The sequence below is a fragment of the Apodemus sylvaticus genome, chromosome 3 (genome assembly GCF_947179515.1).
Source record: "Apodemus sylvaticus chromosome 3, mApoSyl1.1, whole genome shotgun sequence".
Classification (NCBI taxonomy): Eukaryota; Metazoa; Chordata; class Mammalia; order Rodentia; family Muridae; genus Apodemus; species Apodemus sylvaticus.
In genome coordinates this window covers 20,410,110-20,554,288 of record NC_067474.1, presented here as the reverse complement: position 1 = coordinate 20,554,288, position 144,179 = coordinate 20,410,110, and the positions used below count along the sequence as shown (strand labels likewise).

The 144,179-nt window shown below is 41.8% G+C and overlaps 2 protein-coding genes across 3 annotated transcripts; one reads left to right on the top strand and one right to left on the bottom strand.

Moving 5' to 3' along the window:
• The first annotated feature begins 42,677 nt into the window (after nt 1-42,677).
• Nsmaf (neutral sphingomyelinase activation associated factor) lies at nt 42,678-98,777 on the top strand. Its single transcript, XM_052176036.1, has 31 exons — nt 42,678-43,169; nt 55,041-55,130; nt 58,919-58,997; nt 59,098-59,165; nt 59,250-59,286; nt 62,338-62,388; nt 64,078-64,149; nt 64,541-64,588; nt 64,682-64,734; nt 68,005-68,134; nt 70,018-70,089; nt 71,528-71,636; nt 73,307-73,483; nt 75,630-75,709; nt 76,645-76,735; nt 76,855-76,918; nt 77,946-77,997; nt 78,087-78,207; nt 78,593-78,724; nt 79,293-79,335; nt 79,820-79,983; nt 81,387-81,495; nt 82,758-82,816; nt 85,908-85,975; nt 86,675-86,742; nt 87,147-87,270; nt 88,936-89,019; nt 96,318-96,468; nt 96,811-96,913; nt 97,054-97,163; nt 98,131-98,777. The coding sequence occupies exons 1-31, from the start codon at nt 43,111-43,113 to the stop codon at nt 98,223-98,225; spliced, it is 2,763 nt and encodes a 920-aa protein (XP_052031996.1). The 5' UTR covers nt 42,678-43,110; the 3' UTR covers nt 98,226-98,777.
• A 559-nt stretch (nt 98,778-99,336) lies between these two features.
• Sdcbp (syndecan binding protein) lies at nt 99,337-126,621 on the bottom strand. 2 transcript variants are annotated; one of them, XM_052176038.1, is made up of 9 exons: nt 126,528-126,621; nt 115,005-115,070; nt 113,881-113,962; nt 112,099-112,208; nt 108,300-108,461; nt 107,329-107,504; nt 101,839-102,010; nt 101,249-101,340; nt 99,337-100,499 (listed from the first exon to the last, which is right to left on the bottom strand). In XM_052176038.1, the coding sequence occupies exons 2-9, from the start codon at nt 115,053-115,055 to the stop codon at nt 100,445-100,447; spliced, it is 900 nt and encodes a 299-aa protein (XP_052031998.1). In that variant the 5' UTR covers nt 115,056-115,070; nt 126,528-126,621; the 3' UTR covers nt 99,337-100,444. The 2 variants fall into 2 exon arrangements, with proteins under 2 accessions (XP_052031998.1, XP_052031999.1); XM_052176039.1 differs by having other exon boundaries at nt 108,300-108,458.
• Between the last annotated feature and the right edge of the window lie 17,558 nt (nt 126,622-144,179).

Here is a 144,179-nt window from a genome sequence, read left to right as displayed (position 1 = left end):
AATACAAGGAGGGAAACTCCACCCTGAAAAAAGCAAGATAGTAACCTTTCATCAAACCCAAATAAGTTAAGCAATCAAATTTAAAAAATAACGTCAAAAATGATAGGAAGTAACAATCACTATTCCTTAATATCTCTTAACATCAATGGACTCAATGCCCCAATAAAAAGACACAGACTAACTGACTGGATACGTAAACAGGACCCTACATTTTGCTGCTTACAGGAAACACACCTCAGGGGCAAAGACAAACACTACCTTAGAGTAAAAGGCTGGAAGACAATTTTACAAGCAAATGGTCTCAGGAAACAAGCTGGAGTAGCCATTTTAATATCAGATAAAATTGACTTTCAACCCAAAGTCATCAAAAGAGACTCTGAGGGACACTTCTTGCTGGTCAAAGGAAAAATACAACAAGAAGAACTCTCAATCCTGAACATCTATGCTCCAAATGCAAGGGCACCCTCTTTCATAAAAGAAACTTTATTAAAACTCAAAGCACACATTGCACCTAACACAATAATTGTGGGTGACTTCAACACTGCACTTTCCTCAATGGACCGATCAGGAAAACAGAAACTAAACAAGGACACAATGAAACTAATTGAAGCTTTGGACCAATTAGATTTAACTGATATATATAGAACATTCTATCCTAAAACAAAAGAATATACCTTTTTTTCAGCACCTCATGGTACCTTCTCCAAAATCGACCATATAATTGGTCACAAGACAGACCTCAACAAATATAAAAAGATAGAACTAATCCCATGCCTCCTATCTGATCACTATGGAATAAAAGTGGTCTTCAATAGCAACAGAAACAACAGAAAACCCACAAACACGTGGAGATTGAACAATACTCTACTCAATGACACCTTGGTCAAGGAAGAAATAAAGAAAGAAATTAAAGACTTTTTAGAACACAATGAAAATGAAAACACAACATACCCAAATCTATGGGACACAATGAAAGCAGTGCTAAGAGGAAAACTCATAGCCCTGAGTGCCTCCAAAAAGAAAATGGAGAGAGCATACATTACCAACTTAATGACACACCTGAAAGCCCTAGAACAAAAAGAAGCTATTTCACCCAGGAGGAGTAGAAGGCAGGAAATCATCAAACTCAGGGCCGAAATCAATCAAGTAGAAACAAAGAGAACCATACAAAAAATCAACAAAACTAGGAGCTGGTTCTTTGAGAAAATCAACAAGATAGATAAACCCTTAGCCAGACTGACCAAAGGGCACAGAGAAAGTATCCAAATTAACAAACTTAGAAATGAAAAGGGAGACATAACAACGGAAACTGAGGAAATCCAAAAAATCATCAGATCCTACTACAAGAGCCTGTACTCAACACAACTGGAGAATCTGGAGGAAATGGACAATTTCCTTGACAGATACCAAATACCAAAATTAAATCAGGACCAACTAGACCATCTAAACAGTCCCATAAAGCCTAAAGAAATAGAAGGAGTCATAGAAAGTCTTCCAACCAAAAAAAGCACAGGACCAGATGGTTTCAGTGCAGAATTCTACCAGACCTTCAAAGAAGAGTTAACACCAATACTCTTCAAACTATTCCACAAAATAGAAACAGAAGGAACACTACCCAATTCCTTCTACGAAGCCACAATTACGCTGATACCAAAGCCACACAAAGATCCAACAAAGAAAGAGAACTTCAGACCAATTTCCCTTATGAACATCGATGCAAAAATACTCAACAAAATTCTTGCCAACCGAATCCAAGAACACATCAAAACGATCATCCACCATGATCAAGTAGGCTTTATCCCGGGAATGCAGGGTTGGTTCAATATACGGAAATCCATCAATACAATCCACTACATAAACAAACTCAAAGAACAAAACCACATGGTCATTTCATTGGATGCTGAAAAAGCATTTGACAAAATTCAGCATCCTTTCATGCTTAAAGTCTTGGAGAGAACAGGAATTCAAGGCCCATACCTAAACATAGTAAAAGCAATATACAGCAAACCGGTAGCCAGCATCAAACTAAACGGAGAGAAACTTGAAGCAATCCCACTGAAATCAGGGACCAGACAAGGCTGCCCCCTTTCTCCTTATCTTTTCAATATTGTACTTGAGGTACTAGCTCGGGCAATTCGACAACATAAGGAGGTCAAAGGGATACAAATTGGAAAGGAGGAAGTCAAACTATCATTATTTGCAGACGACATGATCGTCTACCTAAGTGACCCAAAGAACTCCACTAGAGAGCTCCTACAGCTGATAAACAACTTCAGCAAAGTGGCTGGTTACAAAATCAACTCAAGCAAATCAGTGGCCTTCCTATACTCAAAGGATAAGCAGGCTGAGAAAGAAATTAGGGAAATGACCCCCTTCACAATAGCCACAAACAGTATAAAGTATCTTGGGGTGACTCTTACCAAACATGCGAAAGATCTGTATGGCAAGAACTTCAAGACTCTGAAGAAGGAAATGGAAGAAGACCTCAAAAAATGGGAAAACCTCCCATGCTCATGGATCGGTAGAATCAATATAGTTAAAATGGCCATTTTGCCTAAAGCACTATACAGATTCAATGCAATACCCATCAAAATCCCAACTCAATTCTTCACAGAGTTAGAAAGAGCAATTATCAAATTCATCTGGAACAACAAAAAACCCAGGATAGCTAAAACTATTCTCAGCAACAAAAGAAAATCTGGGGGAATCAGTATCCCTGACCTCAAGCAATACTACAGAGCAATAGTGTTAAAAACTGCATGGTATTGGTACAGTGACAGGCAGGAGGATCAATGGAACAGGATTGAAGATCCAGAAATGAACCCACACACCTATGGCCACTTGATCCTCGACAAAGAGGCTGAAAACATCCAATGGAAAAAAGATAGCCTTTTCAACAAATGGTGCTGGTTCAACTGGAGGTCAGCATGCAGAAGAATGCGAATTGATCCATCCTTGTCTCCTTGTACTAAGCTCAAATCCAAATGGATCAAGGACCTCCACATAAAGCCAGACACTCTGAAGCTAATAGAAAAGAAACTGGGAAGACCCTTGAGGACATCGGTACAGGGAGAAAGTTTCTGAACAGAACACCAATAGCGTATGCTCTAAGAGCAAGAATTGACAAATGGGACCTCATAAGGTTACAGAGTTTCTGTAAGGCAAAGGACACCATCAAGAGGACAGATCGGCAACCAACAAATTGGGAAAAGATCTTCACCAATCCTACATCAGATAGAGGGCTAATATCCAATATATATAAAGAACTCAAGAAGTTAGACTCCAGAAAACCGAACAACCCTATTAAAAAATGGGGTACAGAGTTAAACAAAGAATTCTCACCTGAAGAACTTCGGATGGCGGAGAAGCATCTTAAAAAATGCTCCACTTCATTAGTCATTAGGGAAATGCAAATCAAAACAACCCTAAGATTTCATCTTACACCAGTCAGAATGGCTAAGATTAAAAATTCAGGAGACAGCAGGTGTTGGAGAGGGTGCGGAGAAAGAGGAACACTCCTCCACTGCTGGTGGGGTTGCAAATTGGTACAACCACTCTGGAAAGCAGTCTGGCGGTTCCTCCGAAAACTGGGCACCTCACTTCCAGAAGATCCTGCTATACCACTCCTGGGCATATACCCAGAGGATTCCCCACCATGTAATAAGGATACATGCTCTACTATGTTCATAGCAGTCCTATTTATAATTGCCAGATGCTGGAAAGAACCCAGGTATCCCTCAACAGAAGAGTGGATACAAAAAATGTGGTATATCTACACAATGGAGTACTATTCAGCCATTAGAAACAATGAATTCATGAAATTCTTAGGCAAATGGATGGAGCTAGAGAACATCATACTAAGTGAGGTAACCCAGACTCAAAAGGTGAATCATGGTATGCACTCACTAATAAGTGGTTATTAACCTAGAAAACTGGAATACCCAAAACATAATCCACACATCAAATGAGATACAAGAAGAAAGCAGGAGTGGTCCCTGGTTCTGGAAAGACTCAGTGAAACAGTATTTGGCAAAACCAGAACGGGGAACTGGGAAGGGGTGGGAGGGAGGACAGGGGAAGAGAAGGGGGCTTACGGGACTTTCGGGGAGTGGGGGGGGGGCTAGAAAAGGGGAAATCATTTGAAATGTAAATAAATTATATCAAAGAAAAAAAAAAAAAAAGAATATTCAGCCTTATAAATAAAATTCAATTTGAAGTGAAAAAAAAAAAATGGGAAAACCTCCCATGCTCATGGATCGGTAGAATCAATATAGTTAAAATGGCCATTTTGCCTAAAGCACTATACAGATTCAATGCAATACCCATCAAAATCCCAACTCAATTCTTCACAGAGTTAGAAAGAGCAATTATCAAATTCATCTGGAACAACAAAAAACCCAGGATAGCTAAAACTATTCTCAGCAACAAAAGAAAATCTGGGGGAATCAGTATCCCTGACCTCAAGCAATACTACAGAGCAATAGTGTTAAAAACTGCATGGTATTGGTACAGTGACAGGCAGGAGGATCAATGGAACAGGATTGAAGATCCAGAAATGAACCCACACACCTATGGCCACTTGATCCTCGACAAAGAGGCTGAAAACATCCAATGGAAAAAAGATAGCCTTTTCAACAAATGGTGCTGGTTCAACTGGAGGTCAGCATGCAGAAGAATGCGAATTGATCCATCCTTGTCTCCTTGTACTAAGCTCAAATCCAAATGGATCAAGGACCTCCACATAAAGCCAGACACTCTGAAGCTAATAGAAAAGAAACTGGGAAGACCCTTGAGGACATCGGTACAGGGAGAAAGTTTCTGAACAGAACACCAATAGCGTATGCTCTAAGAGCAAGAATTGACAAATGGGACCTCATAAGGTTACAGAGTTTCTGTAAGGCAAAGGACACCATCAAGAGGACAGATCGGCAACCAACAAATTGGGAAAAGATCTTCACCAATCCTACATCAGATAGAGGGCTAATATCCAATATATATAAAGAACTCAAGAAGTTAGACTCCAGAAAACCGAACAACCCTATTAAAAAATGGGGTACAGAGTTAAACAAAGAATTCTCACCTGAAGAACTTTGGATGGCGGAGAAGCATCTTAAAAAATGCTCCACTTCATTAGTCATTAGGGAAATGCAAATCAAAACAACCCTAAGATTTCATCTTACACCAGTCAGAATGGCTAAGATTAAAAATTCAGGAGACAGCAGGTGTTGGAGAGGGTGCGGAGAAAGAGGAACACTCCTCCACTGCTGGTGGGGTTGCAAATTGGTACAACCACTCTGGAAAGCAGTCTGGCGGTTCCCCCGAAAACTGGGCACCTCACTTCCAGAAGATCCTGCTATACCACTCCTGGGCATATACCCAGAGGATTCCCCACCATGTAATAAGGATACATGCTCTACTATGTTCATAGCAGCCCTATTTATAATTGCCAGATGCTGGAAAGAACCCAGGTATCCCTCAACAGAAGAGTGGATACAAAAAATGTGGTATATCTACACAATGGAGTACTATTCAGCCATTAGAAACAATGAATTCATGAAATTCTTAGGCAAATGGATGGAGCTAGAGAACATCATACTAAGTGAGGTAACCCAGACTCAAAAGGTGAATCATGGTATGCACTCACTAATAAGTGGTTATTAACCTAGAAAACTGGAATACCCAAAACATAATCCACACATCAAATGAGATACAAGAAGAAAGCAGGAGTGGTCCCTGGTTCTGGAAAGACTCAGTGAAACAGTATTTGGCAAAACCAGAACGGGGAACTGGGAAGGGGTGGGAGGGAGGACAGGGGAAGAGAAGGGGGCTTACGGGACTTTCGGGGAGTGGGGGGGGGGCTAGAAAAGGGGAAATCATTTGAAATGTAAATAAATTATATCAAATAAAAAAAAATAACTAAGAAAAAAAAATAATGGTGCAGCATTTTCCCTCTTTTATTTAGATGTGATCCAATGCATAATAAACCTATAATTTAATAATTTCAAGTATACAGTTCATCAACTTAAATGCATCCCATAACAAAACAGTCACTGCCATCATTCACCACTAGACATCCATTTGTGCCCACTAAGCAATTACTTCCCAATGCTCCTTCCTCTGGTCTTTGTAGCTTCCAGTCCAACTTCTTTTGTTTTTGTTTTGTTTTGTTTTTCTTTTTTTAGATATTTTCTTTATTTACATTTCAAATGTTAGCCCCTTTCCAGGTCTCCCCTCCAGAAACCCCCTATCCCATCCCCCCTTCCCCTGCCTCTATGAGGCTATTCCCCTACCTACCCACACACACCCACCTTCCTGCACTGGCATTCCCCTACACTGGGACATTGAACCCCCACCGAACCAAGGCAAGCACTTCCCGGCATCCACAATAGCATCCACGTTTGGCAACTGTATATGGGACGGATTCCCAGGTAGGGAAGTCTCTGGGTGGCCTTTCATACATTCCAGGAAATATTTTAAAAGAATGACAAGTTCTCAAGCTACAACCAGCTACTCTCTGCCCCTGCAGGCTGTCTGTCAGCCATGCACCGGTGGGCAATGGCCGACCTGTTCTTACCTCATCAAGACTCTCTGACTCAGAGCTCCAAAATCTCTCCACCCTGCTTTCTAAGCTCCCACTGGAGGGTTGCTACCATGCCAGTCCCATGCTTCAAAACTCTCACAGCCTTTTGTGGTGCACATCAGGCAACCCTGCACTTTGCCTCCATATCTTTGTCTCTGGAACCCAGTTGAACTGCCACATGAAGGAAAACACCACACAAACTTAGTTCAGAAACAATGGTAACTCAATCACTGTGCACATCAACTAGAATCCTGGGTATTTTGCTCCCTCGGCTAAGAAGCACTGAAGCATCTACTACTTGGTCTTCCTTCTTCTTGAGCTTCATATGGTCTATGAATGTTATCTTGGGTATTATGAATTTTGGGGCTAATATCCACTTATCAGTGAGTGCATACCATGGGTATTCTTTTGTGATTGGGTTACCTCACTCAAGATGACATTTTCTTTCTTTCTTTCTTTCTTTCTTTCTTTCTTTCTTTCTTTCTTTCTTTCTTTCTTTCTTTCTTTCTTTCTTTCTTCCTTTCTTTCTTTCTTTGTTTCTTTCTTTCTTTCTTTCTTCCTTTCTTTCTTTCTTTCTTTCTTTCTTATTTTTAATTAGATATTTTCTTTATTTACATTTCTTTTTTGTTAGATATTTGCTTTGTTTACATATCAAATGGTATCCCTATCCCCTTTCCCTGTTACCCCTCCTAAAACCCCCTATTCCATCCTCATCCCCCCTCATCACCACTACCCCCCTGGCTTGCATTCCCCTATTCTGAGGAATCAAGCTTTCACAGGACCAATGGCCTCTCTTCTCATTGATGTCTGAAATGGTCATCTTCTGCTACATAATGTAGCTGGAGCCATGGGTCCCTCCATGTGTACTCTTTGGTTGGTGGTTTAGTCCTTGGGAGCTCTGGGGATACTGGTTGATATGTATTATTGTTCCTCCTGCAGGGCTACAAACCTCTTCAGCTTCTTGGGTCCTTTCTCTAGCTGCTCCATTGGGGACCCTATGCTCAGTCTATTGATTGGCTACGAGCCATAGGTATTTTGATCCACTTTCCAATAAGGATCAAAGTATCCATATTTGAGCTTCATGTGGTCTGTGAGTTGTATCTTGGGTATTCCGAGCTTTGGGGCTAATATCTACTTACCAGCAAGTGTGTACCATGTGTGTTCTTTTTTGATTGGGTTACTTTAGTCAGGATGATATCTAGCTCCATCCATTTGCCTAAGAATTTCATGAATTCATTGTTTTTAATAGCTGAGTAGTAATACTCTACTGTGTAAATGTACCACATTTTCTGTATCCATTCCTCTGTTGAAGAATATCTGGGTTGTTTCCAACTTTTGGCTATTATAAATATAGCTGTGATGAACATAGTGGAGCATGTGTCCTTATTAGATGTTGAAGCATCTTCTAGGTATATGCCCAAGAGTAGTATAGATGGGTCTTCAGGTCAAATTTTCTGTGGAACCGCCATACTGATTTCCAGAGTGGTTGTACCAGCTTGCAGTCCCAACAACAATGGAGGAGTGTTCCTCTTTCTCCACATCCTCACCAGCAACTGCTGTCACCTGAGGTTTTGTGTTAACTGTTCTGACTGGTGTGAGGTGAAATTTTAGGGTTGTTTTGATTTGAGTTTCCCTAATGATTAAGGATATTGTACATTTCTTTAGGTGTTTCACAGCCATTTGAGTTTCCTCTTTGTTTAGCTCTATACCCCATTTTTAATTGGGTTATTTGATTCTCTGGAGTCTAACTTCTTTGTATACATTATATGTTAACCTTCTATCAGATGTAGGATTAGTAATGATCTTTTTCCAATCTATTGGTTGCTGTTTTGTCCTATTGACAGTATCCTTTGTCTTACAGAAGATTTGCAGTTTATGAGGTCACATTTGTTAATTCTTGATCTTAGAGCATAAGTTGTTGGTGTTCTATTCAGGAGCTTTCCCCCTGTGCCCATGTGTTCAATACTTTTCCCTACTTTCTCTTCTATTAGATTCAGTGTATCTGGTTTTATGTGGTGGTCCTTGATCTACTTAGACTTGAGCTTTGTACTGGGGGATAAGAATGGATGAATTTACATTCTTCTACATGTTGACTACCAGTTGAACCAGTACCTTTTGTGGAAAATGCTGACTTTTTTCCACTGCATGCAATGCTGACTTTTTTAGCTCCTTTGTCAAAGATGACTAAAGTGACCATAGGTGTGTGGGTTCATTTCTGGGCCTTCAGGTCTAATCCATTGAACTACTTGCCTGTCACTGTACCATACCATGCAGTTTTTATCACTGTTGCTTTGTAGTACAGCTTGAGGTCAGGGATGGTTATTCCCCCAAGAAATTCTTTTAATATTGAGAATAGTTTTTGCTATCCTGGGTTTTTTTGTTATTCCAAATGAATTTGAGAATTCCTCTTTCTAACTCTGTGAAGAATTGATTTGGAATTTTGATGGGGATTGCTTTGAATTTATAGATTGTTTTGGCAAGATGGTCATTTTTACTATATTAATCCTGCCAATATATGAGCATGGGAGATTTTTCCATATTCTGAGATCTTCTTTGATTTCTTTCTTCAGGGACTTGAAGTTCTTGTCATAACTTGCTTAGTTAGAGTTACAGCAAGGTACTTTATATTATTTGTGACTATTGTGAAGGGTGCCATTTCCCTGATTTCTTTCTCAGCGAATTTATCCTTTGAGTAGAGGAAGGCTACTGACTTGTTTGAGTAAATTTTATATCCAATCACTTTGCTGAAATTGTTTATCAGGTTTAGGAGTTCTCTGGTGGATTTTTTTGGGTTACTTAAGTATATTATCATATCATCTGCAAATAGTGATATTTTGACTTCTTCCTTTCCAATTTGTATCTCTTTCACCTTCTTTTGTTGCCTAATTGCTCTATATAGAACTTCAAGTACTATATTGAATAGAGAGAGAGTGTGTATGGGCAGCCTAGTCTAGTACCTGATTTTAATGGGATTGACTTAAGTTTCTCTGCATTTAATTTGATCTTGGCTATGGGTTGGCTGTGTATTGCCTTTACTATGTATGTTTAGGTATGGGTCTTGGATTTCTGATCTTTCAGAAATGAAGGGATGTTGAATTTTGTCAAATGGTTTCTCAGCATCTAATTAAATGGTCATGTGGAGTTTTTTATTTGAGTTTGTTTATGTAGTGTATTACATTGATGGATTTCTGTATATTGAACCATCCATGTATCCCTGGGATGAAGCCTTCTTGATTGTGGTGAATGATCATTTTGATATGTTCTTGGATTCAGTCTGCAAGAATGTTATTATTTTTGCAATGATATACAGAAGGAAATTTGGTCTGAAATTCTCTTTCATTGTCGAGTCTCTGTTGATTTTGATATCAGTGTAACTGGGGCTTCATGGAAGGACTTGGGTAGTGTTCCTTCTGTTTCTATTTTGTGAAATAGTTTGAAGAATATGAGTAATAGGTCTTCTTTGAAGGTCTGATAGAATTCTGCACTACATCATGGTCCTGGGCTTTTTTTGTTTGGGATATTTTTAATGACTGCTGCTATTTATCTAGGGGTTATGGGTTAGATGGTTTATCTGATCCTGATTTAACTTTGGTATTTGGCATCTGTCTAGAAAAGTCTCCATTTCATCCAGACTTTCCAGTTTTGTTGAATATAGACTTTTGTAGTAGAATCTTGTTGTTTTTTTTTTAATTATTTCAGTTTCTGTTGTTATGTATTCATCCCTTTTCATTTCTGATTTTGTTGATTTGTATACTATCTCTGTGCCCTCTGGTTAGTTTGGTTAAGGGTTTAGCTATCTTGATGATTTTCTCAAAGAACTAGCTCCTGGTTTGGTTGATTCTTTATATAGTTCACCTTGTCTCTACTTGGTTGATTTCAGCCATGAGTTTGATGATTTCCGGCCTTCTACTCCTCTTGGGTTTATTTGCTTGTTTTTCTTCTAGAGCTTTGAGGTATGCTATAAAGCTGTTAGTGTATGTTCGCTCCAATTTCTTTTTGCAGGCACTCAGAGCTTTGAGTTTTCCTCTTAGCCCTACTTTCATTGGGTCCCATAAGTTTGGGTATGTTGTGCCCTCATTTTCATTAAATTCTAAAAAAATATTTCTTATTTATTCCTTGATCAAGTTATCATTGAGTAGGCTGTTGTTCAGCTTCCATGTGTATGTGGGTTTTCTGTTGTTTTTGTTATTATTGAAGACCAGCCTTAGACCATGGTGATCTGATAGGATGCAGGGGATAATTTCAGTCTTCTTGCATCTGTTGATACATGTTTGTAATTGAATATATGGTCAATGTTGGGAGAGTACCGTGAGGTGCTGAGAAGAAGGTATATACTTTTGTTTTAGCATGAAACGTTCTATAGATATCTGTTAAATCCATTTGGTCCATACCTTCTATAAGTTTCACTGTTTCTATTTAGTTTCTGTTTCCATGATCTGTCCATTGATGAAAGTGGAGTGTTGAAATCTTCCACTATTATTGTGTGAGGTACAGTATGTACTTTGAGCTTAATAAAGTTTCTTTTATGAATGTGGGTGCCCTTGCATTTGGAGTATAGATGTTCATAATTGAGAGTTTTTCTTGGCAGATTTTTCCTTTGATGAGTAAAGTATCCTTTCTTATCTTTTTTGAAAACTTTTGGTTAAAAAAATGATTTTATTTGATATTATAATGGCTACTCCAGCTTGTTTCTTTGGACCATTTGCTTGGAAAATTGTTTTCCAGTCCTTTACTCTGAGGTAGTGTCTGTCTTTGACACTGAGATGTGTTTCTTGTATGCAGCAAAATGCTGGGCCCTGTGTATGTATCCAGTCTGTTAGTCTATGTATTTTTCTTGGGTAATTGAGCTCATTGATATAAAGAGATATTAAAGATTAGTGATTGTTGCTTCTTGCTATTTTTTGTTGATAGAGGTGGAATTATGATTGTGTGACTATCTTCTTTTGGGTCCATTGAAAGAAGATTGCTTTTTCTAGAGTGTAGTTTCCCTTCCCCCTCCCCCCTTTGGTGTTTTCCATCTATTATCCTTTGAAAGGCCGGATTTGTGGAAAGATATTGTGTAAATTTTGTTTGGTCATGGACTATCTTGGTTTCTCCATCTATAGTGATTGAGAGTTTTGTAGGGTATAGTACCCTGGACTGGCACTTGTGTTCCCTTAGGATCTGTATGACATCTATCCAGGATCTTCTAGCTTTCATAGTTTGTGGTGAGAAGTCTGGTGAAATTCTGATAAGTCCGCATTTATATGCTACTTGTCCTCTAACCCTTAATGATTTTTAATATTCTTTCTTTGTTTTGTGCACTTGGTGTTTTGATTATCATGTGATGTGAGGAATTTCTGTTCTGGTTCAGTCTAGTTGGAATGCTGTAGACTTCTTGTGTGTTTATGGACATCTCTTTCTTTAGGTTAGAGAAGTTTTCTTCCATAATTTTGTTGAAGATATTTACTGGCCCTTTAAATTGGAAATCTCTCTCTTCTATACCTATTATCCTTAGGTTTGGTTTTCTCATTGTGTCCTGGATTTCCTGGATGTTTTGGGTTAGGAGCTTTTTGCTTTTTACATCTTCCTTGACTGTTGAGTCATTGTTTTCTATGGTATCTTCTGCACCTGAGATTCTCTCTTCTATCTTTTGTATTCTGTGGTGATACTTGCATCTATGACTCCTGGTCTCTTTTCTAGGTTTTCTATCTCCAGAGTTGTCTCCCTTTGTGATTTCTTTTCTTTTTTCTTTTCTTTCTTTCTTTTTCTTTCTTTCTTTCTTTTTTTCTTCCTTCTTTCCTTCCTTCCTTCCTTTCTTTCTTTCTTTTTTTTGTTTTTTTTGGATTTGGTTTTTTTGAGACAGGGTTTCTCTGTATAGCCCTGGCTGTCCTGGAACTCACTCTGTAGACCAGGCTGGCCTTGAACTCAGAAATCTGCCTGCCTCTGCCTCCCAGAGTGCTGGAATTACAGGTGTGCGCCACCACCGCCTGACTTGTGATTTCTTTATTGTTTCTGTTTCTATTTTTAGATCCTGGATGGTTATATTCAATTCTTTTACCTGTTTGGTTGTATTTTCCTGTCATTCTTTAATGTATTTTTGTGTTTCCTCTTTAAGGGTTTCTACCTGTTTACATGTGTTCCCCTGTATTTCTTTAAGGGAGTTATTTATGTCCTTCTGAATGTCTTCTATCATCATCATGAAATGTGATTTTTAAATAAGAGTCTTGCTTTTCTTGTGTGTTGGTGTATTCAGGGCTTTTTTTTTTTTTTTTTTTGGTGGGAGAACTGAGTTCTGAAGATGCCAAGAAACCTTAATTTCTGTTGCTTATGTTTTTGCCCTTGCCTCTCTCCATCTGGCTATCTCTGGTATTAGCTGGTTTTGCTGTCTCTGGCTGTGGCTTGTCCCTCCTGTAAGCCTGTGTGTCAGCACTCCTGGGAGACCAGTTCTCTCCAGGAGGAATTTGGGTCTGAAGAGCTGTGCCACAGGGTCAGCTCTGGGGTGTAGATGAAAGCCAGAAGGATCCTGTCCCAGGCTGCTCCTCAGTTCCTGTGTCCTGAGAGCTCTGGGCTCTCACTTGGAGCAGAAGTGGTGGTCTTACCTGTGCTTACAGGTGTGTCAGCACTCCTGTGAGACCACCCCTCTCCCAGTGGTATTTGGGTATGGAGAGCTGTGGCACAGGGTTAGCTCCAGGCACAGACCCCCAGTCCAAATTCTGACCCTAATCTTTTGATTGTTTTCCAAAGTGTAAGTAGAACCATAGGCTGTATTTTTGTGTTGGGCTTCTCTAATTTTGTATAATGCTCATCACACTTCAAAACCTGATAGAAGTCCATGTAATTGTACTACAATGCATGAATTATAATCACATAATTACACGGTTGTTACCATATAGCTCTAGTATAATTAATAGTATACAAGAAATCAATAATCTCCTGGAGGTAACATGAAAGGAAAGACAACAAAAGGCACATACATTGGACTTTGTGGAAATTAAAAATCTTTTGCATCAAAAAAACAATAGAATGAAAAGGGATCCCACAAACTGAAGAGCATACCCTATAAGAAAAAACGGTAACAAGAATGACTGGACAGAGGGATAGAGAGACAGCACTGATGAATCAAAGCACAAAATGTGAAGAAGTCAATGAGTCAGGTTACATACAGACTGGAAAGTCATACTACATGCAGTATGTGTGCTGAGAGCCAGCTATAGTCCTGTGTTCTCCATTTTCTCTTTCAGGGTTTCCAGGTTCTGCTGCACACTAGCCTAGAAGGATGAAGTCTGGGACAGGTTGGGTATGCAGGACTCAATCCAGCAGGGAGTGAGTACTGGGGACTCAGATGATCTTCAGTGAAACAGCTCTCTCAAAGGATCTTAAGTACATGTCTTTATTCAGGATGGCCTTACACGCATAAACTTTATTCCAGGTGAACAAGAGCTATATATGGACCTCGGACAGTAGGAAGGAGTTTTCAGGGTAACCAGAAATAATGGCTGGAGTTTAAAGTACTGTGAATGCTTTGTTTGTATGGAGAGGCATCCCAGGTCCTTGCTGGGCTGGTTCTTTTCAGGAAAGAGGAAGCTGAACTTGTAGATCTGCCAAGGACTACTCCACCTTCCCCAGTTTGAAGGTGTGGTGTATTGGGCTCTCCAAACAAGGTCAGAGAAAGGGAAGCTTTCTGGTGAAAGGAGTCGTCCATTTTGCACTGAGGTCAGAGGAGCCATCCAGTCCTGGTAGACTGCAACATTAATTAGTAAGGTTTCCCCATAACTACACACACACATACACACACACACACACACACACACACACATATATATATATTTATACAGGACAGCTTCCACACCACAAGGTAAACTGAGAAGGGCCAAGTGTGGAGCTGGTGATTGATCACTCAACAGACTTTTTTCTGAAGGAATAAAGCTTGATTCACTAGGGCTGGCAGTCCCTGTGACCAGTGAGAAACTCTCTGAACTCTTTAAACTCTTTGTGGGCTAGGTAAGAAGGAAAAGATGAAAGGGAAAATCATACAGACACACACACACACAGAGAGAGAGAGAGAGAGAGAGAGAGAGACAGAGAGAGAGAGAGAGAGAGAGAGTAGATAAAGCAAAGCAAGCTCCAACAACTTCACACATGCACATATATATAAACTTATGTACATGCAGGCAGACAGGCTGCCATATGCCCAATATGCCATATTGAGTAGTTAGAATAAAACTCTAACAATTTTATGTTTTCCCTTAGCCCATTTATACCACCTAAAACAAAGGTTTCTGAGTAGAAAAAAGATTACTTCATAGCCATAAGTTATATATTCTCTAATGACAATCACCACAAAAACATATTCTTCAAAATAAGATTGAAATAATTATATGAAGGGAAATTACAACAGGATTATTGATAATCTATTCTTCTTTTGAAACTCATACATAACTAAACATTGCCCACCTATTTTTCTTTCCATAAATTCAATGTAACCCCAAAGCAATAATTCTTTTGTCATCGACTAATAAAGTTTAAGCAAGCCAAGTCTACAGCAGCAAGATATTTTCTATGCTTAGCTGATGACAATTTGTATTTACAAAGAAACATGTAGGTATTAATTTTGATGTCTTGTTCAGCTAAACTGACTAATCATCTATTCTCTATTCTTATATTCACAATAGAATTATTTATCCTTTATTCATAACCCTGTCTTTTCATGTTACACACCAAAACCTATGATCACATCCCTAGATCACAAGATCTCAAAACTCAGACTCAACCAGAATGAATATTTTTGGTCATTAACTTGTTCCAAGCTTATTTTTCTCTTCAAAGTGCAGTTATGTGCTTATAATGCATAAACACTTACTGTACTCCCTTTTTAACCTATGTAGTGTCCATTAATCTACAAGGGAGGAGGAACATTCTCCTATACTCTAACTTTATTATTATCTTTCTGGTAAAACAACTTAAACCATTCCCCTAAGTTATCAACTTCCTAAACTATTTCCTAAGTTTCTAAAACTAATTTGATTTAAGTCACATCAGGAATTCTGTGAAGTCATTAGTTCATTTAAACAATATTATTTTATGAAAGTTCATCTTCACATTAGTTACAGGAAAATTGCCCAATAGAGTGGGCTGTCACCCAGGAAGTAATCACACAAGGCTATAGGCAGTGAGGATCTCCCCATGCCCAACCATTCTAGATGTATGTGAAATATAGTAATGACAAACATGAGAAGGCACAGGAAAAGCAATAAGCAATCCTAGGATGAAGCCTATCCATGGTACACCATTGTAGATGTGCAAAATGGTGGCCCGTTTCCAGGAATCTCACTTGCCCACTGCAGCTTCTCCTGCATGGCATCTGCCATGGTCCTTCCTAGAGACTGGTTGAAAATTAATGTCTGCTGGTCAGAACATACATTTACCCTTTCAGAATGGATACTGCTGTGGTTTGAATATGCTTGGCCCATAGGGATTGGTACTGTTAGGAGGTGTGGCCTTGTTGGAGGAAGGGAGTCACTGTGGGGGTGAGCTTTGAAGATCTATCCAGTTCAGAACAGTTTTCTCCTGGCTACGATAAGATCAAGATGCAGAACTCTCAGCTCTTCTTGCCTGTTTGGAAGCTGCCATGTTCCCACCTTGATGATAATGGACTGAACCTCTGAAACTGTAAGCCAGCCCCAATTAGTCCTCTCTTAGAGTTGCCTGGGTCATGGGGCCTCTACACAGCAATGGAAACCCCAACTAAGACAACTGGTGTTTGTTGTTGCTGTAAGCTTGAAATCAGGTATTTACAATACAGGCGATTAAACAAGGAATCAGTTAAACAGGGATCGCTGACTCCGGTCCATTCTTGTGAAGAGGGAATGCAATTGAGAGTAGGGTACCACACCTGAATCACACAGTGGAGAGGGGGCTTAGCAGTAACACATGAAGATGAACTGTGCTAAAAACAACAACAATAACAACAAAACAAAAACTAGGGGATGTGTCTGATTATTCTTTATAAGAACATTTTGGAAATTAAAGTTCCTGGATTCAAATGTTTTTTCAGGGTTTAAAAGGATCACAGACGCAGTTGGCTTGAAGCATCTGACCTGTGAGCCCACAATCAGATTTTAAATTATACTTTGTGATGAAATTAATAGACAATTCAGTGAATACTTAGATTTGACACAAAACTAGAAATTGAATTGTAGGATCTAACCATTGTGTGTATAAGGTGATATTTTAGACCAAACAGCTTTGGGAGTAGTGACCTTGTAAAATCACGTATCTGTCATGGTGGGAACTGACAGCACCCTTAGCTTCAGCTGAGTTATACATTGCTTTAAATATGTCTTATTTCAGCTTCTAAGACAGAAATCCTAAAGAAATCATTTTGTAAGTACAGTGGTTTTGAGTTGCATCAGAAAGCACTGCTGCAGAGATCTGAAGCATGGAAGAAAGCTCAAAGAACCTCTGAAGAAACAAAGAAAATCTGAAGCTGATGTCATGTCCTTAGTGAAAACGGACCCCCAGAAAAGAGCTAGCAGTAGTCACAGTGCATACGAAGCCAAGGAAACCCCACCTTGCTGGCCACAGCTAGAATTCTCCAAATCTCTTTGGAGAATTGGCCCTGCATGCACCTGGACTGCAACACTCAGGAGAGTGAGCCTGTGCCACCCCCTTGGCAGCACAGTAGAGCTGGCTGGCCCTGGTGGTGTGGGCAAAGGAGAGCTAACAGGCTGGTCAACACAGCCTCCACCTTGGCCCATATCTAGGACTCTTGCTGGGGACAGCATACCATGTCATAGATGGCATCTGGGACCCTGAGAAACAGGAGACACATACCTCCAGGAAACCTGACATCAGAAATAAGGAACTTCCCACAGCAGGCCTAGATGGAGACATCTCAGAAGCATGTGGCAGCTCATTTGTAAAAATAAATAAATAAATAAATAAATAAATAAATAAATAAATAAATAAATAAATAAAATAATAAAAGTCATTTTTCCAATTTCTCCTAACCTTAGCCCTGGACAATGGCTGTATAGATTTCATTTGTATGTGACTGTTTTAGTTGGCCTTGGTGTGCATAATTACTCTATTATGTCTGACTTACCTATTTCCTTCTCCTTTTGCTCTGCTGAATTCTATGAAACTAAATGTTCCCTGATGGAATAATTCTTAAATAATCAAAATTTCAGGCATGGGGCACATCACAATTCAGCCCTAATGGCTCAGGTGCATGCTGTGTGTTCTCATCTTGGAAACAATGTTATAACTACACAAAGTAGTTGCAGATTAATGCTTGACTTACAAAGAAAGTTTGAAGAAATTGGGTTAAGAAAATGAAACAGAGCAACTATTGGGACCCTGAGATGGGTAAAAGCTATTGAAGTTATGAAATGAGTTTTACACAACATTTCAGAGTCGTTCCTGGATGCCTTTGGAAATGTATGGATAAGAAAATATAAAAAGCATAAAATTATATACTAGTAAACCTAAGTCAAAACACTGGGACTCTTAGAAGAGTCATTGTATGCAATGTGCAGAAGCAGAAGCTAGCAGAACTACTGAGTGAAGGCTTAACTTGACTCTTTTTGGCCAGTGCCTGACAGCTTTGCCCATGTCATCTATCATTAGAGCGTCACAGAAAAAAATGCATGTAGTTTGTCTTGGAGCTCTGAGCTGTGAAGTATAACAAGTCAAAAGTTAAAGTTTAAATAATGATAAGTTTACAATTATTATTTTGGTCACAGGCCTGGGAATAGGGAAAGCTTGAAACTTTGGGAACAGTTGTAATTCTTAATTCTTGGTGGCATGTAGTCTTTCTTTTGAATTTGATCTGGCAATGATTATACAATGTCTTTTTTCCTACCTATTTTTGGAGTAACAATAAAAGACTGGAGCAAGTTAAAGACAAGGAAAGAGTATAAGGAGAGAGGTGTAGAGTGTGTGTGAGGGAAAGAGTGCATGAAGGTGTGCGTGTGGTGTGTGTGTGTGTGTGTGTGTGTGTGTGTGTGTGTTATGCACCTTTCCAGAGATCCCTGCTTCCAATTGAGAATCCAGATTCTGTGTTGAGACTAGACCCCAAGAGGCTCTGAGTTGACTGACTCCAGCATCTACCCATCCATGAGGAATTGCTATTGTTCAAAGATTAGCTAAATTCCTGTGGGGTTCTGCATTCTGGAGAAAGTATGCATTTCACGGTTGCCACAATTTATTTTGTATAAAAGCTTAATGTGTGGATATCCTATTCCTTATAAAGTTAAGACTCTGTTAACCAAAAAAGTTTAAATACTTACTGATATGTGTGGTAATTTAAAATTTTGTACACTATGCATTTAGTACAAAAAAATCTATGTGTTGTTCATTTAGTGTTTACATAATCCTGCACTATAAAGTGATTTACTTAACACATCTGTTCTTTAATTTGGATATATGTAGTTTTTAAAATCCTTTACCAAACAACTAAATACTATCAAATAAATGTGATCTGTAAACTCTTTGTGCATAAAGTTTTAATTATTGTGCTTGATTTACATGCTAGTAATTAATACCTTAGGATCATACATTTGTTATACTGAAAACTATGTCTACCTCTAGTTCACTCTCAGATATATTAACTAGCATACCTGTTGAGTCATTTCATTAAAAATATTATTTTTTAAAGAAGGCAAAGATGATACAAAGTTGTAAGTCATGAAAAATAAAAGTATACTTCCAAATGCCAGCCATTTATAAAGAAGAAAAGGCTTTTAAGAAGGTTTCAGACCATAGGAGTAACCAAGGGGAATGAGTACATTAAAACATAGATTCCTGGAAAGTGTCTTTTGGGTTCTTGCTCAATGAGTTTTGAGTTTGAAGGCAGAGTCTCTGTAGGCAGTTTCAGTGGCTTCCAAGTGGGCTTCTTGAGGGTTGGACCAGGTCAGCCTTTCCATAAGAACAGAAGAAGCACAAAGGTCAAGGTGCACAGAACATTCTCTGGAATCTTGAACGGACACTGCTTGATTCTGGGAGAGCCTGACACAGTACGGAAATGAAAACAATCCTTGGGACTAGAAAGCCATCTTTTTATTTCACATCAATAGCTATACAGTATTTCTTGGGTTTCCTCATTATTTGAAGAAGTCACTTGAAGAGAAACTCCCAAGCCCAGCTCCAGTTGGGATGGCTCAGCAGCTAAAGGTCCTTGCTTACAAGCCTGACACCCGTCCTTGGAACCCACAGGGTAGAAGGAGAGAAATGACCATACTCAATCTGTGGCATAAAAATAAATCAAGAAAATAATATTTCAAAATTTGTTAGCTTACTGTGAGGGCCAAGAATAGCTTAATTGATAACTTAAACACTAATTTTTTATTCAATATATTCTTTATTTACATTTCAAATGATATCCCCTTTCCTTGATCCCCCCTCCCCGCAAGTCTCATAAGCCCTCTTCCCTCCCCCTAGTCCCCCATCCACCCCTTCCCGCTTCCCTGTTCTTGTATTCCCCGACACTGCTGCACTGAGCTTTTCCAGGACCGGGGGCCATTCCTTCCTTCTTCTTGGACATCATTTGATATGTGGATTGTGTCTTCAGTATTCCAAGCTTCTAGGCTAATATCTGCTTATCAGTGAGTGCATACTATGAGTATTCTTTTGAGACTGGGTTACCTCACTTAGGATGATGTTCTCAAGCTCCATCCATTTGTCTAAGAATTTCATTAATTCATTTCATTCTAATGGCTGAATAGTACTCCATTGTGTATATATACCACATTTTTTTTTTGTATCCATTCCTCCATTGAGGGACATCTGGGTTCTTTCCAGCTTTTGGCTATTATAAATAGGGCTGCTATGAACATAGTGGAGCATGTATCCTTATTACATGCTGGGGAATTCTCTGGGTATATGCCCAGGGCTGGTATAGCAGGGTCCTCTGGAAGTGTCCTGCCCAGTTTTCTGAGGAACCACCAGACTGATTTCCAGAGTGGTTGTACCATCTTACAATCCCATCAGCAGTGGAGGAGTGTTCCACTTTCTCTGCATCCTCACCAAAACCTGCTGTCTCCTGAGTTTTTAACCTTAGCCATTCTGACTTGTGTGAGGTGAAATCTCAGGGTTGTTTTGATTTGCATTTCCCTAATGACTAATGATGTTGAACATTTCTCAAGGTGCTTCTCAGCCATTTGAAGTTCTTCAGGTGAAAATTCTTAATTAGCTCTGTACCCCATTTTTAATAGGGTTATTTGGTTTTCTGGGGTATAACTTCTTGAGTTCTTTGTATATATTGGATATTAGCCCTCTGTTGGATCTAGGGTTGGTGAAGATCTTTTCCCAATTTGTTAGTTACCAATTTGTCCTTTTGACGTGTCCTTGGCCTTACAGAAACTTTGTAATTTTATGAGGTCCCATTTGTCAATTCTTGACCTTAGAGCATAAGCTATTGCTGTTCTGTTCAAGAACCTTCCCCCTGTGCCCATGTCCTCAAGAGTCTTCCCAGTTTCTTTTCTATTAGTTTCAGTGTGTCTGGCTTTCTGTGGAGGCCCTTGATCCACTGGAGTTGAGCTTAGTACAAGGAAATAAGAATGGATCAATTCACATTCTTCTGCATGCTGACCTCCAATTGAACCAACACCACTATCTTTTTCCCACTGGGTGTTTTCAGTTCTTTTACCGAAAATCAAGTGACCATAGGTGTGTAGGTTCATTTCTGGATCTTCAATCCTATTCCATTGATCTACCTGCCTGTTACTGTACTAATACCATGCAGTTTTTAACACTATTGCTCTGTAGTACTGATTGAGGTCTGGGATACTGATTCCCCCAGAAGTTTTTTTACTGTTGAGAATAGTTTTAGCTATCCTGGGTTTTTTGTTATTCCAGATGAATTTGAGAATTGCTCTTACTAATTTTATGAAGAATTAAGTTGGGATTTTTATGGGTATTGTATTGAATCTGTATATTGCTTTTGGCAAGATGGCCATTTTAACTATATTAATCCTGCCAATCCATGAGCATGGAAAAATTTTCCATTTTCTGAGGTCTTCTTCAATTTCCTTCTTCAGAGACCTGAAATTCTTGTCATACAGATCTTTTACTTGTTTGGTTAGAGTCACCCCAAGATACTTTATATTGTTTGTGGCTATTGTGAAGGGTGTCATTTCCCTAATTTCTTTCTCAGTCTGCTTATCCTTGTAGTATAGGAAGGCTACTAATTTGCTTGAGTTGATTTTATAACCAGCCACTTTGCTGAAGTTGTTTATCAGCTATAGGAGTTCTCTGGTGGCGTTTTTTTGGTCACTTAAGTATACTATCATATCATCTGTCCATAGTGATAGTTTGACTTCTTCCTTTCCAATTTGTATCCCTTTGACCTCTTTATGTTGTCTAATTGCTGTAGCTAGTACCTCAAGTACTAAATTGAAAAGATATGAAAACACAGGGCAGGCTTGTCTAGTCTCTAATTTTAGTGGGATTGCTTCAAGTTTCTCTCCATTTAGTTAGATGTTGGCTACTGGATTGCTGTATATTGCTTTTACTATGTTTAGGTATGGGCCTTGAATTCCTGTTCTTTCCAAGACTTTTAGCATGAAAGGATGCTGAATTTTGTGAAATACTTTTTCAGCATCTAATGAAATGACCATGTTGGTTTTTTTCCTTGAGTTTGTTTATGTAGTGGATTGTGTTGATGGATTTCCTTATATTGAACCATCCCTGCATCCCTGGGATGAAGCCTACTTGATCATGGTGAATGATCATTTGATGTGTTCTTGGATTTGGTTGGCAAGAATTTTATTGAGTATTGTTGCATCAATGTTCATAAGGGAAATTGGTCTGAAGTTCTCTTTGTTGGATCTTTGTGTGGTTTTGTTATCAGTGTAATTGTGGCTTCATAGAACGAGTTGGGTAGTGTTCCTTCTGTTTCTATTTTGTGGAATAGTTTGAAGAGTATTGGTGTTAGGTCTTCTTTGAAGGTCTTACAGAATTCTGCACTAAAAACATCTGGTCCTGTGCTTTTTTTGGTTAGAAGATTTTCTATGACCCCTTCTATTTCTTTGGGCATTATGGGATTGTTTACATGATCTATTTGATCCTGTTTAATTTTGGTATTTGGTATCTGTCTAGAAAATTGTCTATTTCCTCCAGATTCTCCAGTTGTGTTGAGTATAGGCTTTTGTAGTAGGATCTGATGTTTTTTTGAATTTCCTCAATTTCTGCTGTTAAATCTCCCTTTTCATTTCTAATTTTGTTAATTTGGATACTGTCTCTGTAACCTTTGGTTAGTCTGGCTAAGGGTTTATCTATCTTGTTGATTTTCTCAAAGAACCAGCTCCTGGTTTTGTTAATTCTTTGTATGGTTCTCTTTGTTTTCACTTGATTGATTTCAGCCTTGAGTTTGATGATTTCCTGTCTTCTACTCCTCCTGGGTGAATTAGCTTCTTTTTCTTCCAGAGCTTTCAGGTGTTCCATGAAGCTGCTAGTGTATGCTCTCTCCAGTTTCTTTTTGGAGGTATTCAGGGCTATGAGTTTTCCTATTAGCACTGCTTTCATTGTGTCCCATAGATTTGGGTATTGTAGTGGCTATTCCTGGTTGTCAACTTGACTATATCTGGAATGAATTACAATCTAGAATTGAAAGGCTCACCTATGATTCTAATCTGGAGGCTCAGAGATATAAGTTTCTGACCTGGATCTTGGTATGGAAACCTTGAAGCATAGTGGCTATGAATTCCAGAAGATTAAGACAAGGATATCTCCAAGTTCAAGATCATTCTGGGATTAAAGGCATGGAGGCACATGCCTTTAATCTGGGCTACACCCTCTGCTGGAGATTTATATAAGGACATTGGAAGAAGGAAGATTTACTTACTCTTCTTTGCCTGCTTGCCTCATGGGAATGAGAAACTGCTAGATCCTTGGACTTCCACCCACAGTTGCTGCTGACCATTGTTGGAGAGTTAGACTATAGACTATAAGTCATTGACAAATTCCCTAACTATATAGAGACTGCCCATATGTTCTGTGACTCTAGAGAACCTAAACTAATACAGAAGTTGGTACCAGGAGTGGTTCTAGAGGAGCAGAAGTATAAGAATGAATGTTTCAAAATGTTGGAGTTGGTTGGTTGATCCACCAGCGCCTTCAACTACTGAAACATCTGCAGTTTCTCTCCCCCCTGGGAGCTTGGAGAATATTGAAGACCTGTGGATGAAACTACATCTGAAACTTAAAGAAGCTAATGCCTTTGATTATCTTGATGACTTAGGTGATTCAATGGTATACAATACTTTCCCCAAGTTGGGGTAAAAAATCAGAAAATGATTTTGCTGGCTGGTTGCTCTTAGCATCTGGGGGGGGGGGGTTGGGGGGAACAGTGAAGGAAAGGAAGGAGTTGTGTGATAAAATTAAACAGCTCCAGATTCAAGTAAACAATCTAAAGGTTGTTAAGTGTGCCCTTGAAGACAATCTACTCTCTAGCAGCCATAGAGCTCAAGTAGCAGAAAATCAAACTGAAGCCCTCATTATAATGTTGGCTGAATTACAGCGAAAATTTAAGTCTCAACATCAGAGGGTGTCAGTAGTTAAAGTAAGGACATTAATTGGCAAAGAATGGAATCCTATAATTTGGGATGGGGATGTGTGTGAAGACCCCGTTGAAATTGAGAATTTTGAATCTTCCGATTTTTAAGGATTTGTTCCACCAAGAAGTAGTACCATCAGCCCCAGCCCTTGAAATAATGTCTTCTCCACTTGAGGAAATTAATCCCTCAGATCCTGATAAACCAGCCGCAACCTGGTGGCAGGTTGACTATATTGGACCACTTCACCCATGGAAAGGACAACGTTTTGTTCTTACTGGTGTAGATACTTATTCTGGTTATAGATTTGCCTTTCCTGCATATAATGCTTCTGCCAAAACCACCATCCCTGGACTCACAGAATGCCTTATCTATTGTCATGGTATTCCACACAGTATTGCTTCTGACCAAGGAACTCATTTCACAGCCAGAGAAGTGTGGCAGTGAGCCCACAATTATGGAATTCACTGGTCTTACCATGTTCCCCATCATCCTGAAGCAGCTGGTCTGATAGAAAGATGGAATGGTCTTTTGAAGACACAGTTAGAGTGCCAATTAGGTGGCAACAGCATGGAGGGCCGGGGCAGAGTTCTTCAGAAGGCAGTATATGCTTTGAATCAGCATTCACTAGATGGTACAGTTTCTCCCATAGCCAAGATCCATGGGTCCAGGTATCAAGGGGTGGAAAAGGGAATAGTTCTACTCACTATCACTCCTAGTGACCCTCTAGGGAAAGTTTTGCTTCCTGTCCCCACAACTTTAGGTTCTGCTGGCCTAGAAGTTTTGGTTGGGGGGGTGGGGAGTGCTCCTACCAGGAGCCACAACAAACATTCCATTGAACTGGAAGCTCAGATTTCCCCCTGGCCATTTTGGGCTTCTAATGCCCTTAAACCAACAGGCTAAGAAAGGAATAAGTGTTAGGAGGGGTGATAGATCCAGATTACCATGGGGTAATTAGATTGCCTCTCCACAATGGAGGTGAGCAGGATTATGTCTAGAGTGCAGGAGATCCCCTAAGGGCATGTCTTAGTACTACCATGTCCTGTGATTAAAGTCAATGGGAAACTACAACAGCCTAATCCAATCAGGATGACAAAGGATGACCCATCAGGAATGAAGGTATGGGTCAATCCTCCAGGAAAAGAACCAAGACCTGCTAAGGTGCTTGCTGAAGATGAAGGAAATACAGAATGGGTAGCAGAGGAAGGTAGTTATAAATACCAGTTGAGGCCACATAACAGTTGCAGAAATGAGGATTATAAGTAATATGAATGCTTCTATCTTATTTTGTTAAGGATACATTTGTCTTTCTTCCAATTCCTTTAGCATCTTTTGGTATTGAGACACTAAAGGAATGTTCCCAAGGGACATTGCCCTATTGTAAATTTACAAATGGCATTTGTGATTGTATGAGGAATAGTTATATCATGTTAGGCATATTCATGACCTTGTTATTGTTTCATGTGGATGTGAGATATTATTTGTGTCAGGTTGACAAGGGGTGGATTGTAGTGGCTATTCCTGGTTGTCAACTTGACTATATCTGGAATGAGCCTTCTAGAATTGGAAGGCTCACCTATGATCCTAATCTGGAGGCTCTGAGATATAAGTTTCTGACCTGGATCTTGATATGGAAATCTTGAAGCATAGTGGCTATGAATTCCAGAAGATTAAGACAAGGAGATCTCCAAGTTCAAGATCATTCTGGGATTAAAGGCATGGAGGCACATGCCTTTAATCTGGGCCATACCCTCTGCTAGAGACTCACACACCTTTAATCTGGGCTATACCCTCTGCTGGAGACCTACAGCCTTTAATCTGGGCTCCATCCTCTGCTGGAGATCTATATAAGGACATTGGAAGAAGGAAGATTTACTCACTCTTCTTTGCCTGCTTGCCTCGTGGGACTGAGCAACTGCTAGATCCTTGTACTTCCATCCACATCTGCTACTGACCATTGTTGGAGAGTTGGACTATAGACCGTAAGTCATCGACAAATTCCTTAACTATATAGAGACTGCCCATACGTTCTGTGACTCTAGAGAACCTAAACTAATACAGGTATGTTGTGCCTTCATTTTCATTAAATTCTAAAAAGTCTTTGATTTCTTTATTTCTTCTTTGTCCAAGGTATCATTGAGTAGAGTATTGTTCAGCCTCCATGTGTACACGGGCTTTCTGTTGTTTTTGTTGCTATTGACGACCACTCTTACTCCATAGTGATCTGATAGGAGGCATGAGGTTCGTTCAATCTTCTTATATTTGTTAAGGTCTGTCTTGTTACCAATTATATGGTTGATTTTGGAGAAGGAACCATGAGATGCTGAGAAAAAGGTAAATTCTTTTGTTTTAGGATGAAATGTTCTATATATATATATTTGTTAAATCCAATTGGTCCAAAGCATCAATTAGTTTCACTGTGTCCCTGATTAGTTTCTGTTTTCCTGATCGGTCCACTGAGGAGAGTAGAGTGGTGAAGTCTCCCACAATTATTGTGTTAGGTGCAATGTGTGCTTTGAGCTTTAGTAAAGTTTCTTTTACAAATGAGGGTGCCCTTGCATTTCTAGCATAGATGTTCAGAATTGAGAGTTCTTCTTGTTAGATTTTTCCTTTGACCAGCAAGAAGTGTCTTCTGTGTCTTTTTTGATGACTTTGGTTTGAAAGTAAATTGTTTCTGATATTAGAATGGCTACTCTGGCTTGTTTCCTGAGACTATTCGCTTGTAAAATTGTCTTCCAGCCTTTTACTCTAAGGTAGTGTTTGTCTTTGACACTGAGGTGTGTTTCCTGTATGCAGCAAAATGTAGGGTCCTGTTTATGTATTTAGTCTGTTGGCCTATGTCGTTTTATTGGGGAATTGAGTCCATTGATGTTACGAGATAATAAGAAATAGTGGTTATTACTTCCTGTCATTTTTGATGTTATTAACTTCAACACTAATGCTAAATGATTTCAATTTAGGAGAAGAGGAGGAGCTTAATAAGGCGGGACATCTCATTTGCATCAGGGAGCCAGGAGACTCCACAGCCTTCTGTGCACAGCCTGCCAGGATAGAGTGATCTCCTAGCAGCACTTTCACTTCTGAGCACAGAGGTGAGATCTCCACCTTCTCTCTGGAGGGGAACAACTAGGAACACACAGGGGTTACGATCAGTGGAGTAGCTGGGACAGGAGTCTTCAGGCTGCCATTTGCACCAGGGGGACATGCAGCTGAACAGCCTTCTGTGCACAGATCCTGCTAGAAGAGAGTTGGTCTCCCAGGAGTAGGGTCACAGGGTTACAGGCCCACAGGAGGGACAAGCTCCAGCCAGAGACAGCAAGACCGACTAACACCAGAGATAACCAGATGGTGAAAGGCAAGTGCAAGGACCCTACCAACAGAAACCAAGGCTAATTGACAACATCAGAATCCAGTTCTCCCACCACAGCAAGTCCTGGATACCCCAACACACTGGAAAATCAAGAGTTGGATTTAAAATTGTATCTCATGATGCTGATAAAGGATTTCAAGAAGGACATAAATAACTCCCTTAAAGAAATACAGGAGAACATGGGTCAACAGGTAGAAGCTCTTAAAGAGGAAACTCAAAATAAATAAATTAAAGAATTAAAGGAAAACACACACACACACACACACACAAGTGAAGTATCTGAACAAAACCATTCAGGATCTAAAAATGGAAGTAGGAACAATGAAGAAATCACAAAGGGAGACATCTCTGGAGATAGAAAATCTTGGAAAGAAATCAGGAGTCGTAGATGCAAGCATCAGCAACAGAATACAAAAGACAGAAGAAAGAATCGCAGGTGCTGAAGATACTATAGAAAACATTGACTCAACAGTCAAAGAAAATGCAAAATGCAAAATGCAAAAAGCTCCTAACCCAAAATATCCAGGAAATCCAAGACACAATGAGAAGACCAAACCTAAGGGATTAGAGGTATAGAGGAAAGTGAAGATTTCCAACTTAAAGGGCCAGTAAATATCCTCATCAAAATTATAGAAGAAAACTTCACTAACCTAAAGAAAGAGATGCCCATGAACATACAAGAAGCCTACAGAACTCCAAACAGACTGCACCAGAACAGAAAGTCCTCCAAGAACATAATAATCAAAACACTAAATGCACAAAACAAAGAAAGAATATTAAAAGCAGTAAGGGAAAAAGGTCAAGTAACTTATAAAGGCAGACCTATAAGAATTACACCAGACTTCTCACCTGGTGATGATGAAAGTTAGAAGATTCTGGGCAGATGTCATACAGAACCTAAGAGAACACAAATGCCAGCCCAGACTACTATACCCAACAAAACTCTCAATCACCATAGATGGAGAAACCAAGAAATTCCATGATAAAACCAAATTTATACAATATCTTTCCACAAATCTAGCACTACAAAGGATAACAGATAGAAAATACCAACACAAGAAGGGAAACTATACCCTAGAAAAAGCAAGTAAGTAATCTTATTCCAACAACCCACCAAAAAAGTAACCACACAAACATAAAAATAACATCAAAAGCTGGGCATGGTGGCACACACCTGTAATCCCAGTACTTGGGAGGCAGAGGCAGGCAGATTTCTGAGTTTGAGTCCATCCTGGTCTAGAGAGTGAGTTCCAGGACAGCCAGGGCTACACAGAAAAACCCTGACTCAAAAAACAAACAAACAAAAAACAAACAAACAAAAAACAAAACAAAACAAAAAAACCAACATCAAAAATAAGAGGAAGCAACAATCACTATCCCATAGTATCTCTTAACATCAGTCAATGATGGACTCAATTCCCCAATAAAAAGACATAGACTAACAGAAATATTTTTCATGTAAATCATCAGTTTTATCAGAAAATGTTTATAATTCCGTTTTCAATTAATTTAGTAATGTTTTTTGTGTCTACCATTTTATCTGTATTTATCATGATAATCTTCAATTTTAACATGTTTTTCTATATATTTCTTCAATTTTGTCAAAATATTTTCCATTTAATCTTCATTTTTATCATAAAATGTTTTTACTTCCTTTTTCAAGAAAAAAAAAAAAGACTGGACATTAGATCCAGGTTTTGCCATTGAGAGTCCTTATCATTCTGGATAATTACATTTTTATCCATTTTCTGCAAAATAATTTTTAATTAAATTCTTTTCATTTAATTTTTATTTTAAATATTTAAAAATATTTTGATCATATTTTGCCCTCAGCTTTTCTACCCAGCTTTATGCTCTCTCTCTCTCTCTCTCTCTCTCTCTCTCTCTCTCTCTCTCTCTGTGTGTGTGTGTGTGTCTCTCTGTCTCTCTCTCTCTCTGTCTCTCTGTCCCTCCCCACCCCTAAAAAAAATAAAACCAGGAAAAACATTAAAAGAAACAAAATCATTAACAGGCACACACGCAGAGAGAGAGAGAGAGAGAGAGAGAGAGAGAGAGAGAGAGAGAGAGAGAGAGAGAGAGTAAACAAATGAAACAAAACCCACCAATCAAGCATAACAAAACCCAGTAAGAGGTACACAAGGAAAGCCCAGGGTTTGTTTTATGAGGGCCACTACTCCTGGGCATGGGGCCTGTCCTGGAGTGTGGTTGATGTAACCAGTGACACTCCACTGAAGAAAATGATTTTCCCTTCCCCAGAGGGCATTGTTTGCAAATAGCTTCTTGGTTAGTCGTGGGTCTTAGTGCCTTTTCAGTGCTGGGGTTTTGTCTGGCTTGCACCTGTGCAGGTCTTGTGTGTGCTGTCACCATCTTTGTGAGCTCACATGTCTGCCAGTCCTGTGGTGTCTAGTTAACACTGACTCCTTGGGCAGAAATGGAGGAGCCACAAGAACAGGAGTCAAGGAGGAACAGTAGCAACAGCAGAGGAGAGGCAATGATGGCAGCAGAGATAATGACAACAGAAAATGTGGTAATGGCTGTCTTTAACGCCAAGGGTCCTAAGGACCTAAACCGAGAAGGTAAGAACAAAACAAAAACTTATGTCAAGAGCTATGGACTCTGCGCCCTAGGCCTGGAAGCCCCACCAAGCAATATCAATTTCTTGAGTCTGCACAAAGAGCCTTAACCCTTGCATGGTATGGGAGTTGAGAGTTCTACATCTTCATCTGAAGGCTGCTAGCAGAATATCCCCAGGCATCTAGGATGAGGGCCTTAAACCCACACCCAGAGCTAAAGGTCCTAGACCTGAGGATTATATAAGAGCTAAGACACATTGCGGGGATAAGGGTCCTCCCACCTGGGGCCTCCTGCCTAAGAGCCAGGACTGGGCACCGGCTGCTGTTGACCCTGCCTGTCTGCTGCTGCTTCTTGTTACGAAAGATCAATGCTGGATGCATTTCCCCCAATGACATCCCACCCTCTCCTTTCCCCCTCAGAGTAGCCACCCAGGTGGAGCAGCAGGATCCCAGAAAGCTGATTGGTTACATTCTCACCTCCAACCATGACTCTCACTCACCTTGGGCTGCCATGATCAAATACTATAGACTTGGTAGCTTTACACTATTTTCTTACAGTTATAGGGATGAGAAAGCCAGGGGGGAGAAAGAGAGAACATAAGTTAGGGGGCCAGATGGTGTATTGTCTGGTAAAGAATCTTGTTTTTTGTTTTGCTGGTGACCATTCTATCTTCACAAGGTGAGAGAAAGGAAGTTATTCTTTTTCTCTTCTATAAGGGCACAGTTCTATCAGATTAGTGTTTCCTCTTATGACCATGTTTAGCTATGATAATGTCCTAAAGATCACATCTCTGGATATAGCCACCCTGAGGGTTGGGGCATCAAGGTACCAACCTAGGTGTGGGGAATACAAGCCAGCCTCAGGCAGAATGTTTCTCCCAGGCCATCTTAACCCTTAGTCTTTGGAGCTCTTGTCATGGAATACAGCCATTTTACATGTAAGGACTAAGACTCCATGAGTCCTGTTCACATCTCTCTCTAGTCCTTACCATCATAGAATGACTAGTGAGTCTTGGGCTGCAGTTCAAACTGGCTTTGAATTCACGGTTGTAGCCTCAGGTAGCTCCAAAATAAGAATAATCCTTCCAACACTGCCTCTCAAGATCTGGAATTGTAGATCATGGTAAATCCTTATATCATTTGCCATACTACACAGTTGGAATGTTTTCTGTAAACATAGAATATCCTTCAAGCAATGATTCCTAATAGGTGGAGAAACATACATCCTGACTGAGTGTCGTAGTTAGGGTTTTACTGCTGTGAACAGACACCATGACCAAAGCAACTCTTATAAAAACAATATTTAATTGATTCTGGCTTACAGGTTCAGAGGTTCAGGCCATTATCATCAAGGCAGGAGCATGGCATCTTCCAGGCAGGCACAGTACAGGAGGAGATGAGAGTTCTACATCTTCATCTGAAGGCTGCTAGCAGAATACTCCCAGACAGCTATAACGATGACCTTAAACCCACACCCACAGTGACACACCTACTCCAACAGGGCCACACCTCCTAATAGTGCCACTCCCTGGGCCAAGTATATATAAATCATCACACTGAGATTTACATCAATGTCAGAAGCAGCTTTATTCATAATTCTTAAAGAACAATAGACTTAGCCTAAAACCATTGACTATTGAAGAGAGAAACTTGGTTTAGCTGCTCTTGTGATGGCTAAGGAAACTCCATTTTGTACCAGGTACTTTTTTACTAGATGTTGGCCTCTGAACTAAATTCCTAAACGATGAGCACCTGGCAACCTGTCTCCTCTCCAAAATAGTGTCACTGTTGTCAAGTGACTAACTAAGCAAACTCCCTTATCACTTCTGACTTCTGTAAACTCGCTTATCACAGTGTACAGGGGGAGTGGGGCAGTTCGTTATGTGGCTGCAAATTCTGAAAAACTGAAGTAACTGTTGTCTTCACCTTGAAAAGCTCTACCCTCACCTACTTCTGCATAGTATGTCTGACTTGGCTTAGAGATTGCAGCCCTGCTTGCAGTTTTAATAAGTTTGTTTAATTACAATCTGTACTGAGTCTAGTGGTCTTTTCCTGGTAGTCTCAAACTGCATCACACTCTGGGTGTCATTTCCGGCAATAAAAATGAACACATTGGTGAATACATTCCAATTGTGTGTGAAAATCTGAAAAAAAAAAAAAAAAAAAAAACCACAACCTTTAGTGACTGAGAGCAGATGGGGATGGTTTCTGAAGAAAAGGGATGATGAGGATTTCTTGTTGTAGGGCACAAGGAAACATGTTTTGTATCACAATTGTGGTAGTTGTACTACCCACATCCATCAAAACCCTTCCAGTTCTCTTGGAAGAGAACCAGAGTCCATTTCCCAGCACGATCCAACACCTTCTTCTGGTACTGTGGGTACCAGACACACACAGGATGCACAGACATACATGCAGATAAAGCCCCCAAGCACAAATAAAATTTTAAAAATGGATTTGCAAATGCAAAATTATTCTAAATGGCTACTATGAGAAGCTCAAGAAAAGGAAATGTTAATATTGATATCAGAAACTAGCACCTGTGTTGTGCCTTCAACCTTTCTTTGGGACCCACTGTTTCCAAGAAGATATTTGAGATAGCTGAGAAGGGTTAGACTTTTATCCCTTATCTACAGGTTATTGAGACCTCCCTCAAATGCAGACAAAGGTAGAACATGACCCCAGAACCCTGCATCCCACACATGCTCAAAGTTAGAACAGTGCCCCCAGGAGGCACTGGAGTAATTTACTCCAAGAAATATATTCGGATTATCAGCACGTTCTTTTTAACCTCAAAACTGCTGCTGTAAACAGTAGGAAAATAGACCCTGGGTCAGACAGTCACAGATCAAATAACATCACTGCCACTTAGTGATTCAAACTCTGCCTGTTAGTAAATATACAAAGCCCAAGTGGGTATCTTCTGATGACTAGAAATAACAGAATGATCTCACAAAGTGACCTGAAGGATTGCCAATAAGCCAAGCCATTGCTAAAGAGCAGCAGGTGACAGATGTTTGCCTGGTTGGTGAGATCATGGGCTTAAATGGATTTAGACAGTATAAGGCTTCTGGCCACCAGGCAACCAGAAGAACCTTCCCATGAAGTCAGTTTCCTTGACCCCTCATTGTATTAGTTTCCTATGACAAAATGCCTGAGAAAAGCAAGTTACAGAAGTGGGGGATTTATTTTGTAGCATGGTCATCACGCCCAGAAAGGCATTGCTGCAGGAGCAGGAAGCAGCTGGACTTCTTGTTTCCTCAATGGGAAGCAAAGAGAAGACTCCTGGTGCTTACCTTACTCTCTTAACCCTATTCAGTTCAGGCCCCCAGCCCACGGATGGTGCTGTCCACATTTAGAGTAGGGTCTACTTACATCAGTCACCCCAATCTAGAAAACTTCTTGTAGACATTCTCAGAGTTGTTTCCAGGGTGGTTCTAAATGCTATCAACTTGACAATCAAGGTTAACCAGACACTCAGGTTTATCATAGGGTAAAACACAACCCACGTGCATCCTATACACCTGATCTTGTCATGCCTGAGAAATGCCAAAGTTAAGAAGGCCTGACCTACAGAGAGGCTGCTGCCAAATTGCCTCTGTAACCTTAGGGAAGATGTGTTGGGTGTGTCCCTTGGGATGCTAGCCAATGTTCCCTGGTAGGTGAAATTTCCATCTTCACTACCCTAAAACACAAGGAGGGAGAGAAAGAATGGGAGAGAGGGAGGGAGGGAAGGAAGGAGAGAGGATGTCAGACATTAGGGATAGGGATGGGACCAGGGAAAGAGTGAGTGGGGGGCATCAGGAGTGGGAGAAGGCAGAGACTCACCTGGAATATTAATTACTCTGAACAAACTGTTTATGTTTAGTTATGTAGAATATTTAGTCATGGAGAATCAGAGAATATTCTCCCACCAGGATAAAAGAAGGATAAAATGAATGCAAACAAATGTGATCAATGTTTGCCAAAAAGTAATTCCAGAGTACATTCTGGAAGCGCTGACGTTGGTAATTATGAAGCAGCTGTGAAGAGAAGCATAGAATTTTTTAAACCTTGGAACAACAACCCTTTAAAGAGGGTCTTCTGATGATGTTGCTTTAGCAGAATGTCACTGACTAGATAAATAACAGCAGCCTCTGGGGCTCCAAGCATGGTGTACAGTCAGGTCTGCTAATGACTGTTGGCATCACTAGCAGCATGGGCTAGCATCTACGAAGGGCTACTTCAGGTGATTTGCAGAATTTAACTCATTTCCAGTTATAACCATTCTGTGACAGGGTTACTGTTATCTCCATCTTGTAATTTTTTTTAAAAAAGTGTCATATGTCTAATGAGGGAAGTGTTACAACTGGAACCGGTTGGATCCAGAACCCAACCACTTGCAGACTGTATTATGACCCTCCTGAAAACAGCACAGAGATGAATTGAATGGGCATGCCCTCTCTCCTTCAGTCTCTCAGAGTAAGAGTTACAACATCCTTTTTCACTGTACCTTTGACCCCATCAGTGCACCCAGGTGAACATTTTCATTCTTTATAACCCTTGTTTTCCACACAGAGATACCAACAAATGGAGTAAACTAGAATAGCTAGTTCTGGGAACTCAGAGGAAAAATTTTTGTCCTCTCTTGTGGTCTTGAGATAGGGTCGCATATAGCCCAGGCTGGTCTCAAACTTACTGTATAGCAAAGGCTGACCTTGAACTCTGAGTTCATCTTCCTTCTGCTCCAAACAATAGGATGATAGATGCACAGATGCACACTGTCCTGCCCAGCTAGGAGCTGCAGTCCTAGAAAGTGCCCAGGCCACTCTAATGCAAATCTTAAGACCACATTTTAAAGAATACTGCCTTGGACCTAGGACTAAAACTTTGTGGGCCAGTGTTTGCCACGAGGCCCTGGATTTAAACTCTGGCCCTGCACATAAAAATAAGATTCTCCTGCTGGGTCCCTGCTGCTTGCTGTTGAAATGGGCAAATTCATGAAACCTGGGTAAGTGATGCTGGTCTGGGCTAAACACTACTCAGGACACAAAGCTGTTATCATGAAGAACACAGATGATGATGCCTCATACTAAACGTATACCAGATGCTGGAAATGACCACTTCCCACCATGGGCAGGAAGAAAATGGCGAAGAGATCAAAGATTGCTGAGGACCAACCTCAGCACAGACAGGGGTTCTGAGAGAAGGAATGTCTGGGGGCTAAAATAAGAACAACTCAAAGTCATTTCCTGGGTCCAAGTTGAGGTGACTCTCCAGACTCTACTCTGTCTGTCTCTGTCTCTGCCTTTGTCTCTCTGTCTCTCTGAGTGTATGTGTGTGTGTTCTGCTCTGCTCTAGACAGCTTTTTCTTGCAACTCTAAAAATTCTCTAATTGAGACAACTCTCTCTGCTAGTAAAAATCCTAAAAGCTATCTGGATAACTCATGACTTCTCTGACCAAAGTCAGGAAAGCTGCTATTAAAAAAAAAAAAAAAAAAAAAAAAAAAAACTGCTGGATCTTCTGACCAAGTCAGAAATATTGCTAGAAAAACATTACCAGGGAGGCCATTCCTCAGAAGGAATGTGAAATATGTACATTAATACACAAACAAGCCTTACATCCACAGCAGCCGGCTCACACCCTGTGCCTTGTCCCAGGAGCAGGAAAACTGTCACTCTGGCCCCACCAAGGCCACATTGGGCTTGGCAACTCCTGGAGGCTCACACCGAGACTCTGTCTCTGGGTCAGGAACCATGTCACTCTGTCCCCACCAGGGCCATGCCGGGCTCAGCAAAAGATCAAGTGGTGAAAGTGTATGACTGAGTAACCCCATGCATACAGGTACTCTGGAAATATACCCTTGGACAAACTGTTGTCAACAAGGATGTCTTCAGAGACCAACTTCTAAGACAAGAGGCTGGGGTCAAGCTGAGGAGCTGTGCAGGGCAGGGAAGAACAAGTGTTTTCTCCAAAAGCTTTGGTTGTATGTGTATTTTTGTTTTTTGATAATAATAATAATACACACACACAAGAATGAACAGTAACAATAAAGCAAATCCCACACAGTTTAAAACAACAACATCTTTTCAAGCCTTGAAGAGAACAGCTCCTCTGCTCTTTAGTCTTGGCATCAACTCAAGAGAGCTCACATTATATCGCAAGTACAAGTGTACTCACAATATACTGCAAACGACACTTTCAGTTTGCCTCCTACTGTGATATTAGTGATCCCACCAAACCTTCGGCTGGAATCTCAGCTTCCATTGCAGCCACATTAAGAGTAATAGTCTGTTAGCATGAATGGATTATACAGGGGTGGATCAGTTTTGTGCCGGTTGGTAGCTGATAAAAAAAAGAACAGGTTTGTTTCACTTCCCATTATATTGCCAGATGCTGGTGCTGTGTTCTTGAACATCTCAAGTCCCAGCCCTTGAAAGAAAAAGACATAATGCACCAATGCATTTGGGGAATATATGTAAAGAGAAGAACATGGCCAAGCCTGAAGAAACAAACTGTAAGGGATATGAGGTGCTGCAAGTCACAGGACTACACAAGCCAAGTTGAACACTCAAGACCATAGAGGGAGAAGCAGACACAAGCAGCCTGAGAAATGGTCCTGAGGCAACAGTAACTCGTGTGAGGAATCATCTGGAGTCATATTCAATGTCTTGTAATTAACTAGAGAGAAATAGGGAAAGCACATTGGATATAACTGCATTACTGTTTTTTCTGAATAACAGAATGAGTGGTAAATGCCCAATTCAGAAAAATATACTGGCCTTTGAAACTATGTAGAAATATAATGAAGATAACACAAAATCCTAATCTTCCCATTCAGAGATAAGTATTACAAACATTTGCTATATTTTTCTTCTATTTTTAAAATTGATTGGTAGTATTATATAAAATAAGTGCTTTCGTGATTTTTTTTCATAAAAGATTGCAGGCATTTGGTTAGGTAATTAAATCTTCATTAGAAAGAGACTTTTAAGTGGACTTATAACAAATATCCTACTGAATAGATTATCAATAATTTACCTAATCATTGGTCTTTTGTTAATACTAGATCACTGTTAATTTTTCACACACTAAAAATAAAATGCTAATGAATTCTTTTAGTTCATAAATCTTGATGATAAATACATATTTTAAAGAATATATTTCTAGATATTATTTTGGTGGGCATAATACTTTACATTGATGATCACCTTGACAGGCTCTGGCATCATCTAAGAGATAAATCTATGCGCATGTCTGGGAGGTGGATTCTAGACTGTATTCATTTAAGGTGGGAGGTTCACAACTTCCACAGTAGAGGCCGAGAATCTAAGTTGGGTCTTCAGGTCAACAAAGCAAGGGTTGAGCCATAACTGGTGCTAAATGTCTGTATTCAGAAAGAATACCAGATACCTTTAAAACAACATACATTTATTTAAATGTTATTTTATGGATCTTTTTCCTGCACATACATCTGTGCACCAGGTGCATGCCTGGTACCCATGGAGGCCAGAAGACAGTATTAGATCCCTGGAACTGGAGTTACAAATCGTTGTAAGATGCCACCTGGGTGCTGGGAATCAAAGCCAGGTCTTCTACAAGAGCAGTAACTGTTCTTAACCACTGCATCATCTTTCTAGCCCCACAGTTTTGTTTATAGTTTTCTTCTTGTGCTATTTTTTGATGAGCAATACGCTGTTTAAAAATAGCCTGGACTTAAAAAGTACAAGGGTGAAGATCAGAAATGAAGTACGCATCTAGAAAATGCGCTGATGTTTATTCCTGTGAGGAAGATGAGCTGTCCAGATGACCAATAAAAGGCACTTCTGACAACCACGAGGAACTAAAGGTGTGAGAGAGGTGTGTGAGATGGGTTTAGAGCAGTGGCTCTCAATCTAATGCCGTGACCTTTTAACATAGTTCTTCATGCTGTGGTGACCCCCAACCAGAAAACAATTTTCATTTCCACTTCACAACTGTAATTTCGCTACGTTGTGAATCATAAATATCTGTGTTTTCCAAAGGTTTTAGGGGACCCCTGTAAAGGGGTTGAGACACACAGGTTGAAAACTACTGGTTTATAGAGTACCTACTTTTATTTCTAGCAGTTGCACATTAAAAAATCAGGAATGGATGTTGGTAGTTGACAGGCTGTAGGGATCACTTAAGCTCATGAGTTCGAGGTTATCCTGGACAGTGTAGCAGAACATCTGCACTCTATCTCAAGGGAGAGACTGAGGAAAGGGGAGATGGTATGGCAATGAGAATTTCAGAACTAATATTAGCTGCAAGTGCAAGTTTGTAAACATATAAAAAACTTTGAAAATTAAAATTTAAAATTGCATACTGAAGTTAACCAAACTATACATCTCAATGAATTTCTACAGTTAGAAGAGCTATTCTAAAACTGAAAATTCAGATTTGATACTTTCACTATTAAATATATCTTATATACTTACCCATCAACAAAAATGAAAATCCATGTGGTCGTTTGAATAGGTTTGTCCCTCCCCATGGACTCATTTGTTTGAATACTTGGCCCATAGGGAATGGCACTATTAGGAGGTGTGGTCTTTAACGTTAGAGTAGATGTAGCCTTGGAAGAAAATATTTAATTTCTCAAACAACATACGTGCACAAATGTACATGCGCGTGCACACACACACCCTAACTCTTATATAGACTTACCCAAGTCTTTGAGATGCTTACCCTAAGACAGAACAAACAGCTTGAGACTAGCAGAAATTTCTGTCTTCAACACCCCTTCTCTCCTCCCTTACAGAACTGGTTAAGTTACTAGAAGATCAACATTATGAAATTCAGTGCGAGCATGGAGGCAGGCACAGGGACCCAGGAGCAGGGGGTAAGGTAGGAGAGAGGCAAGGGAACCGTGGGAGCGTGGAAGCGATGGGGTGAAATACTCCAGACAGAAGCAATGCTGGGTGCTGCTTTAGTGTGCTGAAAGTAAGCGGTGACTGTGGAGATTTGACAGGAAGGCATTGTAGAGGAGGCGTGGTAATGAAGTCCAATCAAAACGGACTGAACAGATTGCAAAAAGAGGAAAAGGGAGACAGCATGTGTGGATAAATAGGTCAAGGAGTCCTGTCAGGCGTGAGATGCCGGAAGCAAGTACCAGATAAGGGAAAGCTTATTTCAATCTTAAAAATATGTCACTCTCCCCCTCGGACCTCAGGGAACCCCTCTGAAGCGGGTGCAAGAAGAATTCAAGAACCAGAGGGGTTGGAGGAGACCAGGAAAACAATAAAAAATAAAATAAATGAATGAATACAAATTAATCTGTTTTTCCTCTCCACCCCTGCTTCAGGAATGACGAGTCTAAGTATTAAATGCCTAGGCCATAAGCTTTGGCTCATTCCCTGACTAGCTCGTAACTTATTTAACCCATTCAAACTATTCCATGTCTTCCACATGGTTATTTACCATTTCTTCAGTCCCAGCTTGCTTCTTCCTTCAAGTCTCCTGAGCACCCCCCCCCCTCAGTGTCTGCCTTGAATCTCTCCCTGCATCACCTTTGAGTCTCTTATTATTTCCCAGAATCCTCTCTTTCTGCCAGTGTCCCGCCTCCTTCTTCCTGCCTCAGCTCATTGGCCATCAGCTTTCTTACCGACAGGTGTTACCTATAAGAGATTCTCTATTCACCCTGTGAATCAACTAAGCAAGGCCCATATTAGCTCCCAGAGACTGAAGTTCCGAGCACCACGCCTACCTGGGCCTGCAGTCAGGACCTCTGTGTATACATTGTAGTGATTAGCTTGGTATTTTTGCAGGTCTCTTGACCAGGAGAACAAGTGTGTCTCTGACTCTTGTGCCTGCTCTTGGGAATCGTTGGGTGGTTTTGTCCAACTTTGATATGATAATTTTTGCTTCATGTTATTGTATTTTATTTTGTCCTGTCTGGTTGTTATCTTTTAGCAGTTTGTTCTTTTCTAGTGAGAGTCAGAAAGGGAGCAGATTGGGAGGAAATGGGGAGCTGGAGAGGAACCTGGAGGAGGGAGGGAAAACTTTAATCAGAATACATTGTATGAAAAAATAATGTATTTTCAGTAGAATGGGAAAAAATTACTATTCAGATGGGGAAAATCCAGTACTGAAAGAAAATAGATCGACTACAAGAATGACAAAAGAAAGCATAATTTCAGACTCTTGGTTGCTGGGAAGAAACTTTGATAGAAACAAGAATACCTTCTTTATACACATATATGCACATATATGTATGTATACACACACACACACACATATATATCTAAACAAAGACAGAACACAAGAGAAGAGAAGCCAGTGAGGTGAAGATTCAGTGTGTCAGTTTTCGGTTCTCTTAAATTCTTATCCCTAACAAACTATTAAAGCAGAAATATCTCTCTTCTGGGATAATGTTGAAGAAAAACCTTTTGAAAAATATTTCTCCCTTCTTTTTGTCCAAGAAACGCCTAACGTGGGAAAGCCCACTTATAATCAGAGGTGTTACACTAGGTGTGGGTGCAGAACTGAGCTTTGATTTGTGGAAAAGTGAGTAAATACTCTGAAGGGACAATGTCGGACTCAGGAAGGGCTCAGCGGCTCAGGAGAGTTGGGAAAATGGAAAAGCTACAAAAGGCTAGTCAGGTAGCTGTGTGTGCTAGAGGCAATTATAAAAGTTAGGATTCTGTCTTCCCACACCCATTTCAAAAGAATGGCTCTCAGGGCCTTGAAAGAGACACTTCTGAGTTGCTGGAGATACATCAGCATCCCGACAGAGCAAAGGGATGATTAACAACTGTGAGCAGTTATTTGTTGGTATGTGTGTGGTATAGGTATGGAAGTGTATTCATGGATGTGTACTCCTGGGCAGGGTGCACTTGGAAGACCAGAGGTCAATGTCAGGGGTCTCCTCTATTATGATTACATTTTTATTTTTATTTTCTTGGGACAGGGTTTCTTACTGAACCCAGCACTCACTACACATGCTAGCCAGTTAGTTACTTCCTCAGCCTCCCCAGTACGCTAGGGTTACAGGCTGGATCTGCCCCGGTTGATTTTTATTTTTATTTTTATCTCACATGGATGCCTGATGCATACTCAGAGCTTCACCCATAGGTAGCAGATACTTTGCTGTCAGCTGTCTCCCAGCCCCACCCGGGTTCCAGCCTATGTAGATAGTGAACTAAGACAACAATAAGCTCTCAGCAGCTTTGAACAGGTACTAAAAGGGGTTTATGGCCATCTGAAGGAACCATTAGAAATGATGCCAGAGCTTTATGACTCTTAATATGGAAGGGGTATGAGATGGCTCTTAATATGGAGAGGGTATGAGATGGCAGTCCACGGTTTTTGTAAGCTAAGATCAAGGCCTACTTAAGAGGACGCAGGAGAACATGGATAGAATTTGGCTAAGGAAAGACTCTGCCACTCTCAACCTACCAGAACCACATCTTTTCTCAATGTTTAATGGAAAGAAAAGTTATATTCTGGTCTATTTTGTCTTTACTTTGTTCTAGCCAAATTACTTTCTCTCTACTGACTTCATAGCATCTACTATACTATTTGTCATACAGAAAATTTTCAGATGGTACCTTATCCATTTGCATAATCTTATTTCATTGTGCACATATGCGCACACTTTCCCAAGGACCATTATGCCAGTTACAGCATCTGTGCAGTACTTGTATATAAGGAAGAGATTCACTGACACAGGGTACTCAGGTCTCTTCAGTTATGACCGCCTGTCTTCCCCCTACTTTCTGCCATTGATAAAAGACAGCTAAGAAGCACTGATATTTCCACCGCCATTGTTTTGTTTTTTCAACCCTGCAGAACCTGATTTTTAAGCCAACGCCAGCAGTGTTTCAACACACACACATTTTTCAGGCTTGTTATCTGAGAGTCTCTTAAAGGTAAGCAATATCCATCTTATTCTTAGGGTATTGAGAAATTAAACCCCTATGAAATAGGAGTCACAGTTGGTAAGAACAGTCTTGATTTTTGGATTTGTTTTTTTCTGAGACAGGGTTTCTCTGTATGGAAGAACAGTCTTAATACAAAAGATAATAAGCATTATTGAAGGTCAGAACCTTTTTTTACTGCTAGTGGGAATGGTGAGGATACTTTGAAAGCAGTGTGGCAGACTTTCAGAGTTCACAGATGGAGTTATTAAGACGGTCTAGCAACTCCACTCTTTGATTTCAACTTCACCCAACAGAAATGAAAGCATTTGCACACAAAAACGGGTACATGAACGCTTACAGCTGCATTATTCTTAACAGCCAAGAGGTGGAAACCTGGACAAGCCTGGCAACTGTTGAATATATTCATGGAAATGCAGTGTGTAATACAATGGGATACACTTCAGTGACAAAAAGGAATAGAATGTTGACTTGTGCTATACCTCAGATGAACCCTGGAAGCATTGTACTAAACGAAAGAAATCAGACACAAAGACCACATATTGTATGGATGTTTTTATTCTAGATGTCCAGGCTAGGCAAATTCACAGAGACAGAAAGTTAAACAGTGTTTTCTAGGGCAAACATTTGTGGAGATGCAGCTAGGAGTAGTGATTACAAAAACGTAAAGGTTTCTTTTTGAGATAGTAAAAACTATCCCAACACCGGTAATAGTTGCAACCTAACTGTGACTATTACTAAGAAACATTGACTGCTGGTCCATACGTGGGTGAAAAAAATAATCCCATCGATTATTCATTTCCAAGACCGAAATGTGGGACTAAACATCCTTGTTATTTCAAATCCCCCGCCGCCGCCGCCGAACTGGGGGGCTCCCCGGCAGGTCTCACGTGTGAGGTATGCTCGCCGCAGCAGCACTGCAGAGGTTAGTCCGGGCGGCGTAGGACGCGGCTCCCGCGGCCTCAGGTCACTGCGCGCCCCTCCTCCGGGCCTGAGTCACGGCGTCGCCTGAGTCCCCACGCGAGGATGCTGCGGTGAGCGCGGTCCGGACGCCGCGGGCCCTGGGGCGCAGCGTGGGGCTCTCGGCCGCCCGCCCGCCCGCCCGGCGCCGCCGCCGCCGCCGCCGCTCGGGACTGCTCGGGACAGTCGGCGGCCTGCGCGCCCTGGGCCTCCATGGCGTTCACCCGGAAGAGGCAGCGCGAGCAGCAGCTGCAGCTCTACTCTAAGGAGAGGTGCGCGGGGCGGGAGGCGGGAGGCGGGAGGCCGGGCCGGGCCGGGCGGCAGCCGGGGCTCTCCTTTAGGCCACGGCCGGCCGCAGAGCCGCGGGTGGGCCTGGCTGGCGGGGGCACCTCGGGACGCGAAGGCAGGGCCGCCCCCGCGCCCGCCGTCCCCAGCCGGCGTCTCCCCTCCGACCCTCGCGGCTGCGCAGCCGGCCTTCGTGGGAGGCTGTTGGAGAAGCGCGTGCGGCGGGGCGGCCGCGGTCAGCCGCGGCCCAGGGAGGACGTGGGTAGAGAGCTCCGGCCTCCCTCTGATCCGGTCCCCTCCGGGAACGCGCACTTCCGCCCCGTGTGTCCTTCCCGGGGCGTTTTTTTGTGACCCACGCGCCTGCCGGTGGTCCAGCTGTGGTTCCAACGGGAATGCGGGCTCAATGGGGTTTTTTTGGGAGATCCGGGGTTTGTTTGTGGGAGCTGGGATCGGACGGTCACGTCGTCGCCCAGGGGATCCAGTAAAGCAGGCTATGCCAGGAAATGCAGGTGCAGCTTTTATTCTGGGTGGCTTGGCGGAGTCTTCACCTGTAGCTGTTTCTCATCCCGCCCTCTCCCCCCATCCGTGCATCTCTCTTTAAGCTGTAGAGGTCTGGCAAGGTGGTCCGTTCTGAAATGACCATTTCCCTCCCGAATTTAAAAGGAATTTCTTTGTCTGGCGCGGGCGACTTGTTGGTGCTCTGGGTTACACCAGTGAGCATTCATATTAACATTTCAAATGCTTTAAACGTTGTAGGACTTAGTGGTCTTTTGTAATAATCCTGTGACTTCAGTGATAAACAGCGAAATCGGAAAGGGTGTGTTTTGTCTTAGATTCTGACTTATTTTAATCGTCTTACACTGTACGGTAATGTTAGGGGAACTCGCTGCTTTTGCTATTTCCAGCAAACGCTGTTTACATATTAGGCTCACAGTACTCCAAGGTAAGAGTTCTTCCAGCCCAAGCGTTTATCAGATGCCAGCATCAACTGTTCCCTGCACTCAGCGCCAGCAGCTGAATTCTACTTCCGGATCACCCCCAAAATTTTATTTTTCTGCTTAATAGCTTTGCAAGCAAGCGTACATACGTTTGCATTAGAGGAGCGTTTCTGACTATGAGATTTGAACGTAAACCAAGCAGGTTCTCTATAAATCATAGAATTCATTTTTAAAAAGAGGAACTTTTAAAAGTTAGCTTTAGAAAACCAACCTTCCTGAGACCCAAATTTACCATTTCTGCCCACGTGTTTCTTGGCTTTATCTGTCATTTGGCAACACTGTGCACAAATGGGCAAGATGATAAAGGTGAGTGGTTTCAGCTATCTCAGAGAACTGTTCTTTCCTGGGGCTTCAGAGATAACCAGAGGCCTCTGCTCAGTGTACTCACCGGCTCTTCTCTTACTGAGTTAGGGATCTTAGATTTCTACAGCGACCAATCAGGAACCCCAGAGAAAGAGAAACTGAGGTTAGCTTGTGTTTCTCTGGTTGCTGATTCAGCTGCAGTTAGAATAAGTTACATTTTCCACAGAAATAGAAGCAGCTCCTGGCTGGGAGATTCTGCCACAGTGATGACAGAAGAAAGACTGGAGGAAAGTCGGTATATTCTAGATGTTTAGTGAGATGGAGTTGAACAGCGCTGGTATATGAGGTATATGAGGGCTGGGGAAAGAAACCCGGCTGGGATTGTTAGGTACACTGTGAGACTCTCAGTTAAATATTAATTTCAGATAATGTTTTAGCATGTAGATTTGGAAACATATTTACACTAAAACCACAGTACAGACTAAATATATTGTTTATCTAAAATTCAGCTTCCATCTGGACATCCTACACTGTTATTTGCCAAACCACACAGCCTTGCACTCAGACTTAGGCTTCAGAGAATCACACACTGGTACTGTTTGCTGAAGTTGATGGGGAAAAGCTTCAGTAATTTTTAGGACTAGAAAGCAAATAGATAGTTCAATTAAATACTCTTTTATCAGTACAATTATGTCAGGAGCCATATTAACTCTACTGGTTATTTCAAAAGGCCACCATTAGATGCCAATGAAGTCAAATGAAAAAAGGTCAGGAGACAGTTCCAGTTTATTGTCTGAAATAGTTGGGCATGGTGGATATGCTCCATGGGCAAGCAAAGGAGGGTGTTCTACAAACTGCCACTCGAGATATTTTCATTTATGAATATTTCTGTTTACGTTTTGTCGTCCCAACTCTTTTCATCTTAGATGATATAGATATTTAGAAGGTTGAGACACCATGAGCCTTCAGAGAAAGACAGAGAGAGAGAGAGAGAGAGAGAGAGAGAGAGCTGTATTCTGTTCCAATAATGTCAATAGATTAAACAGCTTTGTGGTTTGAAAGCTGTCATGTCAGGCTCAAGCATTACTGATTGTTAAGTTTCTGTGGTATAGCCACATGTCACAGGCATTCCAGAGACTTCCACTTTGTTCTAAATAGTCCATGGATGTGCAGTTCCTTGGTTGTGCTGATATTAAATTTCTTTTACTCAGCATATTTGCTTATCAATTGACTTTGCATTTATATACAGTACTTTTTTTTAGAATACTAAGTGATTTGTTATTCTCCTGTGTAACCTTCCATTTCTAATGGGGAGAGTTCCGGGTTTTCATTCTCCTTTGTAGGTTATGCTAGCTATTAGAAATGGAGATAATTACAGAATCAGCGCTCAGTCAATTAGGAATGCTTGTGCATCACAAATACGGTGCCTTTAAAGAAACTGGTTCATTTTTTTTTTCACATATAAATATCATCGAGTGAGAAAAATAAGTGCCGCAAATATTTGGTTAACTTAGAATTTACATTGGCTCAATCAAAAATGCTTAGCAGCCTGTCTCCTTATCCCATTATTATCTCAAATTAACTTATTCCAAAACAAGAATCTACCCATACATAGAATTTGAGGCTCTTTTGCTGTATAATTTGCATCACCTATGTCTTTTAAGTGTGATATAAGTAGCAATAGACATTGAGAATTCAGTACTTAATTGTAGTTTCTTTCCCTCCATGCCTTCTCCCTCCCATTCTTCCTTTCTTTCGTTTATGAGCTAGGGCCCCATGCCAGACTTGAGTTATTGACATCCTGCCCTACTTCCCCAGAGCTAGGATTGCAAACATGCATCATACCCAAGACTGTATTAACCAGGGTGTAATATTGTCCTTTTCTGCTGCTATTGATACACTGAAGATCGAACTTAGGGCCTCAGGCATGGTAGATAAACATTTCACCTCTGAGTTATATCTTTAGCCAGGTTTCTTCTAAATATCACTATGGTCTCAATTTTTATTACCAGATTTTTAGAAATTGTCCTAACATTTAAACTCATAAGATTTTGAAAATTGCTTTTTGTTTCTTTTTGTTGTTGTTGTTGTTGTTGTTCCAATTTATCTTTGTCAGGGCTTCTATTCCTTCACAAACATCATGACCAAGAAACGAGTTTAGGAGGAAAGGTTTATTCAGCTTACACTTCCAAATTGCTGTGCATCACCAAAGCAGGTCAGAACTGGAACTCAAGCAGGTCAGGAAGCAGGCAGGAGCTGATGCAGCTCCTAAGCTCCTGCACAGCATCCCAAGGAGCTCTTAACACTGAATGCGTCTTCTAGCCCAAAGTTCCAGAGTCCTTCCACAGTCCTCTCCAAATCATGGTCAGGTTGTCACAGGAATAACCCACTATGCTGGTACCCATTTGCTGGGGATTGACCACAGTGACTTTCAGATAACAGGCAAATATTCTAGTCAGCCCTGTTACTTACTATTAGTTTATATTTTATGAGGAACTTTGAATTATTATCTTTTTCTTAAGTGACTCTCTTAGGAACATACAATAGCCTCACTGTTCCTAGTAATATTTTTGGTCTGATATTAATATAGCTATCCTGGGGGTTTTAGGTGATTTTCATTACACAAAATTTTCCACTCATTTAATTATTTCTGTAACCTTGTTATTTCTGTAACCTATGTTTCTTGTGAATAATGTATAATCTAACTTTTAATCTTAAAGCCATTACATTTTGTTCATTCATTTCTTGCATCTGTGTATGTGTGCATGTGTGTATATGTATGTGTGTGTGCACATGTTAGTGGAGGTCAGTTGCAGGAGTCAGGTTTCTGCTTCTACCATGTGGACCCACGAGATCGAACAGGGTGCCAGGCAGGGCAGCAAATACTGAGCTGTTTGCCAGGCCCTTGTTGTTGGCCTTGTTAGCAGTTCGTTTTGAGTCTTTGTCTTAGGCAGAGTTCATTTATCTTTATGACAGATTTATTTTTTATATATTCTTTGACTATATCCCCTCCCCCAGCCCCTTTTCCTTTGGATGAAGTGAAGTCCCTACGTGTTCTTTCTATTTTCCTGCAGAGTATGGGGTTCTGTATTCTAATTTTATCTTCACTTTGGTGCCTATGCTTGACATTTTAGTATGTAATTTTATATCTGAAGCTAATCGTTCTCCCTACCTTCCTCTCAATCAATGCACAGGCCCTGGGATAATTACTCCTGTTGCCCAATACTAAATTATAGTCCACTGTTGTTCAGTTAAATTTACACATTAGGATTGCCTGATTGATAATTGCATAGCTTTATGCACATACTTGCTACAGCCTTTGATGAGTTTTCCTTCTTGCATGTCATGTCTTCCTTATGGAAATTTCATATGTTAGTAATGTCCTGTAAACTCCTCTGAGCAGGGTTTGATGATAGGAAGCGGCCATAGCTTCTGCCTAAACACGTCCTTGTCTTGCCCTTGCTTTGACAACAGTCTTGCTGGCTTGTATCATTTCTTTAACATTTCTAAACAAAGGCAGATGGCCAAGGACTTGCTGGAGAAGCAGTATATAGGTCACGATACCACAAGCAGGGAACCAGTCGGTCACTGGAGAGAGGTGCCCTGCTCTCCTCTCAACAGCACTGAACTACTCAACTTTGCCACTTAAGATAGGGAGAAGCGTGAGCCCTGCAGAGTGACCAGGACGCTTTCCTTGTCCTTATCTCACTGGCCTGATGGGGGACTGGCTATATCTGTCAGATCTGGCAGCATTTGAGGTATCCCTATCTATAGTTCCGGAAGCACGAGCACATTCCCTGACATCTTTGGGGGGCTAGTATGGTCCAAGCCTGTGGACAACCAGCACTGATGGTCTTAAACACACAGACACAGCTGGATTCTGGGCAGCTTCACAGGACACCACATTTTCATGTGTAACAGACCAGTACGGCTGCTGTTGAACTGTTTATAAGAAGACTGTCTTCTCTGGAGGCTTCAGAGCCTCCTCTCTGTGGTGTTTGCTGCCCTTTATCCAGCCTTGCTGAGTTCCTTAGACTCAGGTTTATTTGGTCTGTTTTCTAAGTAAGCTCACCTATTAGGTATCTCCGCTGCATTTCTGAGTTGAAGTTAAGTACTTGAGTAAATGTTTGACAAGGTCACATAGCTTAGCCGACAGCAGATGGTTGGTTGTGTTGCCTGGATTGCCATGGAAGCACCTGTGCCCACACCTCTAAGTGTTTCTGAGGACAGTTCCTGAGGTCAGTGGAGAACAAGACACACCCAGAATGTGAATGTCCATTATGGGTTGAAAGAGGAAGGAAGGAAATGTGCTGGGACGTTGATGTTAACTGCAGCCGACGCCTCCCTCCAGGACAGACTAAAGCCTATGAAACACTGAGCTACAAAGACGAAACTAACCCACAGTGACTGAGCACATGCTGCCAAAGCACTGAGGTCTTGGGCCCAAGTTCAGCCTTTGTCCCACTGTGACTTACTGATTCTGTTTTAAACACAAGGCATGAGAACTGCTGGACAGTACTTACTGTTAGGGTTCCTGAAGTTTGAAGTGAGTCTGGAGTGATGGAAGCCTCGTTTATATGGTATTGGAGTCTCCCTGCATCCCACAGGTAGCCGAGTGAGCATGCGTGGAGCTTGCAAGCCGGGTCCACATCAGACCCAGCTTTGCCTGACTCCTAGATGACTGTGAGCCCGTGGGAGTGGGAGAAGCTCATGGTAAGTCAGTCAGGCATCCATCAGTCAGGCATCCAGGCTTTTGTTTGCTTGTTCTTTCCAACCACTTCTTCACATCATCAGGTCCCTGAGGCTGGGGGCTGTGGCTTTGTGTGTGTGAACTGCAGATTATTGCCCAGGGCCCGGAAGGTACTGGGTAAGCACTCCCCGCACAGCTTTATCAACAGCACACTGGGCTGTGAGCCTGGATGAGTGAGGAAGCTGAAGGATTTCTAAGAGCACTGGCTGTGTTTCTACCTTTATCCTCATAGGGTGTGGAGACTTGAAATTAGACGCACCGGGCTTTATGGGTAGTGTTAGTGGAAAGGGTTTTGTTAGCTGAGCTGGGTGAGGATGTAATGTCTCACCCTTTGAGAAGAGAGTGTAATTTCTTAGAATCAGCCTAAGTAATGGAGCAGTGGACTTGCTGCTGAGGGGAAGGACTACAAGTCAGCAGAAATAGTGAAATTGGTTTTGCTAGGGACCCACAGCTTCTGCAGGGGAAGAGGAACTAGTAATTTTTAAGAGCCAAGGAGTACCAGAACTGGAAACACTCTTTAATCATTCAGACATTTCTATGCAAATTTGTAGCTTAAGGATAACTTGACACTAATTAGGGGGTGGGGTAGGGACTGGGGAGCCTCAGTTGAAGAACTACCTCCTTCACATTGGCCTGTGAGCTGTCTGGGGGGCATTTTCTTGATTGCTAATTGATGGCAGAGTGCCTGGCCCACTGTGGACAATGGGACCCTAAACTGGTGGTTCTGAGCTGTTCAAGAAAGGTGGTTTTATGTGAACCTGGACAGAAGCTAGGAAGCCATGTTCCTCTGGGAGCTATCTGAGTTCCTGCCTTCAGGGTTCTCTAGTTCAGTAGTTCTCAACCCTCCTAATGCTATTACCCTTGAATACAGCTCCTCATGTTGTGGTGACACCCAACTGTAAACTTATTTTTGTTATTGCTTTATATCTGTAGTTTTGCCACTCTTATGAATCATAATGTAAATGTCTGTTTTCTGATGGTCTTAGGTGACCTTTTTGAAAAGGTCATTTGTGACCCACAGGTTGAGAACCACTTCTCTAAATGAGATCTGTAACCTGTCAGTGTAAATAAAGTCTTTTCTCCCTAAGTTGTTTGTGGTCATTGTGTTTATCACATCAACAGAAAGCCAATCGTAGCAAGAAGCTGTAGGAGATGGGAGGTGGGATTAAAATCCAGCTGGAAAGCTGCAACTTGTGTAAAAGCATCAACCTGCTGGGCAAGGTGGGTTGGGGGGGGGAATGAGTTCTTAACCCTGAGAAGATACAACATTCCTGAGTCTGGAATTCAGGACCAGAGTGGTCGGGGCCCCACAGCGAGGAGCTTTTGGAAAGAGAAACTGAGATAACATACTTGTATTCATTCATTGCAGGCCTTGTCAGTGGACTGGAAAAGTGACAGCTGTGTACCTGGGGTAGACCAGAACACAGAAGTGGCAATAGTGACAGGTGCCTTAGAGCTTAGTGGAGCTAAAGACAGCTCCTCACTTCCCTTCTGACACTTTACCTCTCTTAAAGCAGAGAACTTGGGAAGTTCACTGAATTCTGGACATTAAAGAGAAAACTAGCGAAGCAAAGAGCAGGGAAAACCTTCAGAAAAGGCAGTGATCCGAGGTAACCCATTTGAGTGAAGGGATCGAGGCTGCAGCCTTACTGGAAACCTAAATTTGTAAGAAAGCAGAACTGAAAGTATCAAGTAAAAAAAAAAGAAAGAAAAAGAAAATCCTCCCAAAAAACTATCATATATACATACATACATACATACATACATGCACACACACACACACACACACACTATTACTGGAAAGTTCTAGAAAACCTTTTCACTCAAGAACTATGTACATTATCAAAAATATAATTCAGAATTTCTAGTCCACGTTCCCTTTCCTGAAGAGTTGCAGAAAGGAAGGCAAACACAGTGGCTGTATAATAGTGTCCCTCCAAGCTGTTTTCCAGATCTGACTCCGGAAGTTGTAACTGGCTTCAAGAAAGTTGGAGCCTCCCCTGAATGGAGGCTTTGAAAAAGGATGTAGGTTAAAAAAAAAAAAAAAAAAAAGACCAAAAGTTTTTGAAGTTGTGTTTGAAATGAGGATGTAGCTACTCGTGGACTTAGGACCACGTGAACTTAGGTCAAAGAAAAGGACAAAGAAAATGACTCTTGCGCTGTATTCTCATGGCAATGGCTATCCTCTTAAAGAGAATTTCATTTTGTAAGATTCAGAGGATGCAGGTGTCTGTTGACATAAAATTTCAGGGAGCTTTCAGGTAGAGTTGCAGTTGTCTAGTGATGCAGGAACTTTGCGAGTCACTGCAAGAGCATGCTCGCACCAGCTGCTGGCAGGTCTAGATAGACAGATAGTTCACAGAGCATGGAAGAGGAAGGAGGAAGTTGTCACCATTTGCTACCATGAATTTCCAGTGAAGTCTGTCCCTGCTGCGTTAATCTCTGTTGGTAGAGTTCTGATTGGTAGGTAAAAATGAAGTACATGTCAGTCATCTTCACTTGGGCAGAGGATAAAGATGGGGAGACTGATGTTTATGTAGTTAGACGGAACCTAAGCGGCTGTTGAGAGTCTGAGAGGAATGCTGCTGTGTGCTCTTAGCATGCTGAGTCCTTTGAAGTAAAGAGCTGAGAAGGCTTCGGAAAGTCTGGCCTCCGCCTCTAGGCCCTTCTAAAGTGAGTCATGAATCCAGAACTTGACTTCCGCATACTGTGTCATAGAGCTTAAAGCCCTTCTCCGTTAACCAACCACAGAAACTAGAAAGGTCAATTTCTGTTCCTCTCTTGAAGACCTTCACCGTGAGGGGTCCTGAGCACACTCCGGAGGTCTGAGCAGGATTGTGGTTGGGTTCCCTCCCCACGTAGCACCCCTCTGTGCTTCATGTTTCTGCACAGCTGTCTGCTTTGTTTGTGTCTCTGGGATGTAAGCCGAAAGGAAAGAGTTTCCCCTGGGTCTTTGCAAGGCTCTCCTGACATGAAAACATTGATTAAATAATTTGTTGAGCTTTCCCCTTGTGTGCCTGCCTTTGTGACAGGAGAGTTGAGAGGGACTTATGGAGAGGTGAGGTTTTGCTTTTTCGGCTTCTAGTCCTCGCTCCAGGCTCTTGCTGTTTGGGGGTGGGCAGTGGTGTTTCCAGCATGGTCACCAACTGGAATCTCGCTTTGTGTGTCTACCTGTTTTCTTAATCTCTTCCTTATTTCTGGATCCAAGAAGAGTTTTCCATTTTTTTTTTTAATTTTAAACAGCTAGTTTGTTTAACGGACTCTCTAGTAGGAGCACAACAGCCTGGCTTAATCTGAGGGTAAGTTTGTGTATTCAGGGTATGTATAGGTAACAAACCCTGTGTGTAGCTTTCCTGTATCCTGTGCAGTGCCACCCAGGTGTCAAAGCACTTTTCCCATTGAGGTTGTGCTAGATTTACACATATATCCTAGGCACAGGCCTGGCTAGTAAACACTGTAGACCTACTATGATCGTGATTGGGAATAACTGAGTCTTTGAGCATGTAGGGTTATCCTTCTAGCTGTCCCCAGTGGAGCAATTGATCAGGCATATCAGTATGCTATAAGTTTCACGTGACGTGAAGGTAGAACAAAGATGTTTAATATAATGACTTGCCAAATGAGAAGATGTTCTATGAAGGTGGACTACACAAGTCTTCTAAAGAAGAAATTCATAGTTTGCTGTAACACTAGTGCAAGAGAGCACAAAATTAAAAAACTGTACAACAGTGACTTTAAGATTTTTCAAGCATTATATTTTTTTTACTCCATAGAGTATTATATGGAAATTATTGTTGAAAGTTAATTGAAATTTTTTTTTACATAGAAAATATTTAAAGCAGATACCAGTAAACACTAAAGTAGAATCAAACTAAACAGCTTCTTAAATGATTAATGTTACACATTAAGATTTGGTTCGAGCCCTTCTCTATAGGTTTGCATTTCTTGTCATACTTAGGTTTTGATAAACGAAAGAAACTACTATTAATTTATGACAGATTTGGTGCTACAAAGTAGATATACATATATCTTAATTACTGTGTAGAAGGTGCTCTGTGTTTCCTAGTCATATGATCACGCATGTGCCTTGTTGAAGGACACTTTGTTTGGTTTCCCCTTTCTGTGGAAGCTGTGGGCGGCTGCAGGGGGCAGGGGAAGGCGTGCATAGCAGCCCATTGGATACAGTCGGAATTAGGAGGGGGCGGTCAGCAGTGAGTAAGTTCCTGCCGCAGCCTTCCTGCACATTACCTGACACATCAAAGGAGTGCCCCCACACTCCTGAATCTGCTGACTGCTGAATTCAGATGGACTGAGGCACATCTCAGGCCAGGCTCTGTCAAGTTTAGCTTATGACTAATTTTTTAAAAAAAATAAATAAACTGGAGACTAAATCGAATTTATGACTAACTCTTGCTCAGAAATTTTAAACTGGAGAACAGATCAATGAAATTGGATGATAAAACTGGTTCCTGTACCTCATTAATTTTAATCTTGAGAGTCAGTCCTTTGGGTCGGGTTGGTTTTTGAGTGAACAATCTCTCCTGTCACCCAGGACATCATTAGATGTTAGGGCCGTTCTGCTCGTTTGGCTGTCACTGTGTTGCTTTTGTCTATGAAGGATATTAATTAGTCTTTGACCTTTCCTTCTGACCCTGCACGGTCTCTGGTCCTTCAGTTTCTAAGCTCGTGCTTCTTTGAGTCTTGTGCCTTCACATTGGAAGCTGCCTATCCGCACAGTGACACCCGCAGCTTCCGGATCTGGGGACGTCCTACTCTTCCGTTGGTTTTCCATCTCTGGAAACATCGGCAATGATTTCCTGTGTTCTGCTCTTTGTCCCATCTGCTTTCTGCATCCTGCAGATTGGCTCGCATCTCTTCTTGGCTTTGATCTCTCTCTCTCTCTCTCTCTCTCTCTCTCTCTCTCTCTCTCTCTCTAGTTTGCTGTCCTCTTTGGGTTTTGTCATTTTAAAATATTTTATTCACACCTTAGTATTGTTCCAGGAGGAAGCACAATAAACAATATTCTGAGTAGTTCACATTTATTCTGGCTACCTCCCTCCAGGACGGCAGAGCGTCTAGGTGCATCTGAAGTCTGACCCTGCCTGGAAGCTTTCTCAGGGACGCCAGATGCCATCAGTGATCCCTGCCCATATCCGCAGCCAGCGACAGGCTTCTTTTCATTTGTTGGCCTCATGCTTATTTCTGTGGCAGTTCAACTAAATTATTACTTTATTCTTAGTTGTGTGTGCATGTGCACGCTGTAGTGCAAGTGTGGAGGTCACTGGGCAGGTCATCAGGCTGGAGCAGGAATTACCTCTCCACTTGACATTTCTGTCCTGTCTTCCTTGTATATAGTTCAGAGCACTTAAAACTCAAGGAACTCTTCACCTCAGTCCATTAGTTTTGCTTATTAAACACGTGTGGTGTCTAAAGCATTGGGTTGGTTATAACCATCTCCACACCTGTCTTCTAGAGCTCCTGGGTTCATGGGAGTCACAAGACCTGAAGTCAGTGAGGGACACGGTGCCGGGGTGTGGCAGGGAAGCTAGGTTGTGGCGTCAGGGCACACCGACATGGACATTTCATGGGAGTGGGAAGAGAGCCTGGACTTCACAATTTCACACAGCTGGGGACTTGTGTAAGGAGCGTGCAATGTCCTTGAGAAGGACTTTCTCTGGGGCATGGGAGAGAGGAGTGGGCTTCACAGAGTGCTGACTGGATATCTGGGAGGGGCGTTTTATGTGTAAAGCCTTCAACACTGTATAGACCTGATGCAGCACAAAGCTGTCTTCCTCTCCCGTGCACAGGTTCTCCTTACTGCTGCTCAACTTGGAGGAATACTACTTTGAGCAGCACACGGCTTTCCACGTCCAGCACCAGGGCAGCCCCGAGGAGAGGTGAGTGAGCTCAGAGAGCTCTGGGCACTCGCAGGCTCTGAGGCCTGACTTCTTTACGCTAGACACCGGGCTGGCTGCATCGGGGCCGCTCTTCTCTCCTTCCAGCTAGGCAACGAGATGGGGGCACAACTTACAGTGGTTCTGGCTCCCAGGAAGCTGCCGAGCAGGCCTGCGGTCCAGCACATCACCCTGCTCCTGTGTCACCCTTGTCTCATGGTGCACCCTGCTCCCAGTCACGAGGTTGCAGTCAAGTAATGCCCATAAACCATGGAGCAGTGAGAAATGTCACCCTGTTCAAAATGAAGTAATAAATAATACAGTGTGAACTGGGGGAAAATCTGCTTTCTCCATAATTGCAATTTCTAATTGCTCCTGTAAAAACAGATCCAGTTGCTTTGTTTGAGTTTTTGAAAGCTGTGAACCAAAGCCTGTTTTTGTCTTTGAATTTTGTTTTCCTTCTACAAATTGTACTTCAGTGTCACTAAATTGCTAATTAAAATGAATTTACTCTTAGCTGGAAAATTCTAGCTAGTGAATATAATGGAGTGATAGCATTTAACCCCCGATGGAGCAATGGATCCACATGCGGGGCCAGACCGCATGGAGCCTGTGGACCCAATGTGAGTGGTCATCCGCTTTTACTGGCTGCTTGGGAGCACTCACTGCCATTTGCTTCCGTGTGGCCCATGTTTGATCACCCCGTGACTGTATGATCTATAAAGATACCTCTGTCTGGCTCTTCATAGAGACCATACCATAATTATGGTGTATCATAATCTTCAAGGGCTGCTAAGACCATAGGGGAGAGGTAACTGAGTTTTGTAATGGACACATCAAGATTAGTCTCGCCTGAGTCCCGTGTGTCTGCTGTAGACACTGTGCGTCCTCGCCTGAGGTATTGTCAGGTTAGGGAACATATCCTGATCTATCTCACAGAGAATGTAAAGAAGGACCTGGCAGAGGAATATCACACAGAGGTAGCAAGCAACACCTGTGGGGCTGGGGACTGAGCTGCTGCTGCAGAGAAGGGCCCTTCTCTAGAAGTTTCCAGGCAATATGGGTTCTGTCCTGGTACTGCAAAGGGGACAACAAAAGTCATGACACAGGGAAATTATTTTAAATTAACAAATGTGAAGAGTAAACTAGGAGTGGTGGTGCCCACCTTTAATCAGATCTCTGTGAGCGCAAGGCCAGCCTGGTCTACAGAGTTAGTTCCAGAACAGCCAGGGTTGTTACGCAGAGAAACCCTGACTCAAAAAACCAAAAACCAAAAACCAAAAACCAAAAAAAACCTCAAAACAACAACAACAACAACAACAAACCAAGTAGCAGCCCAGACAGAAAGCCATTAAGAACTAAAGAGTAGTCTTAAAATTGTGATGAGGGTGCTGAGGTGTGGCTCTCCCAGTTGATGGCTTTCGACAGTGCATCTGGCGGAGAAGGGCTTAGTTTTCTCTAAGGGTCTGGCCACCCGAGTCTGACCATGCTCCGGTGAGTTTATAGGCAACAGAAATTGGACGTGTTTGGTTTTTTTTTTTTTTTCCTCCTTCTTTTTTTGAGGAGAGGAGATCATTGTGTAGTGGTGGTGGGCAGACCGGAGGATTGGGAAATGAGGGTGCTTGGGGTTCGTGGTGTGGAATTCCTAAAAAATCAATAAAAATATTATCTTAAAAAAAAAACAAAGAAAAGGAAGGAAGGAGTGAAGGAAGGAGTGAAGGAAGGAGTGAAGGAAGGAGTGAAGGAGTGCTTCTTCAAACACTTACATGGAAGGGTGTCCTGTAACAGGTCTGTGTGTAGACCAGCAGGGCTAAGGAGGGCTTCATACAAGAAGCAAAAATAACCACATGTTGACAAATACTAAAATTACGTGAATAGTCTTTGAGCATTTTCTATTCTATTTGCATATACTTAGAAATTTTATACTATTAAAAAGTTTTACTCTTGGGTACATGTGCATATTAAAAGTAAATGGATGTAACAACATGAAAAATGTCAAGTTTCAAAGCTCTTTGAGGAAGCAGAGTTGTAAGCTGAACCGTGGCCTTCTGTCCGCTGGCCCAGTTCATCCATTCATCCATTCAGTGGTCTGTCGGGTAGTGACGCATCCTTCCACACAAGAGGAGAGGGTGTGGTTCTGGAAGTTGGGAGAACGTCCTCAGACTAAACAACCTAGTGTGTGTTTGTTTTGTTTTGTTTTGTTGTTGACACTTTAGATTTCTAAGTTATATACAGATACACAGATTTTTCTCCTTAGATTCTCACAAATACACAAGACCTTGAATGCTCAGGCCCCTTATATAAAGTGCTATAGTTTTTGCATGCAACTTTCAAGCATCTTCCTGTTAACACATCTGTGATTATGTAGTCACTGAACATGATGCCTACACAGCCTTTCATCTCCGTCTACTCAGCACCGTGCTTCGTACACAGCAAGTCCTAGCTTTGTGCTTTCTGAAAAAAATCTGATTTGGGTGAAGTTATAGAGCTAGAACCTTGGGTATACAGGGGCATCTGCAGTTAGCATAGGGTGACCCAAGAGCCCTGGATGGACAAAGTGAAGTTTTGGGCTAGAGAAGTTTTCATCTGGCACTGAAGTGATTATAAAGGAAGCAAGGGCTGGGAAGATGGCTCAGTGGTTAAAGCACTCTTCGTGCACTCTCGAGGACCGAGTTCGGACCCTCAGAACTATGTAACTTACTGGGTGGGAATGACTGCTGCCTGCAACTACAGCCTCAGAAGACAGCGGAGAGGGCCTCCCCGGAGCACGCTGGCAGTGAGGCAAGCTGTCCAGTGGGACCAGCCATGGCTGTGAGCTCTGGGTGCTGTTGGGAAGGTGCAGGAGCGATGGGGGACAACTCCAACCTCACCCAAGGCCCTCCGCATGCATGTGCACATGTGTATGTGGACATTCCCCATACATTTGCACACATGCAAGTATGAGCACACACATGCACATACATGTGAAAAAACATCTAAACATTGCACTTGCACATAAATGCACTTTTGGAAATGATCTTCAGATAATTTTTTTATAGCTACATTCAATATTCCCTCACCTGTGTCTGACTTCATGGTAAGCTATGGTCTTGGTTTAATCATTGATAAGAATCAATTGATAAAAGGTAGTAAAGGTAATGTGTATTGGCCCAAATTAAGAACAGCCTCTAAGACACTTGTATATTTTTTTTCCCTTAAAGTATAGTAAAGCCATATGAATGTCCTGGGAAACTAAGGAAGTGCTCAACCCCGCCCATGACTGTACGATAGCACATCCACAGTCTTTAAAATTGCTTATTGCCACGAAGTAGAGTTTCCTGAACACATTGTTTATGCTATCTTGTATATAAAATTCAAACAATTTTTCTGTGACAAAAATGCTTTTAGTCAATCAATTGTGCTGATTGTTCAGTGTTGTCTTCTGGGTAGTTCTTCCAGGTGCAGAGAATGACGTCATCACAGACTTAGCGTGGGTCACTGCCTCTGAGCCTTCGTTTCTGTGAGAGCAGTTGTGAAGATTCAAAATAGCAGTAATGATAATGTTAATAATTGATAACAATTAGTGGGGCTGCACTTAACAAGCGAAGCCATAACTTCAGCCTGTGTGTACCTCTCCAGCCTCCTGAGAGCGGAGGTAAAGGGACATGGTGGCTTGTCACCACCCTGCCACACCCTTTCTCCTTGCCAAGCTTTCATTAGCTGATAGCAATCGATGTTCTAGTTAAAATAAATAACTTTTGAGGTTGTCCTAGAGTTCATCAGATAATCTGTCTCTTCTCCTCTGGCTCCAGGAAAATCAGAGGCTCCTTAAAGATATGTTCAAAATCAGTAATTTTTGAACCAGATGCAATATCTCAGCCCATTCTTAAGGTAACGGCGTTTTAAATGTGAACAGAAACATTCCTAATTGTGTGTGTGTGTACTTTCATTTTTACTTATTTCTATAATAATCTCTCTCAATTTTATCCAGATTCCTTTGAGAGACTGTTTAAAAATAGGAAAACACGGAGAAAATGGAGCCAATAAACACTTTGCTAAGTAGGTCATTTTTCACGTTTACTTTTATTTCAACAACAAAAAAAAATGCTACATGTCTGATTTTTTTTTTAATCTTTATTTCAGGGCAAAACCATCAGGTATTTCACTCATTTTCAGTCAGGTAAGAAGCACTTAGTAAAAATACTTACTAAAATGTTAGTATGTATTTTTCCAATCTTGTGTGAGGATTTTTGTGTATGAATGTGTATAATACTTTTGATGAAATTATTCTCTTACATAAGTCTCAACTGAAAACACTTGCAATAGATGTTAAATGCTTTGAGAATTTAATCATTGAGAATAGACTTTTTAAAAAATGAGATTTTCCCACAGGGTCCTCTGTATTTACTAAGTATAAGAACTGCAGTGTTTCCTCAGGAGCTTGTCATAGGAGGGTTGGAATGAAAGTGTAGCAGTTCCTTCTGTGGCCTCCCAGCGTAAAGGTGGAGGCCAGGGCCAGGCCACCTGAGTGACCTCAGGCTTGTGCGTGACCGCCCAGCATGCCTCAGGAAAGGGAGTCTCTCCCCTCAGGAATGACCAGAGTATCGTAGTTTGTTCATTGCAGATACATGCTGTATTCACTTATGCATCCACGGTCGTACTCAAATCAGTATTGGCATCACATGACAAATTAAAATGTAGTTTTCTATTGGCATAACATTAATTAGTTTGTAGACTGAAAAAAACTAAGTAAGGAAAGGCAGAGGTCTTTCTTTGTCCCCTTGACTTGCAACTTCATATACATTGTCCAAGGATGTGTTTTGTGGGCTGCCTTCTGTGCCCTTCTGAAGCGCCCAGAGCAACCTCATTCTGTGGTCAAATGAGCGCAGGAGCTCTGTGGGGAACACGACTGCACTTGAGCACCAGGTCCAGAGATTCGCATAGGACAGTGCCTAGAGCATCTTGGGAGTAGAGTGGCAGGTAGCAAGAGCAACCCCAGCTGTCTGACTCACTGAACCCCCGGTTCCTACAACACTGTTAAACATGTGTTGACATTTATCTTATGAAATCTGCTAGATTTTGGTTTAAGTAACTTTCTGTTAGTACCTTCTGGAATTCCAATTTTAAAATAAGAAAAGATTCATGAGCTATCTTCAACCTCTTATTTAATGCCCAGGTGCCAACAGCTCCAGTCATCTGGCGCTTTGTGGAGGGGGCGCTGTTCTCAGCCCTAGCAAGTGTGCACAGTTCATATTTCTTACATCTTGAGCTTGTTGGGGGTCTTCCATATCTTGGAAGGAAAAGGTACTTTTTCTAGTTAAAAATAACCTTTCCTGAAGAAAACTACCCATCGTAATAAAGTTATAATAATTTGGTTTTAGAAATAAAGCTCAAAATCCTTCTTCTTTTAATAGTTTTGGGAAGAAATTTCCGATCACACCAATTCAAAATCAGGGGTACCTAGATGCAAACTACTCCTTCAAGGATCATTTAAAGTTTCATATGCCAAGACTTTTACCAAGAAATAGGTTTTGGTATAGAGTTTCGCTTTCAGGGTTTTTGTTGTAGTTGATGATGGAATAACATGTTTGTGTGTGTATTATGTGTGTTTGCATAAATATTAGTTTTAAACCATATATTCACTAGGGGAGATAGATGGTAAGAAAAGAAATCTCTCCTCCAGTGTTAGTGGTGTATGTTATGAAGGAGATGGGAGCAGATAGAAGGGGGGGTGCAGATTCGGGAAGACTGCTGTGCTACTTTAGATGAGTGGCTAGGAAAGGGTCACTGGGAAAGAGCCACTTGACCGGTGCCAGCAGGTGAGGCAGCAGTAGTCACGAGACATAGGAGTTGGTCAACATCAGAAGATTGAGAGCCGAGCACATACTACAGGAAGGAATAGGAGCAGGAACACTGTTGTGATGACCTCTGAACCATTGGAAGGCTTTAGAGTCAGAGCAAATAAGAAAACCATTGGGAGGTCGAAGAAAGACTCCGACCTGATTTGTATGTATTCACAGTCTTTCTGGTGAGGGTCTAGAGAGGAGCCAGGAGATCCTGGGGACATTCAGTGGTGCTTTGTGTGTGTCGGGATGGTGAGAGCTAGTCTGTCTGTCTGTCTGCAGAAAAGCCTGGCAGTGTGCTGATGACATAGTTACAGTACATAAAAGAGGACACCCAGAAAGACTTCCAACCAGCGGGATCCGGCTACCCTTTACTGAAATAAAAGGCCAGGGTCAGGGGCAGATAGGGAGGAATAGCTCGTTGGGGATTTGAGGAATGGGCTGCCTATAGACCTCCCAGAGACTTGGAGCAGACGCCAGGGTATTCTTGTCTAGGTTTCATGAAGCTAAAGCTAGAAAGATAAATGGAGAGTTGGAGTTTCTAATGATTTTTAAGCCCTAGGGCAGCTTGAGAATTGACCATGAGGTTTGGTGACCTGAAGGTCTCAGAGGAGTGTCTTCAGTAGTTTAGTGGGACAAAAGGCGGTTAAGAGCCCAAAGAAGTCACAAATAGCTCTGGCAAAGAGTCCTGATACACAGAGGTGAGACAAGTGGCCAGAGGATGTGTGACACCAACAGTGCGGCCACCTGTGGCTTGTGTGAAATGGAAGAGGGTGCCACGGAAAGTTCTCCTCAGAGCAGTTAGTGGACACTCACGGGAATGGAGCAGTGTCTGCATTCTGAACCCTGCTAGAACAACTGCCCTTGAAATGCCGGGGCAGCAGAGAGGGGAGGTGCTGTATTGTGGGGGACAGCAGGAAATAACTGTCCAGGCAGTTGACACACTCAGGAGATGGTGGTGTGGCTTCTGTACTGCTGTAGATGCAGGTGGAGTGGTAGCCTCGTGCAAACACCGCAAGCCAGCTCTCTTGAGGGGACACATCTCTCGATGTCTTTGAATGTGTCATACCTCCGTGCCTTGGCTTTTCACATTTGTTAGGAAGCTCTCTCCTGAACTGACAACTTCCTAGCCTTATGTGATCAGCTATTTTATACAAATAATAACATTTACAAAACATCTTATATCCACTTATTGATGATTCACCTTTTAATATAACATTTGCGATTTCAAAGTCAGTACTTTAAAACCATACTAATATAAATATGGGTATCTTTGCAAATAGAGATTGTGTAACAACAATTTAAACATCAAATTCATAGTATCTTTATAGGAATTCTTTAAGTGAAAACATTTGATTATTATTTCAATGTTGACTTGTCTTTTTCAGATATATTTTATTAAAGAGCACAATATCGTGGCACCATATAAGATAGAACGGGTAAGTAAAGTTTCTCATGTATTATTGAAACTTATGTAGTGATTTTGATCCACAAGATTTTTATGATTCTGTTAACATCTCTAACAAAATATAATACCAAGTACTTCAAAGTTTATTAACAGTTATTGCAAAAGTACCCCTGCAATTCACAGGCTTTAGTCCTAATAGCAAAAGCTTAGAGATATTAGAAGTGGAAGAAATGGAGAGAAGGCTCAGGGGTTAAGCACTGGCTGCTCTTCCAGAGGACCAGGGTTTGTTACCTTCCTGGCCGCTAAAAACCATTTGTAAGTCCAGTTCCTGTGGCTCTTGTGTCCTCTTCTGGCCTCTTAAGGCACTGCACACACATGATGCATAGACATGTATGCAGCCCAAGTATCCATATGCACACCATAAAAATAAACACATCTTTTTAAAAAAGAAACTGAAGCTTCAATGTATAAGTTTGTAAGCATATTTATTATATATTGCTGAAATTTTTTGCCTAACATTACTGAAAGTTTATTTTTAATAGTATTCAAGAAATATTTGTGGTTTACAGTGTACCCTGTATTTGACTACTCAGTCTTTTATTTGTGAGTCTTAACTTTGTAGACAATATAAGGATTTATCAAGGAAGCCTAGGCCTTTCTGACCTCTCCTGTTTTTATCCTTTGCACTGCAGCAGACTGTGATAATATTAGTCCTACAAAAGGAGACTTTACAACATTGAGGGGCATATGTAGCTAGCTCCTTATAATGACAGACACTTCTGTGAGTTAGAAAAGGCACCTTCTCTCTGCAAACCAGGCTCACAATGCTGAGTCTGCTCCAGTTGCAGGCCAGCCTGCGGTATCTTATCCCATAGCGTGTGAAACACAAACTGCTTATGCAGTTTAATAGACAAGAGAGCATGGATATACACTTCACATCCACTATGTGCGACTGTCCTTTCCTACCTGTGAAGTGTGTCTCACCTTGTGACTGTTCTCTTGTTGTGATACTGCTTCTACACCTTGACAAAAAAAAACCCCTATGGCCAATAGACTACCCTCCTTTCAAGTTGAAAGCATTCCTGGGCAAGTCTTCCACTGAGACCATCTGAAGTACAGAGTTGTATTTCAACTGCCAGCCACATAGCTATTAGTTCATGGGAGGGTTCTCTGAGAACACAGATTATCAGGATATTCCATTTATGTATGAGTGTGTGTGTGTGTGTGTGTGTGTGTACACGAGTGTATGTTTGTGCAAATGTGTGCTCGTACATGTCTGATGTCTGTGTACACGAAGGCATGAGGGAAATTGAGACAGAGAGTGATATATCGAATTTATTACAAAGAATTAACACATGAGATGAGGTAGACATCCAGGCTCTGGAGAGCCGACAGTGTAAGATCAGTGTGTCTGAAGGGAAGGGAACCGGTGTCCCACCATGGAGACTCACAAAGGGGGAGAATTTGGTTTTTTGTTCTTCTTGGACCTTGACACAAAAGACTTACATGGTCAATCTGTTTGGCTCAGTCTAGTGATTCGGGTGTGAATTCCACTCAGATACTCCTTCACAGACAAACACAAATGCTATACGTTAACATTTTTGTGACTGACTTTGTGATGTCAACATGATTGGGCCACAAGAAATGCAGAGATTGACAGTTGCTATGCAGACGCTCTTAAAGCCCCAGGCTGACATACTGCTGCTTCCATCCTCCTCAGGGAAAAATGGAGTACATCTTCGAACTGGAAGTCCCTGGGAAGGTGGAAGATGTTGTGGAGACGTTGTTACAGGTAAGCCAGCCTTTCACACTGGCACCCACAGAACGCAGAGCAGACCGAGCCAGGACCCCTGAGTTTACTCTTCAGTTATGGTTTCTGAGGCAGGAGAACTCATGTGACTGACTCTGGCCTCCCTCCTGCCTCTCTCTCCCTTGTACTGGGATTAAAGGCACGCTCAAGAAACCTCTTATTTCATATCACACAAGTAATTGTTACTTTTCTACACATGCTGCAGCTTTTACTTCAATTTGTTGAGTTTGAAAATTTAAGTAGGAAAAGCTAGACATATCAGAGTCTTCACTGTTACTAAGTGACCACGTAATGGATAGTTCCCATTGCTTCTAAACAAAGACTTGCAATTATCCTCAATGAAAACTAATGGCGTGTGTTTGTAACATCATAGCTGCACAGAGCATCCTGCCTGGATAAACTTGGTGACCAAATGGCCATGGTGAGTGTCCTGAGCAATCACTGTATTGATTAGGAGTTAACTTCCCTGTATCTCGCTTAGACTCATCCATATTTTTAAATGGCTTTCTTGTAGATAACAGCTATCTTGCAGTCACGCCTGGCTAGGACATCATTTGACAAAAACAGGTAAGGTTTCGAGGCCTTGTTTTCTGACTAGAATGCAGGGCTGTGAGAGAGCACTTGCCTGAAACGAGTGAGGCCTTGGGTGTGGTCCTAGCGACAGACAGAGCTGCTGCCCCTGCCCGCCATCATCTTACTCGGAGCCTGCTCCTCTTAGGGCATGGTCCAGCCTACGGAAGAGACATCCCAGAGCTTCCTCTACCCTCCTCCTTCCTGACCACTGTGCCATCTCTCTAGCCTTCTCCACTGTGAGGGGCCCAGTGCACCATAGCGATCCTCAGTCCATCCTCTCAGGGCTTGGCTTCCTCCTCATTCCTCGTCACCCCTGAGCCCAGTGACATACCACATGTTGTCCCGTGTAAAGAACACATTGCTCACCTGACTGTTGGAACTGATAATGTACCCGATGACAGGCTGGCATGGTCTCCGCCTCGTCCATGGTGGCGCTTGCTCAATGCCCATACTTCCACATGGATGTTTGCTCTCGTGAGTTCCAGGCTTTGGCTGCTTGCAACCGAGCAGATCGTGCTGGTCACACACTTCGTGTTCCCCCATTCTCTCCCGTTCTTTCTCATTCCCTCTCGTTCCCTCACTTCCCTCACGTTCCTCCATGTTCCCTCACGTTCCCTCACGTTCCTCCATGTTCCCTCATGTTCCCTCACTTCCCTCACATTCCCTCATGTTCCCTCATGTTCCCTCACGGCCTCTGTCCTCTGCTCCTTCACCTCAGCCCCTTGTCTCTCACGCATAGGGCCTGTTCCTGCCCCTTGCTCCTGGCTAACGGGGATTTCTGATTTTAGCTTAGCTGTCAGTTCTTCGGGAGAGGCTTCTTTGGCCCTTCAAATTGCACCAAGTACTTTCCTATCATTCCCCACAGGACCAAGAAAGTACACTTATTCTTCTAATGGTTTCCCATTGATTTTATTGGCTTTATTAAGCATGCAATACATTTTCTGAAAATTATGGTGCTTTTTTATTATCCTGGTCTCTTGTTTATTTCTTGCCTTTTATTAGATGTGGGCTACTTGCCTATATTTTTATGTCATGTTCTTCTGCAGTATTTGATCTTTACAATAACTACTGATACCTGGTGGTATAAACTGTCAGTAACTCCACATCTGTGGGATCTGACCTCCTAGGGTATCAGGTACACATGTGGTACACAGATACACATGTGGGCAAGACTCATGAACACAACATGGAATACATAAATCTTAAGAAAATTAAAAAGTAGTTCACTTGAACATTTTAATTTACTTGTCCAGAATCCAGAATATTATACTGAGGGATCTAGAGGGGGAATCTTTGCAGTATAATATAAAATATTTTTGTTAGGTTCATAATTTCTAAAAAAAAAAAGGGGGGGGGGATAGTAAACTTGCACACATAAGCTTTCATCATAATTTTGAAGAGATGCCTCTTATTGAGAAAACAGGACTATATTTTCCCTACTTTTTATGTTGAAAAGGTTCAAATTGTGACAACCTTAGAGGCTAATCTACTGACCACAGATATCCTGTGACTCCTGGGTGTGTGTTAATGTATTTCCAGTTTCCTGTGGATCTTGCCGTGCTCACTGGCATCTTCATGTCACTGCCCTGCTGTGTGTGAACATTGTGTTGAAGCAATTTTCTGGTCGTTATCCCCTTGGAAGTGCAACAAGGCAGCTCCTCTGTGGCATGCGGAAGCCATTAGCTATTCTCAATCTTCCAGTTTGCTAGTTCAGTGTGCAAACTCGGTGGCTATATGTCATGCAAATTCTGTGTCCTTGCAGATAAGGAGCTTAGGCACCACAGGAGTGTGTGTGTGTGTCTGTGTGTGTGTGTGTATCTGTATCTGTGTGATTTGTGTGTCTGTGTGTGTGTCTGTGTGTGTCTTTGTGTGTGTGTCTGTGTGTCTTTGTGTGTGTGTCTGTGTGTATATGTGTGTGTATCTGTATCTGTGTGATATGTGTGTCTGTGTGTATGTCTGTGTGTGTGTGTGTGTGTGTGTATCCCCATATATTCCTATGTATTTGCTTGATTCCATTTCTCTTCCACAGTTACTGGCATAGAAATGTAATATATTCTTTTTTTATATTGGCCTTATATTTTTAGAGATCATTTCTTTTTATTTCTTCTGTTAGTATTATAAATTATATTGATTGTTTTAATATTAAATGAACTATGTAAAAATATTATTTAAGATCGTGGTGTGTGTCCCTCTCTGTAGCTTTGCTGGCATGTAGTCTGATGTGTTTGCATGAATCTACTGGGAACATTGCTCTGTCATTCTTCAATATTATTTGTTTTGGTACAAAGTTCTCTTGACCTCACAGAATGAATTCACATGTTTGCTGTGATCCTGTGTTTATAAGAAGATACTTTTTCTTACAGAATTTTTATAATTTGTAGATAAAACTATGTAATTATACTCTATTCTTCGAAATTGTACTTAATGTAGTTCATCTGTTTGTTTGTTTTTACTGTTATTTTGAGAGGGGGTCTTGCTATGTGGCTCAAACTGGCCTGATTGGTTCTAAGGACTGACAAGGACTTCACGTTTTCAGTTAGAGGAGAGTTTGTGCCAGTGTCCTGTCCTGGAAACGAGATCTCTTTCTTTCCTTCTCTCGGGGCAGGACTGGCCCAGGGCTCCTGCACGGTGAGGACACCGCCGGCCCGAGCTGCCCTTCTAGGCCCCTGAGAGTCACTGTTGATCCCGTTACTTCACTAAGTAATCACACTGAAACAGCGATAATTTATTTGTTTCCACACTACTTTTTAATTCATGTAGCAGAAATGGGCTGTTTTCTAGTTAAGCATTTTAGGAGTAGAAAAGGCATCTTTGAGTGGTTTTATATGGAGAAATGAAACTGACATAAAAGCGATTGTAATTACGCCTTCTGACCCTGACAAAGTAAGTGTGCTAAGGATAGGCTGGGGCCTTCTCTGCAGCCCAGGCTCCTGCCCCAGCCTCCTCCCTGGTGCTGGCATAGAGGGGCACACACCACTCTCAGCTCTAAAAGTCGGTCTCCATGGTAGAAAGCAGGAAGTCACCATGTAGGACGAGCTTCGGGACTGGTCATTTGGGAGATGTTGTTTCTGTGACATGTAAGCTCTTCAGTGAATAAGAACCGGGCCTGCATTATGCCATTTGGAAGCATGTTAACTTTGTTTAAGCAGCCGCCTCATGATTGTAGTGTTGAGACAAATGAGCAGGCACGTTCAGGTTGTGGTTAAGCCTGGGAGGTGGATCAGTTCCTAGCTCTTCTTACTTTTGCTGGAAACCTCTTTGCAGGTTCCAAAGCGTTTCTGAAAAGCTGCACATGGAGTGCAAGGCAGAGATGGTAACGCCTCTGGTGACGAACCCTGGGCACGTGTGCATCACGGACACCACCCTGTATTTCCAGCCTCTCAATGGGTACCCGGTAGGTAGAGCACGGGGCCATGTACTCTGCTTGCTTCTGCCTTTCAGTTAAATTTTCCAGGAACCTGACATAATTGCTGTGCCCTCACATCTTAGGGAAGGCCAAAGTCATCTGGAAACCCCATGTAGCACTGTGACTTCCTAGTGCCCTGTGCAGTTGGAGTCCAGTGCACACTCTCCTGAATGTCAGCCATTCTGAAGGACCTTGCATCTAGAAGTGTGTAAAGAAAGTCCAACCCCCCACCCCTGATTATGGATGAGACTTATCCTTTTGATAGGAATTACAGAGAAAGACACCAGGGAAGTACTATGGTGGATGAGAAATTGATCCGCTATGTGTGCTTGCCTGTGTGTGAGCATCGGGGAAGGGGGAATGCATGTTTCTCCTTCACTGCAGACAGTGGCTTTTTGTCTTCCTTGAGTGATGGTGTAAGGTTGTCACAACTCGTATGAAGTCATGCAAGATGCCACAGTCAGGAGCGGTAGGACCCCTCTCACCATCTAAGAAACCATCTTCTCTTTGAGAAGACTGCTAGGCCTCAATCTACGCCAGGAAGTGAACATAAACTCAGATCTCTACACTAACACCAGTAAAGACTTGCTGCTTATCCAGAGATGGGCGTTTTCTGAGTGCACCCATTATTTCTGAGAATGTAAAACCAGGTTATTATATAGCAGGACAAGTCCCATCTCTCTGGCCACACAGCTGTGCCACTTGCAGGGCACCTTAACCACAGGGGATGTTTTCTGTGGAGTATGCCCTGGAAATTGTCTAGGCTGCTCAATGGCTCTGAGCTCCTGAGACATGGTGTCATAACAGCTCTGCCCACTAGAGGGTGGCACATACTGAGCAAAACATCCAGTGACATGGTGCATGGCTGGCAGGCATGGTGTCCTCTGATACTGGCTACTACCGTTACTATTTTTGGTCAAAAACTTGCAGAAAATGCACGGCACCACGGCCTCAGGGGACACAGTGCATATGTGTTTACTCCCAGACCCGCGGCCAGGCTTCCTCACTGGCAGAGCCTGGCTTCCCGTCACCTGGGAGCAGGACTGGAGAAGCCTTGCCCTTCATCTAAGCATACAATAGTTTCTAACTTTGATTTTTTTTCTTACTATTGTTTTCAAATTCCAGAGAATCAAAACACTTTTCCTTTAAAACAGAAACAGTTTCAATTTATGAGCTTTAATACCTTGTAATATTAAGGAAATGAAAAACATAATTCTTTAAAATAAAAAAGATATTAGGACAAAGCAAGGCCTAGAGAAACTCAGGGCTGGAGCAGTGGTTGGGTAGTTAGGAGCCTGCGCTGCCAGCCATTGGGACCGGAGCCCAAACCCTGGCAGCCACAGCACAGGGTATCCCATGCACACAGTAGCCTCAGTGCAGAGCCAGGTGGAGACGGTTCCCAGAGAGAGCCCGCCCCAAAGGATAGGAGGAGAGAGAGCAGAGGGCACCTGCTGATCCCTGCGGGCCTTCACAGATGAGTGCAAAATACACGTAGCCCTACATACATAGGTGCATGCATACACGCCAAGGTGCACAGACAATCAGACAGACAGACAATGTTATAAAAGAGCAAACTTTTTGAATAGTTATCTATGCTCGTTCCGGAATCTTCCACACTATACAGTAACCCTTGTGATACCCGAAAGCTGAAGGTACCATTATCTGAGATTACTGCCGAGGTTTAGAAATGTGCCCGAACAGAATGTAAAGCCAGGTTATTATTTGTCCAAGATCTCTCCTAGGGGTTTACCTGCAGCACACTGGGAAGGCAAGGATCGTGGTTCTTTCGCTCCCTACTGTATGATACAGCCGAACAATTTCTAATTGAGCTACGATGGTGACACTTGACACTCTCTTTGTGCTTTTTAAAGAAACCTGTGGTCCAGATAACACTGCAAGATGTCCGGCGCATTTACAAAAGGAGGCACGGCCTCATGCCTTTGGTGAGTTCAGGCGCTGTACAGTTTCCCACGGGGATTGTCAAGCCTGCAGTGTAGCCGCTGATTGGCTTACAGGCCCCTGCACAGGCCTGGGAGCACAGTGTGTGGTGTGGAGCATATGAAAGCAAGAAATGGATGCGAGAATAATGTGTCTGCAAACAAGAGGTTCTGTCACAGAAAATAGCTTTTGTTCAAAAAGCAAAAAGACTAGAGGGTTCTCAGGCTTCTCACTCGTGAACTTTCAGAGCTTCTGGCCTGAGGCTGGACCAGTGTTTGCAGAGCAGAGGGAGTCTTCCTCCCTCCTCGCACCCACTGCCGCTGGGTCTCAGGAAGCCTGGGCGGGCAGGCGCTCAGAGTTCTGTATTCGAGTGAGCGTCCAGGCACACAGCGCAGCGTTTAATGCAGCTGGAAGAAAGAGAAACCTGGAAGACAACCATTAGCGCACTCAGCTGCTGCTTCTCACCACGCCCTCCTGCGCACACACCACGTGCGCTTGTCGCACATGTGCATCTTAGAAATGAATCACCACCGAGTGGATGTTTCCACGGGGCTTTGAATTGACATCAGTATAAATTCATGGTCTCTCGCAGAGCATAACTAGCTCACTGTTTGTACTTTTAAGTTGTGAAACTCAAGTACTCTGCTACCTAGTTTCTGGCCATTTCTAATGTTGGGAGAAAATCAAGGAAGACAGATACTATTGGAAATCTGTGCTCTTGCTGTAGGAGAGCAGTCAGCAAAGCGACAAGCGATGGCGTTCCCGTGGGTTCGTCTTCCTTGATTCCACCTCAGCCACTGCACAGACACAGAAAGCAGCTGGGAACCCAGGATTAACTTCCTACCTCCACTAGCTAATGCCAGGAGGCTGAACCCAGGGCCATCTGGGCCCTCCCTGCCATCTTTCCCATTCTAGTGTGCCAGCCTAATGCCCACGAGGCTTGTCCTTTTCTCTTGAGACTTGGCCTTACACTACAGACCAGGTGGCCCAGAGCTCACAATCGCCCACATCAGCCTCCCAAGTGCTGGGAAGACAGTCAGCTCAGAGGTTTTTTTTTCTTATAACCATAATCAAATGGGCTATTTGATTATTAATTTGTTATGTTTCATGATTATTTAATATGTACAAGAAAGCTAAACATTTATATACAGGACAGAATGTGAGTTGATGGGTCATCTAATTTTAAATTTCAGAATTGTAAGTTCATAAAAGCAATTGTTAGTAGCAGTATTTGGTACTGAAGAGAATTACATAGTTTGCCTAAGGTATATCTCTTGTTCTCAAGAAGTTTTAAGACAACACATATGAATATAGGTACACATATTCTTGAATCAAATGATAAATGTAAGCAAGGTCGAAAGCTCAGGTGTATAGATGCTTAGGTGTGCACGTGTGATTTCAGGTAAAGTTGTGCTCTTTGTGTCTTTCTTTCTGACTCTTTAGGGCTTGGAAGTGTTTTGCACAGAAGACGACCTGTGTTCCGACATATACCTAAAGTTCTATGAGCCTCAGGACAGAGATGACCTCTATTTTTATATTGCCACCTACCTAGGTTTGCTGGTCTCTTTGTGTCTGTTTATTGGAGGGAGTTAAGCACCTAAGAAGCTGGGACAGCAATTCAGAGAACAGACATCATTCACCATAGTTACACTTGTTTGTTCTCTGATATAATATCTTAAAAATAAGAGAAATGAGAGTTTACGTTGGTAATAGTTCATTTGTGTGTTTTCAAAGCTCTTGATGAATATGTTTAAATATGTCCCTAGTTTAATAACCTCCATCTTGAGTGAGTTACGAAGAGTCTACTCAAGTGTTTTTATGTCCAGTCACGTCCTCACTTAATTTGTGAATACCAAACCAGAGGGTGTTTTTAAGGCGGGAGAGGCTGCTCATGTGGAGGTGAATGCTGAGGTTGCCCCCAAGGTCGCCCCACCTGCTGTCCTGCCTCCCTCCCCCTGCCCTCCAGCCTCCCTCCCCCTGCTCTCCAGCCTCCCTCCCCCTTCCCTCCAGCCTCCCTCCCCCTGCCCTCCAGCCTCCCTCACCCTGCCCTCCAGCCTCCCTCCCCCTGCTCTCCAGCCTCCCTCCCCCTGCCCTCCAGCCTCCCTCCCCCTGCTCTCCAGCCTCCCTCCCCCTTCCTCCAGCCTCCCTCCCCCTGCTCTCCAGCAGTTCCCCCTCTGCTCTCCAGCCTCCCTCCCCCTGCTCTCCAGCCTCCCTCCCCCTGCTCTCCAGCCTCCCTCCCCCTGCTCTCCAGCCTCCCTCCCCCTGCTCTCCAGCCTCCCTCCCCCTGCCCTCCAGCCTCCCTCCCCCTGCTCTCCAGCCTCCCTCCCCTCTGCTCTCCAGCTTCCCTCCCCCTGCTCTCCAGCCTCCCTCCCCCTGCTCTCCAGCAGCCCCTCCCCCCCTGCTCTCCATGCCCTCTGTCTTAGCATACTTCTCAGTTTGTTCAAGCTTTCCCCAAGGCTCCAAGAGCTAAAATAAAGAAATGCTTCATTTTTTAAAGCCTTTTCTGGTAGTTAATTATAAACTTGGTAAAAACGTAAGTAAGAATACATAAATAGCAAGACAGCCTATGAGCTAAGTTGTATGATATGTCCAGGGAAGAGTTTAGATTCAGAAAAGCAGAATTTTCTAAACAAAATGGCAAATCCACTCCTTTGTGGGGAAGTTGAGTCATCCCAGCCTTTCTGAATCTAAAGTTCTCACTAAGAGGCTATTTTTCCTTCCTGTTTGCTTTGGTTTGACACTTAATCCTGCTGCAAAATCCCCCTTTTCTTTGGAGCTTTGTGTTTTCTTTTTGAGATCATAGAGAATGTGAAGCTGATATACTGGCAGTGGCCCCCCTCTTTAGAATCTACAAAATTAATTAATTAGTTAAGCCCATATGGTTTTGTTCAGGCTTCATAAAAAATGTGGGGGCAGTGTGTGCAAGGGGCCGTGGTTCTTAAAGCTGCCAAAGCCCAGCACATGCTGTAGATCTCTGTTACCCACTGTGGACTTGTCGGCTGTTGTCACACAATATTTGTATATTCATGCCATATTCTCATGATTTGCAAAGTTATGTAATATCTGGGAGTGACTTGGTAGAAGTTCAGTTTACTTAATAATTTCTTTTCCTAGATCTTTGTGAGAACAATAAACAGTTCGGAAGCTAGTAGAAGGGGTCACACCCAGTAGCCTTGTTCTGACACATTAAGTCTAAGCTAGCCAGGTCCCCTCTCCCCTCAGAACACCATGCTGCAGAACACACGGCCGAGAGCTACATGCTGCAGTGGCAGCGAGGGCACCTCTCCAACTACCAGTACCTGCTCCACCTCAACAACCTGGCGGACCGCAGCTGCAATGACCTGTCCCAGTACCCGGTGTTTCCATGGATAATAAGTGATTACTGCAGCCCAGAGCTAGGTGAGTGCTGTTGTGCATGGGTTCCAGTGCGGAGCTGCTTCCAAAGGGAAGGATGTTGTCTTAGTTAGGGTCTTACTGCTGTAAACGGACACCATGACCATGGCAACTCTTATAAGCACGACATTGGGGCTGGCTTACAGGTTCAGAGCTTCAGTCCATTATCATCAAGGTGGGAACATGGCAGCATCTAGGCAGGCATGGTGCAGGAGGAGCTGAGAGTTTTTCTATATCTTCATCTGAAGGCTGCTAGTAGAGCACTGGCTTGCAGCCTGCTAGGATGAGGATCTTAAAGTCCACACCCACAATGACACACCTATTTCAACAAGGCCACACCTTCTAATAGTGACAATCCCTGGGCCAAGCATATTCAAACCACAGATGCGATTCCTTTTATATCATATCTCATTATAGGACAAACTTGGACTCATTTCAGTTTTCTCGCCAAAGATTGCCAGTTTCCATTTCAAAATATTGGACAAATGTTATATAGTGTTTTATGTGTATTTATACATTCTTGAAGGTCATACATAGAAAAGACGTGCATAATTTTAATTCAGTCTTCCTGCTATTATGTGTAAGTGTCAAGTTTTAAAATATTTAAGTTTCTCACTGAAAATTTCAAGTTAGTTTATTATTTTAAATTTACATTGAAATTTTAAATACAAAAAAAAAAAAAAAACCATCTACCTACTATGGACCATTTAATCACAGGAGAAATGGAAGTCATCCGCAGTCACATTATGAGAGGTGACTACACTCAGCCTCTGTTTACTATGACGAAATACCTGAGAAAGCCAAGTTATAAGAAGGAAGCTCGATTTCAGCCCATGGGTTCAGAGGCTTCAGTGATCATACAAGGAAGCATTAAGCAGAGCCAGGAGGCATGGCGGCCAGGAGGCATGGCGGCCAGGAGGCATGGCGGCCAGGAGGCATGGCGGCCAGGAGGCAGAGAACGAGAACAGGGCAGAGGGCTAGGAAGGAGACAGGCTGGAAGACATGTCCCAGTGACCTTCTCCAAAGGCTCTGCCTCCTGCTTCTCACTGCTTCCTAACAATGACATCCATTATGAATGAACCAAAGGATCAGTCCACTCACGATGTGTCCACTCACGATGTGTGCGGCCTCCTCATCCCCGTCTGATCGTCTCAGGAAATGCCAGTGTGGGCACACGTAGAGAAGTGTTCTCCGGCCACTTATCACAAGGCACACTGTCATATTTTTATGCCATTAACACTTCTTTCTTGTTCCCTTAAATAATGTTCCTAAAACTCGTTAATGTTGTAATTTTATATCATAACATTTTAAAATTATGTGTTATGAACAAAGAGTTCTTTTAACAATTTAGTGAATTGAATTTCTCATTAAAAGTGCTAACAAATTGTTTAGGAATATAAGATCATAATTCTTAGTTAATTTTCAAGTCATTGGTTTTCTAATGTTACTGACAGCACAAGATCATAGTCACTAATTCAGACATAGAACATAACATAAACCTTAGCAGAAGAATATGAGTTTGAAATTTGTTTTTGAGTTTTATTTGGAATTAGCCTTCCTTTGTTTTTTATTATAAAGTAATTTAAAAATGACACTCCTTGCTCCTTCCTTCTTTCCTTCCTTCCTTCCTTCCTTCCTTCCTTCCTTCCTTCCTTCCTTCTTTCCTTCCTTTCCTCCCTTCCTTCCTTCCTTCTCTGTGTTGGAGGTTGGGGTGGGTGGAGTACATACGCTATGCAGGACCCATGTAGAGGTCAGAGGACAACTTTGTGGGAGTCAGTCCACTCCTTCCGTTATGTGGATCCCAGGGATTGAACTTTGGTTGTCAGGCTCTATGGCAGGTGTCTTCACTACAGATTCATCTGGCCTGTTGCAAAAGCATATCATATTCCAGGTATCTCCCATTTATAGATGTTACTTTTAAGTAAATGTGGTTTTGTTTCTAGATTTTTCATCTTTGTTTTGATTTTGGTTTGGGGTTTTGTTTGTTTTATTATTTTTGTTGATTACTTGTTTGATTTTGCAGCTCTATAAATAATACAGGTGCTTAGTACTTGTGGGCTTATCTCGGGTTTTAGAACTACTTTGTAGAAGCCAGTACATTGGCTCATTTCAGGAGAGTAATGGTATACTGCTACTGTGTTTATATCCACAGATCTGTCAAATCCTGCAACCTTCCGAGATCTTAGTAAGCCAGTGGGAGCCCTAAATCCGGAGCGGCTGGAGAGACTGCTGGTACTGTGTGGGGCTCTCTGCTTCTAAGCAGTCTTGCAGGTCACGGCCTGTGCTTGCTCAGTAAATGGAGCTCAGTCCCTAGACTCAGGTGCGCCGTGTCAGGACGTCCTCACCCTTTTGCTGCTGTGACCCCTGTTTCTGTGTGCTTTGCTTTAATTTGGGAAGTGGGAAGACGATCTATGTGAATTATTTTCATACAGATCTTGTTTGATAAATTGCAAAAGAGGTACACAAATGTAGTTTGTATCTTTACCCCCACCCACCTTTAGCTCTGGGAAGTGACTGCGCTACCAGCCCCTCCTGTCCTCCCTTGAATCCAAGGATAAAAGACACACACAGAGTTTTTCCTTTACAACTTGCCTTCTTAGCACAATTGTTGGGTGCTAATATCTCCCACCCGGAAAAGCATGCCGTTGCCAATGTTTTTTATCTCAGTCTCCTCTGCCTGCCCTAAACTTGCTAAACTCCCCTGACCACCCACCAGTAGGATCAGTCTGTGTGGCCACTCCATTTTGAGATCTCACATGGTTGCCTGGTTCTCCTCTCTCCTGAACTCCAACTCCTGCCTTTTGTCCCCCTCCTGCCTCCATGGACCCAGAAGGCACACTTGCCACTTCTGCCTAGCAATTGGCCCACGACTTTCTTTCCTAACAGATCAAGAACCAATTGAGGAACAGGACCTTAGCATCAGAACCTCTCCCTACACACAAAATTACATCTGTTTTGTTGGATGTCAGCACCAGCAACACCTTAACCCTGGAAAATGAGAGTCCACAGCAGGAGTACTGCTAATCACAACTGCACTTTCTCTGTCCCTCTGTTGTTCCTAAGACAGGAATGGGGAATGTGGTGTGTCCGGCTCTCTGCTAAGGGTTGACTCCTCGGGCAGTTACCGACGCACAGTCGACATGGGGCTGTTTGTTCTCACGTTGTAGATGCGATACCAGGAAATGCCTGAGCCGAAGTTCATGTATGGGAGCCACTACTCTTCTCCAGGCTACGTGCTCTTTTACCTCGTTAGGATCGGTGAGGCCCTGGCGGCAGTGCCCTTTGAGCACTGAGCCATCTGCCCTTGTGTACTGTTTCATGTGGATTCTCAGACAGCTCTTCAGTCTGATTTAACCCTGATTTTTTTTTTCCTCTAGCACCAGAGTATATGCTGTGTCTACAAAATGGAAGATTTGATAATGCAGATAGGATGTTCAACAGGTTTGATAAAACACTTTACCATTTTTAAAACTTTCTGATTATATATATATAGTATGCTTGTTTTAAAATTGTAGATATAAACAAAAGTGGTAAGAAAAACAAAATCTGAACGGTCTGGAGCCATATACCTTTAAGCCTCAAGAGACAGAGGCAGGCAGATATTTGTAGACCAGCCTGGTCTTCATATAGTTCTCTCACAGCTAGGGCTACCTAGTAAGACCCTGTCTCAAAAACAAGCTATTTCTTTCAACCTTTTCCATAATGTGTGTATATATATATAGGAAAACATGTTTTTAATTATTCTAATTGTATTTTATGCATATGAATGCTTGCCTACATTGTCTGTATATATACCATGTGTATGCTATGCCCACAGGAACTAGAAGATTTTACTGAAACTGGGTTTACAGACAGTTGTGATCCACCATGTGGGTGCTAGAAATCCAACCCAGGTCTTCTAGAGGAGTAGCCAGTGCTCTTAACCACTGAGCCATCTCTAAAGCCCTAGAACAGATTTTTGTTTGCCTTGTTTTGTTTCAAGACAAAGTTTCTCTGTGTAGCCCTGATTTTTGGAACTCACTCTACTGTAGACCAGGGTGGCCTCCAATTCTGAGCTCTGCCTGCCTCTGCCACCCAATTGCTGAGATGCCACAATGCCAGGTCAAAGAACGAAGTTTTAGATGTATATTCTCCTGTCCTGTGCAGGCTGAGCAGCTTTTCCCCATACAATTGTTTTAAAACAGTGCTTTTAAGAATCACCGTGTCATGGTTTTGAATATACCCTAATTTACTTAAACTGTTATTCTCTATTAGACAATTAGATTTTTATCCCCAAATTTTATTCTTCTTAATAATTCTGTTATGGTGAAAGCATTAAAATTGGCTCACATGGATGTTCAAAGTTGTGTCAGTGAGAAAGCTCGAGCACCAGAGCCTGGAACAGTGGGGAGTCCGTGGAAGGGCACAGAGCAGAGCTGCTGCTGCTGTCTCCATAGCTCGGGTTAATCACACTCTTTTTCATGTCTAGTATTGCAGAAACCTGGAAAAACTGTTTGGATGGTGCAACGGATTTTAAAGAGGTAAGTAGCCCAGGAAGCTGGTGATCTGCGGGGCTTTGGTTTCTAAATGCTTTAAAGCATCTGTTGTATCCCTAACCCGCAACTCACAGTTGATTCCAGAATTCTATGATGAAGACGTCAGCTTTTTGGTCAACAGTCTGAAGCTGGATCTGGGGAAGAGACAAGGAGGGCAGATGGTGGATGATGTGGAGCTTCCTGCGTGGGCCTCAAGTGAGTGCCTCCTGAGGCGTGCTTCCCCAGGAGTGTGCTGGGGGGTCTGCTGCACTGTGTGGTTCGGGCGTTGTAAGCATACCTACCTAACTCACTAGACTCTGTCTATCCCAGTCAGAAGTGTGCTGAGTCTACATGGTAAGGAGCTTGATACGTGTGACAGATCTCAAGGTTGTAAAAATGGGCCTTGCCACTTGTTTTCAGGAAAAAAAAAAACTATGTAAGATGAAAAATAAACTCATTAGAAATATGTATGTCTTTAAAAGGAAAAAACATATGAAACATGCAAGTCCCTCTGAGTTTTATGTGCAAATGAATAGGTACAAGAAATGAAAGGAAATACAAAAGAGACGGTCTAAAATTCTGATGGAATCTTCTCTGACAGGTCCCCAAGACTTTCTGCAGAAGAACAAGGATGCCTTGGAAAGCAATTACGTGTCCGAACACCTTCATGAGTGGATCGATCTGATATTTGGCTATAAGCAAAGAGGGAGCGAGGCCATAGGGGCCCGTAACGGTATGTGATCCTGACTTATATCCCAGTTAGTGTCTTGTGAGTGTGACAAGCTGGAGTCCCAGACCTCAGGAGGCTAAAGAAGGGAGAACATGAACTCAAGACCAGCCTGGGCTCTATGTCCAGACTCTGCAAACCAAGTAGAATCTCTGATAGGACAGTGACATCGATGCCCATGAAGGCCAAAGTTTGCTTTCAATTAAGCAGGAAGAAGGTCATAGCAGTCGGCCTCCTCAGTCTCGTGCTCTCTGCCTGCTTCTCTGTCAGTAACGAGGTACTTGAGCTGAGTCCACAGGTGACTGACACGAGGGAGGTGCGGTCACTCCAGTGCTGTGACTCACCTCACGCTTCTCTAAAGGAAGAAGATACACGATAACAGCCCATCCGCCTTCCAAGCACAGCTGTGCTCACCAGAACACAACACAAGTTAGCACTTGCACAGTGGGAACATTAGTCAGTGTCACAGAGGAAAATTAGTTTCTTTGAGCACAGTTTTAAGTTGCTACATTCTGAACAGAGTGTATACAACTAAATGAACATCTTTTCAAAAGTCTCTGTATCTCTCCTTCAGTGTTTCATCCCCTCACCTACGAAGGCGGTGTAGACCTGAACAGGTACGCTCATGTTTACAAGGTTCTTCTGTTTCACTATAAAAAAGTTCTGTCTGAATTCTTAATATGTGTATTGAGAAGTTAAATTATGAAATTATTTATATCTTGCTTTCAGGGTGATAAAACACGGAAATAGGGGCCAGAGAGATAGTGCAGCAGTTGCCAGCACTCGCTGCTGTTTGAAAGGATTTGAGTTTGATTCCTAGCGCCCATGTTTGGCAACTCAGAGCTGTCTGCAACTCCAGCTCTGAGGAACCTGGTGCTCTTTGCTGACCTATTCAGGCACCCATCCACGTGTGGCATTCCCTCACCCACATACACAAATAAATAAAAATAGTAGAAATAAATCATGTAAGAAAGAACATATTATGGAAAGGCGTATGAGGAAGTTCAGCCCTTGCCTGTAGTGGATGTGTGAGATCCAGCTGATCTGCGTTGTTGAAACCTGAACCTTGTGCTTCATGTAATACACTGTTTCTTCCTAAAGCATTGAGGATCCTGATGAAAAAGTAGCCATGCTGACCCAAATTTTGGAATTTGGGCAGACACCAAAGCAGCTGTTCGTGACACCACATCCTCGAAGGATCACCCCCAGGTTTAAAAGTCCATCCCAAGCCTCCAGCTACAACACGTCGATGGTAGAGTCCCCAGGTAAGCTTGTAAAGCGTAAGTGTACAGCGGCCCTTTTGTCTGCTTTTGTGATTAACATGAAGCAGAGATGAAACATGGGCTCCTGAGTTGCACAGAAATGTTTGCCTTCGGAGGAAGCGTTGCACCGCTCCAGTGGCAGAGTCCTGCCTTTGTAGGTCAGGCCTGCCTTGGGCTCAGCCCCAAGGACCACAAAACAAACACACACACACACACACACACACACACACACACACACACACATTTGTTCTACTCCTGTCTCTGTTCTAGGTTGTTTGTTGAAAGAAATGAAGTCACTTTTTTTCTGGTCCTTTATTATGACTGTGACTGCCCTGGCTCCTTCCTTTTCTGTGGTTTCAAAGCTGCTGCTCTGTAGCAACACTGGCAGATGTATACTCCCAGATGCGCATGCTGTAGCACTCACCTACACCACACTCTTCCAGAAGCCTTGCCCTGGCCTTGACTCTGCAACCACATAGAGCTCCAACTGCTTTGCTTTTTAACTTGGTTCTCTTTTCTTTTCTTTTCCTTTCTTTTCTTTCTTTTCTTTCCTTCTTTCAACAATTTTTTTATCACCATGTGGCAACTGTGTTTAGAGTATCTCCTCTACCCAGGCCCCAGGGGCTACTAAGATAAACTTTAAGAAAGGAGGGGTCATGCAGGTCCATCCTTGTAACCACATTTCTTATCTCTTCGAGCCTCCCAGGAGGAGCCACGTGATGGCATGCAGCCTCTTCTCAGCAAAGTGTTTCCTTTTTGTTCCAGTTTTGTCTCATGACACTCAGGCATGCCGAGCCTTTCAGGCATGCTGCTACAAGAGTAGATAAACCCTCTCTCCAGCCTCTTACTGTAGGGCTTGAGAAGGGCAGAGTAAAGTTCCACATGAAGACACCCAGGGTAAAATCAGGTCACTGTCCTCTTTGTCACCAACCCTAACCACCATCATGTGACCACTTGAAATGGTAAATACTCCAGCTTCTCTTCAGGCAGAAGTGAGAGCATTACTTCTTCCCTTGAGGAACAAGAAGCTTTATTTGAGTTCTTTTTTTCTTTCTCCTTCTCAAAACTGAAATAAAGCATCCGTGTTCCTAGACAACTGTTGGGTTTTCCCAAGGAAGAGGCTGAGAAGGAAATGGCCAGTCAGAATTTTATTTCCTATGATGCCTAAGCAACTGGTCAAGTCAGCACTTTGCAAACACTAAGCAGCCTGGAGTTTTCAATGCAAGAGTCTGTGTATAATTGATTGTTTTCTTGGCTAATGCTGGGCTGGATGGCAGGTACCTTTGAAGGCATATTTGGGTGGGTGGCTCATTTTCCTTGCTCCTTGTCCTTGATAGAATATCCTGTGGGTCTGAAACAGTCGCCATTCTGTAGCTTACTGGTCACTTAGCAGGGGTTTCATGTAGTTTCTCCAGGGGAGGAGTCATTCGAAGACCTGACTGAGGAAAGCAAGACTCTGGCCTGGAACAATATCACCAAGTTGCGGCTACATGAGCAGTACAAGATTCACAAAGAGTAAGAGTGCCTCGGAGGGCTCCTGGCCAGCAGTTCCCAACCTGCTGTGGAGGGCTCACCAAAACTGGATGAACTGTGTTCAAGGATCACAGCATTGGGAAAGTTGAGACCCCCTAGTCTGTAAAAGCTGGGGGTTTGGCATGGGAGTGAACAATAGATGACAAGTCACATAGGAAAGTGTCCATCCAATGTTTCCTTCATTGGTTTCTATCCTACAAAATGTCTATGCAGATTTGTGAGGTCAGTGTAGCACAGGAGAATTAGTCTGGGCCACCATGCTCTCCCATCCTATCATTTCTGTCATATGTCGTTCTAGGATGAGATCGGGCTCAGACGGCCTGGAGGTTTGTACTTCCGGGCTGAACATACCACCCCTCAGATCTTAAAAATGGGAAATTATGGAACAAGCATGTTTGTCATCAAGCTTTGAATTTACTGATGGTGTAGAAAAAAGTACATCTTAAAAATAATAATACTAATAACAAGGCCAGCAAGGCCATGCATGTGTCAGGGTGAGAATTTAGGCCCCGAGGAGCCATGTGGGAGCCAGGCAGGTACGGTGGCCGTCTGTAATCTCAGAACTCAAGAAACAGAGACAGAGGGTCCCTAGGCAAACTGACTAGCGGGAGAGTCTAGGAGAGACCCTGCCTCAATGAAGTGAGGGGCGAGCCATCAAGGGAGACATCCATCGGCATCAGCTGTGGACTCCACATGCCCATCCACCCAGGCACATGCTAACTTCTCTAACCCAGCACCCAAGGGCTTCTAGGCAGCGACCATGTAGTCTAAGACAATGCAGTGAAGGTGTGAATAAACCTCTAGCGCTTATACAAGTAACAGTGACTGACCTCAGATGTTCCTCAGAGGGGCCTACTAGGCCCACATACATACGGTGGGCACCCAGTAGGGACAGTGTATTCTGCTTGGAATGAAGCCAGCGATGATAAGAATAAGTGACGTCACTTTGGGGATGGTCTGGCAAGCCCGGATTGTAGGAGAAACAGTTTCCACTTGCCAGAAATGTGTTCAGCATTGTCTGCTGCAGCTTCGAGAGCAAAGAGGGGGAATGTTTTCTAGTAGCAGGGACTTGTCTGAGCAAAGGAGGCCATTGCTAAGGATCGGCTTGTGGTGCAGGGACATGCAGGGAACCGTTCACGTGAGGAAGCGATGCAGACAAAATGAAGGCAGCCTAGTGCAAGCAAAGCAGACAGGTGTCCTCGCACACAGCTAACGGAAATCTATAAAACTCTGGTTTTCAACAGGGCGGTTACAGGGATAGCAGTGTCTTGCAATGGGTCTTCAGTCTTTACCACCTCACAAGGTAAGTCATGCCTTCCTGCCTGAAAAGCTGTTTAGCCTCAAGAGTCTGAGCTAAGCTTTCCTGGTATGTGCTGCTTTCACAGAAAATAGACTTTAGAAAAATTTGTTGTAGTTTGCCAAAAAAGGGAAAGATTCTGGAAGCTGACATGGTTTCCTGGATGAAGTCACAAGGCAAGAACTGTCTCTTGGCTATGGCCTTGCTTACTCCTGATGTCTTACTGCAGAGCTTCCTGGTCTGTTGCATGGCCTGCAGAACTCAGAGTAGCTTGGAGCAGTAGCCAGGGCTGAGGCTGACCTGGGCTGCTGTGGTGGTGCATGTTAGCTCATGGAGTGCAGATTTGCTGTTAGTTTTACCTTGATATTCAGCATATAGCTCTATTTTTTTTGTAGGATATAATATAGCATTGAATTCATATATTGATAATTTACTGTGCCTTATTGATAAGACTTAAAACTATATCTTAATGATACTTTGGCTTTCCTGATCTATGAAAACATTAGCAACATTCATCTCTTCCAGCAAGTGTGTTTTCCTGGAGGTGTGTGTCACATGTTAATTGAAGTGGGACCCAGTGAAAGAGGAATATAATTGCCTAGCTTTAGTGTCAGGACAGCCAGTTCCGACAGAGCTAGTGATTGTTTTCCATGAAGCTACTCCTCTTCAGTCCTAGATTACCAGAGGAAACTGTAGTTTCCACACGTGGTGTTTAGAATGATACGACTGTACAGCTAACCACGTCCAAGTAGATAAGGCACCACTACCATTCTGTTACTGTGCTGAGTTATCTGTGGCATTTCATTCTTTTCTCTTCACATACCATCTAGGATTCCGTAAAATAGAACTTTGCACAAAGTATACAGATGACTGTGTAGGATGCCACGCTGAACACATCAGCCTACCTACAGTGCTGCTCTGGGAGGAGGAGGACAGCTGTGTTTTGAAGATTTCCAGTGCTATGTTGACCATTTAGCAGCCAGCAGACCCTAGTGTCCTTTAACAAAGACTCTAGTGGAGTGGTTCTCAACCTTTGAGACCCCTTTGGGGGTCAAATGATCTATCCATGATGGTTGTATATCAGATATCTGGAATATCAGATATTTACACTACAAGTCATAACAGTAACAAAATTATAGCTATGAAGTAGCAACAAAAATAATTTGATGGTTGGGGGGGTCACCACAACATGAGGAACTGTATTAAAGGGTCACAGCATTAGGAATGCCTAAAACGAGTGGTTAGCGGGGGTTTCTCTGACATTGTCAAATCTTTCAAACTTTTCTTCTCATGTGACCGTTTGCTTTATGTTTATAACCATCAAGGCCTCAGATCTCCCCCAACTTATTAAGCACTGTACTACTACTTTGTGAATTTGCTAAGTAAAAGGATGAATCTTTGTTTTGTTTGTTTGTTTGTTTAATTTTTTTATTTTATTTATTTTTTTATTTTTTTGGATTTGGTTTTTCTCAAGACAGGGTTTCTCTGTGTAGCCCTGACTGTCCTGGAACTCACTCTGTAGACCAGGCTGACCTCAAACTCAGAAATCCGCCTGCCTCTGCCTCCCAGAGTGCTGGGATTACAGGCGTGCGCCACCACCGCCTGGCTGGGTGAATCTTTGTTAAAGTCAAAATTGTGTTTTTGTTTCTATTTCTGAAGTTTGGATTTTCAGGATTTATATCACTGGCTTATATACTTATGTACTTACTCAAGGTTAAGGTTTCTTCCTCTGATGCACAGTATACTTAGCTTTTGTGAACATTCATGGGACACCACCACCTGTGAGATTAGCACTTACGCTGTCTTTAACCTGGCAACTTTCTAAGAAGGAGAGCATCTTTGGTATTGAAAAAAGTGTCATGGCTGCTTTTGATTTTGTAAAATGGTCAAATTGTCTTCAGTAAGTGTTGTCGTGAGCCCTCAGACCTGCCTAAAAGAATCAAAAGCAAATTGGAAAGGTGTCTCAAAATTAATGCCACCCCTCAAAAAAAGGTCACATGCCATTGTGTTTTGTCTTCTGTGTTTGTTCTCGAGTTAGTGATAAGGAAAGAAAGTCTTCCTGAGGATCCAGGTTTATGAATTCAGTTGCAGAGATTAGGTTGAAATACGAAGTTTTATTGTAGAGAAGAAATGTATTCAAAGTTCATTCTGACAGTGTACCATGTTGGCTATCTAGGAAGTAGGTTATGCATGATGGGAGATCTGTAGCAACATTAAAGTAAATTGTGAGTGTCAGGTTTGTTTGTAGTACTGAAGGTCGCCTCTGAGACTTTTACCCCATGGTAGGTAACTGCTCTGTCACTGAGCCTCTCTTGTGGGTTCATAAGAGTTTGTGTTGGCAAATTTGCACAGGATTTCTTAGTCAAGGACATTAAACTTTTGGGTACCTTAATTCCTGCATTATTAATTATATTTTAATTCTTTTATAAGTTAGTGGTTCTCCTAGCCAGTGTATGCACTTGATTGGCATCTGATCTGCCAAGGGGCCCATAAAGCATTTGGCAGGCAGTTTATGGATCTGACTGTGTCTGCACCCCTGCTCCCTCCTGTTTGGTCTTCAACCTTTCTTTTCAACTCTGACTCTGTCTGGCAGCTTTATAAAAACAGGAGTGTCTTGGACTAAGCTCAGGATTTTCAGTCCTGCCTTAGGCACTATTCCTTATACAACAAAACATTTTTCTTTCTCAGTAGAAAGGAAAAATAAATAAAAATAAAAGTACTTCTCATCTATAAGTAGTTCAGAACAAGAATGCCACTCTATAATTAGGCTATTCATTTTAAAAAATTCCTATTGCCAAAATCTTTGTTTTCTTAAAATAAAAATCGGGCCTGCAGAGATGGCTCAGTGGCTTAAAATACATGCTACACTTTAGAGAATGGGATATCATCGTATACCGTGTCTGTGCTGCAGTTGTGGGCTTTCAGCTGATCATTAAGTATAGCTCATAGAATCTTAACATTGGCAAGGTCTCAGACTATTCAGTCTTATATACTTAGTTCTCTGTGAATGACACTGACGTTGCCTTCCAACAGTAAGTAAGGGCAGCTGTTCTTTGGCATCTTGGGAAATCTTTCATATCTATGTTCTGACTCTTAGATTCCACTTTGAAGATGTTTTCTAAGGAATCCAAAATGCTACAAAGAAGTATATCATTTTCAAATATGGTAAGTTCATTTATCAGCGTTATGGTAGAAGACCATTGAGGATTTGAGCATTTGCCTAGCTTGTACAAGGCCTTGCCTGAGTCTTGGATGGGGAGGGAGGGCTGGCAGAAGGGAGGGGAGGGAAGGATGCAGGAAGGAGGGAGGGCTAGTTTCTACTTGCTTCTTTCTAATACTAGAGTGATTTCATTTTAACCAAAAATCCTGAATACCCAGTAGAATTCTCCTTGTTAAGTCTATCTTTTCTTTTAGCTATCAGAAAAGAAATATTTCTATACTACTTAAATACTTTAGGCTCAGTGCTATAAAACAAGTTATTAAAGAATGTGCCTTATTTTTAAGGTCAATCATCGGGAGATTTTGTAATTTCATGAGGAACCGTGTATAATTTGCATAGGCATATATCTGTAAAACAGAGAGGGGCATTTCATTCTTAGGAACTGCCCTCCCACCATGATCTATTCCAGATTAGCCGCATTCCTCCAGCCCTATGGGAGCACAAGAGGCATCAGGATGGGTCAGTGTATTCCTGGCAAACTTGAGTATTTGGAAGAAAGCCCTACATCTAGACTTAGCCAGCTCTGAGCCCTGGGTAGCTATGAGGAAAGCTACTATAGAAAGAATCCGATATCAATCTTGTCATACTAGTGAAGGATCTACAAATTATTGCAAATGATTGATATCAACCCTTTTACATTTCAGGCTTTATCATCTTGTTTGCTTTTGCCGGGAGACACCACTGTCATAAGTTCTTCTTGGGATAACAACGTGTATGTATCATGCCTGTCTCTTTGTCATTAATTCTGCATACTCAGTGGCTGTCTCCATGTGGATGAGAGGGACAAAAGGCCTCCCACAGGGGTACATACTGGAGATGAGGACAGTATTACTGGATTCAAATGCCATTATTTTAGTGTAAGAATTTCTCCAGTTAGAATCTATTTTTCTAACTTTTAAAGTCAGATGAAATGTAGCTAAGACAATTGAGAAATAATCTAATTTCAAATTCAAATGTTGAATATTTTTCATTTAATAATACAAGAACAAGAAATGGGTAATTCCAGTAAGCCTTGGTAGTTTAGAATTTAAGAAACAATATTTGTTTCTTAAATGCATGTTTAAGAATTTAAAATTAAGCTTGGATATTATTTTAATAGTTGTTGTTATCTTTTAGCTATTTTTATTCCATAGCATTTGGAAGACGCCAAGACACACTGATGGGACATGACGATGCTGTCAGTAAGATCTGCTGGCATAACGACAGGCTGTATTCTGCATCTTGGGACTCTACTGTGAAGGTTTATATACACTTAATATCTGAAAATGTTTGATCATAAAATATTGCGAGCCATTCAGCTTCCTATCAATATATTCAATCACTTTACTTTCAGAAACTATGTAAATAATATATAAAGATATGCTATTATTGCCTTTTCTTATTATCATTTTTATTTTTTGATAGCTTTATACATGCAGATAATGTATCTTGATCATATCCAAGACAAATCTCTCCTTTTCACCCTGGACTCTCCCAGTACTTCCCCCTCCCAACTTCAACTCCTCCTCCTCTTTTAAGCCCAGACTCCAATTAGTGTTGCTCGCATGGAAAATGGATGTAGGCCATCAATAAGAGCTTGTGTAGCCCATCAGATGCCACACCCTTGAAGGAAAATGGCTCCCCCACCCCACAAGGTGCCAGTAGTTTCTTAGCTAAGGATAGAGCCTCATGGGGCCCCCTCTTATTCAAGATGGAATATTGTAGAAGTCTCATGCAGGTAACCACAACTGCTGTGAGTTCATGAGAGCCAAAGCCATGGTGCATCAAGAAGACAACACCTCGTAACGCTCATGCCCATCCTACAGACTGTTAGGACCTCTGTGCTTCAGGGAGCAGCTCCTCTGACCCAGGCTGAGGGCAGCACCTATCTATGGGTCGAAACATATATATTAGAAGGCAGATTTGCCGCTTGGCTCTTCAGCAGAACAGCAATGATGGGCTTTCACCTAAGGCCCTGGACTTCCCCAGCAGTGGACTTTTGACCAGGGTAATAGGACAAGACATGAATCCCTCCCTCTAGCGTAGGCTTCAGATCCAGTTGGAAAGCCATCGTTGTACAAAATAGGCGCACTTTGACTGGCCAGTCAGTCTAATAGCACACAGGGTCCACTGTTGGAAAAATCTATTCATCTTCAGTGACTGACACTGAAAGCTAGCCAGCAGGGAAGAAATTTGTAGGTTGTTTCCAACATGGTTCCTATATCCTTCAATACAAGTGTGTAGTGTCTTCAGTAATAGAGTTTCACTATGCATTTCTGCGCAGTGTTCACCTCGGTATTGACAGGCCTGATATTCAGAAACAGAATCTGAACAGAATCTTGCTTGATGACTGGAATTACTAGTTGATCAGTTAATCCTATCAGTGCAAGTTGAAGAATCATAAAGATCAGTGTATTTGAATGTGAAGCAAGCATCCATGTACACATTCCCTGTTTCTGTGCTCCAGGATGCCACGGGCCTTTTCTTCAGACTCTTACATGGTTTTCCCATGCAAGCCCCTCCGGTGCTCTTAGGTTTCCAGTTTGATTCTGTGTACAAGAATAAAAACAAAAAAACCAGAAAGAAAGAAACAAAAACTGTTACTGTTCTTTGCAGAGTTTTTCTCCAAACTTACAGATATGTTTCCTGTATATAATTTTAGTAACTTGGAGGTTCAGGTTCCTTACTTCTTGCAACATTAGAACACCCCCACACTTCCATGTTCACATCCCCTTGATCCACACGGTGCTTCGACCGCACCGAGCAGCACATTCAGGGGAGGGCATGGGTGTGGAGGCCCACGGGGAGAAGCTGGGCCTGTCCCAGCATCCATTGGCAGGCAGGCTGGATGGAGGTTTTTTTCCAAATGTGTTGAAATTTTTGTATTAAGGTTTAAAAACACCTTCTGCAATGTGCTCTGTCCTAGGTGTGGTCCGGGGTTCCTGCAGAAATGCCAGGCACAAAACGGCACCAGTTTGACTTACTGGCTGAGCTCGAACATGATGTCAGTGTGAGTCCAACAGCAGAGCTCTAGGTCCAGAGGGGGGGTGGGGAGTAAGTACTTGGATTTGTGTATGGTTTCCCCCTCCATTGTCCTTTGCATATTAGGGATCATAGGCAAGGTCTTTGGATGACCCTTCTGCCTTCCTTTCTCTCTAATTTGTTCTTTTGTACTTTCCCCTGAGAATTAACTTCTGTTCCCAATTAATTTTCAAAATGTCAGTTCTAAGGTGGGACCCAGTGTCTTCATGCTTTCTGAACTAGAAGGTGAAGGGACCAACTGTTCAGGAGACACCTATCCCAAAGCTGAGAACAGTGACAAGCTGTCTGGGATGGCCCACAATGCACACAACCTTGTAGCAGAGCCAAAGAAAAGCTTGTTCCTGGTATTTTTTTAGGTCATTCTGCTGTGTCCTGGCCTGGAGTGTACAGTACTGTCTTTGTTCAGCAGCTATGAATTGATGCTAAGTTTTCAGTCTTCAAATTATGAGGTTAAGATACTTAGTATTCAATTCGAGATGGTATTCAAATGGAGAGATCCGTCATTCCAGAAAGCCTTCAAACAATCATGGATCAGCCCAGCTGCAAGCAGTTCGGCAGCTCCGTATGATGTACTGTTCAGAGTTAACTTTGTAAGATGTTTTTAACTGAAACAGAATCACATCATTTTCTACCCTCCCTTTCTTCCCTTTTCCTCTCACCTAACCTCCCTTAAGACCCTGCCAAGCCCCCCTTTCAAGTTGATAGCCTCTTTTTAAAAATTGTTACATACATGTAACATGGGTATATGTGTATGTACAAAAGTATATAAATACATCCCACTGAGTGTGTTTTTGCTGATGATGTGTAGATGGTCTCAAGGCTAACTACACTGAACAACCATAACGAGGCTCCTCTCTAGGAGAGGCTAATCCTCCCTCACCCGGCAGTTGCCAGTTGCCTGCAGTTCTGTCTGTGGTGAGACCCTGTACAGTTTTCCCTTGTCCACGTTAACATGTCCATTGCTGTTACCACTGTTCCAGCCTGGTTTATGTAGCCATTTCTCAGAGAGATGATTTCACAAGCAGCTTCCTGGTATCTTGGATCTCACTCTCTCTCTGTCCTGTCTTCCTTGTTGTTCCTTGAGCCATAGATGCAGGAGCTATGATATAAATGTATCGACTGGGGCTGGGGTCCTTACAATCTATTTTCTGTGATGGTCTCTGTGTGCTGTAAAGAGAGGCTTCTTTAATGATGAGTGGTAATTATACTTATCTGTGGGTGTTAGGATAAGTTTAGAATGTAGTAACAAGTTACTAACAAAGTGGTTGTAGTGGATTCTTTTCTAAAGCCATGACGTTACTAGTCCCCTAGTTTAGGAATGCTTTCCCTCCTGTTAAGGAGGCCTTCAGTCTAACGAAATAGCTGTTGTTTGCCACTGATACGTGAGTGAGTGCCACCTCCTGTGCTCTCATGCATATCTTACCATGCCACAATTATCTTGGTTCCTAGGTGTTGCAGCTGGGTAGGACTATTCAATTGCTTCCCCCCCCCTCCCTTGGCAGCTTCCATAATAATTTCTGGAACTGTGGAAGCAAGGCCACAGGAAAGAAGCTTTCAGATCAGATCCAGCTCAAGTCATCTAAGTGATGTGTCTTATCTAGGATGTGAAGTCTTCAGGAATAAGCGTCCACCCTCAACCCCTGAGAGGCAACCCAGAGCTATATCAATAATCTATATTCTTTGACAGTCACCTGGACTACCATAGCCATTCAAAAGGCAATGTCTCATGCTGGTACTAGAGTATTTGTTAGTCTATGATTCTTGTGGAGAGCACTATCAGTTCATGTAGCTCAATTGTGTGTGTGTGTGTGTGTATGCTTTCATATTGTATATAATATTGTGTATAATTTTACGTCAATATAAAGTCATGTGATTCCTTGAGGCTTTATCAAACAACCTTGGTATTTGCCCCTCATCTCTTCTGTACTGACCTCCCTGAGCTGGAGCCCTTCTTCATTATTCTGTTTCCCATGCCACCTGTACCTGCCATGCCTCCCACACACCAAGGGCTCCTTTATATTTCCCTGGTTTCTGTGTTATATACTCACATCTGAAGATGAGCTAGGAACTGCAGATAAGAAAGAACATGTGCTATCTTTCTAGGTCTTGGTTTACTCACTCAATATAATCTTCTCTAGGTCCATTGATTTACCTGCAAATTTCATCTTTCTTTACAGCTGAATAGTATTCCATTATATAAGTACCACATAAGTACACGTTTTCATTATCCCATTTTCTGTTGAAGGACATTTAGGTTGCATTTCCTAACTATCATGAATAAGGCACTAATGGGCATGGCTGAGTGGCACAGTGGCATCTGTGGCACAGGATGCGAGAGTCCTTTGGGCATATGTCAGAGAGCTTGGTCATTTGGTAGATGAATTTTCAGTTTCTTGAGGCTTCTCCACACTGATTTTCAGAGTGGCTGCACCAGTCTGCATTCCCACCAACAGTGAATTCAGCAGGTTCCTTTGTCAGTTGCTTTGTTGTCCCTGCGTGCCGATCCTGATGAAATCTCAAAGTTGTTTTGATTTTTCATTCCCCTAATTGCTAAGGATGGCATACACTTTTTGAAGTATTTTCAGCCATTTTTATTTCTTCTCTGTTTAGATCCTTAGTTCATCATTCAATTAAGTCATTTGTTTCCTTGACTCTGTTTTTTTAGTTCCTTTTATATTCTGAATGTTAATCCAAATGTTAATCTGAATATTAATTTGCCCAGTTGACTGTTTCCTTAGACATATGGAAGCTTTTTAATCTTATGTAGTCCTGCTTTTCAGTTGCTGTCCTTAACTACTTGGCCAATGGAGTCATGTTCAGAAAATTCTGATACCTGTATTTTCTAGGGTACTTGCCTATGTTTTCTAGAAGTTTTAAATCATATAATAACCAGATGACAGTACTTATGAATACTAATATTTATATTTGTGTCTTCTCCTTTATTCCTTTGGTCTACATGTATGTTTTTGTATCAGTAACAAGTTTTATTACAAGTATGGAATACCAGTCTCTCCTTGATTCTGCTTTTAGTTTAGGATTGTTTTGGCTATCTGGGGGTCTTTCCTGGTTCCTCTTGAATTTTAGGATTTTTGCTTTTTTATTTTCATTTTTTTTGTTTGGTTTTTGTTTTTGTTTTCTTGAAGGATGTTGTGAATATTTTGATTGGGATTGAATTGAATATGTAAATTGCTTTGGTAAGATAGTCCTTTTCATAATACTGATCATGAACTTGGGATGTCTTTCCATTTTCTAATGTCTTTCTCAAATTTTCTTCAGAGTTAAAGTTTTCATTGTAAAGGTGTTTTACCTCCCTTGTTGGGTTTATTCAAAGATATTTTATTGTGTTTGATGCTACTGTAAGTACAAGTACCCATGATCTATCTATCTATCTATCTATCTATCTATCTATCTATCTATCATCTATCTCTCCCCCTCCCTCCCTTTCTCCCCTTCCCTCCCTCCCTCCCTTTCTCTCCCTCCCTCCCTCTCTCTCTCTCTCTCTCTCTCTCTCTCTCTCTCTCTCTCTCTCTCTCTCTCTCTGCTGATGTATAGAAAGGCTACTGGTTTTTGTAAGTTGATTGCGCATGCTGAAATTGTTGTTTCTCCAAGTTTTATGGTAGAAACTTTGAGGTCTCTTATGTACAATATCACACCATCTGCAGATAGGGATCCTTTCCTATTTGTACCCTTTACATTTCCTTCTCTTACCTCACTGCTTCGGCTAGTGCTTCTAGCACTGTATTGAAAAGGACTGAGGGAGTGGACAGCCCTGCCTTGTTCCTAATAAAGAGATTGCTTTAAATTTTCTACATTTAGGATAATGTTGGCTGTAAGCTGGTCATATGTCACCTTTATTATGTTGAGATACGTTCCCTTCAGTCCTACTATGCTAGGATTTTTATCCTGAAAGTATTTTGGATTTGGACAGAGGATTTTTTTTTGTGGCCATTGAGATTGTGTATTTTGTCTTTAAGTCCATTTATATGACTTACTATGTTATTTACTAGTGTGTTGAACTAGCTACATTTCTAGGATCCAAAACTAACTTGATCTCTTGGATATGTGCTTGTATTCAGTGTACCAGTATGCTGTTGAGGATTCTTTAGGTTCAAAAGGGATATTGGTATGTAGTTTTGTTTTGTGTTGTGTCATTACATGATTTGGGTAGTAGAGTAATACTGGTTTCACAGAAAAGAGTTTAGGAGTGATCCTTTATTTTTATGAAGAAAAGAGGATTGGTTGTGGTTTTTTGAAAACCTGGTATTTCTACTGTGAATCCATCTGATCCTGGTCATTTTTAGTCAGAATGATGGCTTTTTCTTACCATTTCAATTTACTCCTGTATGTATGTATGTATGTATGTGTGTATATATATATATATATATATATATATATATATATATATATATATATATATATGATATTTTGGTTTTTTTTTTCAAGAGTGAGTTTTTCTGTGTAGCCTTGGCTGACCTAGAACTTTCTCTGTAGACTAGACTCACAGAGATCTACCTTCCTGTCTTCAGAGTGCTGGGATCAAAGGCATGCACCACCGCGGCCCAGCTGCCTTACTGTTTAATATAGATACTTGAATATAAACTTCCCACGTAGGACTGCTTTCAGTGTGTCCCACAGGTTATGTTTTCATTCTCACTTATTCTCAACAATGTTTTCTTTTAGCCCATACATCATTGAATAATGAGTTGTTACATCTCCATGAGTTTATGCACTTTTTAGTTTTGTTTGCTGTTTTATTACATAATGGCTGCATAGGAGACATTGGATTAGTTCAAAGGTTTGGTTTGTGTGCCAGCATGCTGTCTATTCTAGAGAAGCTCCTATGTGCTGCTGAGAGGATATATATTCATTGGTATTTTGGTAGAATATTCTATGGATATGTTAGAACCATATGAGCTAAGATAATATCCTGAAGTTTCTCTGGTTTTTTTGTTTGTTTTGTCTTGTTTGTCCAGATGACTTATCTACTGAAGAAGGTGGGTTGTTAAAATTATCTACTATGATTGTATCTGTGTTAATCTGTCTTTAATTCCATTGGTATGTTTGTAACTACATTTGGCACATTGGAGTTTGGTGTATATATATATATGTATGTATGTATGTCTAATATTGCGATATTTTTCTGAATAATTGATGTCTTGATTAGGATGAAGTACCTTTCATAGTCTCTTTAATTAATTTCTGTTAGATATCTATTTTTTATGTTAGAATGGCAAACCTGTTTTCTTCTTTATCCTACTTACTTGGAATACTTTTTCCATTCATCCAGGTAGTACCTATCTTTAAAGCTGAGAATTTTTGTAGACAACATATAATGAATTTTATTTTTTAATCCACTAATATTTAGTTATTACTTAAAGGTATGTGTAGACTGCAGTGTGTTTGGTTTTCTCTGGTCCTGTTTGTTTGGTTTTATTAAATTAGGCTTCATTTCTTCTCTTTCTCGAGTGACCTGGCTGTGCTTGGCCGGGCCTCTCCTCTGTTTGGTTTTGCTATTAGGATTCTGTTTAGTAGCTCTGCTTGGTTTTGTTCTTTAACTTGGACATGTTTTTTGATTTTTCGTTTTCCAGGATGTTTAGACCATGGAAAGTTTTTCTTTCTACTGCAACTATGGCACACACTTTTGCCGGATACAGTAAAAAGTTGGCAGTTGGTCTTTTCAAACGTGGGCTGCATTGTTCCAAGTTCTTCAAGCTTTCAGAGTTTCCACTGCAGAATTAGGAATTGTTTTGTTTTCCTTTGCATGTGACTTGTTTTTTTCTTTTGCAGTTTTCTCTGTTCAGTACATTTAGTGTGTTTCGACTGTGATACACTGTGAGATGTTTCGTTTTGGCTCCTGCCTAGTTGAGGTTGTGTGTGCTTCTTGTGCCCATACCTTCTTGTATGTGTATGTCTTTCCTTAGATGGTGGACGTTTCCTTCCATGATCTGGTCTGTGCTACTCTCTTGGGATTCTTTTCATTATGCCTATAATTTGAAGATTTGGTCTTTTGATGATGTCCCATATTTCCTATAACATCTTTCATGTATGTTAAAAAGTTTCATTTTCTTTGCTTATTTAATATAGATCCTTGATATCTTTAAGTCCTGATATTGTCTTCTGCTTGGAAGATTTTTCCCCTGAAATTTCTTATTGGGTTATTGAGTTTTTCAATTCATCTTGGCTTCTGTTTTTCTTCAGTTTCCATTTCTTGATTAAATTCAGTTTTGAAATCTTAAATTATCTTTATTGACATTTCTTGGATGTTTCTCAGGTTTTTGTTATGCTCATGGACTTAAATGAAGTGTTTGTGTCTTCATTAAATTCCTAAATGAATTATTTGATAAAAAATTTGATTGTTTTTAAATTGTACCCCAAGGTTCATCTAGGGAGTTCAGTAGAGAACACTTCTAGAGGACTAGTGAGTGAGAAGACATGGTGCTGTGGTCTGTTTATTTGTGATTTGACCTGGGCATGTGGACTTCTTTGATGTGTCTGGTGTTAGTCTGGTCTTCCTTAGATGGGGCCAGTGCAGGAGATGCACCACCTGAGCTAGCTCAGGTAAAGCTGAGGGAGCTGTTTAATTGGACCCAGGAAAGAATGCTTCCAAACCACAGTTCTAGATGTAGGCCAGGAAAGGAGAATTTACAGATGAACTTACTGCTGCAAGTCTACAATTAGACAGACACAGGTTGAATGGAAGAAGTTAACTTTTTATAAAGATTGTGTGTGCGTGTATGTATGTGAGAGAGAGAGAGAGAGATGGAGGGAGGGGAGGGAGGGGGAGAGGGGAGGGGAGGGAAAGAGGGAGAAGGAGAGAACGCGCACCTGAGTGCAAGTATTCCTGGAAGACAACAGGGCATTAGATCTGCTGGTAATTGGAGCTACAGGCGTTGTGAACTACTTGGTTTGGGTGCTTGGAACCTACATCTAGTTCATTTACATGAGCAGTGTATGTTATTAACCACTGAGCCATCTCTACATTCCCACAGACTTAATTCTTTTTTAGACTATTTTATGCCATTTGAGAATAGCACTAAAACTTCCTGAATTATTTCACATATTTGTATTTTTTTTCTAGCATCCTTAGAACTTTACTTCATTTTAAGACAAACAGCCATTTGATAAAGTATTGCTAAAATGTAATACAATCACATTAGCTGTACCAGCACATTGCAATTTTTATCATTGTGTGTGGATATTTTAATGAGCCTGGGATATACATAGTTAATGAGTAATCTGACTCAATTTATCACTATTTCTTCTTAGGTCAATACTATCAATTTAAATGCTGTAAGCACACTGTTAGTTTCTGGCACCAAAGAAGGCATGGTGAATATTTGGGACCTCACTACAGCCACTTTATTACACCAGATTTCATGTCATTCAGGGACAGTATGTGACGCTGCTTTTAGCCCAGGTAGGTGTTTTCAATACAAATGACAGTTCACTTGAACTCTGAAACTAGAAGTTCAATAGAATAACATTCCTTACTGATAAAGAGAGGTTTTGTCTATAGGCTGGTTCATGTGTGGATACATGTACTTTGGCACTGTTAATTTATAAACTGGATATTGCTTTTAATTCTTCACCTGGAGGAATCAGCGTGGATGATGGAAATGAACTCATTATCCAAGGGTCATCTCCACTGAAAACCAAATAAACCATTTCAAGAATACAGGGAACTCAAGGAAAATGACACAGGGAGTAGATTCAGAAATCAAGCCACATTCTGAAGCAGCTGCTTGTGTCTTTGTGGTAGATAGTCGCCATGTCCTCAGCACAGGCGTAGACGGCTGTCTGAATGTGATGGATGTGCAGACGGGCATGCTCATCTCCTCCATGGCCTCCGAGGAGCCGCAGAGGTACAGTTGCCGTGTGTGTGTGTGTGTGTGTGTGTGTGTGTGTGTGTGTGTGTGTGTGTGTGAGATCATTTCATTTGGTCATGTTTGACCAGGGTCACATACTTCTTTTATGATGGACTGTCTCCTGATCATGCTGGCAGGTGCTTTGTCTGGGATGGAAATTCTGTCTTATCTGGAAGTCGGTCTGGTGAGCTACTTGTTTGGGACCTCCTTGGAGCAAAAGTCAGTGAGCGGATACAGGGCCACACCGGTGAGTGGCGTCCAGTTACCTTCATCTGCCCATGAGCCCTCTGACGCAGGCCCTATTTCTAATAGGGAGGACTCTCTTAGGCAGACACTAGCCCATGTGTTGTCTGCGTTAACATTTCCCCTGCACATTCTGATTGCCCAGTGGTTATGTCCTTTAGTTTCCTTAAGGTTTATATTTGCTTTGGCCTCTGAAAGAAGTCTTTACTTTCACATAGAGAATTAAAAACTATGGCAAAGCTATATGAGTAACTGATTTTTAAAAATAACACAGTTCACCAAAAGACAATGCAGAAGTGAAGTACCATGGACACTAAGGTCTCCTAGCTCCTGGTGTCAGGCTGCAACCCTACATGCCAGGGGTGGTTTGGCAGGGACTCCCATGTGGCTCTTCCTGAAAGCACTGTGTGGACAGAGCTGCACAACACGCACAGTATCATGGACAGCTCTTCTGCTCCCTCCCCTCTCTCTCGCACACTGCTGGAGATCCCCGTGTAGTGTGCTCACACCGCACACTCTCCCGGTCCTCTGGAGGACTGGCTTAACTGAGACGAAACTGCCTAGCTAAACTCCCCCTCCTTAAGCAACTTTCATATGCTTTATTTCTTCTTAAACCTATATCTTAAAGTTATATAGCTATGCTTCCCCCATCCGTTTAGGTTTCTTAACAGCTACAGGTTTTATTTGAACCTTTCAATGGAAAAGACATAAAATCACATGGCTGGCAACAGGCTGCCCACTTACCTTTCCATAAATTTCTCAGTGTTTCTTTTTACCATTGGCAAGCTGTGTGTTTCCATCTATCATTTTGTGTTCAGATTCATAGTGAAATGGCTCACTCCTTATAAGTTCTTTGTAGAAGCAAGTGTTTTTAAACTTGATAGTTTATAACAGGAACACAGAGCTCAGAAGTCAGGATGGCAGGCACCACGTCTGCCTTTGGTTGCACTCCTAACAGAAATGTCTTTCAGGTGCTGTGACATGCATATGGATGAACGAACAATGTAGCAGTATCATCACAGGAGGGGAAGACAGACAAATTATGTTCTGGAAATTGCAGTATTAAGTGCCTTTTCCTCTCTATCAAGATCAATTCTACTTAATGTATTTTTAAACCAAACTTTTACTGGTGAATGTGCAATGATAGTACTTAGAAGTTTTACCACACGAAGAATTTGTGGTTTCAACTTCCTAAATCATGGTGACTTCATTCAAAGCCATCTGTTGTCATCCATTAAGCAGATAAAACATGGCAGTGTTCGGGGAAAGGACAGAGGACCGTCACACATGACAGCAGTTAGAAGACTACTGGGTATTTAGGACAAGAAAAATACCCAGTTGGACTGAGGAGCATCAGCCAGCACTGGCCAGCTCAGTCCCCAAGGTGTAGAAGCCTCTGATCCAAGCTGCCCAGCTCTGATGGTAACGCGGTTCTTTGATGTGTTTTCATGGACTGGTTCCTTCCTGCAGTGCTGTGTGCCCAGATTCTACGAATCTGGGAGAGGACTAGCTGTTCTTATGACAGTAAGTCTATTACTGTGTATAGCAATGGTTTATATTTCATTACGCTACTAAATGTTCATCTTTTCTACATTAAAAATATTTTTCTGTAATGAAAGCACTTTTCGTCTTATTTCAATAATTTAAGAATCACAAAAGTATTAACCCTTCTACAAAACCATACTTAATGACACAAATACAATTTCATTTCTTTTGGATCTACATTCAGAACCAAGTCCAGAAAGCAAGGTAGATAATAAAATGGGAATTATAAATTTCTAACAAAGTAGCCTATATAGAAACTGCACTGATTTTCTTTTTACATTCATTCTCTCAACAGCAACTACAAGATTAAAAATTTTCTGTGCCATTGGAAGCATGGTTAGAGTGAAAAGGAAAAATTCTTGAACCAGAATTTTTGGTTCAGGAAGTAGAATCTTGAGTTAGTTTTGAGTGTCACTAATACATGTGGACGGTCTCCAGACCATGGTCTGGAGTTACAGCAGCCTTTCCAGGTTCCTTCACTGATGTCAAGTGCGCAGGGAGAAGGTGGCCACGGGCTGCCAGTAAGGGCACCCAGCAAGTATATTCCCAGGCAGTCTTAGCTAAGACTGTTCTTAGAGACCCTGGGTGTTATCCTCACAGTAAGTTCTGATGCAATCACAGACAGACAAAAATTTAACATTTTTATACATTTAATAAGATAATATCACATATAATAATAGGATAGGCACAAACTAAGAAAGAAAAAAAATCAGGATAAAGTGTCCTTGCCATTTTTGTTTACAGAACGGAGTCAGAAAATGGAACAAATTAAGATGACTAGGGAAACATTCTAAAACCACCCCAGCCTAGCTAAAGATACATAATGTTAGGGCTCAAATGCCAAACTAGGTATTACCCACTTAATCTACAGTGAAAAAGAGACTCCAAAAGTTATTCTATTTAGTATAACAACTTTTACATGAAATATATAGCAATTTGTTTCTCAGAAAGCAGTAGGGCAGTTCTTAGGCATTTCCTTATTGGAGTGACTAGAAAATCTTGATACAACTAGGCAGCTCTGCTTTACCAGTAAGCTGCTCAGGGCTAGCACAGAACAGCTTAACAGAGAGCTAACATCTCAGGTTTCAGAAGGCAGCAATAATTCTATTTTGGCTTTTATTCTAAATGCTTACTGTAGTTAAGGCGACAATCGAAGCATATTAAGTGAAGGTAGTTGAGATTTAGTGACAATCATTAAAGTCTCCTGCAGTCTACACACAGCTGTATAATGCTTTTGTGGAATGAAAACAGTGTTGATTAATTGCAATTTTACACACTCGCACAGAGAAAACTTAAAAAATAACTATCAAAGGCAATCATTCTAAACGTACTATGCTGACGTACTGAAGTCCAGTATGCCACAGAACTGAGCACATGACTAGCACTGTGCTTTGTTCTAGGAGAAAGCTGATGGTTCTCAGACACAGCTAAGCCTACGCCAGTCATCCTAATCACCATGGCTTATGTAAAAACATCAGGGTCCCAGGAAAGAACCACGTCTAGGAAAGTCAGTAAATCTTTTGAGTTTCACATCTGTAAAACCAGGCTAAGGCTACACACCTATCTTAGCATCTGAAGCCGATATCAGACAGAGCGAGGTTCGCAGCTCTGATGGAAGATAGAAAGGTCCATGCAGCAGATTCTCCCTGGCTCCGGGAAAGCTTCGTGTGCGAAATAGAGAAGTTGCCGAAGAGGAAAGCTGGAAGCCCCCAGCTGGGGCGTGGCGCACTGGGCAAGGCTTTAGACTTCAGGAATGGTGTGATCCATTAGGCTCTTCATGATGCTGGGAGCCATCCTACAAGAGAGCCACTCATTACACAACTCAGGTCCTAGTTTCAAAAATGCCCTGTTACCCCAAGACAACCCCAATTCCAGTCCAGCGCCTGTTGTCATCCATTAATCTGAGGAAGGAGGAAAGGGGTCTTTAAATGAGCTCAGCTCTAAGGAAGTGATAACTGAGTCGTCACAAACTGTCCAGAAAGAACAGAAATTTCCATCAGGGACAGACATGTTAGAGACCGCACGAGACCTTTACATTAAGACTGGCTGTTTAACTGAAACAGCAAGGATGTGATGAGTCAGAAGAACGGAGGGGGATAAGGGACCTACCAGTAGTTAAAAAGAACAAGAGACTGTACAACAGCTTTTTTCCCTGCTCTGAGGGTAGCTAGCTGCATTCTACCCCAACCCCAAATTATAGACAAAAATTCCATTACAAAGGCTATGTTTGTGTCTATTCCAAATCTCGCTTTCATGTGCTCTACAAGCGCTCTGGAAGAAGTGTCTCCGAGATCGCATGGGAACAGCTATAGAGGAGCACAGGCGCTAAAGTTCCGGACTGAACCGCCCCTGCTGGCCTATAGCGTTGCACCTCTCTACTTCCTGAAGTATGGGAAAGAATAGCAATGGCCACTCTTCACACCTCAGAGGCAAGCAGTCCATCATGAACCACCATGCCGAGATTTCTAAAATGCAGAAGACCTGCAAGCTCAAAGTAGTGTTGACATTTATGTCAGATGCTGGCGAGCATGAAGCTGCACTTACCGTTTAATAATATGTTCAAAGATAAACGCAGGCATGATTGTGATGGTAACCACAGTCCCAGCTGTGGACAGTATATCTGCAATCTGAGCGTCCTGACAAAACACAACACAATTACATTTCACTAAGGCTTTATTTAATAGACATAAAACTGTTAGGAAACGCACTATATTTTGATGTCTTGCTGATATCTCGAGTCCCAATCCCTTGTATGTCTGAATTTTAATTTTACTCTTACAGATACAATTTTCTTAAGCTAGTAACAAAGCTGAAGGTACTGAGTAAAACTCCTTACTTGAGAATAGCTTGTCCCACACAGTTAACTGTGTTTATGGACTAAAGACTCAATCAAAACCTATAAAAAACAAATATTACTATATACCAAGACTTACTCCTTTTCTATATTTCTGGACTGAAAAAAATGGACATGCATCCATTCGGAATGCCTTAAATATTTCCCTGCCCATGTCTCCAGAGAATTCTAGCTTAAGGAATGCCCGGGGGGGGGGGGGGTCAACACAAAAGCCCCACCACCTAAATGATGTTTTCTACAAAACAATGATACCGAAACCAGGGTCACGTGAGTCCCTTACCTTCAAGCCAATGACGTTCTGTCCATTGATCTCGCAGATGTGGTGGTCAGTGAGAAGGCCATTTCTGGCAGCAGAACTATCTTTCACTATGGATGTGATCTTTCCACTTTTAAAGATAAAGCCAACATGCCCGCTGCTGTCCTTGTGCATAGTAACTGTCCGTTCAAAAGGCCTAAAGCATAAGGACTGGGTTAGACTGAAATTCCAACTTCATACTTCAACAACATGACATACCTACTGACTGCCACATGGCATGTTTTCTTACATAGTCAGTGTTAAGTGTTTCTGATAAAAAAAAAGTTTTTTTAATAATCTATTATGGCTACACTGATCCATAATACTCTGGAAGGTGTAGAGACACCAATCACCTCTTCTAAAAACAAAAAGACAAAACCTTTCTCCCAAATCAGCATATCCTTGAGCCAATAACCACAAAAAACTTTATTTTGACCTCTCTCCCAGATGAGTAATATAACCACAAAACTCAAAATTGCAACCACTTTGAAAATTAAAACAATTGAAAACAAATGGTGTAAACTAAAATATTGTCTGTGCCTATTCGTAGGCTTTTTCTATTCTGTCATGCCAGGAAATTAACCCAAAATTCCTGAGAAGCCCACATTAGAGAACATGAGTCAGTTATCCTGCAGACGTTTTTATACCACCTTAAAAACAAGTGGTTCACACTTCTGTCTATATCTGCTCATAAGCAGTCAAAGCAGGATTTAAACCCAGAATTCTCGTGGAGCCCACATTAGACAGAATGTCTTATCCTGTAAGACTTATTAGAGCAATATATCTTTATACCAGCTTTAAAGCAATTAATTCAAATTTTCACTATATAGTTGGGGCTGGAGAGATGGCTCGGCGGTTAAGAGCAGTGACTGCTCTTCCAGAGGTCCTGAGTTCAAATTCCAGCACCCACATGGTGGCTCACAACCACCTGTAATGGGATCTGATGTGGGTGTGTCTGAAGACAGCTATAGTGTACTCATATACATAAAATAAATACATAAATAAATCTTTAAAAAAAAAAAAAGCAGGTAGTTTTTACTGTTAAGCTCTTGGCCTAGAGCAGCCATCCTGTTATAGCATCTATCTGCTGAGCTCTCTGCCTGGAGCCACAGACACTCATTAATTAATACCTGTTCATAGCAGATGATTAGCACTGCCCTCTTTACTTGGAGTCAGTGACTAATTTTTCTAATCCTAGTTCCAAACTATGGGTGAAATTCCCCACATGATTTGGACAAAATCTGTATATAAATCTATCCTAAAAGCAAATAATCCCAATATTATAACCTCACAGTTAAATCCATCTGCCCCAAGATATAAGCAGCTTCCATTCTCCGGCTCTCTGACTCAGAGCAGCCATCTTGCCTCTTTCCACAGCAGGGAACCTCAGAGCCCTCTCTCTTTGTGTCAAGGTCCCAGCCAGTGCCACCTTTCTCTCACTTAGAAAATAAAACTCTAACTCTTAGGCTAATAATCTTAAATTTCTAGTGGATTCTTGCCCAACGTGTTGGTTTGCACCTGTTGTGGGAAATAATAAAACATGGAACCAACCCGCACTATGACTGTCTACTTTTGGGGCCCAGCTCCCTGCTGCCTCCAAGGCTAGCCCCAAGCAGACACCGCCCACCTCTGGTTCTCCTGCTGAGGACCCCACTCCCATTCCCAGCCATTCACCCTGTGGTCAGCAGTCCCAAATCCCAGTAACCTAAAATCAAAACTCTAGAGGCTTGTCATTTATCAGTTAGATTTATATCAGTAAACTCTCACCCCACAAAACACTCAATGAACTCAGAGCCAATTGATATTGATATAAATTGCCCACCTAGATAAGTCAAATTGTCCTATAATTATCCATCCTTTGTAAGATATTCATAGGCACCTGTGGCTATTTAAAGCCACTCAGAATCTGGATTGTCTTTCTCTTCCTCCATCTTCCTTCCTTCCCCTTCTCCTTTCTCCTGTCTCTGCTTCTGAAACTCTTAGCTGCCTCCCCTGTCCAATCACAGGCTTTTTGTTTATTAATATTAAATTAATTGGGGGAAGACTCTGCTACATATATAGAACACTTAGTAGCCTTTTTCAGTCACATGATTTGACTGATATGAGAACATAGTGCTCCGAGGAGTTATCAATACACTGTCCCTCTACAGTCCAGCATACCTTGCATTAACAGTGAGATAGCTTTCCACTAAACCACTGAGTCCCTTCAGCACTTCTGGGAGCCAGCTCATCTTAGGACATTTAAATCTTAAAACTTCATTGTATTTTTCACATCTCAATTTTGAAATGTTTAATAGATTTCATTTGGTTCATTTATTGATTATGTGTGCATATGCATAGAATGGAAGCAGCAGGAGTAAGCGCTCTCCACCATGTAAGCCCAGGGAACCAACCCTGTAAGCCCAGGTTACTAGGAGTACAGGCAAAGCTTTGCTCTCATTTGAAAAACCCACCAGAGAAGCAGTCAGAGGGGTTCCTCCAGCCTCACTGGACGGAAGGCACAAGCTACAGTTAAAAAGGCCTCGAGCGAGCGGTCTGCCTCAGAAGCTGTCATCCACTTAACACGAGCTCGCTTTCTGAAACCCTGCCATGTGTCACTGTAAGATTTTAAGGCCACCTGTTTTGCTTGCAATAAGAAAGTCTGCAGCTGTGCCTCCCTATTGGCCCAACACTTAAAAAAATTTTTTAAAAATTTCATTCAAAATAACATTTTAAATTATTTAAGAATATATCTAGGCAAAGATGTAAAAGACATGTCTGTACAGTGACAGACTCTCGCAATGCAAAAGATACTGAAAAAAGAAATCACTGAAGATAGGTGATGGAAAGTCCATGCAACTGGATTGGCAGCATTATTATAAAAATACCTATACTACATACAACAAATTAATTTATAGATTTAATGCAACACCTATCAAAATTCTAATATTGGATTTTATAGGTTTAGGAAAAAAAAAAAAAAAGACTTCCTTTGGAACCTTAAAAGACCACCAACAGCCAAAGCAATGCTAGGAGCGGTCACACGGCAGGGCTTTACAGTGCTCAGCGGCAGAGCCTCCACTGCTACCGTCCTGAAGATAGCCTGGGGCTGGCCCCGCCCTGAGGACAACAGCCTGGAGCTGGCATAAAGGCCAGATCACCACAACAGAGCTGAGTGCCCATAAAGACAGTGCCCACAAAGACGGGCTGGCTAGGGCCACAGAATTTTTGGCAATAAAAGCAAATCATATAACAAGGGAAAAAAATCAATTCAAGAAATAACACTAGCAAAACTGCGTTTCTACCTGGATAGATGAAATTAGATGAACTTGGTACAAAAATAAAATAAAAATGGACGGGAGTTCTAAAACCTAAATGGCTCCAAGTTGTAGAGGAATCCATAGGGATACCCTTCCTACAACTGGGGTCAACACTGACGCTGAGTAGAGCAGCAACAGTAAAGGAACAAACCCCAAGAATCAACAGATGGGACCACAGGGAAACAAAGTATTTCTGTACCAGAGGAACCAAAGAGCAAAGCAAAAGGCCACAGCCTTTACTACACTTCAGACAATTCAGACAAGTCACTAATACCCAGAATTTATAAATAATTGCAAAAATTAAATACTAAGGAAATAAAACCACCACAGATGGCCAAACTAATTTTTTTTCAAAATAACTTAAAATGTCCAGTAACTATTTTAAAAGGGGCAGCTGGGAGGTGGTGGCACGTGCCTTTAATCCCAGCCCTCAAGAGGCAGAGGCAGGTGGATCTGCAGGGACAGCTCGGTCTACAAAGTGAGTTCCAGAACACCAGGGCCACACAGAGAAACTAAGCCTTTCAGATCACAAAATATGTTCAATATTACTAGCCATCAAGAAAATTCAAATTAAAACTACTTTGAGATACTATCTCCCCCCTCCACCTTTTCAAAATGGCTATTATCAAAAGGCAGGGTACAAATTAATAAAGCAATTGTGGACGTTTCTCAAAAGAACATTAAAAGATGGAATCAGCACACTCCTTACTACTTCATGCCTAGGCATACACTACTCAGAGAACCCCACCCCTGCTGCAGAGACACTTGTGCTCCTACACTTAGTCCTGCGCTGGAATTAACCTGGATGTATGGATAATGAGAATTATATATATAGTAGCATATTATTCAGCTCTAAAGAAAAATACATTTATAAAATTTGCACACAAAAAAATGGATGAACTGAGAATGTACAGTACTACTTAAAATCACAAAATCTTAAGAAAAAAGCACTTTCTTCTTATTCGGAGCCTAGGCAATAGTGTGCATATAAACAAAGGTACACACGATACAACATGAAAAAGACCAAGGAATGGTAAATATCAGGGCAAAGGAAAGGACTAAATACAGGAAGTCAACAAGCATTATAAAAGAAAATAAAATGATTTCATTTTCATTTTCTCTCATGAATTTGCCTATAGTGGTGAACAATTCAAAAAACCATATTCTACAGTAAAAATATAAAGTCCATCTGGAAGCTCCACAGCTTCTGTTCCAAACAGCTATACTATCTGTCTAGAGATTTACTGAGGTTTACAGTCTGGGGGTCTGGTTAATTCCAACATGCGATGCCTTTTTATTTGCAACATTACTGTTTTTTATATAAAAGACACAGGTGGGTCCTGTGCGTGTGAGTGCAGGTGCCTATGAAGAAAGAAACAGATATTGGGGCCCTGGAGCTAATATGACAGGCAACTGTGGCCTGCCCTCCTTGGGTGTAGGAACAAAACTTGGGTCATCTGGAAGAATAGTGTATACTCTTAACAAAAGACATCTTGCCAGACCTGGTCCAACTTTCATGAAATTCTGCTTTACACATTAAAAAAAAAAAAATTACAGACTTTTCCATTTTTTATTATATTTAGCAATTTGATAAACATTTTTTGATCAATGTCATTTTTACTTCAAGAAACTCCCCCTCCCCAGGTTTACTCTAACAGTGGATACTGGTCTTAACACTTGTGGGAGCTGGGAAGAAGAGGCACATCATTTTGTGCAAAGTATGCAGGTTAAAAGTAGACCACGTACCATGCACAATGATTCATCCTCTTTTACCTAACTACACAACCACCTCCGAGACCAGATTTGGCTTCAAAACTGATTCCTTAGGAACTCTGTGACATTCAGTCCTCATGACAGCAGTGTGCTGCAGGGAGCCCACCGCTGCCTTACTACATCAGTTACTTCTCTAGCATACACAACCTTTCCAGAGAGATAGACAGGAAAACCCTTGATTAGAGGGCAGGTTCCAATAAACAGGGTAAAATGTATATGCAAAACTAGAATTCTATGAAAAGAATCTAATTACATCAGAAAAACACATAACTGCAAGACTGTAATAAATCAGCATTATCCTTAAAAAATAAAAAGTAGGAAACTGTATTTACAGAACCCTGACAGACCAGGAAACTGGAAGCATAGGCTGGCATCTCAGTGTCCCCAGTGGCTAGCAGCTCACCTGTCACGAATGGTCATGGTGATCTTCTCTCCAAATGCCTGCTTGAGCACCTTGTGTGCCTTATCGGAGCTCCAGCCTGCACAGTTCTCACCATTGATCTGGAGCACCTGGTCCCCAAATCTCAGCCCAACCAAGGAGGCTGGGGAATTAGCCTGGACCAGTTGAACAAATATACCCTAGAGAACAAGAAAATAGTTTATCATTTCTCACTGCTATGGGTAACTCCAGTTCCTGGGGATCAGGCACCACTTTCTGACCTCTAAGGATACAAGGCATGCATGTGGTACATGTACATACATGCAGGCCAACACTCAACACAAGCAAATAAATTACAAAAACAATTAAATGATAGGTTGAGGTAACAATTTCATATTTTTTTAGCTTGAAGACCACTTTATTCATCTCTTAATAAAAACTGGAGTTAAACAGACAAAAAAGTATTTCTAACAATGAATTCACAGGACATTCACATTTATGTAAATTCAATCAGATTTTGAACCAAGCACAAATAGAGAAGAGGAAGGCTAGGGAAATCTTTCTTACAGTCTGGGGCCAGACATGAGTTCTGCCAGGAAGCAGTATGAACAGGCGGCACCCCACTGACTTCTGCCAAGCAGGTAAACTAGAATGGGGCTGACGGCCCCCAAGGCATCTCTGCTGAAATACACCCCACTCAGGCTTCAGACAGGTCCGGGCTTTACAACAAGCATGATGATGTGTCTTAAGACATGTATAGTGGGTGTAAGGCAAATAACCTGCAGAACCATCTCATAAATAATTATCACTTAGTTTAAAACTGTACACCCAGTTCTCACTGGTCCATTTTTCCTTTCCTTTCACATAAGCTGCCCCACGTGAAGCCCAGAGTCCCATTGTAGAGGGGGTATTACAGCTGGCCAAACTATTTTCAATTCAATGTTTTGACATTGATATTCTGTGACCTATTTAGATAAATTCAAAAATATACTTACATTATCTATTGACTTCAGTCTGAGCCCAATTTTTCCATCTTGATCCTTACACAAAATGACTTCACGAATCCCTTGCTTAATTTCTGCTCTCCGAATTCCAGCGTCATTACCTGTCACAGGTGCTACCATATAGTTCACACTGGATGGTCTTGCTACCAACTGCTAAAAAAAATACAAAATTTGACAGTAGTTAGAAACACAGCAATTACCTGTTAACACACTCAATTATAGTTCTTACAAATATTGCTCCATTAAAAATTCCCTCAGGTGAAGTCTGATTTCCACAACAATGACAGTGTTTTAGTTCCTCCTTCTGGTCATTTCCTCCTCCATTATCCTTGGACAGAGAAGACCCCGTGACTTGTTCCTTAAGTCAGGGGGCACCCCTGTGTATAGAATCATCCTCCACTGCTGAACTGCCTCAGCTAGAGACCACGTAAGTGGAGATCAGCTGTCTCCAAAGACTGCATTGCCCAACGAGGTCCTGCGACCTCAGACTGGGTAAGTGGACTTCCATGAAGTCGAGGACGCACTGAAAGCCAGGCATGAATCATCTCTCAGAAAGCACTCGGCCACCAGCAGCTACACTGAGGTTTGCCTTTATTTCAAGCATATTTTCCTAGAACTTACACGTCACACTAGACTTTTGCAACATTCTCTTTTCAGAGATTTTTCTGGGATATAATCATAAAATTACCAATTTAAAAATAAGTTCAATATGAACAAGGCTTTAAGTCAGGAATGAAATAAGAAACAACATAAAAACATATTAAACTACTCTTGACAAAATTCCCGTGTGTACACAATGGAATCAGGCAAACCAAGGCGCCAAGAGCAGGGCAGTACCGTGGCTGATCTTATACCAAAGGTACGTCAGCTCCACATGGACCCCAAAGCCCTAACTGTGGAGATCTGCTGAACAAAGAAAACTGGGAGAAAACACAAGACAAATCTCTTTGATACCAATCTTGGCCATGATTTTTGTATGTAAATAGAGCTACATCAAACTTAAAAAGATTCTCCACAGCTGGGGTGGGGCATGAGGGCGCATACTCAGAGGTAGGTGGTTCAAGTTTGAGGCCAGCCTCAAAACCTCTCTCAAAACAAGCAAAAAAAGCTCTTCACAACAAAAGTAGTATTCACCAAACTGAAAGCAACCCATGGAATGGGAGAAGTTATTTGAAAATGATCATATAGTAAGTGGCAAATACCCAAATGCATAAATAACTCAAAACTCAGCAGCAAAAAAAAAAAACAAACTCAATTTAAAAATGGGCAAAATGCCTACATACAACCTTTTCCCAAAGATAACAAATGGGTGTGTGACAGATCATTTATCATTAGAAAATCAAAGCCAGAAGAAAATGACATCATAGCCTCATGTGTCAGTAGTTACTCTAAGTACGATCACTTCATGTTCAGGCTCCATTTAATCATCAGGAGAAACTAAATTCAAGGTCCCAGGCCCTAGGGGAGCTGGGGACTTCCCAATAGCTGAACAGCTTCTATTATAAGGAAACAGCTGAATGAGTCCAGACATCTCAAGGACAACAACCGCTCCATCTTGCTGGTGGGGTCAAACTAAGTTCATGTTCCCAGACCCAGGAACCTCCTCCAGTTTGTGAAAACTCCCTTGCTAACCCCTTATGTCAAAATACCTTTGGACAAGGATACAACCCACCCCACTTCCCCTTGCTTTATGGTTTCATCCTTTAAATATGCCCTACAACATCCTTTCAGGGTTATAGTTCAGATCCCAAGTCTATTTGATCAGTAGTGGCTTGATTAGTAATTTTTGTCACCTGCATTAACCTGGTGTTCGAATCACACTGGATTTATGTTGGATTTAAGCAGACCCCACAGCAAGTATTATCTATCAAAAAGAGAGTGCTGATAAACTCTTGTGTACTATCAGACACTGCACGTACTTGGAAATCAATACTAAAATAATAGGTATAATTGGCTTTTTTTCTGTTAGAAGATAAACTTTATAAATATAGCAATTAACATTTTTGTTTTCTCCATGCCTCTTTTTACTTTACTGTTGACTTTACATTTTTTCTTTAAATTGTTTTAAGCTTTATTTTTATGTAATTCATCTACATATCTGTATTTGCCACTTCTATTGGTGCCCAAAGGGGTAGAAGATGTCATATCCTCTGGGGCTGTCTTCTGGAAGAACAGCAAGCACTGTAACCACTGACCATGTCTTACAACCTGCCTAAGCGCTCAGGGCTGCGACTAGCAGAAACCCTCGTCTAGGTCTCAGCTGCCGCAGGCTCCATCCCTAAGCTGTCTAGGTTCCTGCACCTCATCCACTCCGTTCTAGGACAGCAACTGGCTTTCTATATGCGTTCTACTTTCTCCTTGGAAAATCTTTGACCATTTATCTAATTTCTTAAATTACCTCAGTTGAAACACTGTTTTTTCACCTGGGTAATTGTTGGGCATCAGTTCTAATGCTTACTTGTCTTCTTTCAGCTCTGAAAATCTGTGCTTCCAGACCTGAGGGTCCCAGCTGGCTTGACTGGTAATAAAGAACTGGTGTACAACCAATGGCCAGGCAGAGATGGAGGCTGTACGTTTAGATCAGAGGGTTTTGTGCAAGCAAGAGACTGAGAGAAGGGAGAGGGAGAGGGTAAGGAGAGGAGACTTGCTGTGATGGGGAAGCAGAGGGATCAGACATAAGAGCTGCAGGAAAGAAAGCAACCAGACATATAAGAATTGGGGAAAGGGGAAGCAGAGATAAAATGTCGATGTAGCAAGTTGATGCAGGAATGTCAGAGGAGAGGATGTGCTAGCCCTAACCATGGGGACCTTTGAAAGTGCCCAGCCATTGAGCAAGTTAGACATATTAAAAATAACGCTGTGTGTGTGTGTGTGTGTGTGTGTGTGTGTGTCTTTCATTCTCGAATCTAGACAGCTCTGGCAGGTAGCTGAAGCATGACCCACCAGAAGCCAAAGTGAATTAACTAATTCACCAGTACAGATCATAAATAACACAAGTAAGCTTTCAATAAATATTAAAATTTCAATATATAAAAGCCAGGTACTGTATTAAGCAGTAGTAAGAGGATAGAAGTGGATTCAGCCATGAAGCATGTAACTATAACACAGCAAGAGCTATATGCCACATCCAAACCTAGGATCTCAGTCTAATTACAATAAATAAATAAATAAATAAATAAATAAATAAATAAATAAATAAGGCTTGTAATTACAGGAGGAGGAATATTATGAATGTGAGCAAAATATGATTAATACACTGTTTTTGTCTTCAGACACACCAAAAGGACATCAGATCCCACTACAGATGGTTGTGAGTCGCCATGTGGCTGCTGGGAATTGAACTCACAACCTCTGGATGGAATGTTAGCAAAATACTATGGCATATATGGCATATATACTTCAAATGACTAATCCATCCAGAATGAAATTCTATCTGGAGCAAAACATGCTGTGAGGTACGTTAAGAAATAACTGTACTAGTTAATAAGTCTATGTCAGAATTACAAACTTCAGTGCAGTTATATACCTAGAAAGGATAAAACTAACTTAGAAACACGGCAGGGGCCGCATCACAGTGTCTTGGGAAAGGATAAAATGCAGAAGACAGAGGAGAGACAAAGACCTAATAAATTCGACAGTGGATGACAAGGTTCAGAAATACATCTAGAAAGAATTTTATAATCTTAGGAGATTTTAACCCTAAAGCTACAAATCTGTGAGTTTTTCTAGAAACGAGTTTACACCTAAGATATAGCACATTTTACGGGATTCGAGATTATACAGTACATACCCCTTGTGTTGCTGCTCCAGCGACCATGGGCATGCTTTCACATAGTTCAGCGTCATTTAAAGACAGCCCCATGTATTGAGAGAGCTCTGGATACAGTTTAGGATACAGATCTAATGTAAATAAAGAAAATGGCATTGGCAGAATATTCAAAATAACAACTTAGTATGGACTTGCTATGTTTAATTTTTAAAAAATGAAGTACAAAGATTTAATGTATAAAATGGAAGGTTATCTTCCCATCTCTGCCAATTAGAATGAAAAAAATCCATAACCACTTTAATGCAAACATCGTAAAATATATCAGAAATAGTCTTAGCTTTCTAAGCCCGTGAGTCATCCATTTGTGGCCATGAGGCACTTCAGGACCCACCACAGTCTGCAGGGGTTCAAGGCAGAAGCAGGAGGATTGCCACAAACCTGAGACCAGCCAGGGCTAGATAACAACACCTTCAAAGTTGAAGGTAGTCTAGCTATCAGCAGACCTGTGCGAGTCATCCCGTCCGCTTCTGACCCTGCTGGAGACTCATCCTACACAATACCACCCCACACTGAGGGCTGCTGCACTTCTCTTAAGAAAAATAAGAACAAAGTGTGTATGTTCGCAGTACAAATATAAAATGCAGTGACAGAAATAAGAGACACAGCCAGGTAACTCCTCAAAGGTAAAAATAAGTTTCCAAATAAATGGCCTGGCCCTTTTTTAACATAACCATAAAGCATTAGCAATTTGGGGATTATGACACCAATTCTTCAGATCAGAACACAGGAAGTGTTTACTGTCTTAGCCGCTTAACTCTCTCCTTAAACAGCTGCAGGGTGGGATGGGAAGGTTCCTCCCAAGTGATAGGAGACGAGATGACAGTGTCAAAGCTTGTGATGTACTCTGTCCTACCACGTTGAGAATGGCAGGCTTATTCCAATGACATGGGACAAACTATGTTTAAACATTAACAATAGTTAACTTTTCTTGAAGTAAGCTACTTCCAAAATCTTTTTCTATGATCTATTTTGACTTCAGAGTAGATTCATTACAAAGAATAAAGTTAAGAGATGGCAGCTCAGAACATGAAAGGCCACAGAAACTCAAGTTAACCATTTACTTTCTCAAAGTCTCAATGTCTTACAGAGAAGCTCTACCCTGAAGCCCTCTGGTGCAGAATGGAAGGAGGACTGATTATGGTTTATGGAGTCTGAACAGCAACTTTTTTTTTAAAGATGTATTTATTATATGTAAGTACACTGTAGTTGTCTTCAGACAGTCCAGAAGAGGGAGTCAGATCTCCTTACAGATGGTTGTGAGCCACCATGCAGTTGCTGGGATTTGAACTCAGGACCTCTGGAAGAGCAGTTGGTGCTCTTAACCACTGAGCCATCTCTCCAGCCCCTGAACAGCAACTCTTAGTTTTACAGAAAATCCCCAAAAAGAAGATAGTTGGAAACTTCGTGAGTTCCCTGTCAAAGTAAGAAAGGGGCGATTGAGGATGCAAGAGCGCGGCAGGTGGGAAAGACGACGTCCCATGGGAAAGCACGTTTCCCACTAGTGACTAGGCCACGCTAAAGATTACGAGTCAAACTAAGAACTTTATTATGCCCTAAGACTCATCTGCATACTCACAGATCATTCTTGATTAAACAAGTGATTTCTTTTATAAAACATAACATGTCAAAGCAAAATCCTAGATTCTGAATTTCAGGGGAGAAAAAAAGCCTTTATATGTATTTATATGTATGTCAAAAAAAAAAAACAAAAAACCAAAAAACCAAGTCCAAAGTATAACCTACTTCCATCTGCAGGGAAAGCAGTAGACGCATCCACCAACACAAATGCTTGGTTGGCAGGATTGGCAGAATAGGCATTTTGAGCCTGGAAAAGAAAAGAAAATTTTAGCAAATAACAAACATACCTACATCTTTCTTACATTATTTACATGTTAAATCGAGTACTTCCCAAAACAATTACTCAAGGTTTCACTTTAAACACTTCAGTAATCATTTTCCCTTAAAGAAAATCTGTAAATTAAAAACTTTTGGAATCCCTAAGAACTGAATGACGCCACTTCCCACATTTCACAGTCAGGGCCTAAGAGTGCCTGGGCAAACACCAGCTGTGCACCCTCCTCTCCTGGTCTCTGAGCCAGGCCTCAAGCGCATCACAGTTAGCTGGTGTTACACACCGTCCACTCTGGGCATCCGTCCTTGCCTCCACCTCCCAAGAACTGGGTAAGAGGGTGTGCTGCTGTGCTCAGTTTATTTCATGCTGGGGAGGGGCTACATCCAGGGCTTCATCGCACCAGACAAGCGCAGGCTGTTAAAGAGTTTGGAATTGAAAGAAGTTCTACAATTATGTGGTGCTGAATGCAACAGCATAATGGCTACTGTAGAATAATCTACAAAATCTGAACTGCCAGTTCACTGCTGCTGTGGTAAAAAGGGCCAGACAAGAAGAAGGAATGTTCCACTCTTCTGTAACTTCTTGCCAGAGAGGGAAGAAGGGAGGGAAGGAGGGAGGGAGGAGGGAGGGAGGGAGGGAGGGAGGGAGGGAAGGGGAGTGCTCTAGAGCAGGCCCAAGTTCAGTAGTTGCCAGCACTGGAGCCTAGCAGGCCACAACCATGTATAACTAGAGCTCCACTGCCAATAGATCTAATGCCCTGACTTCCAAGTTGACTTTCAATAATATTTGTACTCAGGCGCATGTACACACACACACACTTACTTTTGTTTATCTAAGAAAGAAATTCTAACCCAGGGCTAATAGATATAGAGAAATAAAAATGAACTTCCAATCAATATTTTAGTCTACAAAGACCTAAACAGACTTAGGAATACACCAACAAATGCATACTTCCTGTTTCATTTAACAAAGGAAAACATTATGAAACATTTTTTTTAATTAAAAGCAAACATACCTGAATTACTTTGTCTACCTTCAAATCTTCAAGAGATGGATAGAGAGACATTTTTGCAGATATTTTCTTAAAAGAAAATGAAAAAATGTATCACACAGTATATAGCAACAGATGTTTATATGCATATAAACATTTAACAACTGTTTAATACAATAAACAAGCTCAAAAACAAAACAAAATAAAAAACAACAAAAAAACCAATACAATGGGTCTATTTAAGGTATAACATAGTTAGCAGACATTTAACAGTTTTACCAACTGTCTCTCTGTTCCCATAGCTATTCATCTTGGATTTTAAATGTGAAGAAAAGCTCCCTTCATTTCACAAGTTGTGAACATCAAAGAAGAAAGGCATGTGGCTTACCCTTAGCTGACACAGTGCCCTCAGCTAAGCCAGGGCCAGGAAATGACCTTTCTCAGACCCGGCTGGGCATGGACAGACATACTGCCTTCTAACAAGGGCCAGGAGCAAAGAGCACTGGGAAGATACTCATGGTAGATGGAAAACCTTAACACATGCCATCTATTGTTTTAGCAATGGTTTTACCTAAAGGAAAGGGATGTAAAAAGGAAACTACTGCTTTTCATTGTCAACATTTCTATACAGTTCAATGTTTGTTAAGATACCATATCTTGCTTTTTGCAACAACTTAAAATAAAATTATATGAAATATTACACAGACATGTATTTTAAATTTTGTTTAGCTATTCGGAGGTAAATACCTGAGTCTTCCACTTAGCCAAAGAAAACAATGTATCCTAATTGCTAATAGGTTTGGTATTACTGGGCCAGCTCCATCAAACTCCTGGTTCCAAGTCTATTCTTTATTTCCTGCTCTCTGGAAAGCCAGAGCTGCACCTTTTAAATCCTGCCCTGCTGAGAGGAGGAGGACGCTGAGCGCTCAGAAGGGCCGCGGCCACTCAGCCAAGCTGGAGTCTGTCCACTCTCCACCCAGGCTCCCACGAACACGCTTCTCTAGCGGTTCCCACCACAGGGAGAAGATTCCCCCACGTTGAGCTGTGTTGAGCAGAAGAGCAGGAGAAAGGCACCAAGCTCTCTCCGAGGCAACAGCTCGCCCAGAACCCCTTTCACATGGATCTGTAGAGAATTCTATAATGTGACATGCTAAAGTAAAAACTCACTGTTTAAGTTCGACCCTGTCTACTAAGGAGCATCTCACAAGACTTAGAACAAAGCTATCAGCAGGCAAATTGTCCCTCTGTGCACCTTCTCAGTCCTAGTAGTGGTTACTTACTAAAACAAAACTGCAGTGAAAGACATGAGTTACTGGCCAGGGCTGCCTTAAGAGACTCCCAAAACATATATTCCAAGGCTACTGCCCCAGATGGAATATATGGACGGTGAAGACGACGCCACACACGTCATAAGCCTAGCTAGCTACTCAGCACTAGTGAAGTTGGGGGTGCTGGAAGAAAACCTACAACTACGACTTTACTAAACCAGCACAATCCATAACTACATTCTAAATATCTGTCCTCAGAAAGCATACTTTCACATCAAGAAAACTTCTCTTTGCAACAGATAAAGAGTAATACAGAAAACCACAACCAATCAAAATGCAGTGTTGTGAGGCCCAGTCCCAATGGATACATCTCCAAAACACTCCTGTACCCAAGGCTCAGGGAACACTAAGGATCTAGAGGGGGTGAAAACCTGTTGGTGTCAGAAACCAGGGAGCTGTAAGACTATGTATCCTAGCAATGTCGAAGCTACGCCCATAAAAGTCTCACCAACACAAGTGCCTATCCATGAGCTGAATAAGGTCAGTAACATGCATGCCAGTGCAGACAGGGAAAGACCACAGGCCTCAACCCTACACAAAGAAATAGACAATTAAAAATGCTGGGGGTGGGGGTGGGGGTGGGGTCTCCCCCAGGGAAGAACATACTAATTGGTTTTCCAATTTCAAAAGGTCAGCCCTGGAAGGTATACATACAGACTGTGCAGGTTATATTTAGGAATACAAAAGTAACTACATCATACATGCACATGATAAAAATTAAAAGACACCATGAATTTGAAAGATGACATGGGGGTTATATTGTAGGGCTTGGAGGGGGTAAAAGGAAGGGGAGATGTTTTAATCGCTTTATAATCTCAAAAATAAAAAGCTGGATGTGGTGGCACGTGCCTTTAATCCCAGCAGTGAGACGCAGGGAAAGCAGACCTCCAAGTTCCACACCAGCCTGATCTACACAGCAAGTCCCAGGACGACATAGAAAAAACCTGTCTCAAACAGAAGTAAACCTCTACCCTTCCTAGATTCTCCACAGGACTCTTTCCTGTTCACTAACCAATCATTTATTCAATAATGCTATAGGTACTAATTCTATACATTAAACCTTATTAAAAATCATTAGAGGTCTTGGCTGGGCAGTAATTGACATTTTACTACCATTCACATACAGAAAACTCAAATGCTTTTTAAGAATTTATTTCTCATATCCACATGAGCTGTATAATCATCCACTTCTAATACTGGAATACTACTTACTCAAATGACACCTCCCCTCTCCCCCATGCCATCCACACTCCAGCCTCAGCCAACTACTACTATGTTCTTGATAATCTAACATTTTTTATTACTGGTAAATAATATATATGCTTTAAAAACTTTGTATAAAGATATGTCTTTTATACTTTTGTTATATAGCTAAGAACATAATTTCTAAATTAATGTAGTACCTACATTAAACTTTCTTGTAAACAATCAAACTGTTTCTAAAAGGATTACACTGTTTTTATACTCTCAGAATTCTAATTTCTTCATTTCCTTACTGCTACAGTCTGTGGTTCTGGTAACAGCCATGCCAGAAGTGAAACAGTATCTCAATCTGGTCAGAATTGCATTTTCCTAACAAATAATGGCATCCTTTCATGTGCTTGGCCACTTGCAGACCTTATTACATCTACATCTTCTGTCTATAAAGAAATAAATGCCTACGTAAAACCACTGCCTGATTATTTAACTGGATTAGTTGTGGTTTTTTTTTAAAGATTTATTTATTTACTTATTTATTTATTATGTGTAGAGTGTTCTGCCTGCATGTATGACTGCAGGCCAAAAGAGGGCACCAGATTACATTATAGATGTTTTTGAGCCACTATGTGGTTGCTGGGAATTGAACTCAGGACCTCTGGAAGAGCAGTCAGTGCTCTTAACCTCTGAGCCATTTCTCCAGCCTCATAACTGGATTTGTTTTTAATGGTAACAGTTCTGCTTAAATTCTAGGTATCAGGTTCTAAATTCATTCAGGTTTCAAAAATCAATGGAACTGGCTAGTTTATAAATACAAATTTAATTCTCAAAGTTCTGCACACTAAAAAGTCCAAAAACAAGGAGAAGTGTCATGTCCTGTGCCAATGAGAGACCCCAACTCAATGTTTTTAGACCCCTAAACAACTAGCCCAGGACAGAGTAACTTGTTTTTCTGCTTTCAGTTTGAGAGAAAGATAGCCCACTCAGTTCTAGTTCTAGGTTTAACTATACAATGCCCCAAGGATGTTTGCTCCAGATAATCTCTAACCTTCCTTAAGGCTAAAACTATAGCCTGACTTCCTCATTCTGTACTTCCCTGTTCCAAGCATAATTTGTCCTCCACCCCTTGTCTTGTGATTTTTTTTCCCCTTGAAATACCCCTGACTTCAGTTGCACAGGGTCCAAAGTCCTCTACCCCTGTGTGTTGTATGGCTGTGGAACCCAGAATTCTGGAATAAAAAAACCCTCTTGCTATTGCATCGAGACCGTTTCTCGGGAGTGATTTGGGTGTCTCCTTCCGAGGTGTGGGGCACTGGGGCACCCTTGGTTTTTGGGGGTCTTACACCACACACAGCAACTTTTCATTGTGCCTTCACAAGGCAGAAGGGACAGGGCAGTTCTGTGGTGTTCCTATTATAAAGATACTAGCTCTAGTTGTAAGAACAAAGCCGTCCAAATCTCACTCCCCAAAACTCACTTTCACTTTCATGCTTATAGAACTTAATGAAATTTGAAGGACGGTTTACATTCAGACATATCACATACTCCTATCTGATAGATTTTCAAACACTTTCCTTTCATTCTTTAGACTGCCTTTCATTTTGAGTGTTCTTTGTAGCATAAAAGTCTTTTGTTTGATAAAGTTAAATGTGTTTCCCCCCTCCCTAGTTATACTTTAATGACAACAACATACAGGAAGGAACTCATGGTGGTTATAACAGTGCTTTGGTCTATGAATTTTGCAGATTTAGCTATTGTATTTGGATTTTTGATCTAGTTTGAATCATTTTGGGTTGTTTGTTTGTTTTACACAATTGAAGCACTGATGCAATTTGATTCTTTCTGCCTACATATCAAGATGTTGTTTCTAGCAATGTTGTTTTTTGAAAATAATAGATTTCAGAAAGAATAGAACTCTACTTTGAGAAGAATGGCTTTGGCAGCCTAGTTAAAATCAGTTGATGGTTGATGTGTCATCTCTTGGCCTCTTGCACTGGCTTCCTCTTTACCTGTCCTGCTCATTACTGAACCTCTACATTAAGTTTCGAGTACGAACTTTCCCACACCACTCTTTTTTTAAGATTCTTATGATTATTCTATACACATTTCAGTTTAGTGTGAATTTTAGAATCTAGTTACTCTCCCCACTCCTGACCTTTTAACAAATTTTAAGTATAGACTTGGCACTTATAAGCATCTCCTTAGATCTGGGGTAGAGATAGCTGAGTGGTTAAGAGCTGGCCCTGCTCCTGAAGAGGACCTAAGTTCAGTGCCCAGCACCTCTGTGGGGCAGCTGCAACTGCCTGTAACTGCTCCGTAAGTTTAAATACATTCTATTTTATTTTTGTCTCTGGTATTTTCTAGTTTCTCCTTCAATTTCTTCTTTTACCCTACAAAGGTGACCTTTTTGACCTTTACTGTGGTCAAAAAGATGCTTGATATTTCAGGGTTTTTTAACTGTTAAGATGAAATGACCTGCACACACACTTAAGAGGAAGATGTCTTCTGTGAAGTGGATGGGCTGTCCAGTTGATGGCTTTAGGTCCTTTTGGTCTACAGTACCTCTCAAGCCCTCCCCACTTCCTAATGCTCCATTTGGATATCCTGGGCACTATCAGAGCTCTGATAAGGAAATCTATTATGCTATTATCTGTTTCTCCTTTGTCCTAATTTACTCTATGTATTTTAAGGATCTGAAGTCATAAGTGCCCGTAACTGTTTACCTACTGGGTGCTTTCAGCATTACAGCACCACGCCTTTGTTTTTAGTGTCCTAAGCCAGTGGTTCTCAACCTTCCTAATGCTGTGACCCTTTTATTCAGTTCCTCATGTTGGGGTAATCTCCCTTAAACCATAAAATTATTTTTTGTTGCTACTTCATAACTGATATTTTGCTACCGTTGTGAATCATAAAGTAAATATCTGTGTTTTTTCAATGGTCTTATGCAACTCCTGTGAAAGGGTTGTTCAACTCTCAAAGGGATAACTACCACAGGTTTAGAACCATGCTTACCACAGGAAACAGGCTCAAGTTTAAGTACTTTGGTCAAATTAGTAAACTTAGAGGAAGAGGTCAGAAGGACTCATGCAGAGAGCAGATAGAAGGTCAAAGACTTAGAGCACGGTTCTCAAGCTGTATGTCACGAGCCTACCCACGGGGATTGTATGACCCTTTCAGAGGGGTCATATATCAGAATCCTGCATGTGAAATATCTATAAAGCAAAAATGCCTCTAACTATAAGCCCCACTTGCCCAAGGGCAGATAACTTCCTGGAATGCTGGGGGCTGTTGTTCATAGCATAGCAAACCAAGTGTTTTCACTTTTGTATACAAGGTTGGTTGCCCCAACTGCGCATGATATGTTTGGCCACACATAAGCAGGAAGTTTATCAGGATGTATGAAAATGGGAAGTATATAGCCTTGTGGATTTGCCTTTATAAGGACCTGACCAATGTAACTCACAGTCATTCTCTAGGAATCTCAGGGATAGACCTGGCCAGTGGCCATCATTCTGGCTAGCATTTAATAAAGCTTGCTTCAAATTTGGCTCCAAAATTGTGGTAGCAGTCTTATTCTCCCCCCCCCCCGCCCCCCCCCCCACCGTGGGATTAACAAGTTCTGTATCAGCATGATGGCTACAAATCAAGTGCTTCAATAATTTGACACTACTCAAATCTCAGTAAAACACGACTTATTTTCAGTTTATTATAGAGCATACAAATGCAATAGAGATGCAGCAGATGGGAGAAAGGGACTCAGAGCAGGAGTGGCTAGCCAATCTCACAAGCCACTATGAGAAAGACTCTCCCATCCCTGCAAACAAGCACTCTGCATTGGGACCAGATGATCTCTTGTTTTAGGCCAATTCCAGTTGTGTTTTGTTTCTTTTTTCCATATAAAAAATTATCTGAATAGCTTTCTTCTAGGTGAACAAGAGTGTTCTCAGCCTTTGCTAACACTGCTCCTTCCCTCAAGCCTCTACACTGCATGTTGTTCTACTTCTGGGCTTGAGCAAAGGGTTAGCCCTTCTGGCCCCTTCCTTCCCTCTAAGAACTGTCTGAGTTCTCGGACTAGGATTTGAGGCTTCCAATCTCCCTCCTGCTGCTCTCCCTTGCGGTTCTCACCTTGTTTCTCCTCTGCATAAAATCTATCCAGGCTTGTTTGGCCTAGATCCAATGAGATGTCACAGATCTCACCATAGCAATTGCTCTAGCAATTTTCCTTTAGAATAAAGTCACCTTTAACTCAGCAGTCCAGAAGAGAGCTACTCACACCCCTTCTTCCCTCAGCCATCCTAGCCTTCTACACAGCCACCCCTGAACCTCCCCAAGCAGCCCCAGCTTCCCAGCTCCACATAAAATTCCTCCCGAGCTGGCAAGAGCAGCAAGGACACAGGCAGGAGGCTCCTGGAGAGAACCGGGTCTTCAATGACATCCTTTTGCATGATCAAGACTGGCTCCAACCTCTGCACCCTCTAAAAAGTTTTTTACTTTTGCGTAAGAAACAGTGCTCCAAAACTCAAAAAAAAAAAAAAAAAAAAAAAAAATCACTCATGCTCAGTGTTTATCATTCTAGGGGGATGAAATCACAGGCATTTATCTTCCATACAGTAACTGGAAAAACAAATAGATCCTTTTCAGGTTGAAGTGGGTCATTTAATTACTATTTCCACAGCAATCAATTATAAAATCACCCTAAGCAACCTGTACTGCATCCTATAAATTACTGCATCCTTTGCTGTAAACTGTTGTCCGACTTCCCACCATCCCCAGTCACAAGGCTGAGGGAAAGCCCCTGCTCTAAGTCTCTGATCTGATTCCAAGTGTCAAAAGTATTTAGCTCTTTTTGCAGAACCATGACTACTCTTGACTGAACACTTTACAATGACCAATGTGAATTACGAGATTACATCAGTGAAGAGTTCTCATTTTAATCCTTTATGACTCCTATTAAACCACAGAATTCTGCTTCTAGGCCTTCCGTTCAGGAGTGATGGCATGATACATCACCCGGTACTCCTGAAATCAAACCAGCACTGAAAGTCCTCACCATCTGTGGGGGGGTCTGCCTGTAACCTTCTGCCCTGTACTCATCTTAGTCCTTGGAAAGAACCAATCCTGTCAACAATCAGCTTACTCCATAATGGTTGAAACCATAATACTCTGTCACAACTTACGAAGAGCCCTGAACCCATGGGATCAGTAAGGCCTTAGAAAACAACCCCCCCCCCCAAAAAAAAAAAGATTTTTCCTTTTTCCCTAAAGATTTGGGCAATACCAGACTCTCCTCAAAACATGAAGACAACAACAAAAGAGGAAAAACTGTGAGCCAAGCTTTCTCACAATCAACTGCTCTGCTGTTGTTCAGAGCAATCCTATTATTCCCGTAGACATAGTTTGGAAAACTCAAGTGTCTGATGAAGTAACTTCTAGACTAGTAAGAATTTTCTATCTGTTCCCCAACACATATATATGTTGCTTAGGCCCACACAAAAACTAAAATAAGGGAAGTGATATTTATTTTGTTGTTGCTGCTGCTGCTGCTGCTGCTGCTGAGTCTAATAAGAAAGCCAGAACTCTGCCCTCAGCCACAGTTGCAGAGAAGAAAGCTAAGGAGAAAGGCGATGCATGTGAAGCCATTTGGAGAAATCTGGGTCTAAGATGAAGAACCCAGTCATATACACTTGGAGGTTTTAGATGAAAACCTTCTAAACAAAATTCTTCAAACCTGAGAATCAGTGAGTAAACAACATACTTCTATTTAGTTGGAGAAACAAAATCCCATAGTCAACAGGAAGAACTTTGTCCTGCAGTATTTCTAGAAAAGCTCCATCCATCCATCCTCTCTCACTAATCGGACAGTATAGTTTTTAACAACTTTTATTTGTATTCCAAATTTACTGGGCAGGATTTGTAGAGACCAACTACAGATAAATAAGAGAGATGACCCGAAGGAACTAGTAATGTAGGCACTTTTAAAAATCAACTGCACCAACTATTTTATTTAATGTTTATAAGCCTAAATGAAAATTCTCTTTAAACAAGGAACAATAATGGGTACTCCCTCACTATAATCCTAAGCCAGACAAGTTATTAAAGATATTATATTTGACCACAGAAATAGAAAATTATCAAACAGTACTGGCATAACTCAATGATCATTGAGATCTGGAATTAGTATTGTGTTTTGATGCCCCAAATGCAATAAAACCAAAAGCAATGATGTGCTGGAACAAAGACAATTGTTGAAATCTTCACAATGGTTAAAGATAGGGCCACACATTCTAATTGGGGAAATTAGCTCAAGTCACGTATGTGGCCCATTTCAACTCTGCATAGTCAAACCCAGATACTTTGGAATGGCTTAGTTTTCTTTTGTTGAAATCACTCTTAAAATTTTTGATAACATTCCACTATGGAACTTTTCACTTCGGACAACTGAACATAAAATAATTTAAAAGCATAAATAAGATAAAGTGCTGTGTTCAACTCAAATAAAACAATGAGGGAGCACATTGGGTGTCCTGAGGGACATTCCTTGTAGTTCATATAATTGTCAAAGAACATACCTGAATCAATCTTAACATTCTGTGACCACATGGAAACATACATACACACACACACATACATACACACACACACACACACAGAGAGAGAGAGAGAGAGAGAGAGAGAGAGAGAGAGAGAGAGAGAGAGAAAGAGAAAGAGAAAGAGAAAGAGAAAGAAAGAGAATACACTTAGGTCAGATCCCAAGAGAAGTATTTGACTTTAGCTAATCTTTAGATATAAACTACTTCAGTCATTAAAAACAAAACAGTTCCCAGGAGGGGGGTCAAAGACTGGACTATATAAAAATAAAAGTAATAATTTTAAAAAAAGTTCCCAAGTTCCCTAGTTTGATAGAGTTCATGAGAGAGTTTGAGAGCTGTTCTTTTAAACAAATATCCAAGGGGATTCTGATGGTAAGCCAGAGAACTGCGTCCATATGAGTCAAAGACTAATGAAAGATATTACAGGGTCAACAGAAGGGACGCTGTTCCCCTTCATAACGGCTTTAAGAAGAGCTGGAGCTGTTGTGATGTGACAGGAGTCTTGAGAAGAAGAGAGTCATCAGCTCACAACATGGAAGGAGTTTCTGCTTATTCTCCGTCAGGAGTGGGGTCCAGGAAGATCCAGACCATGTACACTGGTAGGAGATGCTAAGAAGGTGGTGAAGTATAGAGCTGTCTTGAGGCTGGGCACCAGGGGCCTAGGTCTCTGGCAGCTCTGTGTGCAGGAGCTCCAAGGAGCAGGTCCTGTTCAGTTGGCAGCACCCATTCTTTGGGCAGCTGACAAAACCACTAACTCCAACCCCACAGGGATCTGCTGACTCTGGCCTCCACATACCCTCCACTCCCCACGTACATGTACATACCCACAACAAACACAACATTTTTTAAAAAGCTACAAAACAGAAAAAAAACCTATCACTTTTTAAATATAGTTATTCAAAGCCTTTTACAGCTTTAAGAAAGTCAAGTATAATAGGAGTATCTCATACAATTTAGATATCTGCTCCAATTATAACTCCAGACACAGACCGATTCATATCTTCAGTTGCCACATATTTGCAAAGGGCGACACTCAGCTTAGTCACTGTGACACTGGCCAAAAAAACAGCCAAACTTAACCATAACTGAAAGTTATAATCCAAAATATTATCACTAACTGGAAAAACGGATGCATACAGCAGAAAAGCATGCCACCCTCCAGTGTTAAACTAAGGGAAACATATTTCCATGTCTGTCCATAGAGATACTACTACCTGAATGAGCACCTAAGACCTTACAAGAACTGGCTTGCCAGAGGAAATATTGGCTGGTTGGTGGGCACACGCCCACAGCCTATTCCAAGCACAGGGGAGATGTTAGGCTGTACACTGTACACTTTTTAAAGGCTTAAATTTTGAGCCATATGCTTACTAATTACATCCTTAAAAACTAAAATTGTCAGTAAGTGTTGCAACATTTGGCAATTAATAAACACAGAGAAATATTACTAAATGTGTTAAGTATTTTAAACTATGAGGGTGTCTTTTACAGTCTCTTGATGTTTTCTACCTAAGAGAAAGTGGCAAAAAACGGGGGGGGGGGGGGGGGAATTGGTGAGGCATGCTCATTTTAAAGGGCTGCTTAATTAAAAAGTGCATCAAAATGTTAATCAGCCCCTTCTGGTTCATGATTTTTAAATCCTCTTTAATAGATCCAGCACAGCTAAAATCTGCTTCTAAAGTAACTTTGGCTATAATGGAGTAATTGTTTACTGAACCTTGTAGTCATTCCACTTCCTTATTTCCTGGTGCAAATCATCTGGTCAGTACTACTTATGTGCCACTTAAGACCTACAAGTTTAAGGAACGAAGGTTTTAACAGAAAGGAAAGGCATATTTTTAGTCTGTCCTCATCCTTCGATCGAGACAATCTGTTTAACGATATCACCTTGACATTTAGAAAGCAAGACAATTGGCCAGGGCAGCTGCTGTTTTCAATGTAACTTTCGTTCTTAAACATTTGTTCTCAGTGTAAGCCGCGCGTGTTAAGAATTTCAAACCCTACACTTTCTAAGTAAACAAAACGGGGGTGGGGAAGCTATGTGTCTGAAGACAGGACGAATACAACAAACGACCCCGCACACTCCACGGCTCCATAACTGCACTTCTCAAACTGGAAACTTTCCACGTCCGTACGCCTCCCTCTGCCCGGTACTAGAAGGAAATGCTCTACGGGGATCTGAGTCACCAGACCTCCGGACCGCTCCTTGTGTTCACACCCGCCGCAAGCCCTGGCTCTCCCCGCCCCCTCCGAGAGCAGCGGCTCGCCCGCTAACCGTTGTCACCTCCGGTCCTTCGCGCCCGCCCGTCCAGACGCCACCAAGAGCGCGCCCCAGTGCCGGCGCGGACCCGGCCAGACACACCCGGTGCCAAAGTAGAGCGCCCGACCAGCTTCCGAGACGTGCCGGGGCCCGGGACCCCGCGGCCACTCACCTGCCCCGAGGACCGCGCTGCTCCTGCCGCCCGCTCCGGCTCCACACAACTGAACCTCAGGGCCCGCCCTGCGCGTCATCACCGCCCCCGCCTTCCGCCGCGCAGGCGCACGCGCCGTCCCCATGACAACGCGGCACAGCCCGAGCGGCCCCCAGCCCACCCTTCCTCCACGAGATCCGCCCAAGACCCCGCGCCAGCCTCGTTTCCCTGGCAGCCCCCGCCGCCTTTTACTACCCTTTGTTCCCAGAACGAATGCTCATTGGCTGCTGACTGTTACTCTCGGTATTGATTGAACACACACACACACACACACACACACAAATAAATAAAAGCCACATTCTAATCTTAAAAATACAGGCTATGTGCTTTCTGAGAGTTGATGGTGCTGTTAGGGGAACTCAGATGTTTGAGATCTACATTAATATGTGAAAATGACAATATCGCATTCCATGGCTGAGCCATTACCTGACTGTTTCCTAGTAACAGTATATGACATCATTGACATGCAAGCAATTGTCTACCTAAATTATTCACCATCACGGTAACTTGAAATTTTATCTCTGGTAACTAGTACAACAATAAGCATTACATGACAAGAAAAACGAAAATGTGATGCTCCGGGGGAGCTTATGGCTTAACTGATGAAAAACTTGTAAAACAAGTTTACGGGATTAAAAAGGAAAGAATACAGTTCTATTCACAGCTGGCATGATTATCTGTGTAAACAAGGACAGAATAAACACCGTTAAGCAGCTACAGCAAGGTTGCTGGGATACAAGGTTAATATACAAGAGTCAATTACTTTCCTATCTGCCTGAAAGGAGCAATTGGAATTGAATATTAAAAATATATCAAGATAAAATACTTAGCTACAAGCCTAGAAGGATGTATATCTTCGTGAAGGACAACTCCTGATTAGAATTTAATACTGTGGAAATAGGCTGGAATCCTGAGGAAGATCACTTTATCTTGGGCTAAATCCTGGCTCTCCAGAACAGCCATTCCTTGTTCCCTTGTGTCTAAACTAATGTCTTGTGACAATAGATAAAATATCTTTAGAATCTATTGATAGCAGGCAACTAGCTTTTACCAATCCAAAAGCTTAGAATGTCATCAGAAAACACCTGGGGTCTTACAGAAAGGTTCCCTGAACCTCACCTCGAGCTCCATGTACCTGCCTCTCTGATATACGCAACTACTTATTGTAAACTTTCCTTGACTGATGACATCCTCTGTTCTGTGAAACCATGAACACTACTTGAAACGTTGGCACATGAAATTTGAGGTAACCTAAATCTGTGTTCTCAGGCCATGGTCACTCAAAATGGTTCCAAAATAAACTATCTCTTATCCCCTTTAAGATGAGAGCTGTGGTTTGTTTATGTTGACAGAGAGTTCTAAAGAAAATAGGAGATCTGAGTAAGTTGGAAGATGCCCCACCTTTATAAATAGGAAGAACCATTTTGCTCTTCTTATTTATAGGAAGATGTAGGTTATGTCTACTACCTATAGATTCCATCCAATCTCAGTCAAAATCCTATCAAGTCATGGATACCAACAAACTGATTTCACAGTTTATAAGAAGAATAAAAGACCAAGATTGGCAATATGGCTTAGTGGGGCAAACACATTTGCTGACAAACAAAAAAAACCTGTCAACCTGGAAAGAGAGAGCCAACTTGAAATGTTGTCCTCTGACTTCACACGTTTGTGCTGTGTAGCATGAGAACTGTATACATATACACAGATGCACACACAAATAATAAATAAACTACTCTTAAAGGATAGTGAAGAAGATAAAATCTGTAGCTTGATGGTGTTTTACTCTGGCTACAAGAACGTATTACCAAAGGTTAGGTGGTTGGAGCAAGAAAAAACATTTCCCTCACAACTGTTGGAACAGGGGATACCTGTCATACCTTAGGTCTATATAAAGACCTTGGATCTAACAAGAACCAACCTCCTGATTTACAGATAGCTGTCTTCTCATTGCATATGAAAGACAGGAGAGAAAAACAAGAGGGTGATGAAGAAAGAAGAACTGAAGCGGAAGGGAAGAGGGCAGAGTTCATGAATCACACTACAGAGTGGCCTTCCATGTAGGAACTGGGAATTAGAGACACAAGCATTCTGTTCATAGCAGCAATACTCAATACAAACCTCCACTGATGTTGCAGTAATAAAGAGAGAGGAGATTTGACAGGCAAAAGAAGCAGAGAAATAGAATAACAAATGTACCAAATAGATCTTTGACAAAGAAGCAAAGAAGTCTTGCTTCAAAATCACACAGCTATGAGTTTGATGCCCCAGCATCATGAAAGAGAAGATGAAGAAGAGGGAAATCTGGCAGCAGCCATTTCTCATGGCTATGGGCAAGCAGTGGATGTGCGAGGGGAGAGAGGAAGGGAGGGGGGTTGGAGGATGGGTAGGTCCTTAACAAGTGGATGTCCTCAGGTAAAAATGGACCTGGATATGGATTTTAGACATGTATAATAATCACTTTCAGCCTGGTGATAGCAGTGCACGCCTTTATTCCCAGCTCTTAGGAAACAGAGGCAGGAGGATCACTTTGAGTTCCAGGACAGCCTAGTCTGGAGCAAATTCCAGCATAGCCAAGGCTATACAGAGAAAGCCGGTCTAAAAAACAAAACAAAGCAAAAACAAAAACAAAAGACAACATGGATAAATTTTAAAATTCGAATAGTCTCAATAATAAAAAAATCAATTTGGCAAGTGTTAGAGGAGAGAACCTTTAATCCCAGCCCTCCGGAGGCAGAGCCAGTAAGATCTGTGAGTTCAAGGCCAACCTGATCTACAAACAAGATCCTGGACAGCCAAGGGTTACATAGAGAAAGAGAAACCCTGTCTGAAAATAAATAAAAACTGGGCAAAGGGTCTGAAAGAAGATATAGATGGTGAGTAACTTGAAGAGAAATTCAGAATCCTGTAAAATTAGGAGACTGCAAATTTCAAAATGAGACCACAATACCCATCTATCAGAAAGCTAAAATCCAAAGCACTGATAACACCGAATGCCAACTAGAGAGGTCAAACACTCAGTAGCCCCCGCACTGGAATGCCAACTAGAGAGGTCAAACACTCAGTAGCCCCGCACTGGACAGCAACCTAGAACTTCCTTACAAATCTAACTATAATTTTGTCAAGTGAATCATGCTCAAGAAACATTAGCCATGCCTCTGGGCACTTAACTGAAAAGTTATGTCCACAAAGCCACTGCCCGTGAATATTTATATCAGAGTTATTTATTATTACCAAATCTGGTCACAAGATGTTCTTCAAGAGGTAGAGAAACAGTTGGGCAAGGGTTCCATTAGTAAAATGCAGCCTTATAGAACTACATATCAGAACTCACATAAAAAAAAAAAACGTGGGGTGGTGGTCAAGATTATAATCTCAGCTCTTGGGGGGCAGAGACAGTTGGATTCCTGAGGTTCAGTGGCCAGTCAACGTAGCCTAGTCAGTGAGTTGCGGACATTAAGAGATACTGTCTCAGAAAACAAGGTGGACAGTTGCCAAGCTGCGTGTCCGGCTCACCGCTAGGGTCCCAGGAGTGTTGCTCAGAGTAAGCAGATATAGTCCGTAATGGATATCCCCAGTTCCTGTTTTTCCCCAATGGGAAATAGCGGAGTCTGGGACAATTGCCGTGGTTCCCAATCTCCTCTGTAGCCAGCGCCGCTGGCATGCTGCTGGGAGTTGAGAACAGAGGTCCTTGTCCACGCTTTCCCAGGGGTTTCATGGGCCAGGCAGGTAGGGGAAGGCAGAACCCTGTTGGGGGCTGAACCAGGTTTATACGGAGGGGCTGGAAGAGAGAAGACAACCCCCCCCCCGGGAGATTTAGGCATGACTTTTATGAAGAAGTGCTCTTGCAGTGCAGTCCTTGATGAAGAGACAGTCCTTGCTTGTCCAAACTGCTTTATTTGATGGTGGATGTGAATGCATACATCTTACTCAGGAGGAACCAGGGTTTAAATACCCTTTGCAGGAGGAATGCCTAGGAATGGAAGCTCATTGGCTGAACACTCAGAGCCTATCTAGATACCTGATTAGCATAGAGAACTCCAGGGTTTTATGCTGCTTGACTTTCCTCAGGTAGAGGTCAGTGTGGGGGATGAAATCAGGAAAGGAGAAAACCTGCTTACAAAGGAGTCTCCCATTTTACACCAAGCTCGGAGACTTGGTGGTCATGGTGGACTTAGAAATTAATTAGCAGTTTTCCCACAGACAGTATCTGAGGAAGAATATAATACCCATGGTTGACCTTTGATCTTCCCATGTATGAATGCAAATGTCCATGTGCACCTGCATACATAGGTACATGTGTGAACTACTGTGTACATGTGCAAATGCTTGCACACACACAGACACGAACATACACGCATACACTCATACACTCATGCATGCGCGCGCGCGCGCGCGCACACACACACACACACACACACAGAGGCATGCATGCTATAAAGCCACAAAAAGACATGAGAAAGGTCACTGTGGCAGGACATGGCTTCAATGCCCCATTAAGAATACAAGGATAGGAGGACTATAAGTTCGGGGCCAGACTGGCCTAACCTAGTAAGTTCTTATTTGAAAGAAAGCTATTTAAGTGCATTTTAGAACCTAACCTAAAATTACTACAATGCTGTTTGATCCAACAATATTCAATTCCAGAAACAGCAAAATTACAGACAGTAAGAATACCAGGGACCACCAAGAGGTTGAGGAAGACAGAGAAATGTGAATTACAGAGATCTGTAGACATTTTAAGTGATACCATAACAGTAGACACAGGATATTAAGAATTTGTCAAAGAACATAGGACAGAACTTTGTTTTATATGTGTGTGCATTTATTTGTTACCTATTTATATGATATACATGTAAGTTTATGTAGTGATCTATGTGATTTTTTTGTCCCCAGCTCCTATCACAAATCTTCAAACCTCCTTAAACTGTAGCTTTCTGAGTGACAAGGGTCTTTGAAAACTGCATGAGATGGTTTATGGCTGGACCTCAGTGGAGGGCTCTGAAGAGTTTCAGGTTGGAGTTAGTCACGGAAAGGCCAAGCATGTGGTTAGAACTGAAGCTTTCAGCCACAACCCCTGACATCCAAAGAGGAGAGGTCGGAAGTCTAGTTCCTGCACTTGGCCAAACCATGAAATCCCAAATAAAACATCTCTGCATGACGGCTCCTGGAGCCTTTGGTGGGTAGGAAGTGCTACGTTCAGGCCTGTTCCACGAGGGTAAGGAAGGGCTTTTGCTAGTTTGATCTCCAGACCTTAGCTTTTGTACTTTTTCATCTGTCCAGCTGTCTTCTCTGTAACAAAACTACTCTCACAAGTACAGTCCCCTGGGTGGCTTCGGTGAGTCATCCTAGCTAATCATTGAGCCTGGAGGAGGGGGATGGTGAATACTTTCAAATATGTGCCCTAGTTAGAAGGCAGTGTGAGCAGCACGAGGAAGACAGAGCAATTTTGTTGGAGATCTCTGCCTAGCTGGGGTCTGTTGGGAACCGGAAGCACTCTGAATCAAAGTTGAATTGAATACTGGAACACTCGGTGCCAGAGAATTGTGGACAGAACAGAACATACTGTATAGCACACAGAGGACTCTGATGAAAACTGTGGTTTTCAGTTAATATTATATCCATCCTGACTCATGCGTTGTACTAAACTTATTACTGCATAAATGTACATTTAGTACGGAAAGCTGTGTTCAGTCAGAGTAGAGGGAGTATATATGAACTCTCCATACTATTTGGTCAACTTTCCTGTAAACACAAAAGACTGTTGGCTGCTTGTTTGGCTTTTAGAAGCAGACTTTTTCTGTGTATCTCTCATTATCCTGTAACTCACTCTGTAAACCAGGCTAGACTCAAATAGATCGAACCAGCCTCTAACTCAGAAATCCACTTGACTCTGCTTCCTGAGTGCTGGGATTAAAGGCATGTGTCCTAACACATGCCTCAAAGCACTGCTTTAAAGAATAAAAGTAATATGAAACTAAAATACAAAGCTCTGATAGACATTTGATAAAGAAGAAAACATCAGGCACTACAAAATGATATTAGAAGGGAAGTGATATTAGTATGGAAGTTCACTAATGCCTTCTTGGAGATGTAGCGTTTTAACTGGAAGGGTAGGAATTAGCCAAATGAATAATGGAGGAAAAGTATCCCGGGCAAAGGACAAAGCACTGGAAAAGCTTTGCAGTTGTTGAACACAACCTTGATGCACTTGGCAGCTGAAAGGCCACTGTGCTTGAACACCAGAATAAAAGACAAATGGCTAAGATGGGACTGGGCAGTAGGAAATACTTCCTGCACACAGAGAGCATGACCAGCCGCATTAAAAGCACTGCTCCTGCTGATACATGGAGGACAGATTACAGGCAAGTCTACATTATGACTTTCATGTGGTCTGGCCCCCAGGGGCTCATTGCTGATCACCAATATGATGAGTAAGAAGTATTTGGAACCTTTAATAGATGGGGACTAGTTAAAGGTGATGGAACACCCATTGGTGGCATACTCCTCTTCTGCAGTTGGTGACTTCTTTGTATTTAGACTAAATTGCGACACAGTCAAGTAGACCCTCACCAGAGCCTGGACAGATAGATGTCTTGGACTTTCAACCTCCAAAGCCATGATCTCAATAACGTTTTAAAGTCCAGCTTTAGGAATTTGGACATAGCAACTGAAAGATGAACTAGTACAGAAGACCTCTATAGCAATAGTTGTTTCAATTACTGTGGGTAGAGATACAGAAAATTTGAAATTTAAATAACTTTAAGGAGTTAGAAAGACTTCATGATTGGTCAGATGAATTACGGGGGAGAAGGGGGATAACTAGATGATTGCCAGTGTTTTGACATAAGCATGCTGTTCACAGGGGCAGACTTTCTGAGGTAGAGTACACTGAAATGAACACATGGGAGAGTCAAGAAGACTGGAAGTTTGTAGGATTGATTAGATCTGAAGGAGCGTGTGCATTATCAGTTGTGAGTTTACTAACACTGCCTGAAAGATGTCTGGAAAGATGGCTCAAAGTTTAAGAGGTTTTACTGTACATGACTCTCATATTTGAATAATCTTTACGTAAACATAGTAGGATTAAAATATTATTACTTTAGGTACCAATGAAGGGCCACCAATGAAACACTCCTTTAGTCAAGAGTCTTTGGCCTGGGTGGAGAGTCAATTGCCTGGCCAAGGGGCCACCACTTAGGAAGGTAGAACCCTTCCTAAGAAAGTGGGGTTACCTTAAGCCATGCTAAAGAGACAGGTAAAATCATTCTCCTCTAATGGGTTAATATTCTTTTACTTTCCACAATTCCTGTCCCCAGCACAAACTCTAATAGAGCACAGTCATGCTGCTTAAATCTGCCTACTTTTCTGAATTATTCAGAAGTGTGTACTTTGTCTTTTCTTCCTTCTATCCTTGTACTGTTCGAACCTCACCAAAACACCCCATCTCCATCATGGGTCTGCCTGTCCCCTATTGCTGACTCCATACCAGCTAAGGAGCATAGCAATGTCCTTCTTTATCCATTCTCCTCCTCTGAACAGCTTTCTGACTAAATGAAAAGAAATAAAAGAAGAAATAAAGAGAGAGAGAGAGAGAGAGAGAGAGAGAGAGAGAGAGAGAGAGAGAGAGAGAGAAGGAACTGACTTCCCTAAGTCTGGTGGAGGAGAAAGTTTATAATAGATATGTGGGAGAACAGAGACAAGGACATCTGAGAGTCCAGAATAGACATGATCCTGAGCTAGGTAAGGGGTATGGAGAGAAGAAAAGAGGGGAACCAGGTACAGCACCTATGGGTCCCAAAAGAGCACAGGAAACCAAAATGGCTGGATTGTATAGGGAAGAGCAGCTGGGGGGCAGAGAAGCCTGGCCTCTTGGGCTGCAGAAGTTTAGGGTGTGCCAGCCAGGAGGGCCTTGTGACAGGGTGGGCCTGAGAGATGCAGGAAGAAGCTAAGGACCAGGTTTGCTCTGATACAGCAAGTAGCCAGAGTCTGTAAGACTAACTTCTACCCTGTGATACTTTCTTTTAGGTTCTAATAAAATTGTCTCAAGCTTCTGTTTGATTCCATTTTAAAATTCTTTTCTTATTTTATTTGCTGCTTTCATTTCATGTGCATTGGTGTTTGGCCTGCATGTTTGTCTGATTGAGTGTGTCAGATCTGATGGACCTAGAGTTACAAACAGTTGTGTTGTGAGCTGCTCTGTGGGTGCTGGGAATTGAACTCAGAGTCTCTGAAAGAGTGGTCTTAACCACTCTTAAGAGTATTCTTAACCTCTGGACCATCCCTGTAGCCCCCTAAAGTTATTTTATTAATGGGATTAAGAGTTGGCCCTGGTTTCCTTGGTATCATCTAGTGACCCTAAAGGGATCCCCCAAATCCAGTATCAACTGCAGTTTGGCTAAAGATGGGATTTTCAGTAACTTGATGTAAAAGTAAATCTGTAAGCTTGTATATAATCTAGCTATCATTCTGGTAGCGCATGACCAACCACGCACATAGCAGCTTGTAAAAATCACCTTCCTGTTTCATGGTATGCCTACAGTACAGTACTATCTCCTTAGTATCCTATGCTATGCCTACAGTACAATGCTATTTATTTGAAGGAAGTAAAACTGCAAGTAATTATCAGAAAAATCAATCTTGAGAACTGAGAATTTACTTGGTTCAAGCTGCCTGGTGCTACTAAAATTAGTGTGGCTGCTCTCTGAAGGTTTCCTTTTACCAGAAAGCACAGAGGAGTTTATCACCCATAGGTCACGTGTTCTGCTGAGTGATGTAACTTCCTCTTGCAAAAGTCTCAGCCACATGACAAAGTAGCTTCCTGAAAGTCCTTAGGTCAGCCTTTGTTCTAGAACACAACCCCCTGAAAGTGCTCATTATAGCAGCAAGATTGTAAACATTTTGTTAAACAATAGACCACCTAAAACACCCCCCAGCTGCCTTCCTCTGAGGAAAAAAAAAAAAAACCAAAACCTCTGGTTGCTGTTTTTTTATATTCTTTATTCCTTCTATGAGAATTTCATACATGAATACAATGCATTTCGATTATAAACCCCTCCAACTCCTCTCAGATTCCTCCCACCGACCTCCCTGCTAACTTCCTGTCCTTTTCCTGTTTTTCATAATCCAATGAGCCCACTCATAGAATGAGACATTGCGTGGTGACAGCAGCGGGAACGCCCCATGAGATGAGGGCTTTGAACAAGTCTCGGTCCTATCACGTCCTTGATGTTTACCCAAGTTCTCTACCAAACAGGTTTTCCTTCCAGAACATCTGGACCTCTGGAATGTCACAGCAGTTAGAGCTCACAGCAGTGTGAATACCGCACTAAGGTCGTAGAACCTGTGAATTCCACCTGTTAAATCCCCAAGCCTAAGTAAGTGGGTCCAGGGCTTACTTAAGCAAGAACAATGACTCTCCTTGCCCCAGTAGTCATTAACTACCTACCAATAGTTAGCAAAGGGGTGGAGCCTGCCACATTCATCCTGGAATTACGACTGATTAGATCTTCTACAGGTCTAACACAGGCAACTGCAGCTGCTGCATGTCCTAGAGAGTGTCACGGAGAAGAGACTATGGCTTTGAAAAGAATTACATCACATTTTGCATGACACTCTAAATGCAAAAGGGTGGCACCATATTTAAAAAGAACATTGAAGCTTGGTAGTGCTGCTCAGTAGTAGAGTCCTTACCTACTATGAGAGGGTGTGAGTTCAATAAATAAGCAAATAAACAAACAACACAGAGAACAGTGGAATAAATCATTGTGTGAAGCCTGGGTATTTATGAAGGTGAATACTTATTCCTTACTATCATTTAAAAGACAGACTTAGCAGAGATGATACCTGTGTAAGTTATTAAGTCCCCATTGCTAAAGTGAACATTACAAGGTTATTTTAAAGTTGTTCTATCTCAGCATATGTTTTCATTGTGAAACATTGTCTATACTATAGAGTCGTATAACCCATACCTCTTAGAAGTGGTAAAAACTTAATCAATGGAAGGCACATTAAACACGATTTGTACAATATGAGTTAATTAGTTCAACACTTGAGTCCCCAGACCTTTTCATCAAAACCTCTTAAGAAGTAATGTATTGGCTTCTGTCATCCCTGTACCTGTCCCCCCCACCGCCTGCCAGGGACTGACTGCAAAGGGCTTAGGCGTGTGAGGCAAGCACTTTATCACTGACCTACACCTCTAGTCTGGCCTCTGCTTTTCTAAGAAACTAAAACAAAATTTACTTAGTTTTGAAATATCTTCCCTCTGTAAAATATATTTTTAAATGTATATAAAAAAAGTTTAAGGCAGTGTTAAAGTGACTTGTGACTTTCTCTAAAAAGGAAGTTTCAATCATTGCATGGGTTTATGGTGACTCAGTCACTGTGTTTCAAAAGTCTTTCTTGTCTAGTTGGCTGTCCTGAATGATACTTATGGACAGAGGAAGTTTAAGATGTATTAGCCCATTTGAAACAAGATTCCTGTAACAGAAAATAAAAAGAAGCAATCAATAATGTGCAAGGATATATTACAGCAGCTTTGATACTGACATGTTAGTAAGAAGGAAGTAACACACTAGTGTTGAGGCCAAGTTTTACAGGCATACTACAGTACTAGGTGGCTACTTACACTCAACTTAAATTTTATAATCTCTGGACTAACTATTTAAGAACACCCTAATAAAGTCATTAACAAACCTTTTCCAGGTATGTGTCATGGTGACACTGATGCCATCAATTATTGATCAGTCCTTTCTTAGGACATGGACAGAACTCCTTCAGTGTGCTAACATTTTTTGCTTCCAACTCTGGAATTCTCTCCAAGACTCCACTCTAAGCTGTGACTATACATACCCTTAGGAAAGGCGCCAAAGGATCATTTCCAAGTTCTTCAGAACAGATGTTTCAGATGTTCACACTCAGCCACACATTTGTTTACACATCCAGGGAAGTACAAGATTTCTAATCATATTCCTATAGACAATCATATAGTTCTTTTATTTTCCTATGTGTGGAAAACTGAGCAACTACATTAATCCAACCACTGGATCTTAGCCTTTAGCTCTTGCTATAGCCTTTATACAGTTCTACATTTTATCAGGAGTGGTCTTTTCTTCCCTGCTGTCTCTTGAGTATTAACCATCCATTCATCTGAATGGAAACCGCCCAAGAGCTGAACTGGCTTTCCTTTTTGTTGTCTTTGACCCTGGAGCAATGCTTGAAGAATTGGAAAGGTTTCTGTCTGTAATAACCGTATTTCCTCCCCCGCCACAAAGTCTATACTATTTTTTCACATCCTAACATTTCAGACCTTAAGGTTTCTGTGGTCATGGTGTGTAGAAAAAAAATGTAAGTTGAGATGCTTTTCTTCATCTGTTCAAGTTCAGTCACGTGCTATCGTTGTCCCAGAAGAAGACCGCTACCTCCCTTGCAACATTTGCAGTGACAACATCTAACTGTTGTATTTTTAACTTAAATTGTTTTTCTTGTTGCCAATAAAGATGTTTTTAAAAAGATCATAGGAAGATAAAACTCAAGACCACCAAAGGCTACAAATGGAAGACAAAGAACCCTGTGTTTCTGGCTCTTGTATAAGAAGCCTTACATCTCAGCACATGTAATTGGTCCAAAGCACAGAACATCTATGTAAGAGTCCTAGAGAATCAATCAACAAGTAGATCTTGGGAGCAAGAGCTCTGTGGGATTCCAGGCACTGGAAGACTGAAGAGTTAGACCAGCATTTAAAGCTATAGCCTCCATGAGCATTCCCAGGAAAAGCAATGTGGACGAACCCCAAGCAGAACTGTCACTGGGTTTTCTAGTAAAGAATACCAAGATGGGATCCCAACTATGTTTTGGGAAGGTAGATTGATCAGCCAATCTAGGTCACTGGCATAAAACTGAGATTTTATTCTGTGTTTAGCATAAATAAACCTATTTTTAGTATAAGCCTGGGGGCTGGAGTCAAATACTTACAAAGCACAAAGGGATGAGTTTGGCCCGAGAACTAGTAAGGTTGAAGCAGGAGAATGACTGATGCTTGACTGGCAGCTAGTTTAGCCTAACTAGAAAACTCTAGGTCAACCAAAGAGAAACCCTATCTCATAAAGAAACAACAACAACAAATTCATGAGGTGGCTGGCTCCTGAGAAAGAATGACACCCAAGGTTGTTTTCTGGTCTGCACATACATATGTGTGCAGATGGGCACATGTAAACATGTACTCTGCACATACATACACACACAGAGCATTATTCTTATTAGTTAAATCCCAAGAGCCATCCTGGGGTCCATAATCCATTCTACACAGTGAGGAGATAAAGATACCTGCAACTGTCATTTGGTTTGGTTTGGTTTGGTTTGGTTTGGTTTGGTTTGGTTTGGTTTGGTTTGGTTTGGTTTTGAAAGTTAAATTAGAACTAGCTGTTCATATCCTCACATATTATTTATCTCAGTGTCTGCCTAAAAGTTGGTGTCACTTTTCTCATGCTCAAAACTCTCCAGACACATTATTTATTGTGGTTTGTGGTTCCTTCGATTTTAATTACTGATAGTATTAGTAAAAATGTTCACAGAAATTTCTAGACATAAATAAGTCACTAATTTTGAATTGCTCTTTTGGGTATAAGAAGAAATCTCAGACTGTCTGCTTCATCCTCTTCTTCCCTACCCAAGATGTGACTTGCCTTGTCCCAGTGTGTCCACACTGCATATGCCACTTAACTACTAGTCCTTTCCATCATATTGGCTATCAGACTCACGTGACGTACTGTAAAGCACATGCCTCAGTCACCCTTTCACAGTAGCCACCAGATGTCACAATGCCTACAGCATTTACCTCACCTCTCACTTCATCCCAGTCTGAACAATATGGCATTGGTGCTGGGATCCACACGGCAGCAACTGAATATCCAGGGAACCACCAGTAATCAGGACATAGGGCTGTTATGTAACTTATTATGTAACCAGCTCTGGCAAGAGGCCACTTTTGTGTGATCCTCTATAAAACGTTTCTATTATATGCTACTAAAAGGCGTACGCGCATGCACACCTGCCAGCGACTCTGCTGGCAGCCGCATCCACACACCGTTTTTGATCTCCCACCTTCTCATGATCCTCAACTCCTTGCCCCCCTGAACTCCACCTCAGCATTTGGGATAGGCACCATTGTGGGGTAGGACCCCAGAAATAAATGAAGCATCTTCCACAGTGGTTGAAGGAAGCATGAAGGAGGTGTGCCTAGAGACAGCATTTGATATCCTTTGGAAGCTTTTCTTGCCTACTGAACTCCCAACAGGAAGCTGGAATAAGGTTCACAGACTGTCCACATCCTGTGGAAAAGGGGGCAGGGGTGGTGTATGCCCTGACAGGAGAAACAACAACAAAACAACAAGAACAACAACTACAAAAACAGCAGTAGAAGAGATATGGCAGCTGGCCATAAGGGTACCCTGCAGTAGGAAGCCAGTGAATGGCTAAGAGCTGGAGAGAAGTTGGATTCCTTGGGAGAAGTTGGAACCCAGGGAATGTGATTTAGAACACTAGCTTCCTAGAGCCCACCAACTAAGCTAAGCCCCCCCCCCACTGTCGTAAGCTCCACTGGCAAATAAGCAGAAGACAGAGCAGTGTCTGGGTCAGTGTGGTCAGGCCCAAGGCACATGACAGCCACAAACACATGATCTCCATTTCCTATAATCTCACAGAGCTGCAGCAGCTTAGAAAGCAGGAAGAGTCCAGAGAAGCCAGTCCCTGCCTGATTGCTGCCCTTCTTCAAGACAGGTGAAGGCGGCAAACCACAGAGTGGTAGAGAAATTGACCTCCATCACCACCCATAGATCTTTAAGGAAATGCTTGCCTGTCTTGAGACCACAGAACCTGGGAGGACACTTGATAATAAACTGGGTAACAGCTGGAACTTCTCTGGTTGGTCTGATGCAGACTAGTTGCCAGGGACTATATATAAATGGACTTCGTACACTGACTTTATTCAGATAGTGGGGGCTATGTTTGATGTAAACTCCCAGAGACCTACTACAAAGCATTTTTAGCACCAGAATGAGGGGTTTGATTTTTGCTACTGCTCTGGAAGTACATTTGGGTCTTTGGCTGCAGTCCTGTGTAGGCCAGTGTATACAATGCTGACCACAGACCTGGGCAACATAGAAGGCCAGAAAAGGGGGCAGAGCACTAGGAGCTATTCAGATGGCCCCCAAGGGGGAAGAGCACAGGCTAAGTCACCCTCCAGGCAGAAGTCAGGAGCACAGATATGAGTAGAACTCATTCTAGCAGGGATAGAAAGGGGGGGTCGATCACCAGCTAAAGGAGGAGCTGTTAGCATTATGGAACCAGCTGAAGCCCCCCAACTCCCCCCACTCCCCCTATTCCCTCCACACTCCCCCCACCCCCTGTGGTACCAGAGGTTCCTTAAGGACATGGATATGAAGCCTGGGCCAGCAGAAATATGGAAGCTATTTCTGCAGGGTTTTCTGGCACTACTTCAGTTGGGTTTCCTTGCCCTTTGAACTAGGAATGCAGCTCAGATACTATCTACGGATCATCTGGAAGACTAAAGGCCTCATGTTCAATTGTCCACCAAGGTACGAAGAGTGTTGGCCCTTATTGATACTGGGATTGAGTGTACGTTAGTTCATGGGCACTTTGCTCTCTTTCTTAGGCTGACTGAACTCTTTGGTAGCCAAATCACCAAGACTTCCTGGCCATACACACTAGATGTGTCTCTAGTGGCTAAATATATACTGGGAAAGGATATCTTCTGAGTACTGGCAACCCTCCAAATGGAAGCCAGTGAATTTACAATGTAAGGGCTGTGAGCCAGTGATATGAGGTCATCTACAGCACTACCCACAAACACTGCCAGTCTCCCAAGTGGGGTTCAGGTATACAGATATCAGTGACCTCGGGAGAGTGAAGAGATTACTCAGACTATTTAGCAATTAGAAAGAGCTGATATGATAATAAAGACAGCAAAGTCCTTTAAACTACCCTGTGTGGCCACTGAAGAAGTCAATGGAACATGGAAAATGATTGTGGGGTAAAGGGGACTGAAAGAGGCAATTCCACTCATGTGTGCTATAGTGCCACCATCATGGACTGATGGATCAACTGACCCGTCTTTGGTTAGATACCACCATGTGACAGACCTGGCAAAGGCTCTTCTCTCCACTGGCATGGTCCTGGAGAGTCAAGAAAAATTTGCCTTCACCTGGGAGGGTGATTCATAGGCAGCTCTCAGGCTCACAGATGCTGATTCCAAATCTGCCAGAGAATCAGAATTTGGCACAGTCTTGTCACTATAACAACACAAAGTGACTGCCTTGGGCTGTTTTCAGAATCCCAAGTCCCAAGCTACCAAACTATGGCAAATGGTGAGCTAAGCAAATACCTCTGACACAACGATGGATGCTCGTTGTGGGGCCACCCCAGGTGGGAAGAACTTTAACATCTAGGAAAACAAACAGGAGTCTGTGACAGTCTTTCATGTGACTGGATATAAACCTTTACCCAGCGTAGGAGTATGAGGGCATGATAAGGCCAATGGGTTAGCTAGTATTCTGTGGATACAATGGCCAGGGAGAGAAGATTCTGCTGTATGGCTATACTGATGACTAGGACATACAGGAAGCAAGGCCATGGCATAGATAAATGCTCAATGGAAAATAAGTCTTCTGAAGGAAGGGATGTGGAATACTGTTCAGCAGTGTTTTATGTGTGTCCAGGCAATCCCCAACAGTAGTGACTGGCAATAGAAGCTAGTTGAATCAATGGTAAGAGACACCACTCAATGCATAGCACGTTGACTGCATCGGGTACCTTCCTGTATCTGAAGACTGTGCTTATACTTTTACAGGTACTGATATGGTGACAGGTCTCTTGTTCACTGATCCTGTTTCCCAGGCTGACCAGAAGGCATCCACAGCATCTCCAGTAGCCTAAAGTGAACCGTGATACTTTAGGATGCAGAGCCTGATTACTGGTCAAATGTCATTCTTCTCTATAGTGTTGCTGTGGACGATGGGTCCGAGAAAGGTTCCTGTAGGCAATTCTAATAAGCTGCCTGGGGTATGTGGAATGAAGGGAATAAAGACTGTAAGGGGAAGACAAAGGTTTAGACATGGCACCAGTGTGGACATCCAGAGTGACATGGTTAAGATGGCTGCTACCAAATGGCTGTGGAACCATTAAGTAAGCAATGAATGCAAGTGGTATATAATTCTTCATATACAACTCATTATATGTTGATGGGTTATATAACTCATTCTGGAAAGAAGCTACTTTGGAGTGGTTATATATAAAATGTCCTTGGGAGCAAGGACATATGACCCAGCCCTTCATAAATTATGTCACATCTTCCATCAGCTGCACACATTGCATTTAATCATCTGGCTCCTTACTAACCTCTATCCTTGGCACTCAAGATGGGCCTGTTAACACTGGCTCATCTCCCAGAAACACAGGAAGATGCTAAGTAGTTAGCTATAGATAGCTCAGGAGAGGGGGAAGAACTGTTCCCTCTTACTTCAGTCGATGGTGATTGCCTTACATTGAGTGAAATATTTAAAAAAAAAAAAAATGGAACCAGCACATTCCTGCTCTTGTGCCTCTGCCCCGGTGGCCTGGCCAGCCCTGCACTGGTACGTAATGGCCGACCTGCTTTTATCTCGTGGAGATTCTGACTCTGAACTCCACAATCTCTCCACCCAGCTCACTAGGTTCTCGCTGGCAGGTCGCTACCATGCCAACCCCATGCTTCAAATCCCCCACGGCCTTTGTGGTGCACATCTGGCAAACCCATGCTTTGCCACTGTACCTTTGTCTCTTGAACCCAGAGGAGCCGCTGTGTGAAGGAAAACACAACACAAAGTTTGTTCAGAAACAATGGTAACTCAATCTCTGGGAGCAACAACTAAAACCTAATCTTGTTAGGTTAGGCCTTGTTAAAATCTGATTCCTCCGGTGACGAATCCTTGCAGGTCCACCATGATACTGGAAAACTCTAGTAGTTGTATCTTACCACACTGCCGTCTCAGTTCCAAAAGAGACCTAACTCTCTTCTGCTTCCTGTCTTCTGTCCAACCAGAAGTCCCGCCTACTCACCCAGTGATTGGCTCCTTTATGCATTAGGGGATTGGTTCTCAAGAACAGCACCAGGCCCATCCACAACAGGTCTATGCTATTATGAGCATCTTACTTATACTCACTATGTCTAGTTTATGAAATAATTTATGTTATAGGCCTGTATGGATAGAAAGTGTATAGTATATACATTTTATATAGTATATAAAAAGGATAATTCTGCCCTAAGTTTTAGAGCATTGCAGTGTCCTGGAATGGATCCTATACATGAGGGGGGAACTGCTGTGATCCTTCAGTTCTTAGCTCTAGTCTTGGTCTTCCTCCTGGCAGCTACCTCTCGGACCAGGGGGCAGATGGACAGGTTGCACCTTAGGAGGCCATATGGCCATCTGCCTTTGGTTTTGCTGGGCATCCTCCTGAGCCTCTACCCCACAGCCCTCTTGTGTTGAGTTAGGGAGTTCCAAGCCCTCTGCTCTCTGTGTAGGCAATGCATTGTCTACCAGCTTCTTGAGAAAGCTA

What these genes read in the sequence shown, in the direction of transcription:
- Nsmaf (XM_052176036.1), top strand. Translation starts at nt 43,111, where the DNA reads ATGGCGTTCACCCGGAAGAGGCAGCGCGAGCAGCAGCTGCAGCTCTAC. An exon ending in TTGGTGACCAAATGGCCATG is followed by an intron (nt 64,589 to 64,681) that starts GTGAGTGTCCTG and finishes GCTTTCTTGTAG; the next exon opens with ATAACAGCTATCTTGCAGTC. An exon ending in CTTTTACCTCGTTAGGATCG is followed by an intron (nt 76,736 to 76,854) that starts GTGAGGCCCTGG and finishes TTTTTCCTCTAG; the next exon opens with CACCAGAGTATATGCTGTGT.
- Sdcbp (XM_052176038.1), bottom strand. Translation starts at nt 115,055, where the DNA reads ATGTCTCTCTATCCATCTCTTGAAGATTTGAAGGTAGACAAAGTAATT. An exon ending in TGCTTTCCCTGCAGATGGAA is followed by an intron (nt 112,209 to 113,880) that starts GTAGGTTATACT and finishes TATTTACATTAG; the next exon opens with ATCTGTATCCTAAACTGTAT. An exon ending in AGAACGTCATTGGCTTGAAG is followed by an intron (nt 101,341 to 101,838) that starts GTAAGGGACTCA and finishes GTGTTTTGTCAG; the next exon opens with GACGCTCAGATTGCAGATAT.